The 144,179-nt window shown below is 46.9% G+C and overlaps 1 protein-coding gene across 1 annotated transcript; it reads left to right on the top strand.

Annotated features, from left to right (window-relative positions):
- Nucleotides 1–40,846: 40,846 nt before the first annotated feature.
- On the top strand, nt 40,847–130,897 carry LOC144129463 (uncharacterized). Its single transcript, XM_077663641.1, has 7 exons — nt 40,847–40,851; nt 44,325–44,395; nt 46,067–46,111; nt 117,463–117,498; nt 128,455–128,511; nt 129,726–129,758; nt 130,717–130,897. Exons 1-7 carry the CDS (start codon nt 40,847–40,849, stop codon nt 130,779–130,781), a joined length of 312 nt encoding a protein of 103 aa, XP_077519767.1. The 3' UTR covers nt 130,782–130,897.
- The last annotated feature ends 13,282 nt before the right edge of the window (nt 130,898–144,179 follow it).

Raw genomic sequence — 144,179 nt, 5'->3', positions numbered from 1 at the left:
AGGTCACCACGATGCTTGACGCTATGTTGCCACACGAGCCGTCTGCCGACGTATACGATGATGCCCGTCTAGTCTGCGAGCGCGCGGAGGAAGCTCGGCAACTCGCTAGACTCCGCCTCCAGCACCAACAGCATGCAGGCGCTCGTCGGTAAATCTCCGTCGACCTGACGTCTATTTTTACCCTGGGGACAAGGTCTGGGTGTGGACGCCGGTACGCCGTCGAGGTGTCTCCGAGAAACTCATGAAAAGCTACTTTGGCACGTATACTGTTCTTCGCCGCATCGGTGACCTGAACTACGAGGTGCTGCCCGAAGGAATGCGACCGTCATCTCGTCGTTCCCCCCGCTTTGAAATTGTGCACGTTGTCCGGCTTAAGCCGTATTACGCGCGATAATCGCCTGCATTTCCCCCTGCCTTTTACGTCGGCCAGAAAGATTTCTGAGGCCCTGTGTGGTGTTCCGCCAAGTGTTTTTTGCTCTCGGGTTAGCATCGCGACGATGCTTCTTTTTAGGGGGAGGTAGTGTAGCGAAGAGAAAGTTGAAGCGCGATTGCCGCTTGCCGACGACGACGCTGCTGCTGGCGGACCTGCCTGTTCCTGTGTTCTTGTGCTCCTGTTATCACCGCCTTTGCTCGCCTCCGGCCTCTACGTCAAGCAAGCTGTGACAATATTTGCGTGTGTATAATGAAGACCTAAAAATACAGAACTGATATGGTGCTGTTCAAAGTGTTCATCTTCCTTATACACAGCTTGTGAAGTAGCACTTCAGAAGGATTGGATGCCATCGAAGACTACAACACAAGGCACTCTTTTCCAACTGAAAATAAAAAATAGGTGCACCATATTCACACCTGATTACCATTTATCAACAAAATGACAAAACCAAAGTCGCAAAAGCAAATAATAGTGACCGCCTCTCCATAGTTTCGTGCAAGACTGAAGAAACGACATTCGTCTCAACATTGTATTATTGGTTATTTGAAAAGAACGGTAGTGAACACGCAAGAAAATGAGACAGTAGCAAAGCAAATTACAAAATAGCAGCGTGTCAGTACGCTGTATCTGGCTTAGTCATGAAAGTAATCTATTTTAGAACTGTGCATAGTTGCAGCTGTTACACTGGCCCCTTACTCCTATTGTTGTCTTTTTAATTGCACAAGTAACTACGTCTGAATTAAAAAAAAATCTCTTGAGAGTCAGCAGCTCCTTACTGGCACTCTTTGCATTCCGCTTCTATCTTTACGAAAACGATACCCCAGGGCTTTGTGCCAGCTCCATTTTTTAAATAAATAATTAATCAACAAAACCGAAACTTCGCTAAAGCTCGTAATATCAATGCTTTCAGTAAATTCTGCACCTAAAGGGTAGTCGTCAGATGCTGAGATAAATACTGAGCTGCTATTTTCCTGCAGAAATTTCAGTTCCTGCTTATGTCCACCAACCATTTGCAGAAAACATTAGCTGTGGTTTAGCTCTGGTTAAACCTGGTAGAGTAGCGACAGGTTGTTTATTTTGTTTCGCTTCATAAGTACAGCTTCTTTCAGAGACGCAGAACTAGGTTCGTCGTCTCAAGCCATTGTGAATGGACTGTCGGAGGCTAAGTGGGCCCGTCAAGCCGCGTCTTCCTTGCGCCGCTTATCGAGACGCTTAGAGCGCTCTTTCTCGGTTTCTTCGGCTCGCTGCCTCTTCTTGGTTTCGTTCCAATGGCGAAGCCTGGCTTCTTTCAGTCTCTCTGCCATCTCTACCAATGGCTCCACTCAGCCGCGTTCTATATATACAGCTGCGCCAACCCATCTGCCTCCTAAGGCGCATGCGCACGGCTGTTGCAACTCGGTTTCGCCAGCGCTCCGCTGCGGTGGCACCTGCTATGACGTCTTCCGCATGCGCACAGCTTGCGGAGCGAGCGACGGCTGCTTGCTGTTGCGGTTTCTAGGCAACGGCTCGAAGCCACGGTGCGACCGCGGCTCAAGTGCGGCCACACTGACCTCGCGAAGCGTCTGCCGTAGTGTAGCTCTCGTGACAAAAGGCATACGTCAGCGTAAATGTAAGTCGAACAGCATGAGTAGCGAGGCGCAGTATAGCATCTTTCGACATCGTCACGCTCCGCATTGGCGCCATTCTTTGTCATGCAGATTGAATTCTAAAAAAGCCGTTGCATGGACAGTGTAGGACAGTGGTGACAAGTCATTTAGAATACTTGATGCTTCATCCAAGAAGGAAAAAATTAAGGGGGCACTTTTTTCGCCTAAAGTGTGGGGAGGCGAAAACCTTTAGCGCGATGTTGCTGCTTGTGTCACTGATGTGGGGTTCAGATGTTAACTAAGTACACAACTGTTTGTGAATCTTAAATGTTGGATACACTGGAGGGCATTTTTGGGGCATCGATCTGATTCGACGCCTTTCTGCAAACACACTCCAGCGTCCTAGACAAGGAGAACTACATATGCGTTGGCATTAAGTAGCGCAGTCGTTAGCACGCTCACCTGCTGACTGGAAGGATGGTGGTTCCAATCCCATCGTGCACAATGATTTTTTTTCTTATCGAGTTGAAGAGTGTCACGGACGGACTGACGGACGGACGGACACAACGAGTATGAGCCATTACAGGCTATCGCCTTAGTAAGAGCGGCTGGACTAAGCAGCGTGGGGATTCCGATGTACTCGCTTGCTGCCAACCTTGATCCTAAACAATAAAAGCCATCTAAAGGGTTCAAGGCTCCCAAGACGCTGGCAAGAATACAAAAGTTATTTCAGTGTCTGCGCAATGCTTTTGTATATTTTCGTCTATAATTTCTCCTTCAACCTCTCGTTTGTCGCTTCTGAAGGCGGGCTAAGATATGTCAAAGATCGTCAAGCACACTTATCTTGCGTTCTTCTTTTCCAGTTGCGTTAAACTACCCGCAGGTCCTGACGCCAGTAGGCAACAAGCACGTGAGAGGTCATGGTGAGTAATTCTTTTTGAACGGAGCTGAAATATTTTGAATCGTTCTTAGCGTTTTGATGATTTATTTAGATGCAGTGTGCACAGGACAGAAGTGTGAAACGGGAAGGATAGTCTACCTTTCTTTTTAAGAGAAGTTTAAGCAGCCAATACTACACTTCAATATCCACATTTCTTTGAATAGAGGGTGGAAAATTGGTCGAGCCAGTATCAGTGATCTATGGCATGGGGATAGGGCAAACCAAGACGACGTACACAAAACAGATGCCGGTCATTCCATGCCAAACGTCCCAAACGCTAAGCTCGACCATCTCCAATTTGTTCAAAAAATAATGAAAACTTATCCTTATAATATGCATAATCAATGCCTGAAATATTTTCGCCGAAAAAAATTATTCATGAGGTGACGGCAATTTTAATATTTAGAGAAGGCTAGAAACCAGACACTGCTCAGTAATTAATAAAAACTTCAAATCTTTAGAAAACACTCCACAATTTTTTTATTGACATTTTCAGAAATTCTAGATTTCGATATAATTCTGAGCATGTAGCTTTATAGGGCGTAAATATTTTAAAAAATGAGAAAAATCTAAAAGTGTGCCACTTTTGTTGTTCTTTGTTTTAAATATCAACTTCCTCTCAGAAATTAGGAAACAGCCGTTTTGTTTTACTCGATGTCTAGTAAATATAACAAATGTTACAGGTTATCAAACTGCGTACATCAAAGTAAAGAGAATACCAAATTTGCAAAAAGTTTTTTTGAGCTAAAACACTCGCTAATTTCACCCTGAGGTAGACCAAGTAAAAATACAAACAATAGATGGTTACGTAGAACGCACTATTTCCTTTGATTTCGGAAACTTTTATCGAGGCAATTTTTGTTTAAAGTGAGAAAAGAATTTTTCAAGTAGGAGCTCTCGCGTCGCAAGTTGCGTCGTCTCTTCATGCCTCTTCACCGCAGAGCATGTCACAGCTGAAACTGTGGCGAGACGAAATAGAGTTCTTGTACTTAAGTTAGGTTTGCACTGCAGGCAAGCATGGGAACATTAAGTAGTCGAACAGGTCTTCGTGGGAAAATTTTTTCTTAACGCTGCCGGGGAGGCGCATGCCCAATTGAGCTCGTTTTTTTAAAGCAAGATTTGTTGCCTCAGTGCATCAATGATGGGCGAAGGTGTGATGAAAGATGTAGTAGTGATTAAATTAATGAAAAAGCGCTAGCTGATTTGATGAAGTCCAGTAGAGAACGATGGTACGTTCCCTGCGTCAAGGCAATATATGAAGCATGGTTGCTTGTTGAAAGACCTGCTGCCTTTAGGTGCCGGATCCTTGTAGGCTTAAGAGCTGGGCAGTCCCACAGTAAGTGATGAATGTTGGCTTCAATGTCCTCGTGTTTACATATCAGACACCCGGCTGAGGAAACAAATCTCGGTACTGAGGCCCCTTCCGAGTGACGGCAGGTGTGAGGGCAACCCCGACTCGGATCCTCCTAAGCGCAGCCTGCTCTGCACAGGTAAGACGGCGGGGTGGGTTACCGCACACGGACGGATGAGAGCACGTGTGCGGCGCCGGAGGAGTTCCTTTCTTGATGAAAAGAGGCTCCTTCATGTCCAAATGAAGGAGCCTAGACAATGATGTGCTTGGAGTCACGAGGTGGGTCGCTAATCTTGGTTTTGAGAGGTAAGCAGATCCCGTGGGACCCACTCAATACGTACTGGCTGTGGAATGCGTGCCGCGAGCTGGTGGATGTCCTGAAATATCGTTAGACAGCGGCTCACACGTCGTAGCAACCGGACTACTTGAAGGGCTTCAGTGCGGATGACAACTCGGGCCGCAGGGAGCATAGTTGTGGCGGCCACGGAGCAGAGTGCTTCTTGAACTGCAACGAGCTGAGCACAAAAGGACGAAGGAGGTTCCGTAAGCTGAAACCTAGAGGTTTGATTCAGGGCAAATCTGCACGGACAGTAGATTGCTGTTGTTGCTTCGCAGGCTTGTATGCTTGCGTCTACGTACACAACAATGGACCCTTCAGGCAGGCAAGCATCTTGTTCCTCATATTTCTGGCGAAGCAACGATGCAGAATTAGCAGATGTTAGTCGGCGATTATCTGTTGGCTTGTTGTCGCTGAGCTGAACAAACTTCTATGGGGGAAGAAGTGGCGTTGGCGGCTGAAGAATGTAGTGTGACGTTGCATAAGTCCTCAGTGCACGCGGGAGTGCGATAGACTGGCCTTAAGGTAGCGCGCATCACGGCGCTGCTGCACCAGCTCCTCAATGTTATTGAGCTGCGCATTCTCTTGTAAAGCTATGACCGGTGTGATGCGTGGAAGGCACGTAATGGTCCTCATAGCCTCTCCGTTCACGGCTTCGAGGCGATCCCATTGGGTTCTTGTAAGATGTTCAAACTGGGCCGGATAAACAATACGTGGCTGCAGAACTGCCCTCACCAACTGCTGTGCAACGAACGAGCCTACGCCGCCTGTTTTAGGAGCAATTCTTCTAATCAAACGGAAAGTCTGAATACCTTGCCTTTTTGCCTGAGAAAGCCATGCAGTCGCTGATCCTGATTGGGTAATCATTAAGCCAAGGATTTTCACACTTTTTCCTATAGGCGGGTGCCTGATAGACAAAGACGGATTGGACTTGCAGCAAGTTTACGGCGTCCTCAGCGGTTGGCGAACGACGTGTATGTTCTTTTATGCTCCGAAAGCTGAAGTTCGATGGATGATGTGTAATTAGTGATAACATCCAAGGCAGATTAAAGGGCAGCCTCCTGAGTACGCAGCTCTTGCTGAGTACTCCACACCGTGATGTCATCAGCGTACTGCAGACATTTTATGTCACAGATGCTATGTGAGCGCCAAACCAGCGGTATGAAATTAATATTAAATAACGTTGGCGAAAATACTGAACCCTGGGGCACGCTGCAGAATGGAACAAATGATCTGACAGCTTCGCCGCTGAGCCGTACTGCAAATTTTCTGCCTTCCAGAAATGATTCGACAAAACTACGCACTCAGCGAAGGAGATGAAGCATGTCAATGGAGTTCAGAATGGCTGCATGCCTGATGTTGTCATATGCCTCTGCAACGTCCATTGATAAAACAGTAGGTACATTGCGGCTGCGGGTAGATGACAAAACTGCAGATGCCAAGACAGCCAACCCGTCCTCTGTACCAACATTGGAAGGAAAGCCAATTTGTGTGGGGTGATAAAAACCGTGCTGCTCTAGCCACCACGACAATCGTGTGCCTAGCATTTTCTCCGCCAGCTTGCACAGCGTAGGAGTTAAGGAGACAGGTCGTAAGTTTCCAAGGCCCATCGGAGGATTTCCTGGTTTCGGGATAGAAAACACGACAGCGGATTTCCAGCTCTCGAGAACGATGGCATACAGCCATACATTGTTTATGGTGTCTAGTAGTTGAGGGAGTGCAGCGCTACTCAGGTTCTTGTACACCTCGTGCAGAATATTGTCCGGGCCGGGCGCTGGTTTCTGTTTCGCATCATCTATTACAGCCAGTAACCCAGACATAAAGGACGGACACGCAATTCAATCTGCGTCGACATCAAACGGCATTTGATATACACGCGCTGGGAATCTGCCATATTTAACCTAGCGGCTGAAGAAGGCACAGCATCGTATTTTGGAAAAAACTTTCGCGCTGCTTCTCTGGCAAAATCATATGGCGACAAGTTAGCCGCGAAGCATGCGCTTGCTGCTGCGTCAGTAGAACGGCGACCGTATTTCATTGTACAGAATGTTCGCCAGAGAGAGGCACTCGAGGATTTTGCACAAAGTTGTTCGCGCCACGCAAGCCACTGCCGTCTAGAGAGGTCGCGTTCATATTTGCGTGCCTTAGCTGTAAGATAGTGCAATCTGGTACGTGCCTGCTACGAGGTAGGGTCTCGCGTAGCAGCCAGCTCGGCTTGACGGCGTTCCGCCCACAAGTTAAGAAGGCCGAGGTCTGGTGCCGGTCGACCAACATCAGTCCATGTGGTAGTTGTAGCACTGTTGAGCTCGGTTTGTATGCGATCAACAAGGATTGGTGAATACTCTGAAAAGAGATTGTCCAGACAGGAACGAAAACTGTCCCAGTTTATCACAGAACATTTGTAGCGCAAAGGTTGTAAATGTGAGTTCTGAAGACCAATGATGATAGGGTGATGATCACATCCCCAGCTGCCTGGCTCCATGTGCCAGGAGGGAGTACCCGGGCCCGACCATCATGTCAAGTCTGGAGCATAGGAAGCACTGCGAGTTTGACGTATTGGCCGTGTTGCTGTCCCAGGATGGTTGATCAGCACAAACTGGGCATTCATGAAGGCGTCCCGCACATGTCCGCCAGGAGGTCTCCAAGTGGGGTACCTCAATCCTGGTGAGGGGTATTAAAGTCGCCTCCTACTAAAATCGGACACCCGGGATACTGCCGACGGACACTTATTAACCAGCCAAGATTAATACGAGAGGAAGCGCCACCGGCTGGTCTAACGTAATATGAGACGACCACAACAGTTCCCTTCATAAATTTCGCAGCCACTGCCACTGCCTCTTCATACGACATGCACCAGTTTTTGAGAGCAAGGCGTACAGGCGGAAAACGTGAGTTCACATACACCGCCGCCTTTAACGTGGGAGCAGCAGTGTGTACTCGGCGGTCTACCATTGAAGGCGACATGAAGGCACTGAAGGCCGGGATCGATGGCAAGGCATTTGTTTCCTGTAGGAACAGGGCTCATACCTGGAGGTTTTCTGAATTCGTAGTCGGGTCTTGAGCTCTCCCACCTTCGTGGAAATGCCTCTGCAGTTACACTGCAGCACACCAGCACGACTGGAACTTGCCATTTCTAGTTACTAGCCCAAGCGCTGTAGTATCACGGACGTCAGGTTGGACAAATGGTTGACCATAAACCGGAGCAAAAAAGGCGCATAGTTGTCCAGTGGCATTGCGGTAATCTGGGAAGAGGCGGCAGGAAATGACACTGGTGGGCGCCAAGAAGGCGATGTTTCTGCGCCATTGATAGATGTGGCGGATGATTCCGCTACCCGTCTGCGTCGAGCGAGAAGTTCACTGTGTTGCCGGAGCTTGGTGACCTCTGCTAAAAGACGTGCGATTTGTTCGTCGACTGCGGCCATATCGTCGTGCATTAGTTCGGGCATACTGCGCTGTTTTGTTGGCTGCTTTCGGAGGCGTTCTTTTCGCGCAGTATCGTTAGAATGCTGTTGAGCTGAAGAATCATGCAAGGTGTGCTCAGGAAGCTCCGGCCACTCGTCGTCATCCCACTGGAGAGCTGAGAACCGATTGAATGTCTGCAATGAAGTTATACTGTCATGTATTGGCCAATACCTAGTCATTCGGCGACGAACCTTTCGCGTTCCCTTTTGTTATGTCGAAAAGCTTGGAGATGTTGTTATCTCGTGGTCGTCGGATTTACAAAGGCCGCATCGATAAGCCACTTTCCCTTCAGATGTGCCTTCACCGGCAGCAGTGAAGGTGCAGGATTAGCGCATATGCCCAGTACGGAAGCAGTTATATAAATATACCGCACTCGGTTTATATGGCCGAGGCCGTAAAATACAGCCATAATAGCACAGACGGGCTGGTAGTGTCAGATGGCCTTGCAATGTGACTATGCAAAAGCGCCCCTTTCCCATGTGTTGGGCCTGGATGACACGGTGCGTGAGACAGTACAGCTCACGCTGGAGTGCACTTTGATCCTCTGTGATATCGACGTTGTAGACTGCGCAGGGCGGCAAGTCCGAGCCTTCAACTAAATACACTTGTTCTGGCACTGAGATTTCGCTTGTTAGCGAAATACTCCTGAGCATTTGCAGACGTTTTACGGCAGTCAGAGTCGGACGCCGCACTGCAATGGTGTTGGGCTTTGTCCTGGCTGTGAAGCCTCGAAAACCTTTGGTTCTGAGGCACGCGTCCAAGTTAGCTTGTATAATCTTGTTTGTTATATCTGTGAGGCTTTTGTTGGCCAGAGATTTGATGGTCACTTTGTAAGAAGACGATCCTGGTGTAGGCTCAACCGAGTTCTCGGTCGTAAGACAAGTGCGCTTGCCTTGGGAGCCATCACTTGCCGAAGATGGAATCGGTTGGCTGTCGTTTGAGGTATGCTTGTGAGATGCACGAGGGCACTTTTGCACGGGTAGAGGTGCCAATAAGTCTATTGGAATGCTCGGTTCAACATGTCGTGCGGTTTGAGGCCCATCCGGATGTGTAGAATGGATGGCCATTGGCCCTGGGGCCGGATCATTTACGAGCAGTTCAGCTTTTCAGGTAGGCAGGAGGGGTGCATCTGCCGATGAACCGGGAGCACAAAGCTGTACCTGGCGCCGTGGATCAGGTGTCGACTGCGTGGCAGGTGCTGCCACGAGAGACGCCGGCAGAGCTACCTCTGCCAGCGTTGCAGCGGAGGTACTAAGCCTAGCGTCAGTGCCCAGCTCAGCTGCAATCATGCATGTTTCCCAGGAGGCCTAAGACGGTGAGATGGCGTCTGGAGCTTCTTCAGAAGGCGAGGATGCACTTCTCTTCAAATAGGGCGCATATTTACGTGGATGGCGAGGTTTTTCTCAAGAGCGATGTGCAGCCACCTCAGCAGGGACACACTTCTTACGAGCTCGTTGTTCGGTGTAATTTTATTGCAGTCCTTCATTCTTTTCAGCGCCATGACAGACGTAAGCACCAGCATAAGTGCTTGTGAGACGCCGACCTGGAAATGACCAGAACTATCGGGTGTTGAAACAATATGCGACGCAGTAGCACCACGTAGTACATGACCCTTGTGGCCGTCAGAGGCTCATGGCTGGTTGTTTCCGATGTGATGTCTTGGTTGTATTTCATTTAATCAGTGCAATTTCTGCATTAATACTCTAGCGAAAAGGAGCCACTATAGTGGCGAAGCATCCTCATGCGAGTGGTGGACCTACAGGCGAGCGGGCCGCGTTCACCGCCAGCGCGTCTGGCATTACTCGCCGCTGCGGTGTGCACTTCGCACCTTCACATGCGCTCCTAGGCGCGCGCCCTCCACGTTCTTATTCGGATATAAATAACGCACTTGTGAGGCGCCTGCCATGATAACTGGTCATCCCTCCTCGTGGTCCATGCGAAACAGCACACTGAATGCCCTTTTTTTTCTTCTCATGGCTGCGCCGCATCAAAGCATGTCTGTTCGAACTTCGAAAGTGGGAACGATCTGGTTTATTGGTCACCATTCGTCGAATCTCACTAGATATACGGGAGGAAGCGCCACCGGCTGGTCTAACGTGTTCGATCCGCCATTGTAATTTTGTTTGTGCCTTGTATCCACTCCTGCAGGGCCCGAGAATGGCCTGCATTATTCGCAAATAAACAAATAAATAAACATCTTCTTTAGCTCCAGGCCTAAAAATGCATGACAGCGAACGATGGAAAACTGGAGCCGTTATCAGGCCATACGTGTCGTGCAATGCCAGGTGCCGTGTTCTGCGTGGAAGAGGCGTTAAGAGACGACGCAACTTGCGATGCGAGAGCCCAACTTAATATTTTTTTTTCACTTTAAACAAAAATTACCTCGAAAACAATTTCAGAAATCAAAGGCAATAATCTGTTCTATGTAACGCGTTTTACTTGGACCACCCTAGGTTGAAATTTACGAGTGCTTTTGGCACGAAACGCATTCTTTGCAACTTAAGTATTTTTTTAACTTTGATGTATGCAGTTTCATCACCTGTAAAGTTTGTTACAGGACCTAGACCCCTAGAAAAACAAAACGGCTATTTCTAATTTTCTCAGAGCAAGTTGATCTTTAAAATAAAAAAACGACAAAAATGGCACATTTTCATACACTTTTCGATTTTAATAAAAATATTTATGCACTAAAAAGCTGCATGCTCCGAAATATATCGAAACTGAATCTGTGCAAATGTCAATGAAAAAATTGTTAAGTATTTTCTAAAAATTTGAATTTTTTTTAATTGTTGGTAGGGCCTGGTTTCTCGCCTTTCAAAGTATCCAAACTGCCGTCACCTCCCGAATAAACTATTTTCGGCAAAAATATTTCAGACTTTGATTACGCACGGGAGGGTAAGTTTCATGAATTTTTTTGAACAAATTGGAGATTGTCGAGTGCGACGTCTGGGACGTTTGGTGTGGATGACCATGCACAGACCACCGCCGCTAACTTCCAACTGAAACATTCCCAGACGACCAAGGTGGACGTAGATTGAGAAGACTAATAGGTGCGTGTTCCAAAAAAAACGGGAAAGAAAACAACAATGTAATGAAATGTTGAACCACAGGTTTTCAGAACTTAGGAAGGCCATATTTCTTCCGAACGGGGATTTAGTATACATGCTAACGCATTATCCTGCAAAGCAGGGATCACAGTTTCTATTATTTCGCGAGTTGACTTATCTGTGCTTTTGACGAAGATTTAGCATTTGGCCGGGAAGGGCACAGAGCGCACTTGTTATGGTGCAAAGCCAGATTACTGCCAGAGTGTGTTTTCATGTAATATACGTTGTGGAGCTAGTTCATACCTTCTCAAAGTTCTATTTAGGGCACACACAGACGACACAGTAAAGGACGAGCAAGACAGGACAGGGCGCTAGATGAAAGGTATTCTAGTGCCGCGAATCTTTGCAGTGTTTGTTCATTCATCAAAGCTGCCGGCACGCCGCTTTATACCTTTGTTTGCGATGCAAAACGCGACCACATTTATCTCCATTGATCGCATCCACGCAGAGCTGATCCTACGTTGTTTCAGAATGTTCTAGTAACTTTGTACGCTTTCTCGAAAGTTTGCTATCAGCTTTAAATTGAGCACGGCCGACATCGGCGGGCATTCTGTTCGACGACCGCCGAGCCCGCTTGTTGCTATACGCCGCCGCCGAGTGATTCAGTCCATTTTGGGCGCAAGTCAGCCCAAATAAAGAGTTTTGTTTAGACACCATTTTCTCAGCCTTTCTGCTCTCCGGACTGCAGTCACCACTTGGTGACTCTAGTATATTATGCGTTGGGGGGCGAGTTGCTCCATACTTTTCTTTCTACTTTCCTTCTTTTTCGTTCTTTTCAGCATGCACAAAGACGACACTATGCTGTCTTCCTCGTTCTTTACTGTTTCGTCTTTGTGTGCTAAAAAGAACTCTTATGTTTCCATGTTTTGTTTGTATTCACGAAGCCTCTCGTTGAGGCCCCATCCGGAATGACCGACATACTGCTTGCCACAAGGAAGTGGAATATATACACAATGCCCTCCGTTCATTTTAAAATTCTTTTTCTGGTAGTTCATAGTGCGCTGCAGGTTTTTCGGGTGGTTGTCGGCGTGGAGGTTTTTTTATTTACGCTGGACACTTAGTTTCTCTGGGGATTTAAAACCACGCGAACATTAGCCTTGTTACCGATTTTCTTGAGGTTGCCAGATATGCAGTGATTGGAAGGAACAACAGCTGTCTTTCAACTCGGTTTGTCTTCGGGCACACACACACAAAAAAGACATGAAAACGAACACTAGCGGTAATCTAGCTCCGCTCTGTAAGAAGTGTGACTGTGTGCACTTTAAGGACAAATGCTCAATCATGGCCAAAGTTGCTAGATAATAGAAGGTGCGCAGATCACTTCTTCTCGAGATAAATTTTGGTACTCAGAGCGCCAGAAAATACACGGCAGACTGAGAAGAAGACACGAGACACATACTTCGGCACACTAACAACTGAGAGTTTATTCTTGTCGCACAGAATAAATAACTGCGGCGACGTGATGAACACGCAATCAGCGCCGTCATGCAAGGCGCACAAAAACACGATGGAATATTATTTTTCTTTCACGCACAACACTCATGGTATGCGAGCTCCTATGCCCATAAAAACACTGAGGGATCACTGACACATGATTCAGCACGCTTCTTGATCTCAAGTTCTCCCAGTATTTTCTCGCTAACTGATCTTTAGCCTTTTCCGGAACATGAGTTTTGTCGAAATCTGATGCACACTCCCGAGCCTTACACTTAACACTTATGTGGCTCGAAAGCTAATTTTCAATTTTGTACCGATCTTCATACATGCGCACAAAATCACCTTTCGGGCCGCATAGTTGTTCACCGTAAGCCTCATGAATGCGCTCTTGGCTTCTACAAGACCCGTGTTCTAGAAAGCACTGAAGATCAGTTAAAAAGAGAAATGCTGCACGCAAACGGAACGAAAAACGGAACGGCCGTTCCGTTTTTCGTTTTCATATGTGAACAAGGGACCCGTAATGGTCCCGAAACGTCATTTGTTTTTACCCTATTGTTCTTCATTTTTTGGCGAGTATTAGGTTTTTTCGTAATGGCATCATTTCCGCGCCAGACGATTTTTTGTCGAACTCTGGACTAAGATAAGTATAGTGTGTGGAAAGAATTCTGCAGACATCTCTCTGATCTTACCTCTCTCCTCTTCTTCCAGATGCATTTCACATTAATGTACAGCTGGCCGAATGTAAGTACATGAAAGCGCATTTTGTGGACTGGAGTGGAAACTACTCATCGTTATGGACGCTATCTAGTGATACCTCAAGCAAATCCGGCGTTCTTGAAAAGCGATTAATGTAACGAACAAGGAGAAAACATGCAGCAAGAAATTTATAAGTTTCTGCGAAGACATTTTTGCTGTTAGGTCTTTACCGTGCTGTCTAGGGCTCTTTCTTTTGTACTCATCTTTGAAATTAGTAGTTCTGAAAAGTCTGTTCCGCAGTTTATGCCGAATAGTGAAGGAATCAAGGTGGGATCATCACCCTTGGCTTCCTGTACTCTGTGCTGTTTATGCTGAAGTTTTCGAGTGCGCTTTTTATAAATAGTACCTTCGAAAATAGGTGTGTCCTCTCTCATCTCTTATCCTTTCCCACATTGCGTTTCACTGATGGTAAATTCTGAGCCAAGTGTTGAAATAATTTACAACAAAGTCGAGACCACTTACAAAAAACCTGCTGTTCACGCCGATTGCGTTCGTTGCGCCTGAAGTTCTTACTCAATGGACTTCCCACAATGAAGCAAAAAATACGAAGTCTGGCAAAAGCGACCTTTACTTAATTAGAAAGGTGTGTTATGAGCATCTGCTCCTCCAAAGCCAAGCGCATCACGCCGCTTTCCAAGCTCTCCAACGAGGTCGCGTGCTCCTCATCGGTACGCTTGCTGCGAACAAGCTTCCTAAGGACGCGATACATAAATCGAGATTAAAGCGTTCACAGCAATTGGGAGAAAGCCACCCTTGCTGGCATCCCCCAGGAGAGTTATCGTGCTTCTTGTACAATGGCCTCTTCAGTTCGTGGGAATGTGATGTCGACGTTAACATGACCACCAACTAAAGTCTCCCAGGAGCTATCAGATCCGGCTAGCTGTGCGTCAACGACGCGTCACCACAAAACAATATGCCTCTGATGACATGGGCTTCGAACAGCGTCATCTGGCGTTGCTGAGCACATGCAGCGACGAAGTTAGAGAGAGGCACTGCGGAAGGTGAAAAGCCGACTGGGCAGGCGGCGCATGCCACCTGACCAGCTGTGCCAGTGAGGCATACTACGTGACTGGTATTCAAACTTCTCAGATTGGTTCAGTTGGTTATAATCGAACGCGCGCAGTAGCTTCGCTTTCAACACTGCCCCTACATCACGCCAAGCGCTTCTGCTTTCACTTGAAGCACTTGAAGCCCAGCCGCCACAAACACACGCTTAGGCACGCACTGCTTTTCCGTGTAGGCCTTGTAACTACTGAGCGTGCGCTTGGTCGGCGGTTACCTAGAATATCAGCGCCTCGTCTTTTCTTGCTTTTTCTATCGGCGCATATATTTTGGTGCAGCGTCCAGGAGACTGGGAGACGCTTTCCAGCCTCTGTCCTAGCCGGGAGCAGGGATTTTTTTTATTTAGAAGGAGAGTTATGGTTCCCCGTCGTTCGCTATGACCGATTGGTGCTGCCGAATAAGTCCATTACATACAAGAAGTAGCGCCGTTGCCGCAATATGTAATTTGACGGAGCAAAAAGCGAGCGTTCGTTCTAGCTGCGGCCGCTTTAAGTTGGCTCAACCTAACGAAACTGAACAAAAAATGACGCCTTCCACCTGCTTCTTCTCACTTCATTCTAAACCGAGTCAGACCGGCATGCGTAACTTTCACTACCAGCAGGCGTAAGCGTGTAGAAATGATTGCTCTCCTCAAGATTTGAATGCTTTGGAACTTGGGTCAAGTGGGAATCTTCCCACAAGAAAACTTGAAAGCTCAGGCTCATGAAGCAGTTTCTGCGCAAAAAATTGAAAAAACGAGACGCAGCTCCTTATATATACGCGTGTTCTTTTCAGACGTTTTGGTACATGGTCTATAGTGAAGAATTTTTTCATTTCATCTTTAGCTCGTAATCAAGACAAGACTCTGTTCATTGCGACAAAAAACGGTAAGAAACTCTACTGATACCCTGATCATTTGACCTTTAGCGGTCGTCGGCAGAGAATGTTGAGAAAATCGGGTACTGTCCCCCACACACTGCATCAATCTCGCTGCCGATTGCACAGGCGAACTCATTGCGGCAGGCGGTAGCCGTTACTCATCGTAGTCAGCAGTGGTAAATAAGAGGCCACTGAAGGACGTTCAGGAATGTGTATGCATTAAAACGACATCAAAATGCCCATGCCATGAAACTCGAGCAGGATGTTCTCTGTATAATTTGTTTGGTTTGGTTTAGTTTATGGGGTTTTAACGTCCCAAAGCGACTCAGGCTATGAGGGACGCCGTAGTGAAGGGCTCCGGAAATTTCGACCACTGACATCGCACAGTACACGGGCCTCTAGAATTTTACCTCCATCGAAATTCTACCGCCGCGGCCGGGATCGAACCCGCGTCTTTCGGGCAGCAGCCGAGCGCCTTAACCACTCAACCACCGCGGCGGCTCTGTATAATTTGTTTTTGCTGGTTGGTTCACACTTGAACCAAAAGAGCGCAGCGCAAAAAACAACACGTAACATGAAAGTAACAGAGCGCCTGTGCTGTCTTCAGTGTTACTTCTGCGTTGTGTACCGTTTCTTGCGCTGCCCTCTTATGACTCCAGGATGTTGCACTACGCGTTGCAGACAAAGGGAATGGACGCTGTGCTAGAACCTTCACGCTCACGCTCGCACAGTATATTATGTCTGAAGAGAACGCTTTAAAAAGACTGGTGCGCTGTACGAACATCAATGGATTTAGGCTTTGGTGAGTTTTTCAGGCGCATAATCAATTGCAGCGTGCACTCGCTTGATAGGAAACTGCGTTGAGCGTTCTGCGACAGCGGTAATAAAAGCATTTTAGCAGCTGCTTGTTGTACGTTTTGGACTGAATATAGCCGGAACTGATGCGTGATGACCGCGGCTTTGCAAGTAATTGCGGGTGGCTTTTGTGAAATTACAAAAAAAATATCCGACGATCAATTAGATTTCTGCGCAAAAAATGCGACAACATGCTTCTTGCCTTCGACAATGTACTTGAGTACTGATTCAATTCCGATTCCGAACTCACAACTATGCAAAATATGCCGCATTGTTAGATCGCGACGAGTCCTCATGCCACTATAGGCGCATTGGCGCCGCGATTAAGCAATGCGCCACTGCGCTGGCAGATCGCTCTTTCAGAGTCGTCGATGGAGCTTGTGAGACGAAGGTTGCTCTTCCCGAGCAGTGCGAGCAGTAACAGCTCCCGAAAGGCTCATTTTCGCACAGATACTCTCCCGAAGGCTTCCTGTTTTCATCTAGGCCTGCTGATGTCTGAGTCATCTTCTTCTTGGCCATTTTCATTTTTTCTGAGTCCTTCAGTTCAGTTGAATTACAGTTCAGTTTTATTTTTCTTTCCACAAAGAACAAAACCGTGATAAAGCTTGTTTTTGGGCTAGTTCGTGCCTAACTTAAAAGATTGGGAACAGCACAAAATAACGAGGATGGCAAAAAGATGACACGGATAAGCTTCGATTTCGAAGGCTGCAAGCCATTCCTTAACAAAACTAAAAAGATAGGCACTTACAAAGACGCGCGCACAAGGGAGATATTTGAGGCGCCCCGGTTACACAAAGAAGGAGACTCTTGCGTCGTCATGCTTGCGATAACGATGAAGAAAGAAATCAGGTTCCTTGGAGGGCAGGAGTGTTTTGCGCTGTGTTTTGTCTTGTTTTTATTTCTTTGACCGGTCAATATGTGCCACTCTGTTATTACTGTAACTGCAAACATACTTGGTAGACAGTGTCGTCATTATCATCATCAGCCTGACTACATCCACTGCAGAGCGAAGACATCTCCCATGTCTCTCCAATTAAGCCGGCCCTTTGCCAGCTGCGCCCACCGTATGCCTGCAAACTCCCCAATCTCATCCGCCCACCTAACTTTCTGGCGCCCCCTGCTACAGTTGCGTTCTCTTGGAATCCACTCAGTGACCTTTAAGGACCAGCGGTTATTTTGCCTTCGCAGTACAGTCCCTGCCCAAGCCTATTTCTTCTTCTTGATTACAACTTGGATGTCATTAACATGCGTTTCTTCCCTCACCCACTCTGCCCACTTCCGGTCTCTTAACGTTACACCTATCATTTTTCTTTCCATGGCTCGCTGCGTTGTCCTTAACTTAAGCTGAACGTTTCTGCCCCGTAGGTGAGTACCAGTAAGATACAGCTGTTGACTTTTCTCTTGAGGGATATTGGTAGACTGCTATTCATGATCTGAGAGAACCTGCCATATGCGCTCCACCCCAATCTTATCCTTCTAGTTATTTCCCTCTTATGACCCTGACCAGCTGTCACTAGCTGCTCCAGCTGCCCTTTACCACTAGCACCTTGCACCTCACTGCAAATTGTGAATTGTCTGTTCCCGTGCTCGACTGTTGAACATTACTTTGGTTTTCTGCATGTTAATTTTAAGACCCTCCGTACTGTCCTGTCTATCTAACTCATTGATCATGATTTGCAGTTCATCTTCTGAGTGACTCAGCAAGGCATTGTCATCAGCTAATCGCAGATTATATAGGTATTCTTCATTAACTATTGCACTCTACAAACTATTGCACTCTACAAGCACTCTACAAGCCATTGCACTCTACAAGCGTTCGTTTCGGTCACAAGGAATGATGCATTCAGTTCACATTTAGCAGACAGTGCGCATCGTCAGGTTGTGGCGGATCACTGGGCGGCGGCGCCAGATGACGCCACACTCCCGTCAACAGCGCGCTCCTTGCTCGCCGTCACCAACCAGCGCACTAGGGGCGATGGTTGGCGGTAAGCAGCAGCGGTACACGCTATGCTAAATGTGTCTGATATGTTGCGCAGGCTGTCACAACGTCGCAGTATCTCGCGGTCGAGATGGGATCCATAAGTAAGGGAACGTCACTGATCAGTGTTCCCATCTGCGCCGTCGTGGTGACGATGAAGCATCGCTGGGTCAGCTGGGCGTTCACATGGTTGTTGTAACCATGCAAACGGCTCCGCCAGCCTTGGCATGAACGAGTTACAGAGAACAGGCAACCATGAAGTGTAAACTTCCGCCACGTGCTAAGATAGGCTGTTTTTATTGGTCGCACAGCGTGTCGTCATTGGGAGAGTGAAATGGGAATGGCTGCGGTGGTGGCAGACAGCGGTTCGCAGCCTAATTGCTCCGTACAACTGGTTGCAGGTTGCAGACTGCGCGACGGATTTCTCCTTCGCCTGGAATTCCCAAGACTGTGGGACCTGCAGTAACCTTCTTTGAACTGATCGGCTGTGGATGCACGGCATTTCGTTTCCTCAAGCAACTACCGCTGCTAGCGTCACCAGGCTGCTATCACCGGAATGGTTGCAGACTGCGCGACGGATTTCTCCTTCGCCTGGAATTCCCAAGACTGTGGGACCTGCAGTAACCTTCTTTGAACTGATCGACTGTGGATGCACGGCATTTCGTTTCCTCAAGCAACTACTGCTGCTAGCGTCACCAAGCTGCTATCACCGGAATGATTTGTGCCGCTCCTGTCACGCCCACTGCTCGTCACTTCGGCTGCGGTGGTGGCAGACAGCGGTTCGCAGCCTAATTGCTCCGTACAACTGGTTGCAGGTTGCAGACTGCGCGACGGATTTCTCCTTCGCCTGGAATTCCCAAGACTGTGGGACCTGCAGTAACCTTCTTTGAACTGATCGGCTGTGGATGCACGGCATTTCGTTTCCTCAAGCAACTACTGCTGCTAGCGTCACCAAGCTGCTATCACCAAAATGATTTGTGCCGCTCCTGTCACGCCCACTGCTCGTCACTTCGGCTGCAGTGGTGGCAGACGGCGGTTCGCAGCCTAATTGCTCCGTACAACTGGTTGCAGGTTGCAGACTGCGCGACGGATTTCTCCTTCGCCTGGAATTCCCAAGACTGTGGGACCTGCACTAACCTTCTTTGAACTGATCGGCTGTGGATGCACGGCATTTCGTTTCCTCAAGCAACTACCGCTGCTAGCGTCACCAGGCTGCTATCACCGGAATGGTTGCAGACTGCGCGACGGATTTCTCCTTCGCCTGGAATTCCCATGACTGTGGGACCTGCAGTAACCTTCTTTGAACTGATCGGCTGTGGATGCACGGCATTTCGTTTCCTCAAGCAACTACCGCTGCTAGCGTCACCAGGCTGCTATCACCGGAATGGTTTGTGCCGCTCCTGTCACGCCCACTGCTCGTCACTTCGGCTGCGGTGGTGGCAGACAGCGGTTCGCAGCCTAATTGCTCCGTACAACTGGTTGCAGGTTGGTGCTTTCGCCTTTACATTTTCAGTCTTGGTCTTACCCTGCTGCCACCGCTGCTGAAAGTGTCTTGCTTTGTGCTGTGCCTTTTTGACTTGTTGGCCCGTGTTAGATAAGACATGGCTGGCCGCGATAAAATATGTGCGGCATGTTCGAAAGCAATTCCAGCCAAAGGCCGTGTAATGGAATGCTCTGAATGTAGCAACTTGTTCCACCTAGGAAAATGTTCTGGGGTGTCTGAGGCTGCTGCGAAGGGAAAGGCTGAGGCTTTTTTCGAGGTCTGGAAATGTGGCACATGCTATTCGTCACGCCTGAGAGGGGCGGGAGGCGGCAAGGAGGGAGACGAAGTCAATATACCTGTCATTCTCAGTGCTATCCTTGCGAGACTTGAGAAACTTGAACATCTTCCAGAAAAAGTTGACAATATTGACAAGTCGATCAATATGATGTCAGAGAAATATGATGAAGTGTTAAAAACAATGGCTAGACAAGAGGCAGAGATTAAGGAACTTCGAAAGCGAGTTGTTGTCCTTGAAAGTTGTAGTAACAATGAGGACGTGAATCATCTGAAGGTCACTGTGAACGATTTGGAGTGGAGGAGTAGGCGGCAAAATTTGGTATTCCATGGTATTTCGGAGTCAGATGGTGAGAATTTGCTTGAAAAAGTGAATGATGTGGCCAACTCAATTGAGCTTCCTGAGCTGTGCGAAGGCGATGTGGATGCCGTACACAGGCTTCCCGCGAAACAAGGCAAAGTTCCAGGCGTGCTAGTTCGTTTCACTTCCCAGAAGCTCAGAGATCAATGGTTTTTGAAAGGCAAATCACTCAGAACGTCTGACTCTGAGGTCTCAATCGTAGAAAACCTGACTCGGTTGAACAGAACGCTTCTCGATTCTGCAAAGAAATGGGCTGATGCGAATGCCTACAAGTATGCCTGGCACCGGAACAACAAAGTGCTTGTACGAAAGGCGAACGGGGAACTGGCACACGTGATTCGATGCGATGACGATTTGAGGGGGCTGTTGCAGTGAGTCACTGCTCTTGATTGTAATTAGTTCCTTCTAGATGGGTGATACTTACCTCTTTCCGAATGATATTAATAATGAGGTTCAGGGTCAGTCTAACCATTTTTCAGTGCTATGTTTGAATATTCAGTCTGTTCGCGATAAACATGACATTTTACGTGCATTCCTTGAACAGTTTAAATTCATGTTCTCTATGGTAATGCTTACTGAGACATTGGTCAAAGACAAAGTTGATTGTCCTGAGCTGCTCAACTATCAGTCTTACGTCCTAAACAGAGCAAGCAGAAGAGGTGGAGGCGTTTCTTTGTTTGTGCTTGATAGTGTTCAGTGTGAAAGGGTTGATGAGATTACTTCGGTTACACCTGATTATGAGGTGCTCTCAGTTTGTAGCAATAAGAACCTCTTCACTGTTGTGTATCGCCCCCCGAATGGTTGTGTTGAGAACTTTTTTCACTATATGGAGCATGTTTTTCAATTTGCCACTGAATATAATTACACTGTATATATAGGTGGTGATTTCAATGTCGATATGCTTGAAAATACACCCAGAAAGTCACGACTATCATTACTAATGGAATCATTGTCTTGTAAACGTTGTGGCATTACCTACACGCATAACACCCACTACGGCAACACTTCTTGATTTGCTGATTACAAATAACGCAACAAATGTGCTCTCAACCGGGGTTATTAATTATGCTATTAGTGACCACCTGCCTGTTTACATCGTATGTAATAGTGTGCCTGTATTAAAATCAACCTGTAAACAAACAAATGTAAAAATACAGCAGATCACCCCAACCACGTTAGAAACATTTCGACGCAAAATAATGAACGTCAACTGGGAACCAGTTTTTGCTGCATTGACTGCTGACATAGCGTTTAGTTGTTTTCTGAAGATATTCGCTTGTATATATCGTAACAGTTTTCCGTACAAAGATGTAAAGAAACCAAAACGAGCTCGTAGACCCTGGATTACCTCGCGTATTCTTCGAATGATTGCCAGGAAAAATTCCCTCTATCAGAAATTCTTACAAAGTCGCAGTCCAGAATCGTGGGCAACGTTCAAGAGGTACCGAAACAAACTGAACTTAACTTTAAGAAAAGCAAGGAATGCATATCACCTTAACATGTTCGCTGGTCTGACAGATCAAAAGAAAGTTTGGAATAGGTTGAATCGAGTCTTGAACCCTAACTCTACAAATACAATTGACAGTATTACAATGGAAGGCATTAGTTATAGTGGACTCGCACTCGCAAATAAGTTTAATAGCTATTTCAGTGGACTTGTTGATAGTGAACACAACAATATGGCATTGGATTACATTACGAATCATGCAAGTAACAGTATTTTTATAACATGTTGTGACGAAAATGAGGTGCTTAATATATATAAAGGCATGAACAATACAAACAGTGAAGATGCTTTTGGACTGAAACTGAAACCTGTTATGTACGTCTTGGACATTATCTGCCCAATTTTAACTTATATTTATAACTTGTCTTTGACTACCGACATTTTCCCTTCGGACATGAAAATAGCAAAAGTAGTTGTTCTTTATAAAGGTGGTTCGAAAAACGATCTTGGTAATTATAGACCAGTGTCTATATTGCCTATTTTTTCTAAGGGCTTGGAAAAAACAATATATTTACGACTTTCCAATTTTCTTGAAAAATACAACGTGATAACTCCAAGACAGTTTGGATTTAGACCTAAGTCCTCTACTGAAATGGCTCTCTTGAAGCAAAAAGAAATAATCTTAAATAACATTGAATGTAAACAAATAACCCTTGGAATATATATAAATTTCTCTAAAGCCTTCGATAGGATTCATCACGAAACTCTTCTTAAACTTTCTGCATACGGTGTCCGGAACAAAGCACTATCTCTTATCACCAGCTATTTAACTGACCGATATCAGTACGTTTCTATAGATAATCATCGCTCTACTTACAATAAAATAAAGCATGGTGTACCTCAAGGTAGTATCCTTGGTCCCTTATTATTTAATGTATATATTAATGATTTAGTACAGATTGACTCCGAAACAGAATACGTAATTTACGCTGACGACACTACTTTATTTCTGACCGGCACCAACGCGAATGATATAGTAGAAAAGGCTAATAGCGTGTTGGGAAAACTTAACTCATGGTCTGAAAAAAATTCCCTACTAATAAACACACGGAAAACGAAGGCGATATTTTTTAGAGCTAAAAATGTCAAATGGGCTGTACATACAGATTTAGTATTGGGTGGTAATATATTAGAAATAACTAATGTTGTAAAAACACTTAGCGTTCACTTCAATGAATTTATGTTATGGGACTACCACATCGAGCAAATAGAGAGTAAGCTAGCTCGCGTTGTCGGCATACTCAGAAGGTTAAAGTGCATGATACCTACTAGGACAAAACTTGTTATTTACCATGCCCTCTTTGACTCTCATGTTAAATATTGTCATTTGGTTTGGGGTACAACGACGCAAACTAATATTCAAAAGGTTTTGACATTACAAAAAAATGCAGTCAGAGCAATTGCGGGTGCCACATACTTAGCACATACGAGTGCTCTATTTGCAAAATACCGCATTATGGATGCAAGGGTTATTCATCAGTACCGTGTAATTCAGCAGTACAAATCTCAGGTACATAGTGACACCACATTTTTTTCTGACCTTGCGAATCTACGGGAAAATACCGCTGTTCACAACACAAGACACTACGAATATTGGTATGTACCTTGTCCACGCACAAATTACGGTTTTCAAACACTCAGGTATTTGTTGCCATCTTTCCTTAATAGAAATGCTTTCACTAATCAATCCATTCTTTCCGTTTCATATAACGCTGTCAGAAATATGTTCTTACAAAACAATGAATCATATCCAAATGTAAAATAAACTAAGTATCCATGTGCTGTGATTAAACTATCATTTGCGTGTGTGTAACAGTACCGAGACTATTCTGGTGATCTGTTATGAAGATATTGTACATATTTGTTATTTCATGCATTCTCTTGTTATTGTTTTACTGCTGCCTGTCATCGCCGTGCCAAGCCGCTACGGGAGATGGGAGCTTTGTCAAGCCGCGTGCGCGGCTTTTTTTCCTTTCTCCTCAGCCATTGTACATGACTGAAATAAATGCAAATGCAAAATGCAAAACAAACAAAGCTGCGCGAAATTAGAGTTGAGGGCAGCATTTTGTTTGCTTGTATTTTGAAATTTTTTTATTGAATAACTCCCGTTCTTATGCATCGATTCTCGTAATTCTTTTTGAGTCAGCATCTGTGCGACATAAAGAATCCCTCTGAAGTGTAGCCCCGGCATCTGTTCAAGCGGTGTTTCGCAGCCCCTTTAAAAGTGGACCATGTGAGAAGGTCGGCTTCATGGTTAGGGAACCATAGGTTGGCAACGTCTATGAGGTAGAAGAGGACGTTGCTCAATTTAACAGAACCTTCCCACCGATTGTAACTGCCGACGCGCTAGTAGGAGGCCAGCCAATCGTCGACGTCCTGGTCGGTGCCGCTGAAGAGTGTAGGGTCACAATGGCGCTGCACGCCGAAACAGAGGACGGTGGTAGGGATGAGGGGCGATGGTTCGCTCGTACCTTCTGGCATGGTGGTCGGGGCGAGTAACGTACGGCTTCGAAGTTCCAGGATGAGGTTCTTCGTTCCGCCGCATGAACTGCTGCCGATAGTTCCAATTACAGAATATAATATTTCAATAACAGATCACTAGCTGTATGAGAATAAGTTAATTTAGCTATGCACCGGACTGTTCTCTTTTGTAGAAGATGTGGTTTTGAAATATTTGTTACTCCTGTGGTACACCATATAATGCAGCATTATTGTAGACGCGAAAAATCAAATGCTTTATAAAGTAAAAGCTTTACTTTACTGTCAAAATGTGCTTCATCCTGGATATAGTGCCAACAGCTGAATATGAGTTAGATGAAATATTGTTTCAATATTCAATACAAGCTAAACTCTTTGAAAACAGCATTCTGAGCACCTTTACGCAGTCAACCACTTCGATGGGTTGTTTTCCTAAGTCTATGCAAATGGTTCGCCATATCTGCTTCCTTCTCGTGATATACAAGACAGCTTTTGATTTGTTTCAATTTATTCCTAAACGACTAAATTGATTTATTTAAATTTATTGTTACGTTTGTCTTCAGGCGTCCCTCTGTTCTTCCTTCAATTTGAGAGCGGTAGAGGGAAGCAGCAGTAGAGAGGCGAAACTTCCTAAACCTCACGTAGCAAGTGGAAGCTTCAATCAGACGCCGACTCCACCGACGGAGTCGGACAGTTTTCGCCTTCATAGCCCACCCTAATGCTATGGTAATAAAAACAAGCGTTATTGCCTTGCACAAGAGCAATTGGAAATATATTGTTGAGCCACACGTATGCAAAGAGTAGCGCTCAAGCACGCACTAGTGTTCGCACGGCGACTTCGGCTTTTATTGAAAGTACTGACCCCCGGTTCAGGTACGAAAGAACATGTCCGCAGTGTGCGAAGCTCGCTCCCCTGTAACTTTGAGCCTCGGGGCGAGATACGCGCTACAAGAAAAGCTTCCTTTCTCCTGCTTAAAAAACAAACGGGCTAGTTTCCTTAGGACGCAAATTGAAAGATGCCCCGCTCTTTGTAACGAAAAATAATGGAGAGTAGTTTAAACTATCATCGTTTCACATATTCTTTATTCAAGTATCGCCATTACTACAATATACTGCTAGCTCAAATGTGATGACCCTGTCTCTGTTCAAGCTTTCGCTCCCTTTCAAAGAGGCGCAACTCCTAATCTCGCCGTATTCAAGTCCATGATCCTTGGACATCAATTTTATTGTGAAACAACTGGAGAACAGTGTGAGGTAATGGTATGGAATATTGAAGGTACTGCTGCATTCTCGGGTTGCGTAGCAAAAATTTATTTTAAAGTTTGTCCATCGCTCGAATCAAGTAGTCAAAACAGCCATAGAAAACCAAAGAGGGAACGTTTCTGACGATAGAGAAAAAGTTAATAGCAAAAAATGCGTCTTTTAAGAGAAATCCACTGATATATTCATTATTATAGTGAAACGTTACGAATGATGGAAAGTTGGCCTTCATATACTATTACCGTTGAAAAACGCACTCGCCCGAAATTTCTGAGCATGCATCATTATGGTCTGCGGTGACGTTCAAGAAGTTCTTCCGAGTACTGTGTCAGAAAACCCACCTTCCATACAACGGTAGCAGCAGTCACTCACGTACCACGCACATGCTGACGCACACGCTAAGTCAAATGGTAGCATTTACTTCACGTTACCAGATGACGCCGCAAAAAGTTTTCACTGCACGGACGACGCGAAACTACTGGTTATAACTGTTTGTAGCATCAGGTGCCGTTCTCAGGTTGTCATGTCCAGCCGCAAGAACTCCCTGTTTCTTCCTTGACGCAGTCCAGCTAGATGACCTAGAGGCATGTTTAAATCCGGGTTGCTCTTTAAGTGTCTTACACGTTCGGCTGTTTTTTTATTAGTCTGTATTGGTCTGACCAATACTCACTTGCTAGTCGGTTAGTTTACTTGTTGGTGTAAATACGCACACTCCCAAGACAACAAAAAGGATTTATTCCTAAACTTTTTTTTACATTTATTTACCCTAAAGTCCCATGTGGGCATTACATGGGGGAGGGGGAACACTACGCGATGAATACAAAGAACAAAATACATTAATATAACGACACTTAAAGAGCATGCAGGAGCACATCATAACAAATGTTTAAGCGGTCAGAAATAAGAAATACAATATACCTGAATTAAAACATGCAAGCATGGAATACAACTTAATAATGAAGAAGAAAAAAACATACAAAGCATCAAGAATGCAAAACAAACCGGTCAAAAGACAAATCTTACACACCTGCTCTGTTCCATTATCTTTTAGTACTGAATAGGCATGGCAGGCCTAATTAGTCGTATTGATTAGGGTGTGGGGTCAAAATATAATTTATGAAAAAAGGCCAGGCGTGATACCTTACGTCTGCTTTCCAACGTAGGGAGGTTAAGGTTCTCTTGCAATAGGATACGCGAACCATTCATTATTCCCTGGCGTTGAAAGCCACCTTTAGGAACTCATTTCTCCTGCAAATTTTTCATCATATTACGAAAATTTACCCAGTTTTCAGAGACACGTCAATTAGAATATGTAGACTCAAAGAAATAACAGTAGCTATCAAGGTCGCTATTAATACTGTTCAAGTCTGCTTTAGCCAAATCAGAAATATTTTTAGATACAAATACCTTCGGAATGGTTGACTGGAACACACAGTGAACATGGTGGTCACTGATACATTCAAGTACAGATAGAGAGGCACGTTCGGGGTGGGTTGCCCACTTCTTCGTCTTCGTAACCTTACCCGGGTCCTCCGAGCGCTGCGTCCCGATCGATTGCTTGAATTCTAAATGGTGAGGTGACGATGAGCGAGATTAGAAAGGATAGAAGAAGATGAAAGGCTTGTCACCAAGATGAACCAGATGATCTGATGAACGGTTGCCCCCGGAGCTTCAGGCCCAGTGGTCGGTCGCCCGCAGTCGAAGGTCAAGGTTTAAGGACTCGCCGGACAGCTTGGGCGAAGGTGCCGTCTTGGTTCGGGTCATACAGCGTCTGATTTTGGTCGTCGTGTTTTGTGCTCGGGGCGGGGGAAAGCGGCTGGTCGGTTCTGGTCACGTCGAGCCGGGCGGCGGACTCCGTGTCCCTTCGGCCGACGACGAAAGCGAGCAGAAGGCGGCGATAATCCAGAGAACAGGATGACGATGAGGAACCCGCACCTCCACCAATTGTTAGGAGGTGGCAAGCCTAGGAACGAGACGACATGATGACAGATGAAAATATGGTTTAATGGCTGCGGGCCTAGCGCGAGTGCTCCGTTCCGCGCCACTGCTATCTTCTTCGTCTTCGTAACAATATCTTCCTTGTTCGAATGGCATTCTTACCGCATTGCAACAGAACCTCTCCAGTGGTCCCGAGGGCCGAGTGCTTCTTCGCAGCTGGTTGGCTGAAGTCTGAACGTGTGAAGTCTCAACCGATTACTCTTTTTACGGAGTGACGTCGTTTGCTCAACCTCGTGATCTGTAGGTGCTGGGGGCTGACCAGGAGCATAAATAATACCAGGAGAATCGACGTCCATGAATTCTTGGTCAGATTGGGTCACACAGTCTCCCGGGCCGCTGTACAGCGCGGGCGCGCTCTTGGGCGCTTCTGGTGCTGCTTAGCCTCGGTGCAGATTATGTAAGACTTTGGAGTATCAGCCTGGCCTGTGGACTATGTTCTCAGCCGTCATTCACAGAAGTGCACACGTGTGGCCTTTCCTGGGTACGGTATTATTGGAGATGTTTGGTCGTAGGCAGTATTTTGCTTGTAGCAGACCTCTTTGAGATGGCTCGTCGCAACTTTGTTCAAGCACAGACGAATAATTTTCATGTGAAAAGATCGGGCTGGAAGTAATGTTTTCTTACGCCGGCCCATTAATCGCGGTGCCGGGACTTCCGATGGTTTTCTGTCGCCATTCCAACAGCGGATGGCAGAAGCTGACAGTGTTGCGAAAACAATTCACCAGCAACTCCTTCACCTTCTGAATGGCACGCTACATCATCCCATTTGATTGTGAAAGATACGAGCTTGAAATCATGTTTTATCTGCAGGCTCATGGGGGAAGTCGCTGAACTTTTTGCTGCTGAATGGGGCTCTTGTCGCTGCAAAGTCTGTTGGCAGTCCATGTACGACAAAAAAGTCTATGTATGCCAAGATGATTACTCCCGGTGCTGTCGTACGCCGCTCACTCACGTTGAAAAAAAAACTGAGCAGTGGTAAATCACGCTAAGCAGCACCTCAATACCATCATAATGGGGCTGATCTACTCCCAACACTAGTCATGGTAGGATAAGTATGTCATGGCTGAGCAAACTCATTTTAACATTTCAGGACCTGTGTTTGCACGCCGAATATCAGCATGAAACTGTCGGAATATCAAATGTTTTATTGGACCAAGAAGTAGATTCTCTAGCTCTGTTCTTTACCTCCTCGCGTGCTTGCGCTGCATCAAACAAGTTCAAGACTTTCTTTATGCTTTCATTACTGTAAGCTTATTACAACGCATAATAAACCCTTGCTGGGCATGAATATTACCTCTGCACTTCTAAAACACCTTCAGTTCATCTCGCACTCCAACTTTCGACTCCGGCCCGGATATGCTAGCATAGTGGTGTGGTTACACATTAACCGGATGATTCCTCAATAAAAAAGGGGAAGAAAAAGTATTCAATGAGGTGGAGAGAGATGATTGGTGTAGAAGAGAAGACGACGACAAGGCTTACGTGGACTAACACCGAGGCTATAAAAGGGCGAGTGAGAGCGAGGCACAGGGGGGAACAGCAGAGAAGCGGAGGCTCCAGCGGGTCAGGGTCACTTTGGCTGGAAGAGAGCGACGCCGGCTACTGCTCAGGTCAGCTCGCGTTCTACGGCATCGCATCGTGGACTTCCTGCCGTGCCTGAGCCCGTTCCGGGGTGTCAACGGAGGACGCTACCACCTGCAACGGCCAGGAGTGTCTCCAGCGCTGTTGCCATCCATCCGGGTGGCGGCCCCGACGCCAAAAACAACGGCATCACCTTCACGGGCGCTTGGACCGGGAGCTTGTACGACGCAGCCAGCGACGCCGCCAGCTACGCCAGCCCAAGCACGCCGAACGCCATCTCGACGCCGGATACTGGATCCATAACACGCCGCAGTCGCACCGAACCAACCGTGAGCACGAACGCCGACCGCTAATAGTAGAACGTTAATAGTCGACGCTGGTAGCAGTGTGCCCTGGTCGTGTGTATTTATATTGTTTGGGTTTTGTGTTAGTTTTCTTAGTTTTGTGTTCTAGTGTGTGTGTCACGTAGGGTGTATTATATATGCGTTTGTGTGGGTACACCTCTCGCCTAGTCCATTCTTTCGGCCCGAGTGTTCTCCGGGGAGATCCGTAATAAAGATAGGTGGCGAGCCGGTGGCAGGATTCATTTCCTTTTTTCTTTTTTGCTTTGTCTCGGATTTTTCCGATCTCTCGACGGCAGAAAGGATGGATTTTGGCAAGTACGTTAGAACTGGCGCTCAAGCTAGGGTTAAGCAAGGAAGAGGCGATGCATCTCTATGAGGAGGAGGGAAAGAGGCAGGGAGAGGAAAGGGCGCAAGCACGTGCAGACGCTCGTGAAGCAGAAGAACGCGAGGCGAAAAGAGCTCCTAAAGCCGAAGAGCGCGAGGCGAAAAGAGCTCGTGAGGCAGAAGAGCGAGAAGAGAAAAGAGCTCGCGAGGCAGAAGAGCGAGAAGAGAAGAGAGCTCGGGAGGCAGAAGAACAGGAGAAAAGGAGGACAGAACGGGAGAAGGAGTTTATTTTGTGGAAACATGCGCATGTCGCGGGAGGATATGATGAGATCACGGACAATGATCAGCGTTCTTTAGCGGTTCAGAATCTCCTAGACCGGGCAGAGTTTGTCCAAGAAAGCTGATGGCTCCTTTCGATGACAAAAGAGATGATCTGGACGCATATCTGCAACGATTCGAGCGGATAGCTTTGGGGGAAGGCTGGGAGCGCAGTGAATGGGCCACGGCATTGAGCATGTGTTTAGTCGGAGAGGCGCTGAATGTATTCGGAAGGATGCCTGCTCCTGATTCCATGGACTGCGAGGAAGTCAAAAAGGCACTCCTCCAATGATTCAGGCTTACGGCAGAGGGTTTTCGTGAGAGATTTCGCACCGCGAAACCTGAGGATTCGCAAACCGCTAAGCCGTTTTCCTGCAGGCTATCCAACTATTTTGATAGGTGGCTTGGTATGTCAAACACAGATAAGAGTTTTGAAGGTGTGCGTGACAAGCTGGTCACAGAGCAATTTTTAGCGTGTTGCAGCTCAAAGCTGGCGCTATTCCTGAAAGAAAGAATGTTGTGTTCGCTGGAAGAGTTCGACAACACTGCAGACCAATTCCTCGAGGCTCAAGGGTTAAGAAATTTGAGTAAGGCAAAGGAGGAAACCTAAAAGGCATTAGAGACAAATGCGGCAAAACCAAGATCATGTGGCGGTGCATCTAAGGCGCCAGTAAGGTGTTTTCTCTGCGGCAAGGTGGGACACCGTGCAGCTTACTGTCGGACTAGCAGCGCTGCCCAGAAAACACAGGTTCTGTGTCAAGGCTGTAAGAGGAGGGGTCATACTGTGGATGAGTGCCGATACAGAACGCAGGACCGAGCGGCATGTGTTGTCGGCTCTAGGGTAGAACTTATCACGCCACCCGAAGTTCCGCAGCTGAAAGGAGAGCAAACGCCGCTGGAAAATGAGGCAGTGAGGGGAACACCCAAGTCGAAAGCAGCAATGCCAGTAGTGGTTGGGCAAATAAGGGACCGTCCTATATTGGTGCTTAGAGACAGTGGAGCCAACACAGTTTTGGTTCGAAGAAGCCTGCTGAAGGACGAGGATCTCACAAAGGAAGCGTCGGGCGTCACTCTTGTAGATAGCACAGTAAGGTACCTTCCTGAAGCAAGGATTCTAGTGTCCACGCCATATTATACTGGGCAGGTAGTGGCAAAATGCGTAGATCAACCCATCTACGATCTCATCTTGGGAAACATTACCGGTGCAAGAAGTGTCGAAGACCCCGATCCCGAGTGGAGGATGCTCGATGTTGAACATCCAGAGGAGGAAAGGCCCGCGACAGCTCAGACGGGTGCAGTCAGTTTCTCGTCGGCAGTGGAGACAAGAGCTCAAGCGACAGCCCGAGCAACGCAGCGTCCGCTCTCCACTCCTGCTACGATGTGCTTGAGCGTAACACCGGGCGAAATTGCAATTCGACAAAAAGAATACACGAGCTTGAAGGCCTGCTTCGAAAGAGTCGAGGAAGAGTGAAAAGAAAGAAGAGTCGGACGTCCTTCGAATATCAATTGGTAAATGGTCTTCTGCACAGGGAATGCATATTTAGTTCAGGAAGGCGGGTCCAACAGCTGGTGTTACCAAGAGATATGCGAGAGAGCGTGCTACGCTTAGGACATGACGCCATTATGGCCGGACACCAGGGTGTTCAAAAAACGGTGTCTAGAATCACCGAGGAGTTCTTTTGGCCGGGTGTTCAGAGTGACGTTAAGCGCTTTGTTCGCTCATGTGACGTGTGCCAGCGCACAGTTCCGAAGGGAAGAGTTGGTCCCGTACCTCTGGGCAAGATGCCAGCCATCGACCTACTGTTTCAGCGAGTGGCGATCGACATCGTGGGGCCAATCTCTCCGGTACCCGCCAGAGGCAATAGATATGTGGTTACCCTGGTTGACGTGGCCACTCGTTATCCTGACGCTATTCCACTGAGAACGATTGACAGTATCCAAGTGCCGGAGTGTCTTGTGGAAATGTTTTCGCGTTATGGGTTCCCGAGGGAAATTTTAAGTGACCGGGGCTCGAACTTCCCATCGGAACTAATGAAGGAGGTTAACCGCCTTTTGTCAGTAAGGCAGTTACTGACGACGCCTTACCATCCAATGGCTTTTAAAGCAGTTCAACGGCACCCTCAAAATATGATAAAGAAAATGTGCCAGGAGAGTCCTACTGATTGCGATAGATATCTTCCAGCTCTTTTGTTCGCTTACGGCGAAGTACCGCAAACGAGTCTTGGCTTCTCGCCTTTCGAGATATTGTATGTGAGAACCGTGAGAGGTCTACTTACAATACTCAAAGAGCTGTGGGCTAATAAGGAGTTTGCATCGGATCTCAAGACAACATACACATACGTTCTTGAGTTGCGGGACAAGTTGGAAGAAACATGCAGTCTTGCACATCAAGGCCTGGAAAGGGCGCGAGGACGCTATAAGGGCTACTATGACAAGAGAGCCACTCACAGGAATTTGAATCCGGGTGATAAGGTTCTCATCCTGCTACCCACGGGTCATAATAAGTTACTGATGCAGTGGAAGGGCCCTTACCTTGTGACGCAGAAGAAAAATGACATGGATTATGAGTTATTGATAAGTAACACCAAGAAGGTGTTCCATGCAAACATGTTGAAAAGGTATGAAGAAAGAGTTCCCGCACGCTACGCCCCCAAGGTAGCATGCTCTGTAGTGGCCGAGGAGACAGATCATGTTGCCGAGGTGCCCACGGGCAGTATAAAGAAAAATGCAGGAGTGAATGAGGTACTAATGAAGCCCAATGTGAATGAAGACATACGATCACAGCTCTACTCCAAATCTAGGGGGAGATGTTTTTGGATGAGCCAGACAAAGCGGAGGTCATATGTTACAAATTAGTCTTGTATAGAGATAGAGCTAACTGAACAGCTCTAGGTATCTCTGGGATGTATCCTGTTGTTGTTGTGTTAATGTATCTCTGGAATTTATCTTGTTGTTGTTGCTGTTGTTGGTGTTATGTGATTATACAAGGGAGTGTGTTGTGGACGCGAACATGTTTATTAAGGATTCGGTGCGGACAGCGGCAGTGGTGTGTTAGTGTTCTGGAAACGCAATTTGGTGTGCTGTGTTAGTGGTGTGGGTTTGGTGTGTGCTGTACCTCTGCGGTGCGTTGTGTGCTGGGTCCTGAATCGCCACAGAAGATAGTCGGCTGGCTGGATGGCATGGAGATGAGGATGACGTGAGCAGTTTTTCATAGAAAAACTCTTGAGAGAGGGGGCCCTTGTCACATATATTAAGGAGCCTAAATTACATTTTAAAGGAAAAAGGTGTGAAGATGACGACGCGAATTAACCGAAGAATAAAGAAGAGGAAGAAGCATTAGGTGAGGTGGAGAGAGATGATTGGTGGAGAAGAGAAGAAGGCGAAGACAAGGCTTACGTGGACTAACACCGAGGCTATAAAAGGGCGAGTGAGAGCGAGGCACAGGGGGGAGCAGCAGAGAAGCGGAGGCTCCGGCGGGTCAGGGTCACTTTGGCTTGAAGAGAGCGACGCCGGCTACTGCTCCGGTCAGCTCGCGTTCTACGGCACCGCATCGTGGACTTCCTGCCGTGCCTGAGCCCGTTCCGGGGTGTCAACGGAGGACGCTACCACCTTCTACGGCCAGGGGTGTCTCCAGCGCGGTTGCCACCCATCCGAGTGGTGCCCCCGACGCCAACAACACCGGCATCAACTCCACGGGCGCTTGGACCGGGAGCTTGTACGATGCAGCCAGGGACGCCGCCAGCAACAGCAGCCTAAGCACACCGAACGCCGCCTCGACGCCGGATACTGGATCCATACAACGCCGCAGTGGCAAAGAACCAACGGTGAGCACGAACGCCGACCGCTAATAGTAGAACGATAGCAGTAGACGCTGGTAGCTGTGTGCCCCGGTCGTGTGTATTTATAGTGTTGGGGTTTTGTGTTAGTTTTCTTAGTTTTGTGTTCTAGTGTGTGTGTCACGTAGGGTGTATTAAATGTGCGTTTGTGTGGGTACACCTGTCGCCTAGTCCATTCTTTTCGTCCGAGTGTTCTCCGGGTAGATCCGTGACAACCTCCTCGCGTGCTTGCGCTACATCAAGCAAGTTCAAGACTTTATTTATGCTTTCGTTACTGTAAGCTTATTACTACGCATGATAAACCCTTGCTGGGCATGAATATTACCACTGTAGTTCTAAAACACCTTCAGTTCATCTCGCACTCCATCTTTAGACTCTGGCCAGGATATGCTAGCCTAGTGGTGTGGTTACACATTAACCGGATGATTCTTCGCTCGAGCATGGTCTTCCGCTTGACATATGAAATTGGCAGAATGGGTGGAGGTGTGGAATGTCGTTTCTGCTGAAGGAGAAATCCCAACATAAAACGTAATAACTGTTTATTAGAGACGGCAGCGGACAAGCATACCAACGCTACGCTCGTTTCCATAGCGGAAGGAAAACAGCCGCTCTTCCCAGCTGGGAAGCCTGTTTTTGTAGTAACAGTCGGTGACGCATGCCTCGGGTGACGAAGCGGTGATGCTGTGTTCGTAGTCTAGCGTGTGGCCGTGTTACGCTGGGCCGGATGATAATAAGGCGGAGGCTGCGCGGAAATATAATCAGTGTGTCGCCACATCACCCCCCCCCACCTCCCCGCTGAGTGGAAAGCCCTCAGAGCTTGTAGACATCTGTGCAGCGTACCCGACGTCCATAGCCTGTAGTGACAGAAGGCTGCGATGTCAAGGGCCGCGGATGCACGCCTGTGGTCCCACTGGTATTTCCTCATTCGGCGGAATTGATGTAGGCTGGTTTCAGCCGGTCGATAGAGAGGCGGACGTCGTTCCTATTAACGCGCAGGGGGAAGGCTTTGTTGTCGCGACGGAGAACTGGGTAGGGTCCGCTGTAAGGTTGCTGGAAAGGCCTGCGGACGGTGTCGTCGCGGAGAAAAGTGTGTGTGCATGTTGCCAGATCCTTAAAGACGTAAGGGGCAGTCTTACAGTGGTGAGCTTCAGGTGACGGGCGGAGAGCAGTGATGGTGCGTCATGGCCGGGCGAGGAAATCGGTGGGATCCGACGTCGTGGTGGTGGACGGTGGTGCAGCAAGAAATTAGCCTGGGAGACGGACTGGTTCCCCGTGGACGAGCTCTGCGGGTGTAGCCAGAATATCCGGCTTGAGGGTGGCGCGAAGACCTAGGGCGACGGTCCGGATGGCTTCCAGCCAGGTTGAGTCCGGGTGGCACATGACGGCTACTTTGGACTGTCGGTGGAAACGCTCGATCATCCCGTTGGCCCAGGCGTGATAGCTGGTGGTCCATGTGCGCTCGAACCCGATCGTCTGCCCGAGGGGTCTGGAAAGGTACGATTCGAAGGGTTGTCCTTTGTCACTAGTGACGCAGCGAGCAGGCCTGAAACGAGCAATCCAGCCGGCGAAGAAGGCCGAGGTGACAACTTCAGCGGATATTCCCTCGAGGGGCTATGCTGAGGCTCAGGCAGTATACCGATCGATGCCGATGAGGCAGTAGCGATAGGGTTCAGCTGAGGGTAAGGCCCTATGATCCCAAGGTGGACGTGTTGAAACCGACCAGATGGCTGGGGGAAGGCCCTGAGTAGTGCAGTGACATTTCTGGTGACTTTAGCGCGCTGACATTGAATGCAAGAGCGCGCCCAGGTGCGGCAATCGCGCTGCATGGCGGGCCAGACAAGGGGGCGGCCACGAGGCGTGTAGAGGCTCGTATGTCAGGATGGTTGAGATTATTCAGCTGGTTGAAGAAGCAACGGCAATGGAAAAGGGGCACGTAAGGCCTGCTTCGTGCTCTTGACATGTCGCAGTAGATAGTCGTCGGTCTAGGTATGGAGACTTGTTGCAGCTGTAGTGAGGACCCGTCGTGGGGCATAGGTCAGAGGGTTATGGTCGGTAAGATAGTGCAGCGCTGTGCTTCGAGAATATGGCGAAAGTGTTGAACTGCTTCGTATATCGCCAGAAGTTCTCTGTAGTAAGCTGGCGAACTCGACGGGGCGGGGGTCGTGGTTCCGTTGGTGGCACTGGCCGCAGAAGGGGGTCGTTTTCCGGGCTGAGAGCTTCTTGGAGAACACCAAGGGATGCCAAGTGTTGTCTACGCGTTGCATAAGGGCGGCGCCGACAGCGAAGTTAGAGGCGTTCGTGAAGAGCCCCAAACGAGCGTCTGGCACGGGATGGGAGAGAAGTGTCGCGGAGCAGAGAGTAGCTTTGCATTCTTCTAAAAATTGCGCTAAAGTAGGTGTCCACGTGACGGGTTTGGTTCCTCGTAGACCAGCCAATGCGTCATGGAGGGGGGCCTGGTAGACGGCTGCGTGGAGTAAGAAACGCCTGTAAAAGTTGATCATGCCGAGGAAACGGTGAAGGTCTTTAGCGGTGCTGGGTAGGGGGTATTTTTTCAGGTCTAAGATGAGTTGAGGCAAAAGTGCAGTTCCCTCTGATGAAACTTCATGGCCAAGGAATTTGGCGACTGAAGTGCCGAGCGCGCTCTTTGGGACATTGACGTGTAGGCCGTGGTCATAGAAGCGTTGGAAATGTAGACGAAGGTGCGTGTGGTGTTCGTCGGCGTTACGGGAAAAGAACAATATGTCGTCAAGACAGACGAAGCAGAAATTGAGGCCGCGGACGACTTCGTGGATGAAGCGTTCAAATGTCTGTCCAGGGTTCCTCAGGCCAAACCTCATGAAGGGAAACTCGATCAAGCCAAAGGGGGTAATGATTGCGGTTTTCGGGACGTCGTCCGGATTGACGGGTATCTGCGTGTAAGCCATCACCAAGTCTAGCACGGAGAAAACATGGCAGCCATAAATGCGATGGGCGAAGTCCTGTATGTGGTGAACAGGGTACCTGTCCGGAATGGTGCGGGCGTTGAGAGCACGGTAGTCCCCACAGGACCGCCAGCCTTCGGTCTTCTGCGAATCAAAGTGAAGTGGCGAGGCCCATGGGGCCGTCGGAGCGGCGGGGGATTTTCTCATGGAGCATGGCTTCGAACTCTGCCTTGGCTATGCGCATGCGGTTCGGGGCAAGGCGACGGGCGCTGCAGAAAACCGGGGGGCCTGGGGTGGCCCGGATGTAGTGCGCAGTGGTGTGCTGCACATCACGTGGCAACCCGCTAGGGCGCGTCAAAACGGGAAATTCGGGATGAATGGCGCGGCACGGTGAATGATTTTCATCACCGAGTACTTTGATGCTTGGCTTGTAAGCAGTCGTTCGCTGTCCTGGCGAAGGATGTCCCGGAGGAGCGAGCCGTTAGTCTTGATTGTAACCGGTTTGCCGCGCTGAGCTCGAAAGACGTAGGAGGATGGGTACCTTGAAGATGGGCTCGTGGGTAGCAGCAGATGTCGGAACCGCTGTCGACAAGGAACTCTGCTTTGTATTTGGTCGGTGACGAAAATGCGACCGCCTCCAGGTTGGCAGCTCGCAGCCGTGTCTACGAGCTGCCGTTGGCGTTTTCCTTATGTCCAGTGGAGCAGGGTGGTCAACATTGCCGTGCTCTGACCCCGAAACGTCGATGATAGTAGCACCGGTCGTCATCACAAGGCTGATGTGACGGGGTAGTGTTACGGTCACAACTTCGCGGGCGGCGTGTCGGCAAGTGTTGATACATGCGTCGTTTAATGGAGCTGATCTGTCGATTGATGTCGTTGATACGGCGCGCAAGCTCTATGGTGTTCAGCGGTGCGCGACAATTGCGGTAGGGAGATCCCGATGACGCGATCAGCGATCCCGGCAAGTTGATCGAGAAGTAGCGTAAGCTGAGCCTGCAGAATTCTCTGGACATGCAGTGGAAGTCGTTGAAGCCAAAGTGCTCGCAGTAAGGAATCCTGGACTTCCATGTTGCTCGCGAGAGCACGCATGTGGCGGAGGAGCTGCGAAGGCTTGCTCTCGGCAAGTTCTGCGGACTGTAGTTGTCGCACCTTCTGGTCTTCCGAGAGTGACAGGCGGCAGATGAGTTCGGTCTTGAGGTGTTCGTGGAGGTTGGCCGTTGGTGGGTTGGCAAGAATATCCCGGACCTCGTTAGCGTAGCGCGCATCGAGGTGGGTGACGACATAATCGTAGCGGATCCGGTTTTGCGTGATGTGCGCGAGGGAGAACTGGGCCTCGACTTGGGCAAACCATCCCTCGGGCGAGTCGGCCCAAAACGGCGGAAGCTTGAAAGGAACACGCCAGACGTCGTGCGCGGCAGCGTGCGGGGTGCCGTCTGCCGGGGTTCTGAAGTCCTCGGCGGAGCCGGCAGAATGCTGCTGCACGGAAGCATTGAGTTGGCCGTGCCGTTCCTGAAGCTGTTGCTCTTGCTCGTCCATGGCGATGCGTTATTGTTCGTTTTCCGGGTAACCAGATGTGGGACGTCGTTCCTGCTGAAGGAAGAATCCCAACATAAAACGTAATAACTGTTTATTAGCGACGGTAGCGGACCAGCATACTAGCGCTACACTCGTCTCGGTTGCGGAAGGAAAACAGCCGCTCAGCCTGTTTTTGTAGTCACCGTCGGTGACTCATGCTTCGGCTGACGCAGCGGTGGCGCTGTGTTTTATCGGTAACGCAGTAACGGCGTGTGGCCGTCTTACGCTGGGCCGGATGATAACAAGGCGGAGGCTGCGCCGAAATATGCCCAAAGTGTGTCGCCACAAAGGCATTTACACAGAACTCCCTTTCCCTTCCTTGAGTGTCAGCCGGCTGGGAAAATGTGACATCACTGTCGTTTTTCAGGGCACAAATACTATCATTATCACGTACTCTTTCAGTGCAAGGCGCGTGCGTTGCACTCGAAGCGTGCACTCTGAAAGAGGCTTCTATAGTCGGGTACAACTTTAGAAGGCAGCGGCATTTGCCCCTCAAAGGCGGATGCACACGAGCCTCCACCAATAGGCGCGCACTTCAGGTGACGTCGTGAGCCAGAGGGCCGGTGACCCCGCCGACGGAGAACATGCCTAACATGGCCGCCTCGCTTCGAACTGGGCCGAGTCGCGTCAGCTGTGTGCATCTCCCTTCGTCGGAGTGAATTCGAATTGTTTGTGGGCGTCTGTCATGCAGGAAATATTATTGCGAGCGTACGATGCACAATTTTTGCCGCTTGCGTTTGTTCTGAGCCGTGAGCCAACTAAAAAGACTACAGCGAACATCGGTGACGCTGCGCTGCGCTTCGTCTGGAAACAGGATCCCGCGGCGGCACACCGCTGCAAACAAACATCGTACGTGTTTGTTCTATGGTGTTTTGTTTTGCTCCTAAGTGAAGTTACGACGAGGAGAGTTTGCCCAAGTCTGGTAACAACTGTGAGCGGCGGGTGTGTTTGTGTACTGTGCCCCTGCGTTTCACGTCGGACGTGGCGAAGTGATGGAGCAAAACCATAATCAGGATGAAAAAGCGTGCGCGGATGAAACCAACCTACGAGTTCCTCAGCGAAAAGATTTGCGAAAGCAACCTCCAACGCAAAGATTCGTTGCTGCCAGCTCAGCGCGCAAACGATCGATCGTTGGCAGCAGCATAAGATAGCCGAGCGTCTAGCAGGGCGTCGTTCGAGTATCGCTCGGTGCCGCCGATCTTGCTCCGTAGCACACGACGCAGAGTGTTGTAGAAGGCACGGAGTTATTTTTCTCTCGTGATGCGGCATGTGCTGTAGCATTTCCATCATGATAGCTTTACCAAACCACTCATCTAGATGCACAAATGTTATTTATACCGAGAAATACGCGTTTTAGAAGCAGTCACTTTTTTTTGAGTGGAACTATTTCTTTACTCGCTGAGGCATTTGGCTGCTGCGCTTCAGTCATCTGGGCGGGGACTCCCCTGTCTTCTAAAGTTGTACCCGACTATAGAAAATTTACTCGTGTGATCTGCGTTCTGACTCGACCATGACGTCGGGCTATCCGATGTTGTAACCATGAAATTTCTTGCAACCGTGATCGAGGATGAATGTCTTTCTCAGTATGTATATATTTTTGGGGGGGGGCGTCAGTAAAGGGTCTTGACAAATCTACCACTAGGTGTCCATTTTGCAACTGGATGGCTCCCATTGCGTGCTGGCTAGCATCGACAGACAACGTAACTGCCTTTCCCTGCCTAAAGTAGACAAGAACTCATGATTCTGTCAGTGCTTGTCGCAACGTTTCAAAGCCCTTCTTTTAACATTCAGTCCACTCTAACGTGACATTCTTTTGCAACAGATCTTGAAGTGGATCTGTAATCGACATGTTCGGAATGAACCTTAATGCAAAGTTTACCATGCCATGCAACATCTGCAGTGACTTGAATTTCGTAGAGACAGGGCCTGCCAGAATGTCTTGGACACGTTGTGGGTCAGTTTGAAGACCTTTGGCCGTCAGAACGTGCCCCAAGTAGCGTACATTGTATTGCAGGAAGGAAGATTTCTTCACATTCAACTTCACGTTAATGTGTCTGTAAAGCTCGCTGGTGAGGTTCGAGTCATTCTCCTCTTGCGTGGCGCCCTATACCAGAATATCATCCATGACCAGAGACAGTCTTAGGACTTTCCATGATCATGCACTGCGTGCTCAAACACTTCCGGAGCAGTCGAAATATTGAAGGGCATCCGAAGGAACCTATATCGACCATACGGTGTGCTCACGGTACACAAGTACGAGCTCTTGCGGTTCAGACGGATTTGCCAGCATCCAGACAAAGCTTCCAGGACTAGGAATTTCGTGTCGCTCAGACCTGCCGTGTTTATTACGTCCGCCAAAAGAGGCATGGGATAACGTTCGCGAAGCAGAGGCTTGCTGAATACCATGAGGTGAAGAAAAATTCTTATTTTTGTCAGCTTCACAAAAATAATCATGTCACTGCTCGAGTTTGTGGGTTCCATTACATTTCTGATAACCTGAACTCGCTACATGCGGTCTTGCTTAGCAGGTATCCTTCTCTTGGAGCTCACCAGAGGTCGCGCTCCCGGTTTGAGCTTCCTTTAGTATTGGAGCTCATTTAGGTTACGCAGGCCTCGAGGCGCATTTGCAAATGATATAGCCGCTTCATACAGTTCCCCGCCTTTAACAGTGACGGTCCTCTGAATCAAATGAAGCTTTTTAGAGATTTAACTACACAGAATGACTGACACATCAATGTCACTAACGATGAAACTAGCTGTGGACATAAATCTCTGAGATTTAAGTTGCAGTGCTATCCACTCACATGCACGTCGTTTCTGGCCGAAAAATCTGTTCACAACCAGGCTGCATTTCTCTGTCGGCTTGGTAGCCCCACCCTTGAGCATAATCTTCTTTATGACACAACAGGTAGCTCGAAAGCCAGTTTTCCAATAGACAATGAATATCAACTTGCGCTACATGTCCACACATTCTTGCTTGACAGCGCCCCGATTTGAACTGTTAGCCGGAAATATTCACCATCACTTTCAGAAGGGATGTCCCTTACGCGTTTATTTTCCGGCAACCGCTTCCGCTGTTTAGCCGCTCTCATGGGGACGCTATTGAAGTGGTTGTAGCCGACGCAGTTCTCAAGTTTTTGTCTGCAGCAGGGCACGCATGGTTGTTGTGTGCAGCAAATCCACACTTCACCCAAAAAGACGTTACAGCCACGTGGCTGACAGCAGGTGGTTGGTTGGGGTCCTTCACATCTTGCATGCTTTTACATTGTTCCTGCCCCTGTTTCCAAGCACGGCACGTTTCCAGAGCTTTCTCATATGACGGGTTGTCCGAGATCAATATCTGCTGCAGCGGTTTGTCGATGCCTAAGACGAAGCATTCGGTCCTTCAACGTGCCGTCCTCGCAACGAGTTGTCAACAGCCTCAGCTCGGTGAACCCATACATTTAAAGTTGGGAAGGTCGCGTGTCCGGAATCAAAATTCATTGCACGTCACGTTTTTTCACTGGCTTGTAGAAGTTTTCAAACTTGTAATTCAGTACGTAGACGTCGTTACGGTCGTCATCTGTTCAGAACTTGAACGTTGAATAGACTTTTCGTGTCTCTTACCCAATCGTCAACAGAAGCGTGGTTGCTTGTATTGCTTCTGGCTTTTTTTGTGAACCTGATACCCGTATGGAAAAGTTTGAACTCTTTTGCAACATCGTCATCTGTACCCCACGTACCCTATAGTATCCAATGGCCTCGGCGGAGGAAAGAGCGACGAAGCTTGAAGCTTTCAATCAGGTTGGCGTTGCAAGAGCTGCACGCTAACTCTCCTGTTGGCGGGCTCCTCAGAACAACTTCTGACACCGCGTTTTTACAATTGTATTACACAATATCTTAATGTACTTAAACGTCGAATTTTTTCAGATAAAATCACTTGGAAGCGCAGCACCGTCATTTCTTGTTTGTTTCTGCCCTTATGCCTGCGTATCACCTGCGCTGCGAATTTTTCTACACCATGGATACCACGTAAACAGGCACATGGTGTGGCGAGAAAAAAAAGGCTTGATTGTCCACCAACCGCGGAGTAATAGACAGTATGCGATGTCAGTGCTGCTTCCGGATGTAGTGTCCGATGTCGCTAGAGACAACACAGCCACAAGTGAAACTTACTGCAGTTACAGTCATGCTTCCAATATTCTAACAAACACCGAGTCCAAATCGAAAAATGCAGTACTTACGATTTATGGATTCACACATTTTTACTGCGATACCATTAGAGTTCTCCTCAAATTAAAAACGCCGCCGATTACCGCGACGAAATTCGCTGCTAGGTAGAGAGAGGCCACGTGACAATGTGCCGTCATCACAGCCTGCCCACGAACGCAAGGCAGAAACCTGAAAGACAAATTGTGGCCAACCTTCCCGCCATACGCAGCAGGTAGAAATTAATGATAGAGCTAGAAAGGTCATGTGGACCTCTGACGCCACCACAACCAGCCCACTGGGTTTTCACCAACCAAGTGTCTAGATAGAGAATACAAAAGAAAAAAGGAAAAAAAATTATATATGCAAATGCCGACCCCGACATAGCCTAGCCGATGCTCCCTATTCGAGCTAACGGTCTGGACAGAAAGGCTGAAGGACCAAAAATTTCAGAGACTGACGCAAACACAAAGGAGTTGCGATCGAGAATGCAGCAAATTGGAAATGGAATCCTATCGCATATGCCACTCTTAGGGTGTCTTAAGCGTCCACGTGTTTTTTTGTTTGCGGTCGGATATCATTGTAATTATTATAATCCCTAGAGCAGAGCAGGAGAGCAAAACGTTAAGACATGTGATCAATCTGAACGGCGCTGCAAGCGATGCCAGACTCTACTTCTGAGTGACTACTTCCTTGATTCAAGTCTTGAATGGACTTTTAGGAAGAGAGCGAACAGGTTTTCCTTACGCACCGTTGGCCTGTTCTCAAGGTACCTGAGCCTAAAATGCGCGCACATACCTCGAAAATTCCAGAAAAGCCCAACACTAAAAAGGAGAAGATTTATAACATTTGAGCCACCTGTGTGCATGGTAAGCAATTGTCCATTTCCTCTGTTACGCTGCAGGGATTCAGAGAAACTCTTAGGAAATTCTTGCCTTTCTCTCATTTTCAACAATATACGCTAGAAAAATAGGCGATACTAACGGAAGAATCAAGTAGCCGCTACGTTGCAGTAGAGAGAGAGAGAGAGAGAATAGACATCAATTCTAGAAGAGGATAATGCTGGACGCGTCAGGGAAGGCCTCAATCCAGGACCACTGTGGCACGAGCTATCAGCTGGGCTCAGTTGACCAGCTCACGCTGAGCATCCAAGTCCGAGCTGACCAACTGCCCCTCCTACTACTCCTGATTTGGATTGCGCATAGGATTAATAGCCCTTATTCCAGGGCATTCCCACGTGATATGACATAGAATGGATGTCTGATCGCACCAGGGCCACGAATCTCTAAACGCGTCCATGCAAATTTTATAATATATGTGCAAGTTCGGAAAGGTGTTCGTTTGGAATCGTCTCCAAGCAACGGAATTCTATTTACCGCTTTGTGTGGTAGGGGTGTATCGCCCTACTTTGTCGTAGAAATTCCAGTCTGTCTTGGAAGACCCAGGTGAGGGGTGTGAGCATGGATGAACTGGCTCGGCCGGTGTATTCTCGAGCAATTCGTCTGCCTTCTCATTCTCCGCTAAGCCCGCTGCAGTAGAATGCCTTCGCTTCTGCCATGCTCGGAGTAAAGCGCTAGAATTTTGCAGATATCCGAGCTAAGTAGCCGCAACTCAGGACGCACCCCGAAACCCAAACAGGCCAGGCGGGAGAGCGTCTCTTTTTAACACTTTCCATATTAGAGAAGAAACTGAAGCTACCTACTAAACGCATTTTTTTATATTTCAGAGAGCGTACGATTCATCTCGACATCTCCTCGAGTACACGGTAAGGTTCTCAAGAGGAACGAAAAACAAAGCGGTCAATAATTTGTGTGCCCCATGTGAGTGAACGTAACCTTTACCAACCAAATCTTCAGTTTGGCGGATCTAGTATTATATTCTTGTACGAAGCTTGTATTCACTAAACGCTGCGCTTGGCGTTTTCAACGAATCCCTACCAGTGAGTTTAGTTAGGAGGTGAAGCTCGAAGAAAATATTCGGGGACTGCAAATGGCGACAGTAATATAGTAAAATTAGATGTATAAAATATGTTAGAAAACTGCCAGGTTTCGTTTGATGCGCTGCTGTGAAATGAGGCTCAGAATTAGTCCAACCAACGATAACCAAAAAGGCCAGCAGCTAGGCAGAATAGAAATTAGAGCCAAACTGATAAGCACCAAGTTTTACGGAAGCCCTTCTGCCAGTAAAAGCGAAACTTATAACGCTGATCTGTGTTTGATATTTTTATTTAGTTCTGGTTCAGGATACGAACTATGCAGTGCTTTGAATGCAAAGAAGCCAAAGCTAGCTTAGCACGGCCGTTAGTCGGTGGTTCTGACTGACCTTTACTGTGCGACGAATGCAAGCGCCACTTTGCGGTATTCGTTCTGCTGCAATCAGCCGAATTTAGCTCACGATGATGTTGAGTTTGCAGCATATGAAGTTTTAGGAGACATATGAATTGCGAGTTTTCTGATTTTAGGCACATTGGCATCAGTTCAGCGTGCCCTGGAGCGATCACTTTTCAAACATGCTTTTTCTTTTTCCCTGATGGCTTTTTCAACTGAGCTGTTTGAAACTTTCTGATCTCCTCTTTATAAATATGAAAGTTGGTAAAAGCACGGCAAGTTTAAGCGGCAGTGCTTCACTACACGACGTGGTACAAATTCGTTGCAACCGGAGAGGGCGACAGTGCCAAGCTAACGTATGTTGCTTCAGCTGTTATGAAAAACGTTTGAAAAATGGCTGCCCCAGTCTGCTGTGGTATTATAACCATGCATTAGACTCTAAAACATTAACACACCAAACAGCAATACAAAATCCAGAATTGCCGTCGTTACTGCTCAACGAACAAGCTAGAAGTGCGAGTGGAGATCAGTGTAGCGAGCTGAGACGAGATGTAGCGTCTTGCAGACGTATACTGGCAGCTATAGGGCACTACATAACAAAATACATGAAAAAAGCTGCATTCTCTTGAAAGAAACCTTTCTTGCGCAGTTGGTAAGGATACACAAGTGGAATAAAGGTTTATAAGCAAAAGATAATCCTCGTGTACTACTTATCGAGGTCCATTCTTGTGGCCCGGCCGCAGATGTGATACATGCGGGTCGCATCCATACCATGCAGTTGTGCGACGATTGATATCGTGGAGTACATTTTCTCACGTATTTATTCAGAGAGATGCATTCGAACTCACCTTTTTTGAGTACAGCTGTGCAGTAGCAGAGCGCCTACACTTCAGAAACACAATCGCTAGCGGATTTTCACGCACTACATCCCCATCCAGTTCTTGCCAAGATAAATTATTATCTTACAGATTTGATTCTCTCACTTACCTCCGCTTATTCTGCGCAAAGTGACCGACGAGACTCATAAAGCGTTATTAAACAAATGTTTTGTGATCTTTCTAATGATGGGGCCCATTTTGCTTCTCATTTCATGCATTCGTGATAAGCAGTTGTGGAGGCGGACACCGGGCGCTTCATCGTCAAAACTGTCCGAGGTGAGTGATGCTTCATTTCCTATAATCTGTCACTTCTTGTCCCCTGCGCCTGCTTATTTCAATTCCAAGGCTATGCGGACGGCCAGAGTACACACAACACGGCAGCGCTGTGAGTCGGGCTATTCTGGATGGCAGAGGTGGCACCTATACCGTTTGTTTATTACCGTGCGCTGATTTGTCCTGTGGTTTTGCGCTTCCCTTGTCACATGCCACTGTCGATGTTTGGCACTGTCAGATATGAATCGCTCCCACGAGACCAACGCGGCGGTAATCGCACCCTGCATTGCGACGTATTTTGCGACGTATATGACGCGTCGGCGGTGCCATTTCTCGCGCAGTCTCGAATGTCATGAAACATGCCCTTGTTTCATGTGATACATACGCTTTGCTAGCTGCGAAGAGAAACAAGCATTGCCCCTTTGTATCGCGAGCACATTGTCATTCTTTTACTCTGGTATATGAGGCTGTGACTTGAAATTTCAGGCACGTTCGATATTCCGAACGCCATTCACGAGCACGTGAAGCCCAAAAAGCACAATGTCAGGCCATACGAAGGAAAAGTAAAAGTCTAAACTTGATGATGGAGTGAATTCACTGGCGAGCTGTAACAGAAAGAAGATAGAAAATGTTGCTTAGTATTTAGCTTATCCTCTAATCTCTTTACTCGCGCGAATATCTTAAAGCCTGATAAAGTTAAAAAATGCTTACGTTTGTGAATAGGAACTGCAATAGCAAAAGATAAAACAATAAAGTAACATAACAAAACTAGGAAGAATGCATTTATGTGCGCTATGAGCAGGGCACACTTCAAGTTACCGTGTCGCTGTGCAGCGCCGGCCCAGTGCATCCTGTAAGCGTACGTGTTTTTTTTTATCGGGTAGTTATCACCTCTTAGTAATAGCGCTGGCGACGAAGCGTTGATCCGGGCTACTATTCTTTTGGGCGAAGCCCCTTCGAGGTCATTGTGACCTCGCAGTATTCCCGGCAGTGGGGTAGACAGCTCACCATCGTAATGACTGTCAATGACGAAGTGACCGTGTTATAGCATCATGTTCCCGTGCGGTTTCCATCGCCATGTTTACATGAATGTGACAGGGACCGACTCCAGTCCACTTTTTGAAGAAAACGGCAAAAACACTGAGGAAGAGAGTAGAGGACGAGGTCCATCTCTCCTCCTCAAAACCGATCTTTCGAAAAAGACTCTAGCCGCATTCTGTCGCATTCATGTAAACGCGGCTCATGTTGCTTTCCTCGGCACCCTGTGGCCATGGGAGCACGGTGTTGCCTAAGCGACTAAAAAGGGCGGCCCACAATGGTTAGCATACACAGCATGTTTTACCTAGAAAAATTCGCTGCAGCGGTGTTCGAAATTGCCAAATACTGCTTTTGATTACTGGCGCATCTAATCCAAATAAGCCTGCGGCCCGCGACGATGCATTTGCGCATTTCTCTTATGGCACTGCCGTGAATTTCGGCTAATTTTACCCCGACTGCACAAGCTAGTAATTACTGAGCCTCCGGCTACTGTTGTATGGCACGTCCTCAGTTGATGGCAGAGAGAGGGCAGATGGCTTTCTTGCGAGCAAAAAGTGATCAAGGGAGGGGGAAGCCACAGACAATTTTCCAATGTTTCGACAATAGTACTCGCCTTTGTACGGGCGAGAGAATGAAAGAGGAAAGGTCTGTTAAAAATTATTTGCTGTCACACAATCGTCAACGGTATAAATTTCACGTTATACACTCGTAACAGTCCCATACAAAGACAAGTTCTCTTGTCGAACCTTGGAAAGCCCCCTGAGGCTCCCCCACCCCTCTTCACCTCCTTGTTCTCGTCTTCAATTGGCGGTAAGTAAAATTTTTTATTAATTATCCGCATAATGTAGCTCCTCGATATCTGTTGATTGTGGCATTATACCGGGTGTTTCAGCGAACACTCAAAAATTCCTAAAGATAGGTTATTCGAGAAAAAAGCAAAACTCTTCTTAAAGAAACTGTTAGTTGCACCGGACGTCACTAAGTGGGAAAGACGTGCTTATTCGTCACTCACTGGTTAATTAAAATGTCCTAATTTACTTCTCATTTAGCGAAGTTTGGCGATTTTTGTCATTGGCGAGTTTGTAGCCGCGGATACGACGATGCCGTGTTAGTATTTAATGGAAAGAGAAAAAGTAGTTTTCTAAGCGCTTGCAGCGCGAGAATGTCTGATGTTTTTTCCCGCACCAAACCGAAACTCAGCTCATGAGAAGCGCCGGAAGCCAAGTGTAAACGTCACAACCCCTGGTGACGTGTATCAATGACGGCAGGCGGCAATTCGAAATGTAAGCGCTATTTTCTCTAGTTAGGAAGCTCGACGCTCAGCTGAGGCAGCGGTCGGCGTTATCTGTTTCTTCGTTGCTGGGCGCGAGAAAGAGGCTAGTCATCGCCCACTTCGCAGCCGTTGAATTTAAGACACTGATAGGCATTGGCCTGGCGCTGTTACCTCCAGAAGCAGTCTTTTTATTTTTTTTATTTTAATCACGCTAGATTTGTCGCAGGCATAAACCCACGCTTCTGCGACAGTGTAGCAGATCGAAGACCTCTCCACACGCTGTGCAATTGTCCCTTCTTTAAGTGTGTCGAACACCTAGAAGGGTATTCTATAGCAGAAATGAGCCACGCACATTGGGAGGAGAGGTTGACCCAAACTGGTCTTCCCCGTCAGCGACAGCTGGTAGGCCAAACCTGGACAGCCGCCTTCGACGCTGGTTTTCCGGATTAGGGCGAACCACACGACTAAATTTCAAGGGCCTCTATAAAAGTTTTTCTCTCTCCTTGTGACAGTGCAGAATTTTGTTAAGCGGTGACGGTATCATAACATGCAACTCTCAATATATTTTTGTTTTGCGTGGAATCGGCTTGACAGCTCAAATAAACGAGGACTCCATAATTGAAAATTTTTGGTCATTGTAGTGTGATGTTCCTTCGTACAAGCTGCCTTCAAATTTTCTGTAAAAAGTGGTAGTCTTTTTATTTAGCAGTTTTGAGTGACATAACAAAGATCAATGAACGAAAATGGTCTATTTTACTGTTTCAGTTGATTGCAGCCCTATTCAGGCTCTCCACAAAAGCTATAGCGTTTCGGACGACAAGACACAATTTCTACATAATGTGTTCAAATTGCTTTCCATCCATTGCAATGTACAGGGGAAGGCACGCTTTCATGTCATTTATAGCAGATAAAAACATCTGTCTGGAAATTTTTTCAAGAGAGATTCTTAAACGTTGCTTCATATCCTTGAGGATGCTGGTTCCGTCTTGAAAACCTTATTTTTAAGATATCCCCAGAAGAAGCATCCAAGGGGCAAATCGGGAGAGCTAGGAGGCCAGGCTGTGGTTCCACAAAGCCCAGGCCATTGGTTGGGAAAGAACTCTTCGATTAATTGCCGAGCCAGTGAAGAAAAATGCGGCGGAGCTCCGTCATGCTGGAACCACGATTCTTTCAGCACAGACAGCGGCAACTCTGAAGCAAACTCAGAGACGACACCCTTTTATACGCACTTAGTGCACTTCTTTCCAGTAAGGTTGCCATCGATGAAGTCAGTACCAAAAATGCAGCCGTTATAAATGTTACGCCAGACGTTGGCTGACCACCTTATTTGGTGCTTAAGCTCACGAAGCCATTTGGAGTTCAGATCGCACCAATAATGTGCACTCTGCAAATTGACATTTGAATCCATGCCTCATTCGGCCTCGTAGGTCCAAAGCATTTTGTTCAGATATTCAGGATCTTCGTCGCATTCAATGAGACACCAGTTGCAAAAATCTCAGGTCTCAGTCCTTAGTGCATGCAAACACGATGTGGGTGCTAGCTTTGCCTTGAAAGTGACCTCCAAACTTATGCCGGGCTCGCTCCATGTGCGTTGTGAATTTCCTGGATGCTTGCTTCCTGCCTGGCAGTGACGTATGCCAGCAAATCGATGTCAAATTCATCGGTTGCACTTGCCGGTCGCTCCCTTTTCTGAGCATGAACTGATCCTGTGGTCCTCAATCGATTACACATCGATATGAATGTGGGGCAAGTTGGCACACGATGACCAGGATGTTGGGCCGCATACAGTCTCGATGCCAGCTCCGCGACTCTTTGCGCGCTCACATAAACAAGCACAATAAGACCACTTTCTCAGCAACGGTGTAATGTAGTTTCGCTGCTGCGGCCATTTCCACAGTGCTCTCGCAGAGGCGTTGGAATCTTCTTACGTGGACGAGCTGACACTCGTGGTGTTGCAAAGGCTATGTCGCACGCGCACCTCGAAAACAAGTGCCTCAAAGGCAAATGTCAACGTGTTTTTACAAGTCGCAAGTACAGCTTTCTAACAGAATGCAGCCACTGCCACTAAAGCTTTGCGTGCTCCGCAGATAAACCTTTGTCTGATGCTCTTCCTAACACGCAGCGATAATAGACGAACAGCAGCTGAACCTAATGAACAAACGACCGGATGGTGACGCCTCACGTCGGGCAAGCCTGATAGCCACGTCAGGAGTGCTGTAGATAAAGAAAAAGGAACAAAATGGCTGGAAGCCTAACAAGGCTCTCAAGATGGGCGGCCGCAAGTTTGGCGATGACTAGCCTCTTTCTTGCGCCTAGCGATGAAGAAAATGCTAGCGCCGACCGTGGTCAAAGCTGAGCGTTGAGGCTTCCTAGCAGTGTAAATCACCACACGCATGCAGTTCGTACTAGGCGCCGCCGCTAGAGCAACACGTCATCAGCGGACGTTGCTCCTGCACTAGGCTTCCGGCGCACCTTCAGCGCCAAGTTCCAGTTTAATGCGGGAAAGAACACCACACTTTTGCGGGCTCCAGGGCTTTAGAGAATGACTCTTTCTTTGCTTTAAAAACTAATATGGTATTGTCGTCTCCGCGGCTGCAAACACGCAATTCACAAAAGCCGCCAAACTTCTCTAAATAAAAAGTCAATTAAATTTTATGTCATCAGTAAGCCACTAGCACGACTTTCACATGCACTTAATGACGACCGCCGCAACTAAGAGTTTTCTTCTGAAAAGTTTTCCTTTCATTGTGAAATAGCATATTTTCAAGATTTTTTAAAGTGTTCGCTGAAACACCCGGTATAAAAATCGCAGGATTGTTACGAGTGTATAAACAGAAAGTATGAGCGTTAACGATGAGCAAATAATCTTTTACGGACGTGTTCTGTTTTATTTCCTCGCAAAGTTAGACAGCCGGAGGTGAATTCAGACTTCCCATGACTGCGGTGATACTGCCATATGTGTCATTTGTGCTCCCCTGCCTGTCTTCTTCCTGCTCGGTGCGAATCAACGGAAAAAAGAAAGAGGTTGCGTAGGAATCTCTCGTGGGCTGCACTGCGACCACTTCGCCGCGACTAAATCTCTCTTTATGTCGATCTGGGTTATCGCTGACCAACCTGTGTGAATGTTGTCGCGAAATTGAGTTAATAGATACTTTTCCTCTTTTGCCGGCGGTTCGCTTCTCTCCGTAGAACATACTTGGAGATCCCCTTCGCTCGACTGGGGCTACATCTATTTATTCCGATCATCCTCCCCTTTGGGGCAAGCGTCAAGGGACATGCCTTGAAACCAGTGTCCGATTTTATTCACAGATATATAATTTCATCAGGTGGATTCTTATGCTAGAATGTAAATCCACAACTTTTTCATTTCCGTTTTTCTTTATCACCTTTTTTATCCAAATTCGAGTCTTCGTCCCAAATTATTCAATTACTCCACTCCTTACCCACGTGCGCGTTTCTATCAGCAATGCACCCTGGCCAATCCTCCGCCATGGGTACGTGCCATTCAGCCTGAGGACATCGTCATCATCATAACTTCGCCTGGCTCTGGCTTTGGTTCCTGCGGTCTCGGTTCCCAGGTTACCTGTGTGCCTAAACAACCGGTGAAATTGTCGTGGATGTGCTGTATTAAGCAGCGTAACTCCCTGCCTCCCTCCTCGCCGAGTCCCATTCCCACCACGGGCCACCGTCCCTTTGCCGGGTAAGCAGAGATACGTGCCAGTCGGCGGCTTCAAGCACTAGGTGGCGAATTCGGTCTGCAACCAGGTTCCACAGCCCATAAAAACCCGTCACTAGTTTTGTCGAAGACGTTGCGGCTTAGTCCTCGCGCCGATCCCCGAGCCACTGAGGACCAAAACGTGTGCGTCCTGATGCAGTGAGCAAAGAGCGATTTTCGGTGGCCTGATGCGGGATCCTTCTAAAATCATTGCCGGGTTTATTTCCGAGGCGACCAACATCGAGCACATTCTGGAATCATAGCAAATGATTATTGTCGGCTTTCCGGGGTTTCTACCGCTTCGTCTCCTCGATGCCCACCCTGCTGCCGATCCCTTCAATGCCTTGCACCTACGAGAGATCATTCGCGAATTTGTTCGGGAGTAACTTAGAAAGTTTCTCCCCCACGCTAAGAGTACATCTTTTTCACCGTGATGGCGACCGTCCGAGAAGTTTTTTCCCAGGGCACAGTTTTTCCTAGGGCAACACCGTCACTTCGCCTGCCCAGCCCGTCGTGACGTACGCCTCCATCGTCCGTCGCTAGCCGCGGCTACTGGTCAGCCGCCCATGCCCCACTCCACAGTCGCTGCAGCCTCCTGCACGTGCATACAACCCTCGTCTGCTACAGCGCAGCCACAGCAAGGCCGACATGTGGAGGAACGCCAATCACCGCCTGCTGTGCTTCACTTGCGGGGAAGCCGGCCACGTCTATCGTCTTTGCCCTTGCCGCGAGATCGGTCTTCGCGGGTACCAGTGAGATACTCCTCCCTGCCCCAGACACGGCAAGCAGCCTCGCGAAGCTGCGAAATTTTTCTGCCATTACCCATCACCTGAGCGGCCGTCTCGTCGTCTTGATCCCACCGCGACGGCCCGATAATCCTCTTCGCAGCATCCTGAGCGAAAGTTTGGCGTCTTGCCGACTTAAATAAGCCCGGTGACGACAACACGAACATTACAAAGAACCTCCTCGCACATCGACCAGCTCCACCTCGCCACACGACGACCTTTCCATCGATGCTTTCGCTTACTCTGCAGGCCCGGTGTGGAATAATCTTGACGTAATTATCGACGGCCACTTCGCGAGCGTTCTCGTAGACAACGGTGTAGACTACTAAGTTTTGTGTGGAGAGCTATGTCCACGCCATCGCAAAGTAACAACGCTGTGGGACGGCCCACACATCCGAACCGCCGGAGGACACATCATCAACCCAGTCGGCTGTTGTACTGCTCGTGTTCATATCAACGGTCTCGCGTGGCCGTCACCTTTGTTGTCTTTCAGCACTGCTCGAGAGATATTACTCTGGGTATAGATTTTTTGAGGAAGTCTGGCTTTGTCATCGACCTCGCCAACCACCGCCTCACGCTTCGACGACCTTGCCTTGACCAGACCACCTCCGAAACAACGCCTTCCGAGGCGCGCATCTTAGCGAATCACGTGACTATACCACCTTAATCGAGCACGTTACTGCTGGCCAAGTCCGCACCGGCTGCCTCAGGCGAAGTTCTCCTCGAAGGCAGTGTTCAGCTGCTTCTTGAACGGGGCTTGGTGCTGCTATAAGTATCACGCGACTTCACTCTGGCTGCGACCAAGTACTCGTCACCACATTTTGCAGAGCACCGCAGCACCTAGCTTAGGGCACAGTGATTGGCCTCGTCGAGCGCGTTAGCGCCCCTATCGAGGCTGCGACCTTGTTCAAGACTTCTTCCTACTCCGTCCCCTCACGAGCACACGGTGCCGCCTTTACATGTCGGCATTCCACCTCAGCTGTCTGTGTACGCAATAGACGAGCTCATCGCACTGCTTGCTAAGTGCCACGACTCCTCCGCGTCGCCTGGGGCTCGGCAGACGATCATCTCTAAGCACAAAATCATTACCGACGGCGCTGTTCACCCTGTTCGTCGTCAGTCGCCTTATCGTGTTTGGCTGAAAGAAAGCGAACCTATATAGAGCCAAGTGCGCTAAATGTTGGCCGATAATATTTTCAAACCATCTCCCAGCACGTGGCCTGCTTCGGTGTTGCTGGTGCAGAAAAAAACAAAACTGTTCGGGTTCGTGTTGACTATCGACGCCACAAGGAAGAAGGCTGTCTATAATAACGAAGAAGGCTGTCTATCGATTGCCACGCATCAATGAGGTGCGTGGTCGCATGCGGCACACACGTTACTTTTTGCCCATCGATCATAAAATTGGATATTGGCAAATAGGAGTCGATGAGCGCGACAGATAGCAGACGGCTTTCATCACCGCAGATGGACTCCTTGAGCTTAAGGTGATGCCCTTAGGACTCTGTACTGCACCACAAATTTTTTAGCGCGTTATAGGCTCAGTGCTGACCGGCCTAGAATGGCAAACATGCCAACTCTACCTTGACGACATCGTCATTTTTTCGAGCACGTTCCACGATCATCATCCCCCCATCAAAGCAATCATACAAGCAATAAAAAGCGCCGGCTTCACTCTTAAGCCTACGAAGTGCCAGTTTACTACTGACGAACTGAAATTTCTCGGCCACGTCGTCAGTGGCGAGGGTGACTGTGCTGATTCCAATAAATCAGCGACTCTCGCTTCCTTCCCTACACCATCGGACAAGAAAAAAACGCCGTGCGGAGGTTCCTGCGCCTCTGCGCATACTCTCGACGTTTTGATCAGAACTCGCATATCGCTGCGCCAATCACTCGACTCACGAAAGAGAAAGTCTAGTGCTTAGGTGAGCAACAGCGTGCATTTGACCGTCTCAAACGGCGTCTGCAGTCGTTCCCTGTACTAGGCCGTTTGGTCAGGACGCGACGGCTGAAGCGATTGACGCTACTATCAAGGGCCTCGGGGCTGTTCTCATCCAAAAGCAGAAGGGCGCCAAGCGTGTCATTTCGTACGCAAGTCGTGTATTATCAAAGACGGAAAATAAGCAATAATTCGAGAGAAAATGAATTGAAAATTGGTTTTTGAGGTAAAGTGAATGGTGCAGCGTCTTTCTCACATAACGGCGGACTCCTTAACCGCGCCGTAAGGGAAGGAATAAAAAAGGTTCCAAGAGAAGAAAGGGAGAAAGAGGTGTAGTAGTAGAGGGCTCCGGAATAATTTCTAACACCTGAAGATCTTTAACGTGCACTGACATCGCACAACACACGGGCGCCTTAGCGTTTCGCCTCCATCGAAAGGCGGCGGAGTTTCGATGGAGGCGAAACGCTAAAACGCCCGTGTGCTGTGTTGTGTCAGTCTATGTTAAAGGTCCCCAGATGGTCGAAATTATTCCGGAACCCTCCACTACGGCACCTCTTTCTTCCTTTTTTCTCTTATTCCCTCTTTTATCCCTTCCCTTACGGCGCGGTTCAGGTGTCCGCCTATATGTGAGATAGATATTCCTCCATTTTCTTGCCCAAAAACCAATTTTCAATTCATTTTTCTCTGGTCGAATTATTAGTTAGTTTCCGCCTTTGATAATACATGACTTGCGTACGCAATGACACGTTTGGCGCCGTTCTGAATGCCTCGCCGTAACTTCGGCGATCAAAAAGTTCAGACCCTACTTGTACGGACGCACGTTCCAAGAGCACAGACCGTTGGGCGAGTTTGAGTATTGCGAACACGTACAAGCGCACAAGAACATCTACAATAAAGACTTTGACAACACAAGCGCTTACTTCCAACTGCAGGTTAATTGACACAAAGGCACATCAGACACACCTCCCTGCATGACGTCAACTGATAGCACTACCGACATGAAGTGGCCGCATACAAAAACTTTATTTCTTTGGTAGTCAGTGTAACAGATGGCGCACTGACGCAGGATGCATCCGTTTTGTTAATCAAATCTGCCTCTATTATGTCTCTAACACCACAGCGCCGATGCTTGGCCACTATCTTGGACGCGCTGAGGAACGTTTTACACGGCCTTTTGTTATTTTCAGCGCAGTCATGACAATGATTGCACAGATTTATGTCTCTATAATTGCCTACCTTTCCTCCTGTGCTCCAGGAGACTTTCATTCAGAGATCGTCCAGAGATGTACCTAGAGCCGCATGATAGGGGAAATTAGTACACTACACCAGAAGCACATGCTACCAAAGGGTCACGATGCTTGATAGTACATGGCTTTTCAGGTTTTTGATAAGGGTTAGTAATTTTGACCAGTTTTTACAGCTTCTCGGGGGCCGAGAGCATTACTCTTACGTTACTGCGTTTCGCCATCTTTTTTTAGGAGATATGAGGCGTTGTGCAAGCATGGAATTACCACTGTTTGGTTTCCATTTCCTTCGCTCGGGTGCTTCTCCCTTTTCTTTGCTGTTTTCAACATTCCTTCGGATACAGATACAATGAGGCTGATTAGGTAACCAGCTGACTCAAGACGCGTCACTTCTCTTTGGAAACTATGGCTCATTTTATGGCAACATGATTTTTTCTGAGCATTAGTTAGGCCACTGTTTCGCAATTTCTCTCTTAACAAGTTTGCAGTGGGATCAATAGAATGTTAAGAGCGGTTTGTTAGCCCTTGGATGGTACTCCCAACACGTAATTTCTCAGTGAGTTGCCTTCAAACCTAAAACTGTAAAACACCGTGTTTGGAATTTCGTGCGTCATTTCTAAAGAAAGAAACCACTTCCCAAAAAGGGCTAAAAGCCGGTTGACAATGGCCGGAAAATCCTCGCACCCTTGTAATACAATTAAAAACTCATCTACGTATCCGAAAGCAGTCACATTTTAAAAATGTTCAAGCGGTCAGAACCGACTCTGTGACAATGGGCACAAACTATATCAATAAGAGCCGGAGCAATGCAAGATCCAATACAAGATCCAATACCTTGAATTTGAATGAAAACCTGGTCGTTCCATTAAATAAAGATAGACCCTAGATGAAATGAAAGGAAATCTAGAAAACTTTCAACTGAAAAACCTGCTGCATTTTGAAAAGGCATTGACCCAAAACCATCAAGGCACTCTGTGGCAAGTAGAAGTATAGATCATTTATGGCAAGAGATCAGGCCAGAAGACCTGTGCTGTGATTCTTCTCTAAGAACTCCATAACTTTTTCAAAAATTTCAATCTGAAAGGGGTCATCAATCGCTAAGAGATTGTTTTCTTTGAAGGAGGAGTGCGACTGATTTTTGCTACGTGCCATTTTCGGATACAATTAACTTTAGGGGACACTTCACTTCGTGAATTTTAGCGTTGAACATAACTTGACAAAAAGTAGCATTATTCTTTTCAATGTTTTTCGCCAGTCTGCCAAGGTCCAGTTTGTTGCAAAAGCTTTGCCAGCCGACCGTAGTTTTTTCACAGATACCGCTTGCTCCTTAGGCAGGACAGACGCATCTCGCGTCAGCTGATTATCTGATCAGCCCATTGTATCTGTATCCGAAGGGATGTTGAAAACCGCAATGAAAAGGGAGAAGCACTAGAGCGAAGAAAATAGAAACCGCGAAAAGGTGTATTGTTGGGCAACTTGGTGAGACAATCTCTAGGAAAGCAGCGCAAAAAACACAGGGCTAAGAAGGACAGACCGACTAGAAACCGCACAGTGCTAATTCCATACATGCACAACATCTCATATCACCTAAAGAATATCGCGAAACGCAGTTACATCAGAGTGGTGCTCTCGGCCTCCAGAAGCTCGAAGAACTGGTCAAAATTACTAATCCCTTCGAAATGTAAAAAAGCCATGCACTATCAAGCATGGTGGTCCTTTTGTAGCATGTGCTTCTGGTGTAGTGTACGAAATTCCCCTGCCTTGCGGCTCTTGGTACATAGGACCAATTGGCCGATGTCTAAATGAAAAGACTGCTGGAGCACAGGAGGAAGATAGGCAATTATGGAGGCAGAAATCTGTCTGAACATTGCAATTACTGCATTTAAAAGAATAAAATGCCATGTAAACTCTTCGGCGCGCGCAGGATAGTGGCCAAACATGGGTGCCAGGATGTTAGAGAGACAACAGAGTCAGATTTGATTAGGAAGGCTGGTGCATACTGCGTCAGCGCACCATATGGTACACTGACTACCAAAGAAACAAAGTTTTTATGTGCGGCCACTTGATGTCGGCAGTGCTATCAGTTGACGTCATGCAGCAGTGTATTTAAATGTGCTTTTGTTCAATAAACCTTCAGTTGTTAGTCAGCGCTCTTGTTGTCCAAGTCCTTCTTTGTTTATGTTATTGTCCGCTTGTGTGTGTTTGCACGTTGCCAGTGGTCACAGACCACCACTCTTTGTGTTGGCTGACTAACCTCAGAAATCCTGCATGTGTGCTTTCCTGGAGGGCCCTCCGATTGCAAGAGTTCGACTTTACGATCGTCTGTAAGTCTGGTCGCAGGCACACTAACGCCCGCTGCCTCTCCTGCGCTTCTGTCAAACCAGCACCTACAAGAGCGGATGACAATGAAGACGCCTTCCTAGGAGCCCTGAGTACCTTCTGGATATGACACTGTGACAGCGACTCGACCCGGGACTCCGCGACGTGGTCTGACACTGTGACAGCGGTTCGACGTGGAGGGTGAAGGAGGCGTAGCTCCTATAGCCTCTTTGAAGGTGCCAACGGCTTTATGCCTTCGAGACAATGCTCTTTATAAGAACTTTGCCGCGAGTCCGAGGTCATGGCTTCTCGTTATGCCCGCTTATCTACGCGAGGAAAGTATAGAAGTCGCTTATGATGGTCACGGACATTTGGGTTGCAATCTAACGCTCGGGCGAATAAGTTCATAGTACTATTCGCCACAAATGGATAAGACCATTCGGCATTACACAAGGACCTGCCGCGAGTGTTAAAGGTGCGAGCTTCCTTCTGTGAAGCCTTGTGGACGTCTTCACTCCATGATCGATTCCGTTCCAGCAAATCTGTGTGGATATTCTCGGACCTTTGACTGCGTCAAAGTTAGGGAACCGAGGTATTGTTGTTGCAGCGGACTGCTTCACGCGCTATGCCTGATCGAGAGCTTTGCTTTCAACAGCTGCGAATGTGGCGAAGTTTTTAATCGAGTCAATCGTTTTTCGGCATGGTGCCCTCATTATTCCTGGTCGCTAGTCGAGGTGCTGCATTTATGTGGATTGTGAGATTGTGAGCTTAAGCACACCACCCACAGCAAAACTACCAGAAACCACCCGCAAACAAACGAGCTCTCCGAGCGCCTCAACAGGACCATGGTTGACATGTTGTCTAGGCATGTCGACATCGAGTACAAAAACTGGGACGAGTGCTACCGTACGTTACTTTTGCCTACAACACCGCGATGCAGGAAATCACCGGATTTTCACTGTTTTGCCTCGTGCGTGGCCGGGAAGTGACTACCATGCTCGTCACTATGCTGCCCCACCAGCCCGATGACGACATTCACGCTGATGGTCGACTGGTTGCCCAGAACGCGGAAGAAGCCCGACAGCTCGCACGACTTCGCATCTAAGCCTGCCGGCGCGTTGATGCGCCCAGGCGCGTTGATGCACCCAGGCGCGTTGATGTACCTAGGCCATCGTGACGTCCTTTTCCACCCTGGTGATCGAGTGCGGGGTGGGCCCCAGTTCGGCGCCTCGGCCCTAGTGAGAAGCTTTTGAAACGCTACTTTGCAGCGTACGAGGTGGTTCGCCGTATAGGCGATTTAAATTATCAGGTGCTGCCAATTTAAACGCGACCGGACTCCCGCAGACCGCCTCACTCAGAAGTCGTTCATGTGGTCCGCCTCAAAGCGTACTGTGACCGCTAGGAGCACGTATTTAGAACGTTTGCACTAGGCATACGACTCGGTGCTTTTGTTGTGCCCTGCTGCGAATCGGGACGATGCGCCTTTCGGAAAGGGAGCAGTGTCATATGTGTCATTTGAGCTCCCACGACTTTCTTCTCGATGCGAATCAATGGCAGAGAGGAAAAAGAATCGTAGGAATCGCTCCTGGGCTGCGTCGCGATCCCTTCGCCTGGCTCTGGTTCCTGTTACACCTGTGGTCCCGGTCCTCCGGTTTCATGAATGTCTTGAGAAAACGCGTCAACATTATGAAGTGGGTTTCTGTGGTTTCCAAAGAACTGCCCCCCTCAGCAGAGGCGGCAGCCCAAGCCGCTAGGTAACACGTTGCCTCCGACGCCCTCTCCCTCTCCACTAAGAGTAGAGAGAAAGATTTCGTAAAGGGGAGTAATTACTCATTTTCACACACCCAAGCTTACCTATATGGCTACAAAGGGAAGCTGTACAGCTCTTTCAGAAACATCGTAGTTCAGGAAAATTTCGTCATCGTCCTGCGTCCTATGGGACGACAGCTTCAACAGAGCGGTCGCTCAACCAACTGAGCTAACCGGGACGGCCAGCTCATTGTGCGGCGAGAGCAATTTCATCAATACCTCGAAGCCGGAGTAGTATTTGTAAAACGTTTCAGGGGAATCCGCGCAAGCCGGAGTCCATTTGGAATAAGGGAATAATTACTTACTGGCACCTACCAAAGCGTACCTATTCGGCTACAAAGGGAAGCTGTACAGCTTTCCTAGAAACTTCGTAGTTCCGGAAAAAATCGTACTCGTCCTGCGTTCGAACACGGGACCATCGCTTCACAGGAGCAGTCGCTCAACCAACTGAGCTAACCGGGATGGCCAGCTCATTGTGAGGCGAGAGCGATTTCAGCAATACCTCGAAGCGGGAATAGTATTTGTAAAACATTTCAGGGGAATCCATGCAAAGTGGAGTCAATTTGTATTAAGGGATTAATTACACATTGGCACCCACACAAGCACTACCTATACGGCTACAAAGGGAAGCTGTACAGCTTTCTCAGAAATTTCGTAGTTCAGAAAAACATCGTACTCGTCCTGCGTTCGAACACGGGACCATCGCTTCACCGGAGCAGTCGCTCAACCAACTGAGCTAACCGGGATGGCCAGCTCATTGTGGGGCGAGAGCGATTTCAGCAATACCTCGAAGCGGGAATAGTATTTGTAAAACATTTCAGGGGAATCGATGCAAGGTGGAGTCAATTTGTATTAAGGGATTAATTACTCATTGGCACCCACACAAGCACTGCCTATACGGCTACAAAGGGAAGCTGTACAGCTTTCTCAGAAACTTCGTAGTTCAGGAAAAAATCGTACTCGCCCTGCGTTCGAACACGGGACCATCGCTTCACCGGAGCAGTCGCTCAACCAACTGAGCTAACCGGGATGGCCAGCTCATTGTGGGGCGAGAGCGATTTCAGCAATACCTCGAAGCGGGAATAGTATTTGTAAAACATTTCAGGGGAATCGATGCAAGGTGGAGTCAATTTGTATAAAGGGATTAATTACTCATTGGCACCCACACAAGCACTGCCTATACGGCTACAAAGGGAAGCTGTACAGCTTTCTCAGAAACTTCGTAGTTCAGGAAAAAATCGTACTCGTCCTGCATTCGAACACGGGACCATCGCTTCACCGGAGCAGTCGCTCAACCAACTAAGCTAACCGGGATGGCCAGCTCATTGTGGGGCGAGAGCGATTTCAGCAATACCTCGAAGCGGGAATAGTATTTGCAAAACATTTAAGGGGAATCTATGCAAAGTGGAGTCAATTTGTATTAAGGGATTAATTACTCATTGGCACCCACACAAGCACTACCTATACGGCTACAAAGGGAAGCTGTACAGCTTTCTCAGAAACTTCGTAGTTCAGGAAAAAATTGTACTCGTCCTGCATTCGAACACGGGACCATCGATTCACCGGAGCAGATGCTCAACCAACTGAGCTAACCGGGATGGCCAGCTCATTGTGGGGCGAGAGCGATTTCAGCAATACCTCGAAGCGGGAATAGTATTTGTAATACATTTCAGGAGAATCGATGCAAGGTGGAGCCAATTTGTATTAAGGGATTAATTACTCATTGCCACCCACACAAGCACTGCCTATACGGCTACAAAGGGAAGCTGTACAGCTTTCTCAGAAACTTCGTAGCTCAGGAAAAAATCGTACTCGTCCTGCGTTCGAACACGGGACCATCGCTTCACCGGAGCAGTCGCTCAACCAACTGAGCTAACCGGGATGGCCAGCTCATTGTGGGGCGAGAGCGATTTCAGCAATACCTCGAAGCGGGAATAGTATTTGTAAAACATTTCAGGGGAATCGATGCAAGGTGGAGTCAATTTGTATTAAGGGATTAATTACTCATTGGCACCCACACAAACACTGCCTATACGGCTACAAAGGGAAGCTGTACAGCTTTCTCAGAAACTTCGTAGTTCAGGAAAAAATCGTACTCGCCCTGCGTTCGAACACGGGACCATCGCTTCACCGGAGCAGTCGCTCAACCAACTGAGCTAACCGGGATGGCCAGCTCATTGTGGGGCGAGAGCGATTTCAGCAATACCTCGAAGCGGGAATAGTATTTGTAAAACATTTCAGGGGAATCGATGCATGGTGGAGTCAATTTGTATTAAGGGATTAATTACTCATTGGCACCCACACAAGCACTGCCTATACGGCTACAAAGGGAAGCTGTACAGCTTTCTCAGAAACTTCGCAGTTCAGGAAAAAATCGTACTCGTCCTGCATTCGAACACGGGACCATCGCTTCACCGGAGCAGTCGCTCAACCAAGCTAACCGGGATGGCCAGCTCATTGTGGGGCGAGAGCGATTTCAGCAATACCTCGAAGCGGGAATAGTATTTGCAAAACATTTAAGGGGAATCTATGCAAAGTGGAGTCAATTTGTATTAAGAGATTAATTACTCATTGGCACCCACACAAGGACTACCTATACGGCTACAAAGGGAAGCTGTACAGCTTTCTCAGAAACTTCGTAGTTCAGGAAAAAATTGTACTCGTCCTGCATTCGAACACGGGACCATCGATTCACCGGAGCAGACGCTCAACCAACTGAGCTAACCGGGATGGCCAGCTCATTGTGGGGCGAGAGCGATTTCAGCAATACCTCGAAGCGGGAATAGTATTTGTAATACATTTCAGGGGAATCGATGCAAGGTGGAGCCAATTTGTATTAAGGGATTAATTACTCATTGCCACCCACACAAGCACTGCCTATACGGCTACAAAGGAAAGCTGTACAGCTTTCTCAGAAACTTCGTAGTTCAGGAAAAAATCGTACTCGTCCTGCGTTCGAACACGGGACCATCGCTTCACCGGAGCAGTCGCTCAACCAACTGAGCTAACCGGGATGGCCAGCTCATTGTGGGGCGAGTGCGATTTCAGCAATACCTCGAAGCGGGAATTGTATTTGTAAAACATTTCAGGGGAATTCATGCAAGGTGGAGTCAATTTGTATTAAGGGATTAATTACTCATTGGCACCCACACAAGCACTACCTATACGGCTACAAAGGGAAGCTGTACAGCTTTCTCAGAAACTTCGTAGTTCAGGAAAAAATCGTACTCGTCCTGCATTCGAACACGGGACCATCGCTTCACCGGAGCAGTCGCTCAACCAACTGAGCTAACCGGGATGGCCAGTTCATTGTGGGGCGAGAGCGATTTCAGCAATACCTCGAAGCGGGAATAGTATTTGTAAAACATTTCAGGAAAATCCATGCAATGTGGACTCAATTTGTATTAAGGGATTAATTACTCATTGGCACCCACACAAGCACTACCTATACGGCTACAAAGGGAAGCTGTACAGCTTTCTCAGAAACTTCGTAGTTCAGAAAAAAATCGTACTCGTGCTGCATTCGAACCCGGGACCATCGCTTCACCGGAGCAGTCGCTCAACCAACTGAGCTAACCGGGATGGCCAGCTCATTGTGAGGCGAGAGCGATTTCAGCAATACCTCGAAGCGGGAATAGTATTTGTAAAACATTTCAGGGGAATCCATGCAAAGTGGAGTCAATTTGTATTAAGGGATTAATTACACATTGGCACCCACACAAGCACTACCTATACGGCTACAAAGGGAAGCTGTACAGCTTTCTCAGAAATTTCGTAGTTCAGAAAAACATCGTACTCGTCCTGCGTTCGAACACGGGACCATCGCTTCACCGGAGCAGTCGCTCAACCAACTGAGCTAACCGGGATGGCCAGCTCATTGTGGGGCGAGAGCGATTTCAGCAATACCTCGAAGCGGGAATAGTATTTGTAAAACATTTCAGGGGAATCGATGCAAGGTGGAGTCAATTTGTATTAAGGGATTAATTACTCATTGGCACCCACACAAGCACTGCCTATACGGCTACAAAGGGAAGCTGTACAGCTTTCTCAGAAACTTCGTAGTTCAGGAAAAAATCGTACTCGCCCTGCGTTCGAACACGGGACCATCGCTTCACCGGAGCAGTCGCTCAACCAACTGAGCTAACCGGGATGGCCAGCTCATTGTGGGGCGAGAGCGATTTCAGCAATACCTCGAAGCGGGAATAGTAGTTGTAAAACATTTCAGGGGAATCGATGCAAGGTGGAGTCAATTTGTATTAAGGGATTAATTACTCATTGGCACCCACACAAGCACTGCCTATACGGCTACAAAGGGAAGCTGTACAGCTTTCTCAGAAACTTCGTAGTTCAGGAAAAAATCGTACTCGTCCTGCATTCGAACACGAGACCATCGCTTCACCGGAGCAGTCGCTCAACCAACTAAGCTAACCGGGATGGCCAGCTCATTGTGGGGCGAGAGCGATTTCAGCAATACCTCGAAGCGGGAATAGTATTTGTAAAACATTTAAGGGGAATCTATGCAAAGTGGAGTCAATTTGTATTAAGGGATTAATTACTCATTGGCACCCACACAAGCACTACCTATACGGCTACAAAGGGAAGCTGTACAGCTTTCTCAGAAACTTCGTAGTTCAGGAAAAAATTGTACTCGTCCTGCATTCGAACACGGGACCATCGATTCACCGGAGCAGACGCTCAACCAACTGAGCTAACCGGGATGGCCAGCTCATTGTGGGGCGAAAGCGATTTCAGCAATACCTCGAAGCGGGAATAGTATTTGTAATACATTTCAGGGGAATCGATGCAAGGTGGAGCCAATTTGTATTAAGGGAATAATTACTCATTGCCACCCACACAAGCACTGCCTATACGGCTACAAAGGGAAGCTGTACAGCTTTCTCAGAAACTTCGTAGTTCAGGAAAAAATCGTACTCGTCCTGCGTTCGAACACGGGACCATCGCTTCACCGGAGCAGTCGCTCAACCAACTGAGCTAACCGGGATGGCCAGCTCATTGTGGGGCGAGTGCGATTTCAGCAATACCTCGAAGCGGGAATAGTATTTGTAAAACATTTCAGGGGAATCGATGCAAGGTGGAGTCAATTTGTATTAAGGGATTAATTACACATTGGCACCCACACAAGCACTACCTATACGGCTACAAAGGGAAGCTGTACAGCTTTCTCAGAAACTTCGTAGTTCAGGAAAAAATCGTACTCGTCCTGCGTTCGAACACGGGACCATCGCATCACCGGAGCAGTCGCTCTACCAACTGAGCTAACCGGGATGGCCAGCTCATTGCGGGGCGTGAGCGATTTCAGCAATACCTCGAAGCGGGAATAGTATTTGTAAAACATTTCAGGGGAATCGATGCAAGGTGGAGTCAATTTGTATTAAGGGATTAATTACTCATTGGCACCCACACAAGCACTGCCTATACGGCTACAAAGGGAAGCTGTACAGCTTTCTCAGAAACTTCGTAGTTCAGGAAAAAATCGTACTCGTCCTGCATTCGAACACGGGACCATCGCTTCACCGGAGCAGTCGCTCAACCAACTAAGCTAACCGGGATGGCCAGCTCATTGTGGGGCGAGAGCGATTTCAGCAATACCTCGAAGCGGGAATAGTATTTGTAAAACATTTAAGGGGAATCTATGCAAAGTGGAGTCAATTTGTATTAAGGGATTAATTACTCATTGGCACCCACACAAGCACTACCTATACGGCTACAAAGGGAAGCTGTACAGCTTTCTCAGAAACTTCGTAGTTCAGGAAAAAATTGTACTCGTCCTGCATTCGAACACGGGACCATCGATTCACCGGAGCAGACGCTCAACCAACTGAGCTAACCGGGATGGCCAGCTCATTGTGGGGCGAGAGCGATTTCAGCAATACCTCGAAGCGGGAATAGTATTTGTAATACATTTCAGGGGAATCGATGCAAGGTGGAGCCAATTTGTATTAAGGGAATAATTACTCATTGCCACCCACACAAGCACTGCCTATACGGCTACAAAGGGAAGCTGTACAGCTTTCTCAGAAACTTCGTAGTTCAGGAAAAAATCGTACTCGTCCTGCGTTCGAACACGGGACCATCGCTTCACCGGAGCAGTCGCTCAACCAACTGAGCTAACCGGGATGGCCAGCTCATTGTGGGGCGAGAGCGATTTCAGCAATACCTCGAAGCGGGAATAGTATTTGTAAAACATTTCAGGGGAATTCATGCAAGGTGGAGTCAATTTGTAAAAAGGGATTAATTACTCATTGGCACCCACACAAGCACTACCTATACGGCTACAAAGGGAAGCTGTACAGCTTTCTCAGAAACTTCGTAGTTCAGGAAAAAATCGTACTCGTCCTGCATTCGAACACGGGACCATCGCTTCACCGGAGCAGTCGCTCAACCAACTGAGCTAACCGGGATGGCCAGTTCATTGTGGGGCGAGAGCGATTTCAGCAATACCTCGAAGCGGGAATAGTATTTGTAAAACATTTCAGGAAAATCCATGCAATGTGGACTCAATTTGTATTAAGGGATTGATTACTCATTGGCACCCACACAAGCACTACCTATACGGCTACAAAGGGAAGCTGTACAGCTTTCTCAGAAACTTCGTAGTTCAGAAAAAAATCGTACTCGTGCTGCATTCGAACCCCGGACCATCGCTTCACCGGAGCAGTCGCTCAACCAACTGAGCTAACCGGGATGGCCAGCTCATTGTGGGTCGAGAGCGATTTCAGCAATACCTCGAAGCGGGAATAGTATTTGTAAAACATTACAGGGGAATCCATGCAAGGTGGAGTCAATTTGTATTAAGGGATTAATTACTCATTGGCACCCACACAAGCACTACCTATACGGCTACAAAGGGAAGCTGCACAGCTTGCTCAGAAACTTCGTAGTTCAGGAAAAAATCGTACTCGTCCTGCATTCGAACACGGGACCATCGCTTCACCGGAGCAGTCGCTCAACCAACTGAGCTAACCGGGATGGCCAGCTCATAGTGGGGCGAGAGCGATTTCAGCAATACCTCGAAGAGGGAATAGTATTTGTAAAACATTTCAGGGGAATCCATGCAAGGTGGAGTCAATTTGTATTAAGGGATTAATTACTCATTGGCACCCACACAAGCACTACCTATACGGCTACAAAGGGAAGCTGTACAGCTTTCTCAGAAACTTCGTAGTTCAGGAAAAAATCATACTCGTCCTGCATTCGAACACGGGACCATCGCTTCACCGGAGCAGTCGCTCAACCAACTGAGCTAACCGGGATGGCCAGCTCATTGTGGGGCGTGAGCGATTTCAGCAATACCTCGAAGCGGGAATAGTATTTGTAAAACATTTCAGGGGAATCCATGCAAGATGGAGTCAATTTATATTAAGGGATTAATTACTCATTGGCACCCATACAAGCACTACCTATACGGCTACAAAGGGAAGCTGTACAGCTTTCTCAGAAACTTCGTAGTTCAGGAAAAAATCATACTCGTCCTGCATTCGAACACGGGACCATCGCTTCACCGGAGCAGTCGCTCAACTAACTGAGCTAACCGGGATGGCCAGCTCATTGTGGGGCGAGAGCGATTTCAGCAATACCTCGAAGCGAAAATAGTATTTGTAAAACATTTCAGGGGAATCCTTGCAAGGTGGAGTCAATTTGTATTAAGGGATTAATTACTCATTGGCACCCACACAAGCACTACTTATAGGCTACAAAGGGAAGCTGTACAGCTTTCTCAGAAACTTCGTAGTTCAGGAAAAAATCGTACTCGTCCTGCGTTCGAACACGGGACCACCGCTTCACCAGAGCAGTCGCTCAACCAATTGAGCTAACCGGGATGGCCAGCTCATTGTGGGGCGAGAGCGATTTCAGCAATACCTCGAAGCGGGAATAGTATTTGTAAAACATTTCAGGGGAATCCATGCAAGGTGGAGTCAATTTGTATTAAGGGTTTAATTACTCATTGGCACCCACACAAGCACTACCTATACGGCTACAAAGGGAAGCTGTACAGCTTTCTCAGAAACTTCGTAGTTCAGGAAAAAATCGTACTCGTCCTGCATTCGAACACGGGACCATCGCTTCACCGGAGCAGTCGCTCAACCAACTGAGCTAACCGGGATGGCCAGTTCATTGTGGGGCGAGAGCGATTTCAGCAATACCTCGAAGCGGGAATAGTATTTGTAAAACATTTCAGGAAAACCCATGCAATGTGGACTCAATTTGTATTAAGAGATTAATTACTCATTGGCACCCACACAAGCACTACCTATACGGCTACAAAGGGAAGCTGTACAGCTTTCTCAGAAACTTCGTAGTTCAGGAAAAAATCGTACTCGTCCTGCGTTCGAACACGGGACCACCGCTTCACCAGAGCAGTCGCTCAACCAATTGAGCTAACCGGGATGGCCAGCTCATTGTGGGGCGAGAGCGATTTCAGCAATACCTCGAAGCGGGAATAGTATTTGTAAAACATTTCAGGGGAATCCATGCAAGATGGAGTCAATTTATATTAAGGGATTAATTACTCATTGGCACCCATACAAGCACTACCTATACGGCTACAAAGGGAAGCTGTACAGCTTTCTCAGAAACTTCGTAGTTCAGGAAAAAATCATACTCGTCCTGCATTCGAACACGGGACCATCGCTTCACCGGAGCAGTCGCTCAACTAACTGAGCTAACCGGGATGGCCAGCTCATTGTGGGGCGAGAGCGATTTCAGCAATACCTCGAAGCGGGAATAGTATTTGTAAAACATTTCAGGGGAATCCTTGCAAGGTGGACTCAATTTGTATTAAGGGATTAATTACTCATTGGCACCCACACAAGCACTACTTATAGGCTACAAAGGGAAGCTGTACAGCTTTCTCAGAAACTTCGTAGTTCAGGAAAAAATCGTACTCGTCCTGCGTTCGAACACGGGACCACCGCTTCACCAGAGCAGTCGCTCAACCAATTGAGCTAACCGGGATGGCCAGCTCATTGTGGGGCGAGAGCGATTTCAGCAATACCTCGAAGCGGGAATAGTATTTGTAAAACATTTCAGGGGAATCCATGCAAGGTGGAGTCAATTTGTATTAAGGGTTTAATTACTCATTGGCACCCACACAAGCACTACCTATACGGCTACAAAGGGAAGCTGTACAGCTTTCTCAGAAACTTCGTAGTTCAGGAAAAAATCGTACTCGTCCTGCATTCGAACACGGGACCATCGCTTCACCGGAGCAGTCGCTCAACCAACTGAGCTAACCGGGATGGCCAGTTCATTGTGGGGCGAGAGCGATTTCAGCAATACCTCGAAGCGGGAATAGTATTTGTAAAACATTTCAGGAAAACCCATGCAATGTGGACTCAATTTGTATTAAGAGATTAATTACTCATTGGCACCCACACAAGCACTACTTATAGGCTACAAAGGGAAGCTGTACAGCTTTCTCAGAAACTTCGTAGTTCAGGAAAAAATCGTACTCGTCCTGCGTTCGAACACGGGACCACCGCTTCACCAGAGCAGTCGCTCAACCAATTGAGCTAACCGGGATGGCCAGCTCATTGTGGGGCGAGAGCGATTTCAGCAATACCTCGAAGCGGGAATAGTATTTGTAAAACATTTCAGGGGAATCCATGCAAGGTGGAGTCAATTTGTATTAAGGGTTTAATTACTCATTGGCACCCACACAAGCACTACCTATACGGCTACAAAGGGAAGCTGTACAGCTTTCTCAGAAACTTCGTAGTTCAGGAAAAAATCGTACTCGTCCTGCATTCGAACACGGGACCATCGCTTCACCGGAGCAGTCGCTCAACCAACTGAGCTAACCGGGATGGCCAGTTCATTGTGGGGCGAGAGCGATTTCAGCAATACCTCGAAGCGGGAATAGTATTTGTAAAACATTTCAGGAAAACCCATGCAATGTGGACTCAATTTGTATTAAGAGATTAATTACTCATTGGCACCCACACAAGCACTACCTATACGGCTACAAAGGGAAGCTGTACAGCTTTCTCAGAAACTTCGTAGTTCAGGAAAAAATCCTACTCGTCCTGCATTCGAACACGGGACCATCGCTTCACCGGAGCAGTCGCTCAACCAACTAAGCTAACCGGGATGGCCAGCTCATTGTGGGGCGAGAGCGATTTCAGCAATACCTCGAAGCGGGAATAGTATTTGCAAAACATTTAAGGGGAATCTATGCAAAGTGGAGTCAATTTGTATTAAGGGATTAATTACTCATTGGCACCCACACAAGCACTACCTATACGGCTACAAAGGGAAGCTGTACAGCTTTCTCAGAAACTTCGTAGTTCAGGAAAAAATTGTACTCGTCCTGCATTCGAACACGGGACCATCGATTCACCGGAGCAGACGCTCAACCAACTGAGCTAACCGGGATGGCCAGCTCATTGTGGGGCGAGAGCGATTTCAGCAATACCTCGAAGCGGGAATAGTATTTGTAATACATTTCAGGGGAATCGATGCAAGGTGGAGCCAATTTGTATTAAGGGATTAATTACTCATTGCCACCCACACAAGCACTGCCTATACGGCTACAAAGGGAAGCTGTACAGCTTTCTCAGAAACTTCGTAGTTCAGGAAAAAATCGTACTCGTCCTGCGTTCGAACACGGGACCATCGCTTCACCGGAGCAGTCGCTCAACCAAGCTAACCGGGATGGCCAGCTCATTGTGGGGCGAGAGCGATTTCAGCAATACCTCGAAGCGGGAATAGTATTTGCAAAACATTTAAGGGGAATCTATGCAAAGTGGAGTCAATTTGTAATAAGGGATTAATTACTCATTGGCACCCACACAAGGACTACCTATACGGCTACAAAGGGAAGCTGTACAGCTTTCTCAGAAACTTCGTAGTTCAGGAAAAATTGTACTTTCCTGCATTCGAACACGGGACCATCGATTCACCGGAGCAGACGCTCAACCAACTGAGCTAACCGGGATGGCCAGCTCATTGTGGGGCGAGAGCGATTTCAGCAATACCTCGAAGCGGGAATAGTATTTGTAAAACATTTCAGGGGAATCGATGCAAGGTGGAGTCAATTTGTATTAAGGGATTAATTACTCATTGGCACCCACACAAGCACTGCCTATACGGCTACAAAGGGAAGCTGTACAGCTTTCTCAGAAACTTCGTAGTTCAGGAAAAAATCGTACTCGCCCTGCGTTCGAACACGGGACCATCGCTTCACCGGAGCAGTCGCTCAACCAACTGAGCTAACCGGGATGGCCAGCTCATTGTGGGGCGAGAGCGATTTCAGCAATACCTCGAAGCGGGAATAGTATTTCTAAAACATTTCAGGGGAATCGATGCAAGGTGGAGTCAATTTGTATTAAGGGATTAATTACTCATTGGCACCCACACAAGCACTGCCTATACGGCTACAAAGGGAAGCTGTACAGCTTTCTCAGAAACTTCGCAGTTCAGGAAAAAATCGTACTCGTCCTGCATTCGAACACGGGACCATCGCTTCACCGGAGCAGTCGCTCAACCAAGCTAACCGGGATGGCCAGCTCATTGTGGGGCGAGAGCGATTTCAGCAATACCTCGAAGCGGGAATAGTATTTGCAAAACATTTAAGGGGAATCTATGCAAAGTGGAGTCAATTTGTAATAAGGGATTAATTACTCATTGGCACCCACACAAGGACTACCTATACGGCTACAAAGGGAAGCTGTACAGCTTTCTCAGAAACTTCGTAGTTCAGGAAAAATTGTACTTTCCTGCATTCGAACACGGGACCATCGATTCACCGGAGCAGACGCTCAACCAACTGAGCTAACCGGGATGGACAGCTCCTTGTGGGGCGAGAGCGATTTCAGCAATACCTCGAAGCGGGAATAGTATTTGTAATACATTTCAGGGGAATCGATGCAAGGTGGAGCCAATTTGTATTAAGGGATTAATTACTCATTGCCACCCACACAAGCACTGCCTATACGGCTACAAAGGGAAGCTGTACAGCTTTCTCAGAAACTTCGTAGTTCAGGAAAAAATCGTACTCGTCCTGCGTTCGAACACGGGACCACCGCTTCACCAGAGCAGTCGCTCAACCAATTGAGCTAACCGGGATGGCCAGCTCATTGTGGGGCGAGAGCGATTTCAGCAATACCTCGAAGCGGGAATAGTATTTGTAAAACATTTCAGGGGAATCCATGCAAGATGGAGTCAATTTATATTAAGGGATTAATTACTCATTGGCACCCATACAAGCACTACCTATACGGCTACAAAGGGAAGCTGTACAGCTTTCTCAGAAACTTCGTAGTTCAGGAAAAAATCATACTCGTCCTGCATTCGAACACGGGACCATCGCTTCACCGGAGCAGTCGCTCAACTAACTGAGCTAACCGGGATGGCCAGCTCATTGTGGGGCGAGAGCGATTTCAGCAATACCTCGAAGCGGGAATAGTATTTGTAAAACATTTCAGGGGAATCCTTGCAAGGTGGACTCAATTTGTATTAAGGGATTAATTACTCATTGGCACCCACACAAGCACTACTTATAGGCTACAAAGGGAAGCTGTACAGCTTTCTCAGAAACTTCGTAGTTCAGGAAAAAATCGTACTCGTCCTGCGTTCGAACACGGGACCACCGCTTCACCAGAGCAGTCGCTCAACCAATTGAGCTAACCGGGATGGCCAGCTCATTGTGGGGCGAGAGCGATTTCAGCAATACCTCGAAGCGGGAATAGTATTTGTAAAACATTTCAGGGGAATCCATGCAAGGTGGAGTCAATTTGTATTAAGGGTTTAATTACTCATTGGCACCCACACAAGCACTACCTATACGGCTACAAAGGGAAGCTGTACAGCTTTCTCAGAAACTTCGTAGTTCAGGAAAAAATCGTACTCGTCCTGCATTCGAACACGGGACCATCGCTTCACCGGAGCAGTCGCTCAACCAACTGAGCTAACCGGGATGGCCAGTTCATTGTGGGGCGAGAGCGATTTCAGCAATACCTCGAAGCGGGAATAGTATTTGTAAAACATTTCAGGAAAACCCATGCAATGTGGACTCAATTTGTATTAAGAGATTAATTACTCATTGGCACCCACACAAGCACTACTTATAGGCTACAAAGGGAAGCTGTACAGCTTTCTCAGAAACTTCGTAGTTCAGGAAAAAATCGTACTCGTCCTGCGTTCGAACACGGGACCACCGCTTCACCAGAGCAGTCGCTCAACCAATTGAGCTAACCGGGATGGCCAGCTCATTGTGGGGCGAGAACGATTTCAGCAATACCTCGAAGCGGGAATAGTATTTGTAAAACATTTCAGGGGAATCCATGCAAGGTGGAGTCAATTTGTATTAAGGGTTTAATTACTCATTGGCACCCACACAAGCACTACCTATACGGCTACAAAGGGAAGCTGTACAGCTTTCTCAGAAACTTCGTAGTTCAGGAAAAAATCGTACTCGTCCTGCATTCGAACACGGGACCATCGCTTCACCGGAGCAGTCGCTCAACCAACTGAGCTAACCGGGATGGCCAGTTCATTGTGGGGCGAGAGCGATTTCAGCAATACCTCGAAGCGGGAATAGTATTTGTAAAACATTTCAGGAAAACCCATGCAATGTGGACTCAATTTGTATTAAGAGATTAATTACTCATTGGCACCCACACAAGCACTACCTATACGGCTACAAAGGGAAGCTGTACAGCTTTCTCAGAAACTTCGTAGTTCAGGAAAAAATCCTACTCGTCCTGCATTCGAACACGGGACCATCGCTTCACCGGAGCAGTCGCTCAACCAACTAAGCTAACCGGGATGGCCAGCTCATTGTGGGGCGAGAGCGATTTCAGCAATACCTCGAAGCGGGAATAGTATTTGCAAAACATTTAAGGGGAATCTATGCAAAGTGGAGTCAATTTGTATTAAGGGATTAATTACTCATTGGCACCCACACAAGCACTACCTATACGGCTACAAAGGGAAGCTGTACAGCTTTCTCAGAAACTTCGTAGTTCAGGAAAAAATTGTACTCGTCCTGCATTCGAACACGGGACCATCGATTCACCGGAGCAGACGCTCAACCAACTGAGCTAACCGGGATGGCCAGCTCATTGTGGGGCGAGAGCGATTTCAGCAATACCTCGAAGCGGGAATAGTATTTGTAATACATTTCAGGGGAATCGATGCAAGGTGGAGCCAATTTGTATTAAGGGATTAATTACTCATTGCCACCCACACAAGCACTGCCTATACGGCTACAAAGGGAAGCTGTACAGCTTTCTCAGAAACTTCGTAGTTCAGGAAAAAATCGTACTCGTCCTGCGTTCGAACACGGGACCATCGCTTCACCGGAGCAGTCGCTCAACCAACTGAGCTAACCGGGATGGCCAGCTCATTGTGGGGCGAGAGCGATTTCAGCAATACCTCGAAGCGGGAATAGTATTTGTAAAACATTTCAGGGGAATCGATGCAAGGTGGAGTCAATTTGTATTAAGGGATTAATTACTCATTGGCACCCACACAAGCACTGCCTATACGGCTACAAAGGGAAGCTGTACAGCTTTCTCAGAAACTTCGTAGTTCAGGAAAAAATCGTACTCGCCCTGCGTTCGAACACGGGACCATCGCTTCACCGGAGCAGTCGCTCAACCAACTGAGCTAACCGGGATGGCCAGCTCATTGTGGGGCGAGAGCGATTTCAGCAATACCTCGAAGCGGGAATAGTATTTCTAAAACATTTCAGGGGAATCGATGCAAGGTGGAGTCAATTTGTATTAAGGGATTAATTACTCATTGGCACCCACACAAGCACTGCCTATACGGCTACAAAGGGAAGCTGTACAGCTTTCTCAGAAACTTCGCAGTTCAGGAAAAAATCGTACTCGTCCTGCATTCGAACACGGGACCATCGCTTCACCGGAGCAGTCGCTCAACCAAGCTAACCGGGATGGCCAGCTCATTGTGGGGCGAGAGCGATTTCAGCAATACCTCGAAGCGGGAATAGTATTTGCAAAACATTTAAGGGGAATCTATGCAAAGTGGAGTCAATTTGTAATAAGGGATTAATTACTCATTGGCACCCACACAAGGACTACCTATACGGCTACAAAGGGAAGCTGTACAGCTTTCTCAGAAACTTCGTAGTTCAGGAAAAATTGTACTTTCCTGCATTCGAACACGGGACCATCGATTCACCGGAGCAGACGCTCAACCAACTGAGCTAACCGGGATGGACAGCTCCTTGTGGGGCGAGAGCGATTTCAGCAATACCTCGAAGCGGGAATAGTATTTGTAATACATTTCAGGGGAATCGATGCAAGGTGGAGCCAATTTGTATTAAGGGATTAATTACTCATTGCCACCCACACAAGCACTGCCTATACGGCTACAAAGGGAAGCTGTACAGCTTTCTCAGAAACTTCGTAGTTCAGGAAAAAATCGTACTCGTCCTGCGTTCGAACACGGGACCATCGCTTCACCGGAGCAGTCGCTCAACCAACTGAGCTAACCGGGATGGCCAGCTCATTGTGGGGCGAGTGCGATTTCAGCAATACCTCGAAGCGGGAATAGTATTTGTAAAACATTTCAGGGGAAGTCATGTAAGGTGGAGTCAATTTGTATTAAGGGATTAATTACTCATTGGCACCCACACAAGCACTACCTATACGGCTACAAAGGGAAGCTGTACAGCTTTCTCAGAAACTTCGTAGTTCAGGAAAAAATCGTACTCGTCCTGCATTCGAACACGGGACCATCGCTTCACCGGAGCAGTCGCTCAACCAACTGAGCTAACCGGGTTCAGCAGGTTTATCAAGAGCAAGGATCCAGACGCGTTGAAGCAGTTTAGAACTTGCCGTAATCGTTTAGATAAAGAGCTGAAAAGGGCACGAAGACAGCATTTTAACAACTTATTCACCTCTCTTTCTGGACGCACACATGCTCTGTGGAAAAACCTGCGCTCAGTATTAAACTATAATGTTAAGAATGACTCAGTTCGTGAAATAAAATACAATGGTACCGTGCTGTCAGGCAAAGCCTTAGCCAATGCCTTCAATAGCCACATTGTAAATACTGCCGCTCAAATAACAGTGAATATTAATCTAGACAATGTTCACTACAATAATGGCTCAGTTTTTCTTGATCCTGTCAGCGAAGCCGAAGTGACGGAAGTAATAAAAAGTCTTAATAACAGCAGCGCTATTGATGTTGATGGCATGCAAGTGAAACCTTTGAAACACGTCATCTGTGTCCTTGCTCCCTGCATAAATTACGTTTTCAATTTATGCCTTGAACAAGCGGTATTTCCACACCAAATGCAAGTTGCACGTGTGAAGGTATTGTACAAGAAAGGTGATAAGAATGATATGGGGAATTACAGGCCTGTTTCCATACTACCTGTCCTATCAAAGGCATTCGAAAAAATCATTCTCAAGCGATTTTCGAAATTTGAAGAGAAACATAACCTCATAGTTGATTGCCAGTATGGATTCCGAAAGGGAGTTAGCACCGAGTCGGCACTTCTTGCCCAAAAAGAGTATATTTTAGACCACATTGAACAAGAAAACGTAATATTAGGCATATTTATAGATTTTTCAAGAGCCTTTGACCTCATAAATCATCAGATACTGATCACGAAGCTAGAAAGATATGGCTTTCGGGGTGTGGCTGCGGCGTTAATCCGATCATATTTAACCAATAGGAAGCAAATTGTAGATATAGAGGGATTTTGTTCGGATTCACTAGCAGTTAACTGTGGCGTGCCGCAAGGCAGTATTTTGGGGCCATTCCTTTTTAATCTCTACGTGAATGACATAGTCAGCGTAACCCCATCCACAAAATTTGTCATTTACGCAGATGATACGAGTCTATTCTTTTCAGCAAATGATCCTGATCAATTAATTCGCCATGCGAATGAAAGCCTAGCCAAGCTAGAGAAATGGACTGAAGAAAACATTTTAAAAATAAACATACAAAAAACAAAGGCAGTTCTATTTCACGCCAGAAATAAAACTATAACAACTAGCCACAGTGTTTTGCTCAAATCAACCCCAGTTGAAATAGTGCCTTGGATTAAAACATTAGGTGTTACGTTTCATGAGAACTTATCTTGGGATGCACATATTAACTGCTTAACCAAAAAACTTTCTCAAGTAGTCGGCCTCATATATCGAAATGCAAGTGTACTACCGCGTAATGTAATGATAATGCTGTATAATACCTTGTTTTGTTCAAGACTTAATTATTGCCATTTAGTTTGGGCCTCTACGACGCAAAACAATATACACAAAATTCATATTCTGCAAAAAAAGTTTCTACGTGCCGTTGCAAGTGTCCCCATGTGCTATCCCTCGGAACCATTATTTCACATGTATAACGTGATGCCTGTTACGAAGATTTATGGTTATCGTCTGTGCAAACAATACAAACAAGAGATAAAAAATGGTACTTGTTTCTTGCGTCAGATAGCCAACATAAGTAGTCATCCTAAAGCATACAACACGCGAAATTTTGAGAGGTGGAAAGTTGAAACATGTAGGACAACATATGGATTACAAATGTTAAAAAACCGGTTACCAAGGCTTTTAAATACGTTGCATAAGAAAAACATACAACCCGAAAATATTACTTTCAAGAAACTTCGCCACTACTTTACGAACTAAAAATAAGAACAACAAAATAGTCTCACAATATTCTATCTCAAAGCGTCACTTTCATTTTGCTATGCTGTCTATATATCTCCGGCGATGAGATTTGTTGAAAGTGTGTGCCCTCTTGTTGCAGTCAGGTTTTCGTGGAAACTTCCTTTTTTTCAATTTACAGCTTTTGTTTGCGGTTTCACACTTTCATGCATTTGTTTTGTGGTTGCTGACCGCTACCTGTAGTTGCCAATGTGGGGGCCTGCGGCCTTGTCAAGCTGCCTTAATGACAGCTTTTTCTGCTGGCCTCCGGCATCATGTACGTGTGATGCAAATAAAGTTATTATTATTATTATTATTATTATTATTGTGGGGCGAGAGCGATTTCAGCAATACCTCGAAGCGGGAATAGTATTTGTAAAACATTTCAGGAAAATCCATGCAATGTGGACTCAATTTGTATTAAGGGATTAATTACTCATTGGCACCCACACAAGCACTACCTATACGGCTACAAAGGGAAGCTGTACAGCTTTCTCAGAAACTTCGTAGTTCAGAAAAAAATCGTACTCGTGCTGCATTCGAACCCGGGACCATCGCTTCACAGGAGCAGTCGCTCAACCAACTGAGCTAACCGGGATGGCCAGCTCATTGTGAGGCGAGAGCGATTTCAGCAATACCTCGAAGCGGGAATAGTATTTGTAAAATATTTCAGGGGAATCCATGCAAAGTGGAGTCAATTTGTATTAAGGGATTAATTACACATTGGCACCCACACAAGCACTACCTATACGGCTACAAAGGGAAGCTGTACAGCTTTCTCAGAAATTTCGTAGTTCAGAAAAACATCGTACTCGTCCTGCGTTCGAACACGGGACCATAGCTTCACCGGAGCAGTCGCTCAACCAACTGAGCTAACCGGGATGGCCAGCTCATTGTGGGGCGAGAGCGATTTCAGCAATACCTCGAAGCGGGAATAGTATTTGTAAAACATTTCAGGGGAATCGATGCAAGGTGGAGTCAATTTGTATTAAGGGAAAAATTACTCATTGGCACCCACACAAGCACTGCCTATACGGCTACAAAGGGAAGCTGTACAGCTTTCTCAGAAACTTCGTAGTTCAGGAAAAAATCGTACTCGCCCTGCGTTCGAACACGGGACCATCGCTTCACCGGAGCAGTCGCTCAACCAACTGAGCTAACCGGGATGGCCAGCTCATTGTGGGGCGAGAGCGATTTCAGCAATACCTCGAAGCGGGAATAGTATTTGTAAAACATTTCAGGGGAATCGATGCAAGGTGGAGTCAATTTGTATTAAGGGATTAATTACACATTGGCACCCACACAAGCACTACCTATACGGCTACAAAGGGAAGCTGTACAGCTTTCTCAGAAACTTCGTAGTTCAGGAAAAAATCGTACTCGTCCTGCGTTCGAACACGGGACCATCGCATCACCGGAGCAGTCGCTCTACCAACTGAGCTAACCGGGATGGCCAGCTCATTGCGGGGCGAGAGCGATTTCAGCAATACCTCGAAGCGGGAATAGTATTTGTAAAACATTTCAGGGGAATCGATGCAAGGTGGAGTCAATTTGTATTAAGGGATTAATTACTCATTGGCACCCACACAAGCACTGCCTATACGGTTACAAAGGGAAGCTGTACAGCTTTCTCAGAAACTTCGTAGTTCAGGAAAAAATCGTACTCGTCCTGCATTCGAACACGGGACCATCGCTTCACCGGAGCAGTCGCTCAACCAACTAAGCTAACCGGGATGGCCAGCTCATTGTGGGGCGAGAGTGATTTCAGCAATACCTCGAAGCGGGAATAGTATTTGTAAAACATTTAAGGGGAATCTATGCAAAGTGGAGTCAATTTGTATTAAGGGATTAATTACTCATTGGCACCCACACAAGCACTACCTATACGGCTACAAAGGGAAGCTGTACAGCTTTCTCAGAAACTTCGTAGTTCAGGAAAATATTGTACTCGTCCTGCATTCGAACACGGGACCATCGATTCACCGGAGCAGACGCTCAACCAACTGAGCTAACCGGGATGGCCAGCTCATTGTGGGGCGAGAGCGATTTCAGCAATACCTCGAAGCGGGAATAGTATTTGTAATACATTTCAGGGGAATCGATGCAAGGTGGAGCCAATTTGTATTAAGGGAATAATTACTCATTGCCACCCACACAAGCACTGCCTATACGGCTACAAAGGGAAGCTGTACAGCTTTCTCAGAAACTTCGTAGTTCAGGAAAAAATCGTACTCGTCCTGCGTTCGAACACGGGACCATCATTTCACCGGAGCAGTCGCTCAACCAACTGAGCTAACCGGGATGGCCAGCTCATTGTGGGGCGAGTGCGATTTCAGCAATACCTCGAAGCGGGAATAGTATTTGTAAAACATTTCAGGGGAATTCATGCAAGGTGGAGTCAATTTGTATTAAGGGATTAATTACTCATTGGCACCCACACAAGCACTACCTATACGGCTACAAAGGGAAGCTGTACAGCTTTCTCAGAAACTTCGTAGTTCAGGAAAATATTGTACTCGTCCTGCATTCGAACACGGGACCATCGATTCACCGGAGCAGACGCTCAACCAACTGAGCTAACCGGGATGGCCAGCTCATTGTGGGGCGAGAGCGATTTCAGCAATACCTCGAAGCGGGAATAGTATTTGTAATACATTTCAGGGGAATCGATGCAAGGTGGAGCCAATTTGTATTAAGGGAATAATTACTCATTGCCACCCACACAAGCACTGCCTATACGGCTACAAAGGGAAGCTGTACAGCTTTCTCAGAAACTTCGTAGTTCAGGAAAAAATCGTACTCGTCCTGCGTTCGAACACGGGACCATCGCTTCACCGGAGCAGTCGCTCAACCAACTGAGCTAACCGGGATGGCCAGCTCATTGTGGGGCGAGTGCGATTTCAGCAATACCTCGAAGCGGGAATAGTATTTGTAAAACATTTCAGGGGAATTCATGCAAGGTGGAGTCAATTTGTATTAAGGGATTAATTACTCATTGGCACCCACACAAGCACTACCTATACGGCTACAAAGGGAAGCTGTACAGCTTTCTCAGAAACTTCGTAGTTCAGGAAAAAATCGTACTCGTCCTGCATTCGAACACGGGACCATCGCTTCACCGGAGCAGTCGCTCAACCAACTGAGCTAACCGGGATGGCCAGTTCATTGTGGGGCGAGAGCGATTTCAGCAATACCTCGAAGCGGGAATAGTATTTGTAAAACATTTCAGGAAAATCCATGCAATGTGGACTCAATTTGTATTAAGGGATTGATTACTCATTGGCACCCACACAAGCACTACCTATACGGCTACAAAGGGAAGCTGTACAGCTTTCTCAGAAACTTCGTAGTTCAGAAAAAAATCGTACTCGTGCTGCATTCGAACCCCGGACCATCGCTTCACCGGAGCAGTCGCTCAACCAACTGAGCTAACCGGGATGGCCAGCTCATTGTGGGTCGAGAGCGATTTCAGCAATACCTCGAAGCGGGAATAGTATTTGTAAAACATTTCAGGGGAATCCATGCAAGGTGGAGTCAATTTGTATTAAGGGATTAATTACTCATTGGCACCCACACAAGCAATACCTATACGGCTACAAAGGGAAGCTGTACAGCTTTCTCAGAAACTTCGTAGCTCAGGAAAAAATCGTACTCGTCCTGCGTTCGAACACGGGACCATCACTTCACCGGAGCAGTCGCTCAACCAACTGAGCTAACCGGGATGGCCAGCTCATTGTGGGGAGAGAGCGATTTCAGCAATACCTCGAAGCGGGAATAGTATTTGTAAAACATTTCAGGGGAATCCATGCAAGGTGAACTCAATTTGTATTAAGGGATTAATTACTCATTGGCACCCACACAAGCACTACCTATACGGCTACAAAGGGAAGCTGTACAGCTTTCTCAGAAACTTCGTAGTTCAGGAAAAAATCGTACTCGTCCTGCATTCGAACACGGGACCATCGCTTCACCGGAGCAGTCGCTCAACCAACTGAGCTAACCGGGATGGCCAGCTCATTGTGGGGCGAGAGCGATTTCAGCAATACCTCGAAGCGGGAATAGTATTTGTAAAACATTACAGGGGAATCCATGCAAGGTGGAGTCAATTTGTATTAAGGGATTAATTACTCATTGGCACCCACACAAGCACTACCTATACGGCTACAAAGGGAAGCTGCACAGCTTGCTCAGAAACTTCGTAGTTCAGGAAAAAATCGTACTCGTCCTGCATTCGAACACGGGACCATCGCTTCACCGGAGCAGTCGCTCAACCAACTGAGCTAACCGGGATGGCCAGCTCATAGTGGGGCGAGAGCGATTTCAGCAATACCTCGAAGCGGGAATAGTATTTGTAAAACATTTCAGGGGAATCCATGCAAGGTGGAGTCAATTTGTATTAAGGGATTAATTACTCATTGGCACCCACACAAGCACTACCTATACGGTTACAAAGGGAAGCTGTACAGCTTTCTCAGAAACTTCGTAGTTCAGGAAAAAATCATACTCGTCCTGCATTCGAACACGGGACCATCGCTTCACCGGCGCAGTCGCTCAACCAACTGAGCTAACCGGGATGGCCAGCTCATTGTGGGGCGAGAGCGATTTCAGCAATACCTCGAAGCGGGAATAGTATTTGTAAAACATTTCAGGGGAATCCATGCAAGATGGAGTCAATTTGTATTAAGGGATTAATTACTCATTGGCACCCATACAAGCACTACCTATACGGCTACAAAGGGAAGCTGTACAGCTTTCTCAGAAACTTCGTAGTTCAGGAAAAAATCATACTCGTCCTGCATTCGAACACGGGACCATCGCTTCACCGGAGCAGTCGCTCAACTAACTGAGCTAACCGGGATGGCCAGCTCATTGTGGGGCGAGAGCGATTTCAGCAATACCTCGAAGCGGGAATAGTATTTGAAAAACATTTCAGGGGAATCCTTGCAAGGTGGAGTCAATTTGTATTAAGGGATTAATTACTCATTGGCACCCACACAAGCACTACTTATAGGCTACAAAGGGAAGCTGTACAGCTTTCTCAGAAACTTCGTAGTTCAGGAAAAAATCGTACTCGTCCTGCGTTCGAACACGGGACCACCGCTTCACCAGAGCAGTCGCTCAACCAATTGAGCTAACCGGGATGGCCAGCTCATTGTGGGGCGAGAGCGATTTCAGCAATACCTCGAAGCGGGAATAGTATTTGTAAAACATTTCAGGGGAATCCATGCAAGGTGGAGTCAATTTGTATTAAGGGTTTAATTACTCATTGGCACCCACACAAGCACTACCTATACGGCTACAAAGGGAAGCTGTACAGCTTTCTCAGAAACTTCGTAGTTCAGGAAAAAATCGTACTCGTCCTGCATTCGAACACGGGACCATCGCTTCACCGGAGCAGTCGCTCAACCAACTGAGCTAACCGGGATGGCCAGTTCATTGTGGGGCGAGAGCGATTTCAGCAGTACCTCGAAGCGGGAATAGTATTTGTAAAACATTTCAGGAAAACCCATGCAATGTGGACTCAATTTGTATTAAGGGAATGATTACTCATTGGCACCCACACAAGCACTACCTATACGGCTACAAAGGGAAGCTGTACAGCTTTCTCAGAAACTTCGTAGTTCAGAAAAAAATCGTACTCGTGCTGCATTGGAACCCGGGACCATCGCTTCACCGGAGCAGTCGCTCAACCAACTGAGCTAACCGGGATGGCCAGCTCATTGTGGGTCGAGAGCGATTTCAGCAATACCTCGAAGCAGGAATAGTATTTGTAAAACATTTCAGGGCAATCCATGCAAGGTGGAGTCAATTTGTATTAAGGGAATAATTACTCATTGGCACCCACACAAGCACTACCTATACGGCTACAAAGGGAAGCTGTACAGCTTTCTCAGAAACTTCGTAGTTCAGGAAAAAATCGTACTCGTCCTGCGTTCGAACACGGGACCATCGCTTCACCGGAGCAGTGCTAAACCAACTGAGCTAACCGGGATGGCCAGCTCATTGGGGGGAGAGAGCGATTTCAGCAATACCTCAAAGCGGGAATAGTATTTGTAAAACATTTCAGGGGAATCCATGCAAGGTGGACTCAATTTGTATTAAGGGATTAATTACTCATTGGCACCCACACAAGCACTACCTATACGGCTACAAAGGGAAGCTGTACAGCTTTCTCAGAAACTTCGTAGTTCAGGAAAAAATCGTACTCGTCCTGCATTCGAACACGGGACCATCGCTTCACCGGAGCAGTCGCTCAACCAACTGAGCTAACCGGGATGGCCAGCTCATTGTGGGGCGAGAGCGATTTCAGCAATACCTCGAAGCGGGAATAGTATTTGTAAAACATTACAGGGGAATCCATGCAAGGTGGAGTCAATTTGTATTAAGGGATTAATTACTCATTGGCACCCACACAAGCACTACCTATACGGCTACAAAGGGAAGCTGCACAGCTTGCTCAGAAACTTCGTGGTTCAGGAAAAAATCGTACTCGTCCTGCATTCGAACACAGGACCATCGCTTCACCGGAGCAGTCGCTCAACCAACTGAGCTAACCGGGATGGCCAGCTCATTGTGGGGCGAGAGCGATTTCAGCAATACCTCGAAGCGGGAATAGTATTTGTAAAACATTTCAGGGGAATCCATGCAAGGTGGAGTCAATTTGTATTAAGGGATTAATTACTCATTGGCACCCACACAAGCACTACCTATACGGCTACAAAGGGAAGCTGTACAGCTTTCTCAGAAACTTCGTAGTTCAGTAAAAAATCGTACTCGTCCTGCATTCGAACACGGGACCATCGCTTCACCGGAGCAGTCGCTCAACCAACTCAGCTAACCGGGATGGCCAGCTCATAGTGGGGCGAGAGCGATTTCAGCAATACCTCGAAGCGGGAATAGTATTTGTAAAACATTTCAGGGGAATCCATGCAAGGTGGAGTCAATTTGTATTAAGGGATTAATTACTCATTGGCACCCACACAAGCACTACCTATACGGCTACAAAGGGAAGCTGTACAGCTTTCTCAGAAACTTCGTAGTTCAGGAAAAAATCCTACTCGTCCTGCATTCGAACACGGGACCATCGCTTCACCGGAGCAGTCGCTCAACCAACTGAGCTAACCGGGATGGCCAGCTCATTGTGGGGCGAGAGCGATTTCAGCAATACCTCGAAGCGGGAATAGTATTTGTAAAACATTTCAGGAAAACCCATGCAATGTGGACTCAATTTGTATTAAGGGAATGATTACTCATTGGCACCCACACAAGCACTACCTATACGGCTACAAAGGGAAGCTGTACAGCTTTCTCAGAAACTTCGTAGTTCAGAAAAAAATCGTACTCGTGCTGCATTGGAACCCGGGACCATCGCTTCACCGGAGCAGTCGCTCAACCAACTGAGCTAACCGGGATGGCCAGCTCATTGTGGGTCGAGAGCGATTTCAGCAATACCTCGAAGCGGGAATAGTATTTGTAAAACATTTCAGGGCAATCCATGCAAGGTGGAGTCAATTTGTATTTAGGGATTAATTACTCATTGGCACCCACACAAGCTCTACCTATACGGCTACAAAGGGAAGCTGTACAGCTTTCTCAGAAACTTCGTAGTTCAGGAAAAAATCGTACTCGTCCTGCGTTCGAACACAGGACCATCGCTTCACCGGAGCAGTGTTCAACCAACTGAGCTAACCGGGATGGCCAGCTCATTGTGGGGAGAGAGCGATTTCAGCAATACCTCGAAGCGGGAATAGTATTTGTAAAACATTTCAGAGGAATCCATGCAAGGTGGACTCAATTTGTATTAAGGGATTAATTACTCATTGGCACCCACACAAGCACTACCTATACGGCTACAAAGGGAAGCTGTGCAGCTTTCTCAGAAACTTCGTAGTTCAGGAAAAAATCGTACTCGTCCTGCATTCGAACACGGGACCATCGCTTCACCGGAGCAGTCGCTCAAACAGCTGAGCTAACCGGGATGGCCAGCTCATTGTGGGGCGAGAGCGATTTCAGCAATACCTCGAAGCGGGAATAGTATTTGTAAAACATTACAGGGGAATCCATGCAAGGTGGAGTCAATTTGTATTAAGGGATTAATTACTCATTGGCACCCACACAAGCACTGCCTATACGGCTACAAAGGGAAGCTGTACAGCTTTCTCAGAAACTTCGCAGTTCAGGAAAAAATCGTACTCGTCCTGCATTCGAACACGGGACCATCGCTTCACCGGAGCAGTCGCTCAACCAAGCTAACCGGGATGGCCAGCTCATTGTGGGGCGAGAGCGATTTCAGCAATACCTCGAAGCGGGAATAGTATTTGCAAAACATTTAAGGGGAATCTATGCAAAGTGGAGTCAATTTGTATTAAGAGATTAGTTACTCATTGGCACCCACACAAGGACTACCTATACGGCTACAAAGGGAAGCTGTACAGCTTTCTCAGAAACTTCGTAGTTCAGGAAAAAATTGTACTCGTCCTGCATTCGAACACGGGAATATCGATTCACCGGAGCAGACGCTCAACCAACTGAGCTAACCGGGATGGCCAGCTCATTGTGGGGAAAGAGCGATTTCAGCAATACCTCGAAGCGGGAATAGTATTTGTAATACATTTCAGGGGAATCGATGCAAGGTGGAGCCAATTTGTATTAAGGGATTAATTACTCATTGCCACCCACACAAGCACTGCCTATACGGCTACAAAGGGAAGCTGTACAGCTTTCTCAGAAACTTCGTAGTTCAGGAAAAAATCGTACTCGTCCTGCGTTCGAACACGGGACCATCGCTTCACCGGAGCAGTCGCTCAACCAACTGAGCTAACCGGGATGGCCAGCTCATTGTGGGGCGAGTGCGATTTCAGCAATACCTCGAAGCGGGAATAGTATTTGTAAAACATTTCAGGGGAATTCATGCAAGGTGGAGTCAATTTGTATTAAGGGATTAATTACTCATTGGCACCCACACAAGCACTACCTATACGGCTACAAAGGGAAGCTGTACAGCTTTCTCAGAAACTTCGTAGTTCAGGAAAAAATCGTACTCGTCCTGCATTCGAACACGGGACCATCGCTTCACCGGAGCAGTCGCTCAACCAACTGAGCTAACCGGGATGGCCAGTTCATTGTGGGGCGAGAGCGATTTCAGCAATACCTCGAAGCGGGAATAGTATTTGTAAAACATTTCAGGAAAATCCATGCAATGTGGACTCAATTTGTATTAAGGGATTAATTACTCATTGGCACCCACACAAGCACTACCTATACGGCTACAAAGGGAAGCTGTACAGCTTTCTCAGAAACTTCGTAGTTCAGAAAAAAATCGTACTCGTGCTGCATTCGAACCCGGGACCATCGCTTCACCGGAGCAGTCGCTCAACCAACTGAGCTAACCGGGATGGCCAGCTCATTGTGAGGCGAGAGCGATTTCAGCAATACCTCGAAGCGGGAATAGTATTTGTAAAACATTTCAGGGGAATCCATGCAAAGTGGAGTCAATTTGTATTAAGGGATTAATTACACATTGGCACCCACACAAGCACTACCTATACGGCTACAAAGGGAAGCTGTACAGCTTTCTCAGAAATTTCGTAGTTCAGGAAAACATCGTACTCGTCCTGCGTTCGAACACGGGACCATCGCTTCACCGGAGCAGTCGCTCAACCAACTGAGCTAACCGGGATGGCCAGCTCATTGTGGGGCGAGAGCGATTTCAGCAATACCTCGAAGCGGGAATAGTATTTGTAAAACATTTCATGGGAATCGATGCAAGGTGGAGTCAATTTGTATTAAGGGATTAATTACTCATTGGCACCCACACAAGCACTGCCTATACGGCTACAAAGGGAAGCTGTACAGCTTTCTCAGAAACTTCGTAGTTCAGGAAAAAATCGTACTCGCCCTGCGTTCGAACACGGGACCATCGCTTCACCGGAGCAGTCGCTCAACCAACTGAGCTAACCGGGATGGCCAGCTCATTGTGGGGCGAGAGCGATTTCAGCAATACCTCGAAGCGGGAATAGTATTTGTAAAACATTTCAGGGGAATCGATGCAAGGTGGAGTCAATTTGTATTAAGGGATTATTTACACATTGGCACCCACACAAGCACTACCTATACGGCTACAAAGGGAAGCTGTACAGCTTTCTCAGAAACTTCGTAGTTCAGGAAAAAATCGTACTCGTCCTGCGTTCGAACACGGGACCATCGCATCACCGGAGCAGTCGCTCTACCAACTGAGCTAACCGGGATGGCCAGCTCATTGCGGGGCGAGAGCGATTTCAGCAATACCTCGAAGCGGGAATAGTATTTGTAAAACATTTCAGGGGAATCGATGCAAGGTGGAGTCAATTTGTATTAAGGGAATAATTACTCATTGGCACCCACACAAGCACTGCCTATACGGCTACAAAGGGAAGCTGTACAGCTTTCTCAGAAACTTCGTAGTTCAGGAAAAAATCGTACTCGTCCTGCATTCGAACACGGGACCATCGCTTCACCGGAGCAGTCGCTCAACCAACTAAGCTAACCGGGATGGCCAGCTCATTGTGGGGCGAGAGCGATTTCAGCAATACCTCGAAGCGGGAATAGTATTTGTAAAACATTTAAGGGGAATCTATGCAAAGTGGAGTCAATTTGTGTTAAGGGATTAATTACTCATTGGCACCCACACAAGCACTACCTATACGGCTACAAAGGGAAGCTGTACAGCTTTCTCAGAAACTTCGTAGTTCAGGAAAAAATTGTACTCGTCCTGCATTCGAACACGGGACCATCGATTCACCGGAGCAGACGCTCAACCAACTGAGCTAACCGGGATGGCCAGCTCATTGTGGGGCGAGAGCGATTTCAGCAATACCTCGAAGCGGGAATAGTATTTGTAATACATTTCAGGGGAATCGATGCAAGGTGGAGCCAATTTGTATTAAGGGAATAATTACTCATTGCCACCCACACAAGCACTGCCTATACGGCTACAAAGGGAAGCTGTACAGCTTTCTCAGAAACTTCGTAGTTCAGGAAAAAATCGTACTCGTCCTGCGTTCGAACACGGGACCATCGCTTCACCGGAGCAGTCGCTCAACCAACTGAGCTAACCGGGATGGCCAGCTCATTGTGGGGCGAGTGCGATTTCAGCAATACCTCGAAGCGGGAATAGTATTTGTAAAACATTTCAGGGGAATTCATGCAAGGTGGAGTCAATTTGTATTAAGGGATTAATTACTCATTGGCACCCACACAAGCACTACCTATACGGCTACAAAGGGAAGTTGTACAGCTTTCTCAGAAACTTCGTAGTTCAGAAAAAAATCGTACTCGTCCTGCATTCGAACACGGGACCATCGCTTCACCGGAGCAGTCGCTCAACCAACTGAGCTAACCGGGATGGCCAGTTCATTGTGGGGCGAGAGCGATTTCAGCAATACCTCGAAGCGGGAATAGTATTTGTAAAACATTTCAGGAAAATCCATGCAATGTGGACTCAATTTGTATTAAGGGATTGATTACTCATTGGCACCCACACAAGCACTACCTATACGGCTACAAAGGGAAGCTGTACAGCTTTCTCAGAAACTTCGTAGTTCAGAAAAAAATCGTACTCGTGCTGCATTCGAACCCCGGACCATCGCTTCACCGGAGCAGTCGCTCAACCAACTGAGTTAACCGGGATGGCCAGCTCGTTGTGGGTCGAGAGCGATTTCAGCAATACCTCGAAGCGGGAATAGTATTTGTAAAACATTTCAGGGGAATCCATGCAAGGTGGAGTCAATTTGTATTAAGGGATTAATTACTCATTGGCACCCACACAAGCAATACCTATACGGCTACAAAGGGAAGCTGTACAGCTTTCTCAGAAACTTCGTACCTCAGGAAAAAATCGTACTCGTCCTGCGTTCGAACACGGGACCATCACTTCACCGGAGCAGTCGCTCAACCAACTGAGCTAACCGCGATGGCCAGCTCATTGTGGGGAGAGAGCGATTTCAGCAATACCTCGAAGCGGGAATAGTATTTGTAAAACATTTCAGGGGAATCCATGCAAGGTGAACTCAATTTGTATTAAGGGATTAATTACTCATTGGCACCCACACAAGCACTACCTATACGGATACAAAGGGAAGCTGTACAGCTTTCTCAGAAACTTCGTAGTTCAGGAAAAAATCGTACTCGTCCTGCATTCGAACACGGGACCATCGCTTCACCGGAGCAGTCGCTCAACCAACTGAGCTAACCGGGATGGCCAGCTCATTGTGGGGCGAGAGCGATTTCAGCAATACCTCGAAGCGGGAATAGTATTTGTAAAACATTACAGGGGAATCCATGCAAGGTGGAGTCAATTTGTATTAAGGGATTAATTACTCATTGGCACCCACACAAGCACTACCTATACGGCTACAAAGGGAAGCTGCACAGCTTGCTCAGAAACTTCGTAGTTCAGGAAAAAATCGTACTCGTCCTGCATTCGAACACGGGACCATCGCTTCACCGAAGCAGTCGCTCAACCAACTGAGCTAACCGGGATGGCCAGCTCATAGTGGGGCGAGAGCGATTTCAGCAATACCTCGAAGCGGGAATAGTATTTGTAAAACATTTCAGGGGAATCCATGCAAGGTGGAGTCAATTTGTATTAAGGGATTAATTACTCATTGGCACCCACACAAGCACTACCTATACGGCTACAAAGGGAAGCTGTACAGCTTTCTCAGAAACTTCGTAGTTCAGGAAAAAATCATACTCGTCCTGCATTCGAACACGGGACCATCGCTTCACCGGAGCAGTCGCTCAACCAACTGAGCTAACCGGGATGGCCAGCTCATTGTGGGGCGAGAGCGATTTCAGCAATACCTCGAAGCGGGAATAGTATTTGTAAAACATTTCAGGGGAATCCATGCAAGATGGAGTCAATTTATATTAAGGGATTAATTACTCATTGGCACCCATACAAGCACTACCTATACGGCTACAAAGGGAAGCTGTACAGCTTTCTCAGAAACTTCGTAGTTCAGGAAAAAATCATACTCGTCCTGCATTCGAACACGGGACCATCGCTTCACCGGAGCAGTCGCTCAACTAACTGAGCTAACCGGGATGGCCAGCTCATTGTGGGGCGAGAGCGATTTCAGCAATACCTCGAAGCGGGAATAGTATTTGTAAAACATTTCAGGGGAATCCTTGCAAGGTGGAGTCAATTTGTATTAAGGGATTAATTACTCATTGGCACCCACACAAGCACTACTTATAGGCTACAAAGGGAAGCTGTACAGCTTTCTCAGAAACTTCGTAGTTCAGGAAAAAATCGTACTCGTCCTGCGTTCGAACACGGGACCACCGCTTCACCAGAGCAGTCGCTCAACCAATTGAGCTAACCGGGATGGCCAGCTCATTGTGGGGCGAGAGCGATTTCAGCAATACCTCGAAGCGGGAATAGTATTTGTAAAACATTTCAGGGGAATCCATGCAAGGTGGAGTCAATTTGTATTAAGGGTTTAATTACTCATTGGCACCCACACAAGCACTACATATACGGCTACAAAGGGAAGCTGTACAGCTTTCTCAGAAACTTCGTAGTTCAGGAAAAAATCGTACTCGTCCTGCATTCGAACACGGGACCATCGCTTCACCGGAGCAGTCGCTCAACCAACTGAGCTAACCGGGATGGCCAGTTCATTGTGGGGCGAGAGCGATTTCAGCAATACCTCGAAGCGGGAATAGTATTTGTAAAACATTTCAGGAAAACCCATGCAATGTGGACTCAATTTGTATTAAGAGATTAATTACTCATTGGCACCCACACAAGCACTACCTATACGGCTACAAAGGGAAGCTGTACAGCTTTCTCAGAAACTTCGTAGTTCAGGAAAAAATCGTACTCGTCCTGCATTCGAACACGGGACCATCGCTTCACCGGAGCAGTCGCTCAACCAACTAAGCTAACGGGGATGGCCAGCTCATTGTGGGGCGAGAGCGATTTCAGCAATACCTCGAAGCGGGAATAGTATTTGCAAAACATTTAAGGGGAATCTATGCAAAGTGGAGTCAATTTGTATTAAGGGATTAATTACTCATTGGCACCCACACAAGCACTACCTATACGGCTACAAAGGGAAGCTGTACAGCTTTCTCAGAAACTTCGTAGTTCAGGAAAAAATTGTACTCGTCCTGCATTCGAACACGGGACCATCGATTCACCGGAGCAGACGCTCAACCAACTGAGCTAACCGGGATGGCCAGCTCATTGTGGGGCGAGAGCGATTTCAGCAATACCTCGAAGCGGGAATAGTATTTGTAATACATTTCAGGGGAATCGATGCAAGGTGGAGCCAATTTGTATTAAGGGAATAATTACTCATTGGCACCCACACAAGCACTACCTATACGGCTACAAAGGGAAGCTGTACAGCTTTCTCAGAAACTTCGTAGTTCAGGAAAAAATCGTACTCGTCCTGCGTTCGAACACGGGACCATCGCATCACCGGAGCAGTCGCTCTACCAACTGAGCTAACCGGGATGGCCAGCTCATTGCGGGGCGAGAGCGATTTCAGCAATACCTCGAAGCGGGAATAGTATTTGTAAAACATTTCAGGGGAATCGATGCAAGGTGGAGTCAATTTGTATTAAGGGAATAATTACTCATTGGCACCCACACAAGCACTACCTATACGGCTACAAAGGGAAGCTGTACAGCTTTCTCAGAAACTTCGTAGTTCAGGAAAAAATCGTACTCGTCCTGCGTTCGAACACGGGACCATCGCATCACCGGAGCAGTCGCTCTACCAACTGAGCTAACCGGGATGGCCAGCTCATTGCGGGGCGAGAGCGATTTCAGCAATACCTCGAAGCGGGAATAGTATTTGTAAAACATTTCAGGGGAATCGATGCAAGGTGGAGTCAATTTGTATTAAGGGAATAATTACTCATTGGCACCCACACAAGCACTGCCTATACGGCTACAAAGGGAAGCTGTACAGCTTTCTCAGAAACTTCGTAGTTCAGGAAAAAATCGTACTCGTCCTGCATTCGAACACGGGACCATCGCTTCACCGGAGCAGTCGCTCAACCAACTAAGCTAACCGGGATGGCCAGCTCATTGTGGGGCGAGAGCGATTTCAGCAATACCTCGAAGCGGGAATAGTATTTGTAAAACATTTAAGGGGAATCTATGCAAAGTGGAGTCAATTTGTGTTAAGGGATTAATTACTCATTGGCACCCACACAAGCACTACCTATACGGCTACAAAGGGAAGCTGTACAGCTTTCTCAGAAACTTCGTAGTTCAGGAAAAAATTGTACTCGTCCTGCATTCGAACACGGGACCATCGATTCACCGGAGCAGACGCTCAACCAACTGAGCTAACCGGGATGGCCAGCTCATTGTGGGGCGAGAGCGATTTCAGCAATACCTCGAAGCGGGAATAGTATTTGTAATACATTTCAGGGGAATCGATGCAAGGTGGAGCCAATTTGTATTAAGGGAATAATTACTCATTGCCACCCACACAAGCACTGCCTATACGGCTACAAAGGGAAGCTGTACAGCTTTCTCAGAAACTTCGTAGTTCAGGAAAAAATCGTACTCGTCCTGCGTTCGAACACGGGACCATCGCTTCACCGGAGCAGTCGCTCAACCAACTGAGCTAACCGGGATGGCCAGCTCATTGTGGGGCGAGTGCGATTTCAGCAATACCTCGAAGCGGGAATAGTATTTGTAAAACATTTCAGGGGAATTCATGCAAGGTGGAGTCAATTTGTATTAAGGGATTAATTACTCATTGGCACCCACACAAGCACTACCTATACGGCTACAAAGGGAAGTTGTACAGCTTTCTCAGAAACTTCGTAGTTCAGAAAAAAATCGTACTCGTCCTGCATTCGAACACGGGACCATCGCTTCACCGGAGCAGTCGCTCAACCAACTGAGCTAACCGGGATGGCCAGTTCATTGTGGGGCGAGAGCGATTTCAGCAATACCTCGAAGCGGGAATAGTATTTGTAAAACATTTCAGGAAAATCCATGCAATGTGGACTCAATTTGTATTAAGGGATTGATTACTCATTGGCACCCACACAAGCACTACCTATACGGCTACAAAGGGAAGCTGTACAGCTTTCTCAGAAACTTCGTAGTTCAGAAAAAAATCGTACTCGTGCTGCATTCGAACCCCGGACCATCGCTTCACCGGAGCAGTCGCTCAACCAACTGAGTTAACCGGGATGGCCAGCTCGTTGTGGGTCGAGAGCGATTTCAGCAATACCTCGAAGCGGGAATAGTATTTGTAAAACATTTCAGGGGAATCCATGCAAGGTGGAGTCAATTTGTATTAAGGGATTAATTACTCATTGGCACCCACACAAGCAATACCTATACGGCTACAAAGGGAAGCTGTACAGCTTTCTCAGAAACTTCGTACCTCAGGAAAAAATCGTACTCGTCCTGCGTTCGAACACGGGACCATCACTTCACCGGAGCAGTCGCTCAACCAACTGAGCTAACCGCGATGGCCAGCTCATTGTGGGGAGAGAGCGATTTCAGCAATACCTCGAAGCGGGAATAGTATTTGTAAAACATTTCAGGGGAATCCATGCAAGGTGAACTCAATTTGTATTAAGGGATTAATTACTCATTGGCACCCACACAAGCACTACCTATACGGATACAAAGGGAAGCTGTACAGCTTTCTCAGAAACTTCGTAGTTCAGGAAAAAATCGTACTCGTCCTGCATTCGAACACGGGACCATCGCTTCACCGGAGCAGTCGCTCAACCAACTGAGCTAACCGGGATGGCCAGCTCATTGTGGGGCGAGAGCGATTTCAGCAATACCTCGAAGCGGGAATAGTATTTGTAAAACATTACAGGGGAATCCATGCAAGGTGGAGTCAATTTGTATTAAGGGATTAATTACTCATTGGCACCCACACAAGCACTACCTATACGGCTACAAAGGGAAGCTGCACAGCTTGCTCAGAAACTTCGTAGTTCAGGAAAAAATCGTACTCGTCCTGCATTCGAACACGGGACCATCGCTTCACCGAAGCAGTCGCTCAACCAACTGAGCTAACCGGGATGGCCAGCTCATAGTGGGGCGAGAGCGATTTCAGCAATACCTCGAAGCGGGAATAGTATTTGTAAAACATTTCAGGGGAATCCATGCAAGGTGGAGTCAATTTGTATTAAGGGATTAATTACTCATTGGCACCCACACAAGCACTACCTATACGGCTACAAAGGGAAGCTGTACAGCTTTCTCAGAAACTTCGTAGTTCAGGAAAAAATCATACTCGTCCTGCATTCGAACACGGGACCATCGCTTCACCGGAGCAGTCGCTCAACCAACTGAGCTAACCGGGATGGCCAGCTCATTGTGGGGCGAGAGCGATTTCAGCAATACCTCGAAGCGGGAATAGTATTTGTAAAACATTTCAGGGGAATCCATGCAAGATGGAGTCAATTTATATTAAGGGATTAATTACTCATTGGCACCCATACAAGCACTACCTATACGGCTACAAAGGGAAGCTGTACAGCTTTCTCAGAAACTTCGTAGTTCAGGAAAAAATCATACTCGTCCTGCATTCGAACACGGGACCATCGCTTCACCGGAGCAGTCGCTCAACTAACTGAGCTAACCGGGATGGCCAGCTCATTGTGGGGCGAGAGCGATTTCAGCAATACCTCGAAGCGGGAATAGTATTTGTAAAACATTTCAGGGGAATCCTTGCAAGGTGGAGTCAATTTGTATTAAGGGATTAATTACTCATTGGCACCCACACAAGCACTACTTATAGGCTACAAAGGGAAGCTGTACAGCTTTCTCAGAAACTTCGTAGTTCAGGAAAAAATCGTACTCGTCCTGCGTTCGAACACGGGACCACCGCTTCACCAGAGCAGTCGCTCAACCAATTGAGCTAACCGGGATGGCCAGCTCATTGTGGGGCGAGAGCGATTTCAGCAATACCTCGAAGCGGGAATAGTATTTGTAAAACATTTCAGGGGAATCCATGCAAGGTGGAGTCAATTTGTATTAAGGGTTTAATTACTCATTGGCACCCACACAAGCACTACATATACGGCTACAAAGGGAAGCTGTACAGCTTTCTCAGAAACTTCGTAGTTCAGGAAAAAATCGTACTCGTCCTGCATTCGAACACGGGACCATCGCTTCACCGGAGCAGTCGCTCAACCAACTGAGCTAACCGGGATGGCCAGTTCATTGTGGGGCGAGAGCGATTTCAGCAATACCTCGAAGCGGGAATAGTATTTGTAAAACATTTCAGGAAAACCCATGCAATGTGGACTCAATTTGTATTAAGAGATTAATTACTCATTGGCACCCACACAAGCACTACCTATACGGCTACAAAGGGAAGCTGTACAGCTTTCTCAGAAACTTCGTAGTTCAGGAAAAAATCGTACTCGTCCTGCATTCGAACACGGGACCATCGCTTCACCGGAGCAGTCGCTCAACCAACTAAGCTAACCGGGATGGCCAGCTCATTGTGGGGCGAGAGCGATTTCAGCAATACCTCGAAGCGGGAATAGTATTTGCAAAACATTTAAGGGGAATCTATGCAAAGTGGAGTCAATTTGTATTAAGGGATTAATTACTCATTGGCACCCACACAAGCACTACCTATACGGCTACAAAGGGAAGCTGTACAGCTTTCTCAGAAACTTCGTAGTTCAGGAAAAAATTGTACTCGTCCTGCATTCGAACACGGGACCATCGATTCACCGGAGCAGACGCTCAACCAACTGAGCTAACCGGGATGGCCAGCTCATTGTGGGGCGAGAGCGATTTCAGCAATACCTCGAAGCGGGAATAGTATTTGTAATACATTTCAGGGGAATCGATGCAAGGTGGAGCCAATTTGTATTAAGGGATTAATTACTCATTGCCACCCACACTAGCACTGCCTATACGGCTACAAAGGGAAGCTGTACAGCTTTCTCAGAAACTTCGTAGTTCAGGAAAAAAGCGTACTCGTCCTGCGTTCGAACACGGGACCATCGCTTCACCGGAGCAGTCGCTCAACCAACTGAGCTAACCGGGATGGCCAGCTCATTGTGGGGCGAGAGCGATTTCAGCAATACCTCGAAGCGGGAATAGTATTTGTAAAACATTTCAGGGGAATCGATGCAAGGTGGAGTCAATTTGTATTAAGGGATTAATTACTCATTGGCACCCACACAAGCACTGCCTATACAGCTACAAAGGGAAGCTGTACAGCTTTCTCAGAAACTTCGTAGTGCAGGAAAAAATCGTACTCGCCCTGCGTTCGAACACGGGACCATCGCTTCACCGGAGCAGTCGCTCAACCAACTGAGCTAACCGGGATGGCCAGCTCATTGTGGGGCGAGAGCGATTTCAGCAATACCTCGAAGCGGGAATAGTATTTGTAAAACATTTCAGGGGAATCGATGCAAGGTGGAGTCAATTTGTATTAAGGGATTAATTACTCATTGGCACCCACACAAGCACTGCCTATACGGCTACAAAGGGAAGCTGTACAGCTTTCTCAGAAACTTCGCAGTTCAGGAAAAAATCGTACTCGTCCTGCATTCGAACACGGGACCATCGCTTCACCGGAGCAGTCGCTCAACCAAGCTAACCGGGATGGCCAGCTCATTGTGGGGCGAGAGCGATTTCAGCAATACCTCGAAGCGGGAATAGTATTTGCAAAACATTTAAGGGGAATCTATGCAAAGTGGAGTCAATTTGTATTAAGGGATTAATTACTCATTGGCACCCACACAAGGACTACCTATACAGCTACAAAGGGAAGCTGTACAGCTTTCTCAGAAACTTCGTAGTTCAGGAAAAAATTGTACTCGTCCTGCATTCGAACACGGGACCATCGATTCACCGGAGCAGACGCTCAACCAACTGAGCTAACCGGGATGGCCAGCTCATTGTGGGGCGAGAGCGATTTCAGCAATACCTCGAAGCGGGAATAGTATTTGTAATACATTTCAGGGGAATCGATGCAAGGTGGAGCCAATTTGTATTAAGGGATTAATTACTCATTGCCACCCACACAAGCACTGCCTATACGGCTACAAAGGGAAGCTGTACAGCTTTCTCAGAAACTTCGTATTTCAGGAAAAAATCGTACTCGTCCTGCGTTCGAACACGGGACCATCGCTTCACCGGAGCAGTCGCTCAACCAACTGAGCTAACCGGGATGGCCAGCTCATTGTGGGGCGAGTGCGATTTCAGCAATACCTCGAAGCGGGAATAGTATTTGTAAAACATTTCAGGGGAATTCATGCAAGGTGGAGTCAATTTGTATTAAGGGATTAATTACTCATTGGCACCCACACAAGCACTACCTATACGGCTACAAAGGGAAGCTGTACAGCTTTCTCAGAAACTTCGTAGTTCAGGAAAAAATCGTACTCGTCCTGCATTCGAACACGGGACCATCGCTTCACCGGAGCAGTCGCTCAACCAACTGAGCTAACCGGGATGGCCAGTTCATTGTGGGGCGAGAGCGATTTCAGCAATACCTCGAAGCGGGAATAGTATTTGTAAAACATTTCAGGAAAATCCATCCAATGTGGACTCAATTTGTATTAAGGGATTAATTACTCATTGGCACCCACACAAGCACTACCTATACGGCTACAAAGGGAAGCTGTACAGCTTTCTCAGAAACTTCGTAGTTCAGAAAAATATGGTACTCGTGCTGCATTCGAACCCGGGACCATCGCTTCACCGGAGCAGTCGCTCAACCAACTGAGCTAACCGGGATGGCCAGCTCATTGTGAGGCGAGAGTGATTTCAGCAATACCTCGAAGCGGGAATAGTATTTGTAAAACATTTCAGGGGAATCCATGCCAAGTGGAGTCAATTTGTATTAAGGGATTAATTACAAATTGGCACCCACACAAGCACTACCTATACGGCTACAAAGGGAAGCTGTACAGCTTTCTCAGAAATTTCGTAGTTCAGAAAAACATCGTACTCGTCCTGCGTCCGAACACGGGACCATCGCTTCACCGGAGCAGTCGCTCAACCAACTGAGCTAACCGGGATGGCCAGCTCATTGTGGGGCGAGAGCGATTTCAGCAATACCTCGAAACGGGAATAGTATTTGTAAAACATTTCAGGGGAATCGATGCAAGGTGGAGTCAATTTGTATTAAGGGATTAATTACTCATTGGCACCCACACAAGCACTGCCTACACGGCTACAAAGGGAAGCTGTACAGCTTTCTCAGAAACTTCGTAGTTCAGGAAAAAATCGTACTCGCCCTGCGTTCGAACACGGGACCATCGCTTCACCGGAGCAGTCGCTCAACCAACTGAGCTAACCGGGATGGCCAGCTCATTGTGGGGCGAGAGCGATTTCAGCAATACCTCGAAGCGGGAATAGTATTTGTAAAACATTTCAGGGGAATCGATGCAAGGTGGAGTCAAATATGTATTAAGGGATTAATTACACATTGGCACCCACACAAGCACTACCTATACGGCTACAAAGGGAAGCTGTACAGCTTTCTCAGAAACTTCGTAGTTCAGGAAAAAATCGTACTCGTCCTGCGTTCGAACACGGGACCATCGCATCACCGGAGCAGTCGCTCTACCAACAGAGCTAACCGGGATGGCCAGCTCATTGCGGGGCGAGAGCGATTTCAGCAATACCTCGAAGCGGGAATAGTATTTGTAAAACATTTCAGGGGAATCGATGCAAGGTGGAGTCCATTTGTATTAAGGGATTAATTACTCATTGGCACCCACACAAGCACTGCCTATACGGTTACAAAGGGAAGCTGTACAGCTTTCTCAGAAACTTCGTAGTTCAGGAAAAAATCGTACTCGTCCTGCATTCGAACACGGGACCATCGCTTCACCGGAGCAGTCGCTCAACCAACTAAGCTAACCGGGATGGCCAGCTCATTGTGGGGCGAGAGCGATTTCAGCAATACCTCGAAGCGGGAATAGTATTTGTAAAACATTTAAGGGGAATCTACGCAAAGTGGAGTCAATTTGTATTAAGGGATTAATTACTCATTGGCACCCACACAAGCACTACCTATACGGCTACAAAGGGAAGCTGTACAGCTTTCTCAGAAACTTCGTAGTTCAGGAAAAAATTGTACTCGTCCTGCATTCGAACACGGGACCATCGATTCACCGGAGCAGACGCTCAACCAACTGAGCTAACCGGGATGGCCAGCTCATTGTGGGGCGAGAGCGATTTCAGCAATACCTCGAAGCGGGAATAGTATTTGTAATACATTTCAGGGGAATCGATGCAAGGTGGAGCCAATTTGTATTAAGGGAATAATTACTCATTGCCACCCACACAAGCACTGCCTATACGGCTACAAAGGGAAGCTGTACAGCTTTCTCAGAAACTTCGTAGTTCAGGAAAAAATCGTACTCGTCCTGCGTTCGAACACGGGACCATCGCTTCACCGGAGCAGTCGCTCAACCAACTGAGCTAACCGGGATGGCCAGCTCATTGTGGGGCGAGTGCGATTTCAGCAATACCTCGAAGCGGGAATAGTATTTGTAAAACATTTCAGGGGAATTCATGCAAGGTGGAGTCAATTTGTATTAAAGGATTAATTACTCATTGGCACCCACACAAGCACTACCTATACGGCTACAAAGGGAAGCTGTACAGCTTTCTCAGAAACTTCGTAGTTCAGGAAAAAATCGTACTCGTCCTGCATTCGAACACGGGACCATCGCTTCACCGGAGCAGTCGCTCAACCAACTGAGCTAACCGGGATGGCCAGTTCATTGTGGGGCGAGAGCGATTTCAGCAATACCTCGAAGCGGGAATAGTATTTGTAAAACATTTCAGGAAAATCCATGCAATGTGGACTCAATTTGTATTAAGGGATTGATTACTCATTGGCACCCACACAAGCACTACCTATACGGCTACAAAGGGAAGCTGTACAGCTTTCTCAGAAACTTCGTAGTTCAGAAAAAATCGTACTCGTGCTGCATTCGAACCCCGGACCATCGCTTCACCGGAGCAGCCGCTCAACCAACTGAGCTAACCGGGATGGCCAGCTCATTGTGGGTCGAGAGCGATTTCAGCAATACCTCGAAGCGGGAATAGTATTTGTAAAACATTTCAGGGGAATCAATGCAAGGTGGAGTCAATTTGTATTAAGGGATTAATTACTCATTGGCACCCACACAAGCAATACCTATACGGCTACAAAGGGAAGCTGTACAGCTTTCTCAGAAACTTCGTAGCTCAGGAAAAAATCGTACTCGTCCTGCGTTCGAACACGGGACCATCACTTCACCGGAGCAGTCGCTCAACCAACTGAGCTAACCGGGATGGCCAGCTCATTGTGGGGAGAGAGCAATTTCAGCAATACCTCGAAGCGGGAATAGTATTTGTAAAACATTTCAGGGGAATCCATGCAAGGTGAACTCAATTTGTATTAAGGGATTAATTACTCATTGGCACCCACACAAGCACTACCTATACGGCTACAAAGGGAAGCTGTACAGCTTTCTCAGAAACTTCGTAGTTCAGGAAAAAATCGTACCCGTCCTGCATTCGAACACGGGACCATCGCTTCACCGGAGCAGTCGCTCAACCAACTGAGCTAACCGGGATGGCCAGCTCATTGTGGGGCGAGAGCGATTTCAGCAATACCTCGAAGCGGGAATAGTATTTGTAAAACATTACAGGGGAATCCATGCAAGGTGGAGTCAATTTGTATTAAGGGATTAATTACTCATTGGCACCCACACAAGCACTACCTATACGGCTACAAAGGGAAGCTGCACAGCTTGCTCAGAAACTTCGTAGTTCAGGAAAAAATCGTACTCGTCCTGCATTCGAACACGGGACCATCGCTTCACCGGAGCAGTCGCTCAACCAACTGAGCTAACCGGGATGGCCAGCTCATAGTGGGGCGAGAGCGATTTCAGCAATACCTCGAAGCGGGAATAGTATTTGTAAAACATTTCAGGGGAATCCATGCAAGGTGGAGTCAATTTGTATTAAGGGATTAATTACTCATTGGCACCCACACAAGCACTACCTATACGGCTACAAAGGGAAGCTGTACAGCTTTCTCAGAAACTTCGTAGTTCAGGAAAAAATCATACTCGTCCTGCATTCGAACACGGGACCATCGCTTCACCGGAGCAGTCGCTCAACCAACTGAGCTAACCGGGATGGCCAGCTCATTGTGGGGCGAGAGCGATTTCAGCAATACCTCGAAGCGGGGATAGTATTTGTAAAACATTTCAGGGGAATCCATGCAAGATGGAGTCAATTTGTATTAAGGGATTAATTACTCATTGGCACCCATACAAGCACTACCTATACGGCTACAAAGGGAAGCTGTACAGCTTTCTCAGAAACTTCGTAGTTCAGGAAAAAATCATACTCGTCCAGCATTCGAACACGGGACCATCGCTTCACCGGAGCAGTCGCTCAACTAACTGAGCTAACCGGGATGGCCAGCTCATTTTGGGGCGAGAGCGATTTCAGCAATACCTCGAAGCGGGAATAGTATTTGTAAAACATTTCAGGGGAATCCTTGCAAGGTGGAGTCAATTTGTATTAAGGGATTAATTACTCATTGGCACCCACACAAGCACTACTTATAGGCTACAAAGGGAAGCTGTACAGCTTTCTCAGAAACTTCGTAGTTCAGGAAAAAATCGTACTCGTCCTGCGTTCGAACACGGGACCACCGCTTCACCAGAGCAGTCGCTTAACCAATTGAGCTAACCGGGATGGCCAGCTCATTGTGGGGCGAGAGCGATTTCAGCAATACCTCGAAGCGGGAATAGTATTTGTAAAACATTTCAGGGGAATCCATGCAAGGTGGAGTCAATTTGTATTAAGGGTTTAATTACTCATTGGCACCCACACAAGCACTACCTATACGGCTACAAAGGGAAGCTGTACAGCTTTCTCAGAAACTTCGTAGTTCAGGAAAAAATCGTACTCGTCCTGCATTCGAACACGGGACCATCGCTTCACCGGAGCAGTCGCTCAACCAACTGAGCTAACCGGGATGGCCAGTTCATTGTGGGGCGAGAGCGATTTCAGCAATACCTCGAAGCGGGAATAGTATTTGTAAAACATTTCAGGAAAACCCATGCAATGTGGACTCAATTTGTATTAAGAGATTAATTACTCATTGGCACCCACACAAGCACTACCTATACGGCTACAAAGGGAAGCTGTACAGCTTTCTCAGAAACTTCGTAGTTCAGAAAAAAATCGTACTCGTGCTGCATTCGAACCCGGGACCATCGCTTCACCGGAGCAGTCGCTCAACCAACTGAGCTAACCGGGATGGCCAGCTCATTGTGGGTCGAGAGCGATTTCAGCAATACCTCGAAGCGGGAATAGTATTTGTAAAACATTTCAGGGGAATCCATGCAAGGTGGAGTCAATTTGTATTAAGGGAATAATTACTCATTGGCACCCACACAAGCATTACCTATACGGCTACAAAGGGAAGCTGTACAGCTTTCTCAGAAACTTCGTAGTTCAGGAAAAAATCGTACTCGTCCTGCGTTCGAACACGGGACCATCGCTTCACCGGAGCAGTCGCTCAACCAACTGAGCTAACCCGGATGGCCAGTTCATTGTGGGGCGAGAGCGATTTCAGCAATACCTCGAAGCGGGAATAGTATTTGTAAAACATTTCAGGAAAACCCATGCAATGTGGACTCAATTTGTATTAAGGGAATGATTACTCATTGGCACCCACACAATCACTACCTATACGGCTACAAAGGGAAGCTGTACAGCTTTCTCAGAAACTTCGTAGTTCAGAAAAAAATCGTACTCGTGCTTCATTGGAACCCGGGACCATCGCTTCACCGGAGCAGTCGCTCAACCAACTGAGCTAACCGGGATGGCCAGCTCATTGTGGGTCGAGAGCGATTTCAGCAATACCTCGAAGCGGGAATAGTATTTGTAAAACATTTCAGGGCAATCCATGCAAGGTGGAGTCAATTTGTATTAAGAGATTAATTACTCATTGGCACCCACACAAGCACTACCTATACGGCTACAAAGGGAAGCTGTACAGCTTTCTCAGAAACTTCGTAGTTCAGGAAAAAATCGTACTCGTCCTGCGTTCGAACACGGGACCATCGCTTCATCGGAGCAGTGCTCAACCAACTGAGCTAACCGGGATGGCCAGCTCATTGTGGGGAGAGAGCGATTTCAGCAAAACCTCGAAGCGGGAATAGTATTTGTAAAACATTTCAGGGGAATCCATGCAAGGTGGACTCAATTTGTATTAAGGGATTAATTACTCATTGGCACCCACACAAGCACTACCTATACGGCTACAAAGGGAAGCTGTACAGCTTTCTCAGAAACTTCGTAGTTCAGGAAAAAATCGTACTCGTCCTGCATTCGAACACGGGACCATCGCTTCACCGGAGCAGTCGCTCAACCAACTGAGCTAACCGGGATGGCCAGCTCATTGTGGGGCGAGAGTGATTTCAGCAATACCTCGAAGCGGGAATATTATTTGTAAAACATTACAGGGGAATCCATGCAAGGTGGAGTCAATTTGTATTAAGGGATTAATTACTCATTGGCACCCACACAAGCACTACCTATACGGCTACAAAGGGAAGCTGCACAGCTTGCTCAGAAACTTCGTGGTTCAGGAAAAAATCGTACTCGTCCTGCATTCGAAAACGGGACCATCGCTTCACCGGAGCAGTCGCTCAACCAACTGAGCTAACCGGGATGGCCAACTCATTGTGGGGCGAGAGCGATTTCAGCAATACCTCGAAGCGGGAATAGTATTTGTAAAACATTTCAGGGGAATCCATGCAAGGTGGAGTCAATTTGTATTAAGGGATTAATTACTCATTGGCACCCACACAAGCAATACCTATACGGCTACAAAGGGAAGCTGTACAGCTTTCTCAGAAACTTCGTAGTTCAGGAAAAAATCGTACTCGTCCTGCATTCGAACACGGGACCATCGCTTCACCGGAGCAGTCGCTCAACCAACTGAGCTAACCGGGATGGCCAGCTCATAGTGGGGCGAGAGCGATTTCAGCAATACCTCGAAGCGGGAATAGTATTTGTAAAACATTTCAGGGGAATCCATGCAAGGTGGAGTCAATTTGTATTAAGGGATTAATTACTCATTGGCACCCACACAAGCACTACCTATACGGCTACAAAGGGAAGCTGTACAGCTTTCTCAGAAACTTTGTAGTTCAGGAAAAAATCATACTCGTCCTGCATTCGAACACGGGACCATCGCTTCACCGGAGCAGTCGCTCAACCAACTGAGCTAACCGGGATGGCCAGCTCATTGTGGGTCGAGAGCGATTTCAGCAATACCTCGAAGCGGGAATAGTATTTGTAAAACATTTCAGGGCAATCCATGCAAGGTGGAGTCAATTTGTATTTAGGGATTAATTACTCATTGGCACCCACACAAGCACTACCTATACGGCTACAAAGGGAAGCTGTACAGCTTTCTCAGAAACTTCGTAGTTCAGGAAAAAATCGTACTCGTCCTGCGTTCGAACACAGGACCATCGCTTCACCGGAGCAGTGCTCAACCAACTGAGCTAACCGGGATGGCCAGCTCATTGTGGGGAGAGAGCGATTTCAGCAATACCTCGAAGCGGGAATAGTATTTGTAAAACATTTGAGAGGAATCCATGCAAGGTGGACTCAATTTGTATTAAGGGATTAATTACTCATTGGCACCCACACAAGCACTACCTATACGGCTACAAAGGGAAGCTGTACAGCTTTCTCAGAAACTTCGTAGTTCAGGAAAAAATCGTACTCGTCCTGCATTCGAACACGGGACCATCGCTTCACCGGAGCAGTCGCTCAACCAACTGAGCTAACCGGGATGGCCAGCTCAATGTGGGGCGAGAGCGATTTCAGCAATACCTCGAAGCGGGAATAGTATTTGTAAAACATTACAGGGGAATCCATGCAAGGTGGAGTCAATTTGTATTAAGGGATTAATTACTCATTGGCACCCACACAAGCACTACCTATACGGCTACAAAGGGAAGCTGCACAGCTTGCTCAGAAACTTCGTGGTTCAGGAGAAAATCGTACTCGTCCTGCATTCGAACACGGGACCATCGATTCACCGGAGCAGACGCTCAACCAACTGAGCTAACCGGGATGGCCAGCTCATTGTGGGGCGAGAGCGATTTCAGCAATACCTCGAAGCGGGAATAGTATTTGTAATACATTTCAGGGGAATCCATGCAAGGTGGAGTCAATTTGTATTAAGGGATTAATTACTCATTGGCACCCACACAAGCACTACCTATACGGCTACAAAGGGAAGCTGTACAGCTTTCTCAGAAACTTCGTAGTTCAGGAAAAAATCGTACTCGTCCTGCGTTCGAACACGGGACCATCGCTTCACCGGAGCAGTCGCTCAACCAACTGAGCTAACCGGGATGGCCAGCTCATTGTGGGGAGAGAGCGATTTCAGCAATACCTCGAAGCGGGAATAGTATTTGTAAAACATTTCAGGGGAATCCATGCAAGGTGCACTCAATTTGTATTAAGGGATTAATTACTCATTGGCACCCACACAAGCACTACCTATACGGCTACAAAGGGAAGCTGTACAGCTTTCTCAGAAACTTCGTAGTTCAGGAAAAAATCGTACTCGTCCTGCATTCGAACACGGGACCATCGCTTCACCGGAGCAGTCGCTCAACCAACTGAGCTAACCGGGATGGCCAGCTCATTGTGGGGCGAGAGCGATTTCAGCAATACCTCGAAGCGGGAATAGTATTTGTAAAACATTACAGGGGAATCCATGCAAGGTGGAGTCAATTTGTATTAAGGGATTAATTACTCATTGGCACCCACACAAGCACTACCTATACGGCTACAAAAAGAAGCTGCACAGCTTGCTCAGAAACTTCGTAGTTCAGGAAAAAATCGTACTCGTCCTGCATTCGAACACGGGACCATCGCTTCACCGGAGCAGTCGCTCAACCAACTGAGCTAACCGGGATGGCCAGATCATTGTGGGGCGAGAGCGATTTCAGCAATACCTCGAAGCGGGAATAGTATTTGTAAAACATTTCAGGGGAATCCATGCAAGGTGGAGTCAATTTGTATTAAGGGATTAATTACTCATTGGCACCCACACAAGCACTACCTATACGGCTACAAAGGGAAGCTGTACAGCTTTCTCAGAAACTTCGTAGTTCAGGAAAAAATTGTACTCGTCCTGCATTCGAACACGGGACCATCGATTCACCGGAGCAGACGCTCAACCAACTGAGCTAACCGGGATGGCCAGCTCATTGTGGGGCGAGAGCGATTTCAGCAATACCTCGAAGCGGGAATAGTATTTGTAATACATTTCAGGGGAATCGATGCAAGGTGGAGTCAATTTGTATTAAGGGATTAATTACTCATTGGCACCCACACAAGCACTGCCTATACGGCTACAAAGGGAAGCTGTACAGCTTTCTCAGAAACTTCGTAGTTCAGAAAAAAATCGTACTCGTGCTGCATTCGAACCCGTGACCATCGCTTCACCGGAGCAGTCGCTCAACCAACTGAGCTAACCGGGATGGCCAGCTCATTGTGGGTCGAGAGCGATTTCAGCAATACCTCGAAGCGGGAATAGTATTTGTAAAACATTTCAGGGGAATCCATGCAAGGTGGAGTCAATTTGTATTAAGGGATTAATTACTCATTGGCACCCACACAAGCACTACCTATACGGCTACAAAGGGAAGCTGTACAGCTTTCTCAGAAACTTCGTAGCTCAGAAAAAAATCGTACTCGTCCTGCGTTCGAACACGGGACCATCACTTCACCGGAGCAGTCGCTCAAACAACTGAGCTAACCGCGATGGCCAGCTCATTGTGGGGAGAGAGCGATTTCAGCAATACCTCGAAGCGGGAATAGTATTTGTAAAACATTTCAGGGGAATCCATGCAAGGTGAACTCAATTTGTATTAAGGGATTAATTACTCATTGGCACCCACACAAGCACTACCTATACGGCTACAAAGGGAAGCTGTACAGCTTTCTCAGAAACTTCGTAGTTCAGGAAAAAATCGTACTCGTCCTGCATTCGAACACGGGACCATCGCTTCACCGGAGCAGTCGCTCAACCAACTGAGCTAACCGGGATGGCCAGCTCATTGTGGGGCGAGAGCGATTTCAGCAATACCTCGAAGCGGGAATAGTATTTGTAAAACATTACAGGGGAATCCATGCAAGGTGGAGTCAATTTGTATTAAGGGAATAATTACTCATTGGCACCCACACAAGCACTACCTATACGGCTACAAAGGGAAGCTGCACAGCTTGCTCAGAAACTTCGTAGTTCAGGAAAAAATCGTACTCGTCCTGCATTCGAACACGGGACCATCGCTTCACCGGAGCAGTCGCTCAACCAACTGAGCTAACCGGGATTGCCAGCTCATAGTGGGGCGAGAGCGATTTCAGCAATACCTCGAAGCGGGAATAGTATTTGTAAAACATTTCAGGGGAATCCATGCAAGGTGGAGTCAATTTGTATTAAGGGATTAATTACTCATTGGCACCCACACAAGCACTACCTATACGGCTACAAAGGGAAGCTGTACAGCTTTCTCAGAAACTTCGTAGTTCAGGAAAAAATCATACTCGTCCTGCATTCGAACACGGGACCATCGCTTCACCGGAGCAGTCGCTCAACCAACTGAGCTAACCGGGATGGCCAGCTCATTGTGGGGCGAGAGCGATTTCAGCAATACCTCGAAGCGGGAATAGTATTTGTAAAACATTTCAGGGGAATCCATGCAAGGTGGAGTCAATTTGTATTAAGGGATTAATTACTCATTGGCACCCACACAAGCACTACCTATACGGCTACAAAGGGAAGCTGTACAGCTTTCTCAGAAACTTCGTAGTTCAGGAAAAAATCATACTCCTCCTGCATTCGAACACGGGACCATCACTTCACCGGAGCAGTCGCTCAACCAACTGAGCTAACCGGGATGGCCAGCTCATTGTGGGGCGAGAGCGATTTCAGCAATACCTCGAAGCGGGAATGGTATTTGTAAAACATTTCAGGGGAATCCATGCAAGGTGGAGTCAATTTGTATTAAGGGATTAATTACTCATTGGCACCCACACAAGCACTACTTATAGGCTACAAAGGGAAGCTGTACAGCTTTCTCAGAAACTTCGTAGTTCAGGAAAAAATCGTACTCGTCCTGCGTTCGAACACGGGACCACCGCTTCACCAGAGCAGTCGCTCAACCAATTGAGCTAACCGGGATGGCCAGCTCATTGTGGGGCGAGAGCGATTTCAGCAATACCTCGAAGCGGGAATAGTATTTGTAAAACATTTCAGGGGAATCCATGCAAGGTGGAGTCCATTTGTATTAAGGGTTTAATTACTCATTGGCACCCACACAAGCACTACCTATAAGGCTACAAAGGGAAGCTGTACAGCTTTCTCAGAAACTTCGTAGTTCAGGAAAAAATCGTACTCGTCCTGCATTCGAACACGGGACCATCGCTTCACATGAGCAGTCGCTCAACCAACTGAGCTAACCGGGATGGCCAGTTCATTGTGGGGCGAGAGCGATTTCAGCAATACCTCGAAGCGGGAATAGTATTTGTAAAACATTTCAGGAAAACCCATGCAATGTGGACTCAATTTGTATTAAGAGATTAATTACTCATTGGCACCCACACAAGCACTACCTATACGGCTACAAAGGGAAGCTGTACAGCTTTCTCAGAAACTTCGTAGTTCAGGAAAAAATCGTACTCGTGCTGCATTCGAACCCGGGACCATCGCTTCACCGGAGCAGTCGCTCAACCAACTGAGCTAACCGGGATGGCCAGCTCATTGTGGGGCGAGAGCGATTTCAGCAATACCTCGAAGCGGGAATAGTATTTGTAAAACATTACAGGGGAATCCATGCAAGGTGGAGTCAATTTGTATTAAGGGATTAATTACTCATTGGCACCCACACAAGCACTACCTATACGGCTACAAAGGGAAGCTGCACAGCTTGCTCAGAAACTTCCTAGTTCAGGAAAAAATCGTACTCGTCCTGCATTCGAACACGGGACCATCGCTTCACCGGAGCAGTCGCTCAACCAACTGAGCTAACCGGGATGGCCAGCTCATAGTGGGGCGAGAGCGATTTCAGCAATACCTCGAAGCGGGAATAGTATTTGTAAAACATTTCAGGGGAATCCATGCAAGGTGGAGTCAATTTGTATTAAGGGATTAATTACTCATTGGCACCCACACAAGCACTACCTATACGGCTACAAAGGGAAGCTGTACAGCTTTCTCAGAAACTTCGTAGTTCAGGAAAAAATCATACTCGTCCTGCATTCGAACACGGGACCATCGCTTCACCGGAGCAGTCGCTCAACCAACTGAGCTAACCGGGATGGCCAGCTCATTGTGGGGCGAGAGCGATTTCAGCAATACCTCGAAGCGGGAATAGTATTTGTAAAACATTTCAGGGGAATTGATGCAAGGTGGAATCAATTTGTATTAAGGGATTAATTACTCATTGGCACCCACACAAGCACTGCCTATACGGCTACAAAGGGAAGCTGTACAGCTTTCTCAGAAACTTCGTAGCTCAGAAAAAAATCGTACTCGTCCTGCGTTCGAACACTGGACCATCACTTCACCGGAGCAGTCGCTCAACCAACTGAGCTAACCGCGATGGCCAGCTCATTGTGGGGAGAGAGCGATTTCAGCAATACCTCGAAGCGGGAATAGTATTTGTAAAACATTTCAGGGGAATCCATGCAAGGTGAACTCAATTTGTATTAAGGGATTAATTACTCATTGGCACCCACACAAGCACTACCTATACGGCTACAAAGGGAAGCTGTACAGCTTTCTCAGAAACTTCGTAGTTCAGGAAAAAATCGTACTCGTCCTGCATTCGAACACGGGACCATCGCTTCACCGGAGCAGTCGCTCAACCAACTGAGCTAACCGGGATGGCCAGCTCATTGTGGGGCGAGAGCGATTTCAGCAATACCTCGAAGCGGGAATAGTATTTGTAAAACATTACAGGGGAATCCATGCAAGGTGGAGTCAATTTGTATTAAGGGAATAATTACTCATTGGCACCCACACAAGCACTACCTATACGGCTACAAAGGGAAGCTGCACAGCTTGCTCAGAAACTTCGTAGTTCAGGAAAAAATCGTACTCGTCCTGCATTCGAACACGGGACCATCGCTTCACCGGAGCAGTCGCTCAACCAACTGAGCTAACCGGGATGGCCAGCTCATAGTGGGGCGAGAGCGATTTCAGCAATACCTCGAAGCGGGAATAGTATTTGTAAAACATTTCCGGGGAATCCATGCAAGGTGGAGTCAATTTGTATTAAGGGATTAATTACTCATTGGCACCCACACAAGCACTACCTATACGGCTACAAAGGGAAGCTGTACAGCTTTCTCAGAAACTTCGTAGTTCAGGAAAAAATCATACTCGTCCTGCATTCGAACACGGGACCATCGCTTCACCGGAGCAGTCGCTCAACCAACTGAGCTAACCGGGATGGCCAGCTCATTGTGGGGCGAGAGCGATTTCAGCAATACCTCGAAGCGGGAATAGTATTTGTAAAACATTACAGGGGAATCCATGCAAGGTGGAGTCAATTTGTATTAAGGGATTAATTACTCATTGGCACCCACACAAGCACTACCTATACGGCTACAAAGGGAAGCTGCACAGCTTGCTCAGAAACTTCCTAGTTCAGGAAAAAATCGTACTCGTCCTGCATTCGAACACGGGACCATCGCTTCACCGGAGCAGTCGCTCAACCAACTGAGCTAACCGGGCTGGCCAGCTCATAGTGGGGCGAGAGCGATTTCAGCAATACCTCGAAGCGGGAATAGTATTTGTAAAACATTTCAGGGGAATCCATGCAAGGTGGAGTCAATTTGTATTAAGGGATTAATTACTCATTGGCACCCACACAAGCACTACCTATACGGCTACAAAGGGAAGCTGTACAGCTTTCTCAGAAACTTCGTAGTTCAGGAAAAAATCATACTCGTCCTGCATTCGAACACGGGACCATCGCTTCACCGGAGCAGTCGCTCAACCAACTGAGCTAACCGGGATGGCCAGCTCATTGTGGGGCGAGAGCGATTTCAGCAATACCTCGAAGCGGGAATAGTATTTGTAAAACATTTCAGGGGAATCCATGCAAGGTGGAGTCAATTTGTATTAAGGGATTATTTACTCATTGGCACCCACACAAGCACTACCTATACGGCTACAAAGGGAAGCTGTACAGCTTTCTCAGAAACTTCGTAGTTCAGGAAAAAATCGTACTCGTCCTGCATTCGAACACGGGACCATCGCTTCACAGGAGCAGTCGCTCAACCAACTGAGCTAACCGGGATGGCCAGATCATTGTGGGGCGAGAGCGATTTCAGCAATACCTCGAAGCGGGAATAGTATTTGTAAAACATTTCAGGGGAATCCATGCAAGGTGGAGTCAATTTGTATTAAGGGATTAATTACTCATTGGCACCCACACAAGCACTACCTATACGGCTACAAAGGGAAGCTGTACAGCTTTCTCAGAAACTTCGTAGTTCAGGAAAAAATTGTACTCGTCCTGCATTCGAACACGGGACCATCGATTCACCGGAGCAGACGCTCAACCAACTGAGCTAACCGGGATGGCCAGCTCATTGTGGGGCGAGAGCGATTTCAGCAATACCTCGAAGCGGGAATAGTATTTGTAATACATTTCAGGGGAATCGATGCAAGGTGGAGTCAATTTGTATTAAGGGATTAATTACTCATTGGCACCCACACAAGCACTGCCTATACGGCTACAAAGGGAAGCTGTACAGCTTTCTCAGAAACTTCGTAGTTCAGAAAAAAATCGTACTCGTGCTGCATTCGAACCCGTGACCATCGCTTCACCGGAGCAGTCGCTCAACCAACTGAGCTAACCGGGATGGCCAGCTCATTGTGGGTCGAGAGCGATTTCAGCAATACCTCGAAGCGGGAATAGTATTTGTAAAACATTTCAGGGGAATCCATGCAAGGTGGAGTCAATTTGTATTAAGGGATTAATTACTCATTGGCACCCACACAAGCACTACCTATACGGCTACAAAGGGAAGCTGTACAGCTTTCTCAGAAACTTCGTAGCTCAGAAAAAAATCGTACTCGTCCTGCGTTCGAACACGGGACCATCACTTCACCGGAGCAGTCGCTCAACCAACTGAGCTAACCGCAATGGCCAGCTCATTGTGGGGAGAGAGCGATTTCAGCAATACCTCGAAGCGGGAATAGTATTTGTAAAACATTTCAGGGGAATCCATGCAAGGTGAACTCAATTTGTATTAAGGGATTAATTACTCATTGGCACCCACACAAGCACTACCTATACGGCTACAAAGGGAAGCTGTACAGCTTTCTCAGAAACTTCGTAGTTCAGGAAAAAATCGTACTCGTCCTGCATTCGAACACGGGACCATCGCTTCACCGGAGCAGTCGCTCAACCAACTGAGCTAACCGGGATGGCCAGCTCATTGTGGGGCGAGAGCGATTTCAGCAATACCTCGAAGCGGGAATAGTATTTGTAAAACATTTCAGGGGAATCCATGCAAGGTGGAGTCAATTTGTATTAAGGGATTAATTACTCATTGGCACCCACACAAGCACTACCTATACGGCTACAAAGGGAAGCTGTACAGCTTTCTCAGAAACTTCGTAGTTCTGGAAAAAATCATACTCGTCCTGCATTCGAACACGGGACCATCGCTTCACCGGAGCAGTCGCTCAACCAACTGAGCTAACCGGGATGGCCAGCTCATTGTGGGGCGAGAGCGATTTCAGCAATACCTCGAAGCGGGAATAGTATTTGTAAAACATTTCAGGGGAATTGATGCAAGGTGGAATCAATTTGTATTAAGGGATTAATTACTCATTGGCACCCACACAAGCACTGCCTATACGGCTACAAAGGGAAGCTGTACAGCTTTCTCAGAAACTTGGTAGTTCAGGAAAAAATCGTACTCGTCCTGCGTTCGAACACGGGACCATCGCTTCACCGGAGCAGTCGCTCAACCAACTGAGCTAACCGGGATGGCCAGCTCATTGTAGGGCGAGAGCGATTTCAGCAATAGCTCGAAGCGGGAATAGTATTTGTAAAACATTTCAGGGGAATCCATGCAAGGTGGAGTCAATTTGTATTAAGGGATTAATTACTCATTGGCACCCACACAAGCACTACTTATAGGCTAAAAAGGGAAGCTGTACAGCTTTCTCAGAAACTTCGTAGTTCAGGAAAAAATCGTACTCGTCCTGCGTTCGAACACGGGACCACCGCTTCACCGGAGCAGTCGCTCAACCAACTGAGCTAACCGGGATGGCCAGCTCATTGTGGGGAGAGAGCGATTTCAGCAATACCTCGAAGCGGGAATAGTATTTGTAAAACATTTCAGGGGAATCCATGCAAGGTGGACTCAATTTGTATTAAGGGATTAATTACTCATTGGCACCCACACAAGCACTACCTATAGGGCTACAAAGGGAAGCTGTACAGCTTTCTCAGAAACTTCGTAGTTCAGGAAAAAATCGTACTCGTCCTGCATTCGAACACGGGACCATCGCTTCACCGGAGCAGTCGCTCAACCAACTGAGCTAACCGGGATGGCCAGCTCATTGTGGGGCGAGAGCGATTTCAGCAATAACCCGAAGCGGGAATAGTATTTGTAAAACATTTCAGGGGAATCCATGCAAGGTGGAGTCAATTTGTATTAAGGGTTTAATTACTCATTGGCACCCACACAAGCACTACCTATACGGCTACAAAGGGAAGCTGTACAGCTTTCTCAGATACTTCGTAGTTCAGGAAAAAATCGTACTCGTCCTGCATTCGAACACGGGACCATCGCTTCACCGGAGCAGTCGCTCAACCAACTGAGCTAACCGGGATGGCCAGCTCATAGTGGGGCGAGAGCGATTTCAGCAATACCTCGAAGCGGGAATAGTATTTGTAAAACATTTCAGGGGAATCCATGCAAGGTGGAGTCAATTTGTATTAAGGGATTAATTACTCATTGGCACCCACACAAGCACTACCTATACGGCTACAAAGGGAAGCTGTACAGCTTTCTCAGAAACTTCGTAGTTCAGGAAAAAATCATACTCGTCCTGCATTCGAACACGGGACCATCGCTTCACCGGAGCAGTCGCTCAACCAACTGAGCTAACCGGGATGGCCAGCTCATTGTGGGGCGAGAGCGATTTCAGCAATACCTCGAAGCGGGAATAGTATTTGTAAAACATTTCAGGGGAATTGATGCAAGGTGGAATCAATTTGTATTAAGGGATTAATTACTCATTGGCACCCACACAAGCACTGCCTATACGGCTACAAAGGAAAGCTGTACAGCTTTCTCAGAAACTTCGTAGTTCAGAAAAAAATCGTACTCGTCCTGCATTCGAACACGGGACCATCGCTTCACCGGAGCAGTCGCTCAACCAACTGAGCTAACCGGGATGGCCAGCTCATTGTGGGGCGAGAGCGATTTCAGCAATACCTCGAAGCGGGAATAGTATTTGTAAAACATTTCAGGGGAATCCATGCAAGGTGGAGTCAATTTGTATTAAGGGTTTAATTACTCATTGGCACCCACACAAGCACTACCTATACGGCTACAAAGGGAAGCTGTACAGCTTTCTCAGAAACTTCGTAGTTCGGGAAAAAATCATACTCGTCCTGCATTCGAACACGGGACCATCGCTTCTCCGGAGCAGTCGCTCAACCAACTGAGCTAACCGGGATGGCCAGCTCATTGTGGGGCGAGTGCGATTTCAGTAATACCTCGAAGCGGGAATAGTATTTGTAAAACATTTCAGGGGAATTGATGCAAGGTGGAATCAGTTTGTATTAAGGGATTAATTACTCATTGGCACCCACACAAGCACTGCCTATACGGCTACAAAGGGAAGCTGTACAGCTTTCTCAGAAATATGGTAGTTCAGGAAAAAATCGTACTCGTTCTGCGTTCGAACACGGGACCATCGCTTCACCGGAGCAGTCGCCCAACCAACTGAGCTAACCGGGATGGCCAGCTCATTGTAGGGCGAGAGCGATTTCAGCAATACCTCGAAGCGGGAATAGTATTTTTAAAACATTTCAGGGGAATCCATGCAAGGTGGAGTCAATTTGTATTAAGGGATTAATTACTCATTGGCACCCACACAAGCACTACTTATAGGCTACAAAGGGAAGATGTACAGCTTTCTCAGAAACTTCGTAGTTCAGGAAAAAATTGTACTCGTCCTGCGTTCGAACCCGGGACCACCGCTTCAGCGGAGCAGTCGCTCTACCTGCTTTTCGACCAACGCTGTCCCAACTTCTCTTTAGTTATCAATTATTGACGAGTTATTGGCCGTCCCGATTAGCTCAGTCGTTAGAGCGACTGCTCCAGTGATGCGATGGTCCCGGGCTCGAACCCCGGACCACGACGAATTTTTCTTTAACTGCGCAGTTTCTGAGAAAGCTATACAGCTTTCTGTATAGCTGTACAGATTTCCTTTGTAGCCGTATGGCTGTGCTTGGGTGCATGCCAATGAGTGGCTACTCCCTTATATCAAATCTACTCCACACGAGGGATTCACCTAAAACATTAGACCATAGAGAGACTTTCCGCACTCAACTTTAACATCCGTCACCTCACCCTTTTTTTCTTTCAGTTTCTCTCTCCCTGTTATCTCTAAATGAGGAGGGGGTAAATTACCAGTCGCCACTCTGTCACCTACCAACCGATGCGGGTGGCGCTGCATGTCTGCAATGACATTCTGCTCTCAGCTTCTGTGGTTTTCGAACCAACCACCTCCCAAAGCCAAATTGGACGCCGAAGCCACTAGACCACCCGTTGCCTCCGACCCTATTGCCCTTTCCACTCTACATATCCTTTCCTGTAAATGTGGAGAAGGCGGTTTCGCCAGTCCAAAAATTTCACTCGTCGCCTCCCACCGTCTCACCCTCTTCCCTGTGTAACTTTCAATCTCCCTCATATCCTCTAAAAGTAGAGAAGGCATTTCTTCTCTCCATCTTGCCTCTTTTCAACAGAAGCAGGTGGCGCTGCCTATGCCGATGGCAATGAGAACGGTGCGGAAATGAGGAATGAGCTAATAGGATTTAACTCTCTAAAGTTCATATACGGAAAAGCAGGCACCACAGGTTGACAGTGTATTCACGGCGGCGCACCAGCATTCAAAGACCACGTGCTACCTTATCACAAAGGCGTAGCGAAATCCAATACCTATTGCTTGGCGCTCATTCCTCACAGTCTCTGGAACGATAGTGCGGTGTAACTAGGTAGGTCGAATGGTGTTGGCAGCCGCATCTGGACTTTGCGGTGCCTTCTCATTCAGCTGCCGCTGTGAAATCCGCCAAAGGCACCGTTGCTGCCATAGACAAGTGGCAATATGGCTGCACCCAAAAGGGCAAATTTGCAAATATGAGTAGGTTGCTTTCCAGAAATTTTCCATTGAAAAAAGGTATTTGTTTTTTCACCGTTTCATGTGTTTTTTCACCATCGCCCAAGTCGTGACATATCCGCAATTTCTGTGCAGGTACGAATGCTACGTACGCGATCTATCGCCAGCACGGTGAGTTCATGCAAGTCCTAGCCTTCAAATGAGCCGCTCTCTCTGTGTAAGCAGAGTTGTTTGCGCCAGGTGGTCTCCATCGATGTTACAAAACTCGCAGCGTGAAATAAACCAGAAAACAGAGAAGCATCAAACACTACATACAGGAGAAGCGCTCCACTTCCAACTGAAATTTTATTGTGGAACCCAAACTTAAGTACAGTGTCATGATTTCCACGTGTTAATCAGTCGGAGTTTTCGAAGAATATTCTTTGATTAAAATGCAGTAATAGTGACGGTGCGTTGACATATTGACTGTCTGCTTTTATGATATAAAACGTCTCGAAAAATCTTTCTTTCCTGTTTTTCCCGCACCCAAGAAACGTTTTTTCGAAAGATAGGTTGCGTTTTCACTAGGGAGCATTACATCACATTGAAGTGCTTTCTAGCTCAATAATTAAATGAACACCCAATTGGCTCAATTCTGGTTTTAATTTTGTTTTTTGTGTGTTTGATAACTTCTTGGGAGCAGAGGAGAGCTCATTAACGTGGTACCTACTTGCTAATTCCTTTAGGTTTCGGAATACATGAGTTGAGGCACAGATTCACTTAAGTTCTCTTCCTGTTATATTGTTTTTCTCGTTTTATACTGAACTAATTCCCCAAAAAGAATGGTGGTGCTTTTGTGTAGCGCCATCTTGTCGGGATATCCTGAGCTATCTATGTTAATTGCTGTGGCAGCTACTAGATGGCGCTACATGTAGAAAAATACGTTGTCACTAGTCGTCTGCGCATTCTAATATGAGTGAATGTGAACAGATGGACGTCCACCTCGAACAGCGTGTGAACGTAAAATTCTGTGTGAAGCTTGGCAAGAAAGCCACACAGACGTATGAGCCCCTTCGTGACGCTTATAGCGACGAGACATTATCGCGGGCGCGAGTTTTCCAGTGGCACAAGAGGTTCATTTCGTGGAGAACGTCGCTAAAAGATTACACAAGGCAGGGGTGCCCTTCAACCTCACGGAATGAAAACAACGTGGCTCGAACAAGGAAAACCGTACAGCAGGACCGCACCATTACAGTCCGCATGCTATCAGATGACCTCGGCATTAGTAAGAGAACATGCCACAAAATTTTCCGTAAGAACTTAGGTAAACGAAAGCTGAATGCCAGACTTGTGCCACACTCCCTCACACAGGACCAGAAGGACACGCGGGGATCAGTGAGCGCTGATTTGCTCTCCGAGGCAGAGGAGGATGCCAAATTCGTCGACACCTTCATTGCTAAAGACGAAACATGTTGTTTTCAATACGATCCTCAAACCAAGAGGCAGAGCGCCGAATGGCGGTCCACAAACTCTCCGGCGTCGAGAAAGGTGCGGCGAGAGAAGACCAAAACAAAGACGATGCTGATAGTTTTTTTTTCGATGCCACAGGTGTCATACACCACGAGTTCCTCCCACAAGGGCAGGCGGGGAATCAGGAGTTTTCTATCCGTGTGCTCCAACACATGCGTAATGCCCTGCGATCCCGTCGCGCTTACTTATGGGCATCTGGACAATGGAGCCTTCTCCACGGTAACGCAAGGCCGCACACTGCTCCCAGCCTGACAAAATTTCTCGCCAACCACAACATTACTGTACTTCCCCGTCCGCCATACCCGCCTGACCCCTCCCAATGCGATTTTTTCCTGTTTCCTCGTGTGAAGAGAGCCCTAAAAGATAGCTGGGTGGGGAGCGTGGAGATCATTCAAGACGCCATGACAAAGGAGCTGACAGCCCTGCCAAAAGAAGCGTTTTCCAACTGCTTCCAAGATCTCGAGAAGCGTTGGAAACTGTGTATAGACTGCAAGGGAGACTATTTCGAAGGGGTGCTGCACAAATTATTTCAATGTTGAAGGCATTTTTTTAATCCACTCACTCTAAGAACTTTACGGACAAGGGAGAAAGAAAGCCGTAAATGTGTGAACGCTTGATGTGCTTGTTTACACTTTGATAGATTAAGTGAAGACACATTTTAGCACTACTTAAAGGCGTGAAAACCTACTAAGAATCTTGCGGCTGTCATGATTATAGGGTGGAGAAATAAAAAAATTATATTTACGGGACTCGTTTTTTTCCTTTCTTTTCTTTCACAGTTTTTCTCTCTTTATTGCATGGAAGTAGTGCCGAAAAGAAAAGTCTAAGCATGTTTACGCCGCAAAACATCACGCCACCAAACCCCAGCATGACCCCTCCTTCTTAAACATCGAAAGTCTGGGAGGCACACAAATGCATCCGGATAGGGGAGCCAAGGCGGTTCTTGCAGGGCAGCATATAGCCCCGCACCAAAACGCATTGTTCACGAAACAAAGATTTTGATGACCGTGGTGATGACTCGGCGTGGCGGTCCATCATGCGGCTCTTCCAGAGACTAACCAGTCGCAGCAACATAAATAGATCATATGGCAAAACACAGTTTTTCTCCGCGGGCAAAAAACCTATACTGTAGGGATGTCAATATCCATATTAATTGTTCGTTGTAATATATCCCAGAGAAACACAGCATCAATGCACACAATAAAACAATGGTCAATTGTCTCTGGTGCACTGCACAGACGGCACTTCATCGACCATGACGCAAGCATCTCCTTAGCATGAAGCCATTCCTTCACAGGTGGCGTAGAGGTGTGCAGTTTAAAGAAGAATGTTTTTGCAGCATAAGAAATGCACATTCGCCTAACACGTTTTAAAACACAGGGATGTCAAGGAACTTTAGAAAAGGTTCCAGATACAACGGTACAGGGAACAAATACTCTGTAAGTACCTGAGTCAGCTACCTTCTGTAGAGGCTATACAGGTAGTCTAAAGAAAAGCGCACCGAGAAGAAATTGAAGGAGGTCTCAGCAACTTCCTTAAGGAATCCTCATAAACCCCCACACGAGTGTGTCCAGTCGGTGCGAATAGGAAAGGCAAATGAGCACTCAGTCGCCTAATAAGCGCAGCAATTAAAAAGTCGGTTGTGGTTCGGCTCTGGTTAAACGTGGAGTGACGCGACAGCTAGAGCTGGCCGAGTGGAACTCGCTCAGTCAGATTGCAAAGTCAGTCTTTCGCCTCTCCGTTTCGCTGGGCGTTCCTTCTTCATCTTCGTCCCTGGACGTGATTCACCTTCTTTCTCCTCTCTACCCCCCCCCCCCTACTCAGTTTCGCAGGCGCGCCGCGCCGCCGGCAGCTGCTCCACACAACGTCACCAAATACGTTACCATGTGGCGGCGCCGCCACAGTGGCCACGGCACCACCACGCTGAAGGCTCGAAATGCCACTGGCTCGTAATGTAGCTATCGCTACCAAAGGGTGGTTTGACGATTTGAAAAAGAAAAAAACGCGAAACGAGCTGACGCACGAACAAGTGAACAAAACCGATTCCACCAGACTACAGAGAAAGAAATAGGTTATCTCAACGCATGGGTTCCCATTGGGAACGCTATGCGAATGTAGCAAATATTATGTGCATCAACTGCACTTTCTTCCTCGCACATTGGCGAACCTGCAGCACGCACATAGGCAAGTTTTGCGAATAAAAAAATGTTGCAGACTTGAGCCCAAGCAAACACTGACTGTTCCCTACCTATCTAAGCCAGGGTTTGGCGCCTCATGGAGACTATCTGTGAATTCCAGTAGGCTCACTTTTGCGAATTTGGTGAAGAACCCCTAGGTATACCTACAGGTATAGTGAAGGGTCCCGCAGTCCCAGCTTTTGCCATCATAATGATTTAAAGTTGTACCCAAATGGCCCAACCAAAACCCTTTGGGTTGATCTAGATTAAAAGCTGCACCTGATACCTCAAAAAACGTTTCAGTCAAATGCAATGCCTCAAGCGCACTCTTTTTGTCAAAAGAAAAGAGGGCGACGTCATCTGCATAGGCTTAAATCTTAATTTCACGTTGCGCCAGGGAGAAACCACGGACAGTTGCGCAGTTAATAATACTGAGGCAAAGCGGTTCAAGATATAGGGCAAAAAACAAAGACGATAATGGACAGCCTTGGCGAACAGATAATTGCAATGGAATAGGTTTGGTCAGCTATTGGTTAACAATCAGTCTTGTTAGAAATCCTTATAGCACAGGCTTATGCCCCTAAGCAAAACATCTCTAATATTTGCATGCTATAAGACCGCAAACAAGAAATCGTGAAGAACTTTATCAAAGGTCTTCGCAAGGTCAATCTGTATTAGAGCTACTTGACTGGTCGCAGCTGATACTGTCTATACTACGCTGCGACCTCTGATACCGCAGACTTGATGCGTGCCTATTTAGTGAGTGACAACTAGCTGCAGACGATTGCAAAGAACCTTTGCAAAAAGTTTGTAATCTACATTACAGAGGAAAATTGGACGATGTAGCTCAACTGTTTCATCCGCAAACAAGAAATCGTGAAGAACTTTATCAAAGGCCTTCGCAAGGTCAATCTGTATTAGAGCTACTTGTCTGGTTGCATCTGATACTGTCTACACTACGCTGCGACCTCTGATACCGCAGACTTGATGCGTGCCTGTTTAGTGAGTTACAACTAGCTGCAGACGATTGCAAAGAACCTTTGCAAAAAGTTTGTAATCTACATTACAGAGGAAAATTGGACGATGTAGCTCAACTGTTTTCATCCGATTCGTATCTGCGCTTTTTGGAAATAATATAGTATGCCCAAAATAGAATATGGTGGGCAAAAACCGACATCGTAAGAACCCTAGCAAATCTCCATCAATACAGGCGCTAGGCAAGCGGAAATTCTTTTATAGAACTCGCTAGTAATGCCATCTGGCCGAGTAGATTTTTGAGCCGTCAGGTAAGAAATGGCAGATTTAATTTCGTCAAAAGTAATATTCATTACAGCACGCTGCTCATCGTCAAATCGGGGAAAGGCTTCGAATAAGCGACTGTAATCTGATCTCACATTTGTTCCCCCCTAACCCCCAAATATGTTCCGATAATAGTCAAAGAAAGCCTCAGTAATACCAGGACCATCGCTGTATATGCAACCACCATACTGAATTTTCAATATTTCTTTAGCCAGAGCACACTGCCTTTCATCACTCTGAGACCGACAAGATGATTGCGCATCCGGAAACTGACGGGTCCTAGATCTTATCAAGGCCCCTTTGTATCTTTCAGTTTCAAACCGATGAAACTCTGCTTTTAGGGCAGTGATATCTTCTACATGGGCACCTGGGCTAATCCTCTCTAACTCATGTAGCTCAACCAAATTACGGCCGAGCTCTCGAAGGCGATGTCTCTTAAAAAACGCAATTCGTGCTGAGGCTTCAATAGCAATGTTTTTGTTTCTTGTTTAAAAAAGTCCCTTTTTTGGAAAACTGAGAGATCACCGCGTGATCAAGTGTCCTTCAAGCAAGTAGATACAGTACGTTTCAAGATTTCATCCGAGAGCAGGCAGCTATTCAGCTTCCACAGCTCACATCGAGGATGGAGTATGCGCCGACTGTACCTCCCTATCTTAAGAGACACCATGCAGTGATCACTGAAGAATATGGGCCGCACCCAGTAACCAAAAACACTGGATAATATGTCTTCTAATACGTAAATCCCGAAAAGCCGAGCACTGAAAATGAGTGAAATCAATGTTATGTCCCTTATCTTGCCCAACATCCACCAGGTTGTATTGGCATGCCAAACCAGTAAGTAAAGCAGCACTAGACTCATAACGCTTACTTAACACAGTTCGGTATCCATCCCTACAAACAAAATTGAAATCACCCAACAGCATAATTTTACGATCCGTGCACAAATCGTCTACTAGTGAGAGGAAAAATAGCCGTCTATAACGCTGCTTTACAGGGGCATAAACACAAATAAGTCGCCACTGTACACCCTAAATTGCGAGGTCCGATCAGATAAGTCGCCCGTCATCATCTGTGCGACACGACACGGCAGTAATTATCAGTGCGTTGGCCACGAATAGCATGCACCCTCCTGCTAAGCCTGTTGAGTGACTAACGATAACATTGAATTCTGATTAAAAAGGCTCGATAGCAGCTTCAGTCTCCTCATCAGAGGAGAGCTTGGTTTCCTGGATAGCTGCCACAGCCAAACCCTATTTGTTTAAAACATGCCGTAGCTAATGTTGTCTTCGATGGTTACGCAAACCCCTATTGTTAAAGGTAGCGACTTAAATGCTGCGACGCCCGCCATTTTTGGTGCTTGTCTTTTTTGAAGGCCATCCCCTGTACTGGTGTGGCCCGCCTGCAAATCGGTGGCCTGTAGTGCAGACATCCCCCTTCGTTTTGAGGTGGCCCTTCCCAATGCCACCACACCAGGTGCCTTCCGCTCATCACATCGACGCACAGCTCATCATCTGCGGGACGCTCCAAAGGTGCGCTGTTGTCCATCACCTCTTCTGAGACAGCTCAGGCTTCGGCCCATGAAGCCGAGTGGACCACGTCGCTCGCAACCACGCTAATAGCCGACAGGGCATCGAACGCACTAGAAGCTGACACTTCAGGCGACACACTGCTGCACTCTGGCGACGAAAGGGCATTACCGGCGTAGAAGGCGTGTCGCACAATAACTGGTTGTAGCGCCTCCACTTACTCTACAGAAGGGGAGTTCAGCTCTCGTGATCGCTGGGTGACAGATGGCTCCTGAGCAGCAAGCACAGGACTCAAAGCAGCAGACCCGGGCAGACCCGGGTCCGGTGGCTTCGGGTCTGGAGACGTGGATTCCAGTTTGTCCGTACTTGCAGTCGGACCCTCGCCGTTATTCAGTGCAGAAAGAAGCCTTTGGTCCATCTTCTGTTTGGATGTTTGGAGCTCATGACTAGTTCACCCGACGCTTCCACAACATCCGACACATCCATAATGTGCTCTGAAATCACTTCATCTTCATGTGCCCAGTTGCCGTGGCGTAACCTGTCAGCATAACTCATAACACAGTTGTCTACTTTGCGCCCAAAGCGTCGGCACTGGGTGCATCGAGGCGCACGGCACTGACACCGTACATGGCCCACATGGTCACAACGAAGACACAGCGGAAGCCTGCCTGGAATCACAACTAAAGCTTGTACCCCAAAATGTTGAGCGCATGAGGAACTGTATTTGCTAACACTCCGTCCTTAAGCGTGAGCGAGATTTCACGGTTCGCTGTTCCCATGTGCTCCATTCCGGGCCACCGCCACTTCTCACGCTCAAGAGTTTGCACAGTTTCAAAAGGCTCCAAAGCTTCGACAATCCTCCGGTGCTCCATATAACGCGGGAGCCATAGAAGCTTAAGCTTCACATTTTTGGTGTCCGGGTCAAACACGATACATTTTGGACATTTGACGTGGAACTCTCCTTTCTCAATAAGCTTCGGTTTTTAGGAACTGCTCTCGCAGGTAACCATCAAAACGCGGCTGATTTGGTACTAGCCAATACACAGAATCTCGCGGAGCTCCACAATCTGCGCGAGCGCGTCTCGGAGGTCGGGAGCATGGTATGGGCGACCCTTGAGGCCAGCATGCAGAAAGACGGTGTTGAGGACAACACTACCGGTAGGGAGGACAATTTTGTACGAGTCCATGGCAACTTCAGACGTCGGCAGACCTCGGCCAGCGGCTGATGCGCTTTTTCCAGCTAGCAGCGTTTCAACACACACACAGCTGTTCAAAACAGCTTCCTCTTCCTCCTATCGCCGCAGCCAATCACACCACGTGTTAAACTGTAGCACTTTCACGCTGAGCACTGCACATCGTCGTCTTCATCAACTTACATCTGTGGCACGAAAAGATAAGATCAGCTTAACACTCATCAGGGCTTAACCTGAGTGTGATATCGTCGCCCGACATGCCGACGAACAAGACAACAAAACCCTGAGCCAACCAGGCTAAAAACATCGTTTCGCACGGCTACTGGCTTTATACTACGTTTAAGCCTACCACTTTATTTTCAAGGCGGCATTCACGCAGTTAAAAGCCATCCCTCTTTTGATCATCTTTGAACGAGCACTATTGAGAGAGATAAGTGAATTTTTCGGTCTCGGATATTATCTGTAGCAGGTAAGACTTAGCAGAAAATGTATTGTTAAGCCAGAAACTCTGCGCTGTTTTCACAATGAAGTTAATAAGGAAAACTGAAGACATTATCAGAAAGCTTGGAACACTGAAAGATAACGGCAACTGCTTCGTCAATGAACAAAACATGTGGGTTGTACATTACACCAAGCAGTATTCAACTTATTTGCAAAAGTGTTGGTGAGGTAGTTACCTTAGCAGTCACTTGTCAACGCAGAAAAATGTCAGAAGGATCGGGCACAACAGAAGACCCAATGCAAACTCCAACAAAACTAAAAGGGCTAAAAGCCTGCCTCTGTCCATACCCAGACTACTTTTAAAAGGCACTTCTGGGTTATGGGTTTTGAGGGCTTAACGTCCCAAAGCGACTCAGGCTATGAGGAACGCCGTAGTGAAGGGCTCCGGAAATTTCTACCACCTGGGGTTCTGTAACCTGCACTGACATCGCGCAGTGCACGGACGTCTAGAATTTCACCTCCATCGGAATTCTGCCGCCACGGCCGGGATCGAACCCGCGTTTTTCAGGTCCGCAGCCGAGCGCCATAACCACTGAACCACCGCGGCGAAAAGGCACTTCTGCTATCTCTTCAATCACTGCTCCAAGAAGTTGCGCCTTTTTTTGTGTGGTATGGACCAATACTGATCTACGTCCACAGAATTCCAAGGCGGTAGAAATAGTGGAGCCTAGACCTTTCTTGAGTTCTTCAATCTGCAATGAGCTTCCAACGAGGAAAGGGTCGTCAATCATCAAAGTCTTCAACTATTTTTGGAGATACTTTCTTAATTCTGACAACCATGCCACTTAGGTCTGAAAATGGCTCTAAACGGGAAAACCGGCTTCTGTGCACTGAACAAGAAGGACGCTTGTAAGGTGCCATTTACCGATTTTTTAACTCAACTTGCGACAGAAACCAGTTGTAGCTTCGGTAACATCCAAAATGCTGTTGTGTTCGTGCTCTCTTCTCCTAGATAGTTTTCTTGAATTTTTTTCTTTGGCTTGAATACCTGTCTCTTCGTACAATTCTTTAGGTAGTGCTACGAATCCATCTCTTTGTTGCATTTAACTCCGATGAGGTTATGCTCTATTAGATAGGTAACCAACTTATACTGAGCAGAGCGCATTGAATTGCTACTCACGTTTTTTGCACCGAATCAGCACCGTCACATAGGCCCCTGTCTTTGCCTCGCTCCATCGCCCTTCCAGCGATGCAAACTTCTCAACACCGCTAGTTCTAGTGTTTTTGCAGCAAGCACAAATAAAAATTCTGGGCCTTTTTGAAGGTTGCTCCGAATCTCCTCTGTAAGATGTAAATGTGCTCTTCTCTGCTGCCCAAAAATTGCAAAAAATTTTTCCGAAGGTGGCAGAAAATAAAAAGCCGATATGTACAATCAGACATGAATTCTATTTCGCACAGTTCACAACTAACGGAGTTTACAGCATTCCTCTTACTTGCAACAAAGCCGCACATTGGGCAAACGCGTTCTGGTTTTAACGAAATGTCTTGAGGAAACTTAGATCTGATCATGGAAGAGAGAATGCTACCATTTTTCTAAAAACCATGTTCCTTGGGCGCGCCAAAGACCAGATGGAGTGAGAGATTGTCAGATCATTTTATATCAGAGAAGCAGGAAGGCAATGTCTCAACACACCGTCACCGTTATTGCATGACACTGAAATGAAATCTGGAAGGCTGCGACTTATTTTCACGTGGCAATCAATGAACTTTACTCAAGCTTTTGTTTTCCCAAAAATTTCAGTTTGAAGTGCAGCGCTCGTCCGGTCGTGTTTGCAGCCTCTCTGCATCCACATTTCTTTCGCGCAGCGAACATTTCTGACATAACTATGTGCAGGCAACACTTGCTTCGCCTTCAATGTGAAGTTATGTAGAAATGGGATCAGCCATTAATGAATGTACAGCGCTGGTATAGACGACGTACCTAGAAGGACACACATTTCCACCATAGGCCGCCGCCTGCCAGCGCTGCACGTTTCATAATTCCATAATGCCAGAACCCAACTAGGCAGCACGAAAACATTCCCCGCTCTAGAAATGAGATAGCGAGGCGCTAGAGAAGGGTCGGAATCAGGTATATCCCGTCCACAAAGTTGAATGCACAGTTGGATTGCCGTAAGTACCTTTACATTTCCTAGATAAAACTTTTTTCTATGGCTCGATGAGCAGGTATAGCACTGGCCTTTAAGAAGACCGCTCTTTTTAATCGACGTAGCAGTACGAAATTTACAAACGATAGCTAATAAATAGGTTTCCGAATAATCTGCATCCACAGAAAGCTTTATTCATCGGCTTAAACACGTTACGGTACCAGCGTTGAAACTTTTCCCAGGAAAGACAACACTCCACAAAACGCCATTGCAAGAAAACTAGAAAAAAAAAGCCGAGCGACACCGGGCTGCATGCTGCCGGTTTGCACTCATCTCATAATTGACACCACAACAGCAACCACGAGTACAGAGAGAATCTCCATGCTTTTGTGGCTTTTTTTTTCATTTGAAAATCGAAACTGCTCTGACGTGGTATGTAAAAATCATGTGTGGACTTCTATCTACAACAAGCCATACCACTACAGCTATATTTCTGAGCGCTATTGAGCGCACAATGACATATAAAAGGGAGCTACTTGGTTTGAAGGTAAACGGCCAGCCTTTGTTAAAGCATTTGCTTTCGGATGCCGAGAGCGAGCGAGACAGTCTTCAATGCATTCTGGAGTGGTCTGTGGGTCGCTGACACGAAACCACATTATCGAACTGTGCTACGAAGATGGCAGCGATGATATATGACGGAATAAGCACGCCCAAGATGTACGCTAACTCTGGGCAGACCCAAACGCCTGGACACTCTAGGAAGCTCATGTGTTGTGGGAGGAGAGTAGTTTTGCTCTGAGTCAACCACTTGGTGACACGGAATTTCTTGTTACAGGAGATCCTCGCCGTCAACCAGAGGACAGCGAGCTACTGAGCATTCATAAATTCGGAGGTAAGGAAATGTATCATGCTCTAACTGCTCGAATAATCCCAACGCACATTGTAATGTGCTACGTCTTTTCGGAGTTTCCCAATGGGGTGGGAACACCCACTGGGAATGGTTTATGTATCTGAGGTCAATTCTGGAGGAAAGCTCAGTGATAGGGTAATCCGGCGGTAATGACCTTGTGCACCGCTGGTGGTGTAAAAATCCCTGTTATTGGGCACGGTGATTCAACAGGCAAGGCTCAGAACAGCAGGTCGCACCAGCGCTAGTATAGGGGGACATCGACGAAATGGTCTGTGTTCTAAGTGTGCCAGAAACGGACAGCCGGGAAATATAGCCCGCTCCACAGGCAACTGCCCAACAGCACTGCCTCTGCTCGCATCAGTGACAGAAGAAAAGTTAGCAGTGCCTTTCCGTAATTTTCGCTCAAACGCTTGCAGATTCGGCTTTACAGATGGCCCCGATGAGCAACTAATCGGACCGTATGCTTTCTGTGGAAGTGCGCTAGGTTTCGTAAGCAAGCGAGTGTAGATCAAGCGGGGTCAGCCCAACGATCTTGAGCGTTTTTCAAGGTCTGATAGCGTAGAACGTCACCTTCCTGATATCTAACGCTAGTTTGCAATGAACTATCTCATGCATGAGTTGTATAATCACTTATAATAGAAAAAGAAGAAAACATCCGTGAAATTTCGCCTACTTTATAGCGAAGGGGTCAGTGCGACAGAATGCTGCTCTTTCTTCGCACCCGGTGAATGAAATGACCGGTCAAGGCAAGCATCCGATGCTTCTTATTGTTGCATTCTTATTGGTAGAAAGGGCTTATTGTGAGTTTTTGCTTTTGCATACTGGATGAACCACCCTGCAGTGAGCGTAGTCAGACTGATGATGATGAGCCACTCTGTTTACAGATATCTCCGGAGAAATCAACACATGCAGGAAGGCTACCTTGTGGGACTATAACGCTTGTTCACAATGGTATCGAAGATGAAGAATGAAGGATAGCCGTCAGGATGCGCCCCACTGGCAGCTTCTAGACAATAATTGAAGCTACCCAAGTCACGAGCCTGCACTGCCAAAAACAATCTTTTATGGCGGCTTTAATATGTCCCCTTTGTAGAACACTGAAAAATGGCAAGCTATATACTAGCAGCATGGACTACTTCTGCCACCTACTTTTACATCAGCTGCCTGTGCTATTGTGGGGATCTGTTTCTTTACAGATTTCGGAATCTATGCCGTCGGATTCTACGACCGTGAGTCCAACCTGTCCTGCTGTTACACGCACGCTTGATCTAGCCGTGTTACTGTCGCGCACATTTTGTCGCTTTTCCTTCTTTTGGAGGTTGACAACTAACTATATTTTAGTAATTCCCTATTTATTATTTTAGTCAGAGAGATATTGCACTAGATGATCTGAAGAGTGCGACAGGAGCATTTAGCGACCGGGCTGAGTTGTCCAAAAGAACTCATTTCACAGTTGCGTCAATGTAACGCAAAATTCAGCGACTGCTGCAGGGTATGTCGCCGCCGCCTTTCCCATCGTATCTCGAAGACGGAACATAACGCAACTAGTTTAATGAATAAAGTGAGAACAACTCATCTCACCGTACTGAAGTTGAAATCAATTCCAAGTTTTATTCACTCCTGGCGTATCGCTCTCTAATTGTTTTCCCTAACTGCTTCTCCGCGCTTCCGCTCGTAGGCTCATCGGCCATCTTGCCAACCGTGTGCCTTGGCAGGAAGAAAGGCGGTAGCGCATTGGACACTCATGAAATAAGCGGCAAAAGTAGTGCGCGCTGTTAGGCGTCTGTAGCACGGGCCGGGACTCTTTTTTTTTCTGAAATTTTTCTTGTTCCAAAATAATTTTTAGGCGGTCCGGGCTGGGCAACATTATTTTATTTCTTTTTCATATTTCCAAACTAATTTATGTTACTTTTGCGCACCATCAAGAAGGTTTGACTTCAACGCCGTTTGTGCGCTTAGTCTAGTAACGTGGCAAGGCCCTTTACAGATTCTTTGGTATGTTTGTGGCGGGTTTAAATATCTTTCTTTCGTGTTATTGTCAGCGTTCACTTCGAGATTCAGCTACCACGTGTACCCTTCCGCTCTCACATTTTGGACATTTCAAGAAATGACTGGCTTCTGTTTCTTAATGAGTGACGCTGTTTCTTCCAAGCCCCTCCTAACACCTACATTTTTCTTTTCCCACAGGTATCCGCAATAACCCAACATTCGCCCATCTCAGGGACCTGATTGAACAGGGAGCATTGGCATGATGAGGATAACGACAGCACTTGCTGGGAAGACTTACAGAGTTTGTACTTATTTCGTCTTAGGTGCAGCGATTTCGAAGCTATGCCTACAAGACGCCTCGAGTCACGAATAAAAATACTTTCGGCAGCATCTGTAGCCCACTTCCTTCTTCTTTTCTGGTGCAACTGTTCACCCTTTAAATCGCGCATTCGGCCTAGCGAGATTCAATTCAAGTGGCATGTTGGCCGAGGATAAAACTGACTGTCAGGCGTTGCTGTGTACAGGCTACACCAACCTTTCCTTTTCGCTCCACTGTGGTCCCTGCTCCGAAAAAATGCCCAAAGCAGGTCTATTTTCTACCGAAACACCTATTTTGGTGAACGACTGATAAGCATGCTCAAATAACGAATATAATGAAATTCTGAGCACTGAATGAGAAATTTCGAGACATATAGCTTAAATAGCGAATTCCGGGCTGCAACCGAAATTTCAATTGACAAAACAAGATTTTAGGAAAAAATTAAACAAAACTATGAGAAACACGCTGATATATAGAAAGAAATACTTGTGAATTTTTTCAAAATGCAAACAGTTTGGTATTCTATTGGCCACTAGCCGCGAAAAAATTGAAGTTCTATTTTGAGTACTATTCTTGATAAACTCCAGAACGCTATGATTTTGCACCGGAGTTCGGACGCCTGTGTTCCAGGCTGGTTTCTGTCGACACCGAATGAGAAGTGAATGCCGGCGAAAAGGCAGTATCTTCAGACTCGATGCTGCTCGGACCACCGATAAAGTCATTCCCAGACGAAGCGGAGTCCTGAGGGGGCTGCCAAGCGACTTCGACACTACCGCGTCTTTGGAGCACGTTCAAAACATGCCGCCTTGCGGGAAAAACGAAAGCTCGATCGGAAACGGATGCTCGGTTCGTTGACTAAAACCCAGAGGCGCAGCGTGCCCCTAAGCAACGCGGAAGAATCCGAAGTCGAGCGGCGAAGTCGTCGCTGGTGGGCAACATGGCGGGCAATGTGCGCAGTGCCAACATGTTTTCGCGTCTTCGCAGTGCGTTAAAAAGTGACGCCTTGCAGGAAAAAGGAACGCTAGATCAGAAACAAAATTTTATTTTCCCGACTACAAGCAAGAGGCGCAGCGTGCCCGTAAGCAACACGGAAGGTTCAGCAATCTGTGCGCGAAGTCATCTTCTAACGATTATCAATGGGTGCGGTAAGGAAATAGTTAAAGTGATGGCTAACCTGTTTAGGATCAAGGAGAAAAGGAGGGGGGGGGGGGGGAGGGATGTAGACATAGCGCTACTAGTGCACAAAAGCCATAGTAGCGAAAACGCAACAGCACACGACGCAAATAAATGGTTTCTGCTGTTTGAAATGCCATTAAAAGACCTCTTAGAGTGTTTAAGCAACATTTTTTCTGAAAACATATTTGATTTGAAAAATGCGCCTGTTAAGCATGAAATATTAGATTTTGTGGTGTACAATAGTTGGCCAAAAGGAGAGCAAGCCATCGCTTATTTTGGGCAAACTTCAGATTTATATGCTTTTATGCTCATTTGCGCAATTTATAGACAGAATATTGAATGTTAGGACATTCATGATTACCGAACAACGTTTGTATTTTCACTATTTTTTGGCCAAAAGATGCGGTTCTGCAGTCGGTAGCTCTCCGCCCCATGATGCTTAGAGCGCCCATGGTGGCTGAGGCGGTCTCGAGGAAGCTCCACGCAAACTCGCATAGGTGGGGCGCCAGGTTTCCCCCTAGTTAATAGTAATAAACTCCATGGGAGCACACAACCAAATTTAATGACCGCCATCTTGGATTCCATAAACCGAAACTGTGCCGTCATTCGTCCCCTGACGTCATACTCACATAGTTCCACCTCTATCCACCATATTGAACCGTGACGTCATCATTGCCACGCGGCAGGTGGGTTTTTTTACAATGCTATTGTAGATACCGCTACAAGTTTCAATGCGAGATGTGCTGTTTTTTAGTTGCTGCCACAGATAGCGATGTGATCTAAGCGTTGTAGCAGACCCCACGAAATCTGGAAATATGATGAGTAAGAGCTAACGCTCTTAAAATTCCAGCGAAAGTATTCGATCATCCGGTTAGCGTAATTCAAAGAAAGGTTAGAATAGACGAGAGCCCCTAAATATTTGTAAGACGATGAAGTTTTAAGAGTTCTCCTTTTAATGTGGTAGGGAGACGGTGCAGTATATAGACGAGAAAGCGGAAATTTGCTTGCACTTAATAATATTTAGCTTTATGTTCCGCATTATACCACCTTGTTAACATCTGACTGAAGAACAGACGCACCTTGTTCATCGTTAATTTCGCGGTAAATAACAATTATTGTCAAAAAGACGTGACATTGCAGTTAGTAAGTCGTTCATGTAAATTAGAAAGATGAGGCGCCCGTGAACGGACCTGTGAGGCACGTCAAAGCAAACACGTGAGTAATTTGAATTAACGTTATTAGAGTTAGGAACTGCCTTCGGTTTAAAAGGAAAGAGTGCAACCATGAAAGTAATGTGTAATCTACGTTAAGGTTGTTAAGTTCAGAGCAAAACAAGTTCATGAGAAGCCTTGTAAACGGTTTTGAAAAATGCATATATGTGCAATCGGCCTCAAACTCGCGCTCGAGGATGCGATTTAGGTCATATGTGATACATGCAAGTTGAGTTTCACATGAAAAGGACTTACGGAACCTGTTCTGGGCACTGCTGAAAATGGAGTTGTATTCTAAAATGGCAACAAGATAAGAGTAGATGGCCTATTCGATGATTTTGCATGGAATGTTGGTAAGTGATACAAGGCGGAAGTTGTCAGGCCAATGTTTATTTCCTGACTTCTGCAGCGTAATCATTCTCCCAACTTTCCAGTCATTGGGAATGCATCCTGTTTTCAGAGACTGTTCGAACAGTTTAATAGGGATCATATAGCTGTACATCTTTTCATTAACCAAAAATTTGAAATTAATGTTATCAACGCCACAGAAGGAGAAAATATTAAAGTTTTCAATTTTCAGAATGCAGATTGTGTCAAAAAGAAGTGGATATATGGAAAGAGCATCAAAACAATGACACTCATGATAGGTAAGGCACACATTGCTATTAAAAGCAGCAACCAAAACTCTGCTAAAACATTAGAGCAGATACTTTACATGAAAATGCAGAACTGTCAGAAGGTGTACGTACTATTGACGAAATGACTTTTTTGTTCACTATATTCCAGAACTCTCTAGGATTATTAATCAGCAAAGCAGCTAATGTACTGCTGAAGAAGTCCATAGCGTTTTTCAATGCAAGTTTGTCCTCATCAGCCGCAGACATGTAGACGTCCCATCGCTGTGGCGAATTCGTTAACTTTGGCCAACGAAACAAATGATTTTTTGTTGAGCAACTTTATAAAAATTTCTGAACCCCGTTGATCGGCCATTAACACCTCAAAGCTCTTAGTAGCACAAATGTCTTTGGGGGACGTTCAACAGTGTCCCTAAACAGTTCCCTGTTAGTGTGAACAGAACGCTGTGAACATTCCGATAAGTACTTGATCAGGAAAAGAGCTACTTGAATTCCACACAGGTAAGAAAAAAGTTAATACACTCAGTAGAAAAGCGGCCAGGAAAAGGCAGTATATTAGTGCACACGATAGAAATGTAATTGAAGTTAGTGGCTTGAAGGATTGGTGCACACTAAAACCGCACTGAGAGCATGTTAAGAGCATCATGCCAATCCTCAACAAAAGCTGCGCTTGATGACGGAGAACGATAACATTTGCCCAGCATCAGCTTTCTGAAATGAAGGTTCTTGGTGATGACAAAATATTATTGGCGATGGCTAATAGGACACTTTCTCCACACCTATCCCTTGTATCAGAACGCTGAACATTGTTACGCTTCTTGTAATCCAAAGTTCCTTGAACTCGATCTTAGCAGAAAGTCACGTTTTTGTAAATAATACAACACCAGCAACACATCAGCTGATGAAAGAGTTCAGTTCTTTGCTCTTAAGGCATTGTACTCCTTATCTTAGTGAACAGAATTCAAAGCAGTGTTTCACGTCCAGATGCCCGTTCACTGCCCCTCCCGCATCGCTATAGCGCAGCACGTTCCGAGCCAGACGTAACGTGAGTTTATTCATGATAAGGGGCCGATAAAGGTCCCGGAAAGCCATCTTGCTACAAAATTCTGTCATGAATAGGATCATAGCCGTAAAACTGAAGAGTTTGGTATACCTCAGCTTAAAAGTCAAGCTGCCTGCTTCGCAAACTGCAGCAGCTTCTTTCTATCCTGACGCCTTCGGAAAGAATTATCTTTTGTTACACTGACCCTGTTTCTTTATGCTTGGCAGATTTTAGTAGGATTTGTTGCTTTGTTTTGAAAGACCATAAGTCCACAACACTCGGTCAGCAATCGTCGTCTCAGAACACACCAACCCTGTACAGCTGTTCAACTATTCCCTTCGTAAGAGCCGGAACAGAGCAACTTGAAACAAGGTTTAATAGTTTAGCCAATCGACGCCCGCAAGAGACGTTTTGTGAGTGTCCGTGATCTAGGCATGTCGAGACGTCATAGTTTCGAGCTCTGTACTCATGCACACCTTAAAACGAACTTCTCTTGCTATTTTTTCCTTACAATCAGAACACTGGCATCAGAAGTTGAATGTAGAACACTGATAAGTCCAACGCTTATAACTTGCAGTCAGAGCCTGAAAAAAGGGCGTTTCACGCCTTTCACTTGACGTTTTCCCATTGAAGCTTATGGCACAAAAGTCAAGTAGATTGGTGTTCAAGGCAGGTTTGTACCACCTCGTTGTGCTGTGGTAAAGGCGGGCAAAGAAGAAACATTGGCCCCTGTTGTATCTTTCGAGTCAGTTTTTATGTCGCATATTGATAAAGAGTTATGATCTTTAGCAATAATTGCTTACAAAATAAAAACGGCTGTTAGTGAGGGATGGGATCTAAAGAAGAGGGAACCCGCGTAATGGCGGCACTGAGCCCATTTTCATTAATAAACATACAAAAAATACGTGAGTTTTTACCCAAAAAAGATAGCGAGTGTTGAATAGCTGAATTGTGTATTCAGCCACATAAGTGAAGGGGCCGAAGTCACGGCTGGATGTCTTGTACCCTAGGACATTGTATATAGCAATACTTCCAGTAATAACCTGCTTAATGCACTTCTCAACGTGACTGCCGATCGTACCATGAGCTGTGAGGACGGCGTTCAGCGTGAGCTAATATACTGAACTGATAGATGACCACTTGGACACTTTCCATTATGCCCTTTACAGCATGTTTGCCTCATAATGCTTTTGCCTGTTTGCCTGATGTTTCACCTTTGTCGAAAATATGCGACGTGTAACCACACCCACAATAGATCATATTCACACTATCAATCAGGTGATAGAAACATGCGCAGAATATAACTAACCTTTCATTGATTACGAAAAAGCATTCGACTCAGTGGAAACCTCAGCAGTCATACAGGCATTGCGTAATCAGGGAGTAGAAGAGCCTTATGTCAAAATACTGGAAGATATATATAGCAACTGCACAGCTACTATAGTCCTCCATAAAGTCAGGAATAAAATTCCAATAACGAAGGGCGTCAGGCAAGGAGACACGATCTCGCCAATGCTGTTCACCGCATGTTTGCAGGAGGTATTTTGAGGCCTGAATTGGGAACAGTTGGGAATAGGAATAAATGGAGAATACCTAAATAATCTGCGATTTGCTGATGACATTGCCTTGCTGAGTCACTCAGGAGGTGAACTGCAAATCATGATCAACGAGTTAGACAGGCAGAGCAGATCGATGGGTCTAAAAATTAACATGCAGCAAACCAAGGTAATGTTCAACAGCCTAGCAAGGGAACAACTGTTCACAATTGGCAGCGAGAGCCTAGTAATTGTGACGGAATACGTCTACTTAGGGCAGGTAGTGACAGCTGATCCGGATCATGAGAGGGAGATAACTAGAAGGATAAGAATGGGGTGGAGCGCATATGGCAAATTCTCGCAGATCATGAGTGGCAGTTGACCAATTTCCCTCAAGAGGAAAGTGTACAACAGCATAATCTTACCGGTACTCACCTACGGGGCAGAAACGTGGAGGCTAACGAAAAGAGTTCAGCTTAAGTTAAGGACAACGCAGCGAGCCATGGAAAGAAAAATGATAGGTGTAACGTTAAGAGATCGGAAGCGGGCAGAGTGGGTGAGGGAACAAACACGGGTTAATGACATCCTAGTCGAAATCAAGAGAATGAAATGGGCTTGGGCAGGGCATGTAATGCAAGGCAAGATAAGCGAAGGCAAGATAACCGCTGGTCCTTAAGGGTAACGGAGTGGATTCCAAGAGAAAGTAAGCGTAGCAGGGGGCGGCAGAAGGTTAGGTGGGCGGATGAGATTAAGAAGTTTGCAGGCAAAGGGTGGATGCAGCTGGCAAAGGATAGGGTTAATTGGAGAGACTTGGGAGAGGCCTTTGCCCTGCAGTGGGTGTAGTAAGGCTGATGATGATGATGTAACCACACAGCCTGAATCGTTCTCACCTCTGCGAAGCACATAGACCACCAGGGACTCTAGAGTGCGCCATTACAAATCATGGAAGCAAGTCTCTTGGACTGCATACTTTTGACAAAACTAGCACTTTTATTAACGCGAGGACCAACTTGGTACGACGTAGAGCAGATTTATGGCCACCTCTTGCATGAAAATCTTGTGAAATCAGGGGGGATTGGGAGTTTCAGCCTTATAAATGTTCTTTTTTTTAGTAATCATCCGCTTTCTTGCAACTTTCTTTCTATGCACTTTATTTTACTGTCAGATTCTAACAATCATCAAATGTTTTAATTGTAAACTCCCACGTTCTCAAGCAGTGCACAGTACCCGGTCTACATGTAGGTGGAACGTTATGCAGGAGACTTATAACAACGCATAAGTGTTTCTTCTCCCAAATATCTCGCAGACAATTTGCAGTTTGCTATAAGTCTCAACACAGTGCTAAAAACACAGTTTTCTACGATAAAATAAGATTCACAATTCGTATGGACTGTCTTCCTCAATGGGATATAAAAAAAAATTCTAGGCCGATTACGATACTCCTTAATGCGAAATTTACGCGCACCTCTGCTGCTTGGGCGGCGTGAATGGCAGGGTCCTCTCGAAGGCGTGGCCCAGCCTCTATTTCAGCATTGCCAACCCCTCAGTCCTCTCGGCGGCGGAGATGAGCTTGCGCTTCGGCGGCCAGAACGGCAGGCTCCTCTCGGCTGCGGCGCTGAGCATCTGCTCGGGCAGCTCGTTTAGCAGCAGCGGTAGACGAAACACTTCCACCGGTCGCGTCGCTCATACTTCAGAAATAAGTGACTGAGACTAATTTGTATTGTATTAATGTGTTTCACCTTAGATATTACATATTTTTTAATGTGCTTTTTGAGTTAGAAGTGCGCATGTTTTTGGCATAGCATTGTCAGCGGTACATCAAAATACAGCTAAGACGAGCTAACCATCAAGACGGTTAACTAATATTAAATGGTTAACGTTTTAGCTATTGCTCCTGGGCTCCGTAAGTATTGAAAGTCGTGTAGCCCACCATGTATAATATCCTTATCAGTTTTTAGAATTTAGAAAACGGGATTACCCTCGGGACTGTGGCCCAACATATTTTGGCTATTTCGATGAGTTACGTGCACTGGAGAGGTTGCTTTGCCTGCAAGCCTCTCGAAAGCACATGTATTTCGGCGCGATGTAAGCGAAATATGTTGGACCACGGCGCAGAGGGTAATCGCGTTTTTAAAAATCTAACATTTGATATGCATTTTAATTACTGTGGGCTGCACACCTCTCATTAATCAAGGAGCATAAGAGAATGATCTGTTTCAGAAATAATCGGAAACAGCCCGCTGTTACGAACGGCGACAGCAAGTCTCGCCTGCTGACAGCCAACACTTACCGAGCAGCGAGATGGTGATCACTCCCACACTTGCCGCCAAGGACCACGCGGAGTGGACCCAGGTTTCAGCTGGTCACAATTAGCAAGCGTCGCCTGGTTGGATTATGGGACCCGAGAGAGCAGAGGCCTGAAAGACGCCGCCGCAGCGAGCGAGCGCAGTTATCTTCCCCAATTTTCGTGACTGTTGGGGGAACAAAGGTGCCTCGTTTCCGGTGGCTTTAGGGCGTTGTGAGCACCGTGGCAGGCTGACGGGCAACGTCCACAACCATCACAGGACAAACGACCACTTTTCGGCCTCTCTTCCCGACCTTGCGTTCGGCGTTGCGCGTCGGTTGTCATCTGATAAAGCACAGGTGTCGGCAACGCATGAGAACCTTCGACTATGGACAAATAACATCACCTTCCGCAGTCGACGTAAACCCGACGGCATCCTCCTCTCTCCGAGGTTCAACATATGACGGGGGCGTGTCCCTATGTGCGGTGGTGTGAGTTTGTGCGAACAGATGAAAGTTTCAGGCCACTCCCACCCCGGCAAGGGCGTCCTCAATCTGGGGAATCTAGGGAAGGTTAACGATATAAAACTCGACCGCGAGTGCATTCGACAAGATCCCCACTTTTGATCCTCGTGCTTGTAAAAATGTAAATAAACCTAAGGGGACCCAAGGTCAAGTTTCCCCTCGCGACGACAGCGCCGCGCGGGCGGAGGCGGAACTACTGGGAATCGCTCGTGCAGGTGCTGCCTGCTTGAAAGCGTGGGCGCGCGCGTGCGCACGTGATTCAGTCCGGCCGGTGCGCAGCGGAGTCTTCTCACGGCTAGTGTGCTTTGCTACTTCGACGAGGGTGTTGAAGCGGAATTTTCGCAATGGCAGAAACGGCCCAACGAAAACAGAAGCGGGGTTCGAAGTACTGCTGTGTCGTGGGCTGCCACAACAGTGCAGACAACAGCAGGGAACGCGATCCGCCTGTGAAACTGTATCGATTCCCTGGAAGATGGTACGAGAAAGAAAGGCGACAATCCTGGATCACCGCTGTAAGGAGAGTCAAGTAAGTCGTTACAGCCTTATCTCGCTTTTTGCTTTGACCGTTTTAGCTACTAGTTTTTGTTCCTTAACACGACGCGCGACGACCGCAGAAAGGTATCTCGAGCTCGCTGCCTTCTCGCAGCCTGTGTGTGTGTGAAAGCCAAGCTACGGTGGCATGGTGAGAACATTAAACGTTTTGATTCGGCTTGTTCTTTTAGACGTAGGCGTCACCGTTTAAATTCACACTCGCAATTTGATTGTTGTGCTGTTGGTTAAACTCAGCTGAACTACGGACGTTGTCAAAGGTCTGCAAGTTACGCGTCGGGCAAGCAGCTTTCTCGTGTCGGAACGAACTGCTTTTAATTTCAATATACTTTGACATTGTTTTGCTTGTTCGCTTTGTTGTGCCTCTTTATTACGGTAGAATATTAACTTGTGAATATCACTTGTCCAGTGCTTAGAAGCTCGGCGGTTCTCTCATTTGCCACCTTCGAAGTTCGTGCGATTTTCTTTTATTTGTTCATGTCTTTGTTGTGTGCATATGTGTTCGTTCGTGTCTGTGTTTTCGTGTGCGCTCCTGTTAGAGTGCGTGCACTCGTTCGTGTTACTGTGCGTGTTCGTGCATTTACCTTCGTTTTGTGTTCGTGTACGTGTGTGAGTGCATGCATGTGTGTTCCTGTCTTTGCAGTGGATAAGAGGGAATATTGTTCTTTCTTGTGCAGTCCGGATGGAACTTTGTGGCAGCCAAAAGAACATACGCGAATTTGCAGCCGACATTTTGTGGGCAACAGCAAGAGTGACGTCAGCCAAGATCCATCCTACATCCCAACCATTTTTCCACCTGTCTACAGAAAAAAGGCGCCTGATCAGGAAAGGGCGCAAAGGTATGAAAGAAAAATTGTGAGGCTGCCAGTAGAAATTACAGACTCATGTTTTGAACAATGTTTTGTTGACTTAACCTGGTTTATGAAATCGCAGAGTCAGCATAATATGAATAATAGATGCATGGGCAAGTATTTAGTGATTACATTTCATGGCAGGTTTTCTTGCAGCCTACCCGATTGGTATTAACCTTAGCTTTTGATTGTGCAATGCAGGTGGCAGGCACGTTTCTAGAAGGAAATCTCTTCGAGACAGCTTGTAGGAGATGAGCATCCATCACAAAGTACAGCTGTTGGAGCAACAATGCAGGCCCCGGAAACCTCCCTTCTGGAAGATGTGCATCGTGACTTCAACACCATGGATTTCAGCAATGCATTTCTGGAAACAAGCACCGCTACCTCTTTGCTTAACATGAGTGACTCGCATTCTTTGGTGCTTGTGTGTAGTGCAAGACAAGAAAGTCATTCCACTGGAAGAAAGAGGGACGCTGTAAGGACATCTTTCAGTTTGGGGCTCCTGTGCAGTCAGTGTAAACAAAGCGCGCTACTAGGGAAGCATGCATTTGCTTTTAATAGTGTTCTTTTCCAGTGCCCTAGGCAGCACACTAAGTTTGTCTAAATACCACAAAATATCCTTGTTTCATGTTTTTCAGGCATGCCAATCAGAGGAATGTGCTACTTCAGGGAAGCTGGCTCTACTTCTCTCAGCAACAAATGGCACTGAAGCATCTGCTCAAATCGCACACACAGAAATGAGTCACAAGGTTAGACGATGATGCTGCTGTTCGTTACCTAATTTGTTGAAATGTGGTGTTGTCTTGCTGTTAGCACCGCACCTCTTGTTTCAATCTAATTTACTTGCATTATTGGGCAAGGTTCCTTTCTAATTGGTTGTTCCTGCATGACATTCCTGTTTATCATTTTTAATGCCTGTGTTAATTTGTTTTTTAGAATGAATTTGTTTAGACACCGTAGAGTACAAATGTCACTTTAATGTATTATTCCTTTTACCTAAGTGTATCTCCTTTTCATTTCATCATCCTGTATGTTTATTCTCTCCTGTAGGTTGCAAGTACAGATGAAAATTGGAAGCGAAACTGTGGATTTTTTGGCTTTGAATCCCTAAAGGAAAAGGAAGAGGCACTGCAGGATTTGTGCGATGTGAGACTGCAAGTTTTTTGCCTCCTTCTGAACTTGCTGCCAGCACCACAGTACAGGCGCAATGCCATGTCAAGGGAAGACAAGTTATGCTTATTCCTTGCCAAGCTACAGCTTGGGATCACATACAGTGCCTTAGGAGCTATGTTTGGTGTCACAGCCACAACAGCATCAACTGTGTTTAGAAAGACACTTGACATTCTAAGCATTGCCCTGAAAAATTGGGTCTTCATGCCTTCCCGAGAAATAATTAAGCTTTGTTTGCCTGCCCCGTTCAAAGACAACTATCTGAATTGCACCCTAATAATAGATTGCACCGAGGTCCGCACAGAAACACCATCAAATCCAGATTGTCAACACATGTTGTATTCTCGTTACAAAGGAGGATACACGTTGAAATTTTTGATAGGCATAATTCCTAATGGAATGATAAGTTTTATTTCTAGGGTTTATGGAGGAAGGCACACCGACTCTTTCATAACCCAGGACTCTGGCTTCCTGCAGCTTCTCAAACCAGGGGACTTAGTTTTAAGTGACAAAGGATTCCCAAGCATACGGACAACGGTAGAAGGGAAAGGCGCAGTGCTACTTATGCCTCCTTTTAACTCAGGGGTTGGACAGCTGTCTGAACAAGCCATGGAGCAGACATACAAGATTGGGTCTGTACGCATCCATGTAGAACGAGTAATCCAAAGGTTGAAGATATATCACGTTCTAAGCAACAGAATACCGCTAAGCCTGGTCCCACACATGAACAAAGTAGTGTCTGTGTGCGCTGCCCTTGTGAACATGCAAGCACCGATAATTAAGAAGTAGGCCTGCTTGGTTTGCTGTGGCATTCATAAATTGGTTTCCGTGCATGGATTACATTTGTAAAAGAGATGACATTTCAAAAGAAACAAAATAGCTCTGCAATTTCATTTGACAACCTGTGACTAGACAACCGCAATTATGTGCACTTTAACCAATAAATTTGTTCTGCAATCACAACAATGTTTTCCGTCTGGCTTTTATTTTGAAGTGATAAGGCCTGTGATGGTTCTGTAATGTGTCATTGTACTGCATGTGAATGTTTTTTTAATCAGTCGTAAAAAGCTAAAGAATGCAAAATTGATAGTAATGGACACAAGCCAATGCATTGACCTCATTTGAGAACACAGCATTTATTCTTGGTTTATTGAGTGTGAACTGTAACCTACTACAGCAATGGAGATCACTCAGACAACACAGACCAGTACCAAATAGACCAATGTGCAATGTAAAAGTATATGCTACTCAATTATAATAATGAAACGTAATGAAGGATTCTGATTGTTGCCCTTATTTGTAACAATGCTGTCTGTAAAAAGCAAGCAAAGGCTTGATGATATATTTTATTGCTATAATAGACAAGCAGTTCATTGCAAAAAAAAATTTTACAGGATAGCATTTAAGTCTGCTTAAGAGCTGAAATGCGAAAGCCTTTCCTCTTTATCTGTCCACTGTTCTTTTTTACTTTTTATTTAAAATTTTATCTTGTAGTTTTATTTTTGTTATTTTTAAATTTTTGTTTCTTTATATTTTATTTTTTGATTTTTAGTTTTATACTAAGTAAGCCTTCTCACGCATTTATATAATTTTTCATCGAATTTGTCACACAAAACCTGCTTCAAACACAGCATTTATTTTCATTACTTCAATTAAATTAATTACTTAATTTAAATTCAAGAACCAAACTTGTCCCATTTTAAAATCTACTCACGCATTACCTAACACAATCAAACTTGTGCACATTGATCTCAACAGAACTACATAATTGTGTGGACAAAATTTGCGGCCACTTTTTACTGACGCGACATAACCATGTAATGCTCTCGCATTATTAACGCTACCACACCAAATTAAAGCAGTATGACTACTGTTACGACCGGATAAGATATCATGAAGAATAAGCTGACATTTGGGACAGCGAAAACACAAACAGGTTTACTGGCACTTTGAAGAAATTTATTTACCTATTTTACGAAAGAAAGAACAAACAGTCAAGAATTAAGAGTTCGTAGCATCGAACGACTGGATGAGCCTTATCGCCAAGGCCCAGAGCGTTCGTTCTGGCTCAGGATGCATGTTAAATAGGCTCCGCCCCTTTCAACACATGAGGCACAGATCGAAACAGTCACCACACATGGCACGCGGAGCCCCGTGAAAATGGGCGAGCAGGATTCGGAGGTCGGCTGCTACTTCGCTGGAAGTCAAACACAGGCACTTGTCAGTCACGGTTAATTTCGGGGATGCTGCAGTTTCCTTCTTCCCTTGTTGTCTGACCTCTGTCGCTTCTTGGAAGAAACAGACAAAGGGAAGGCCATTTCCCCCCTTCCTGAAGAGCATGGAAAGATTCCGCAGGCAGATTCGC

The sequence above is a fragment of the Amblyomma americanum genome, chromosome 4 (genome assembly GCF_052857255.1).
Source record: "Amblyomma americanum isolate KBUSLIRL-KWMA chromosome 4, ASM5285725v1, whole genome shotgun sequence".
NCBI classification, from domain to species: domain Eukaryota; kingdom Metazoa; phylum Arthropoda; class Arachnida; order Ixodida; family Ixodidae; genus Amblyomma; species Amblyomma americanum.
The sequence above is the reverse complement of the archived record's forward strand: the minus strand, read 5'-3'. Positions and strand labels throughout refer to the sequence as shown.

What these genes read in the sequence shown, in the direction of transcription:
- LOC144129463 (XM_077663641.1), top strand. An exon ending in CGCGATCTATCGCCAGCACG is followed by an intron (nt 117,499 to 128,454) that starts GTGAGTTCATGC and finishes TTCTTGTTACAG; the next exon opens with GAGATCCTCGCCGTCAACCA. An exon ending in TGCCGTCGGATTCTACGACC is followed by an intron (nt 129,759 to 130,716) that starts GTGAGTCCAACC and finishes CTTTTCCCACAG; the next exon opens with GTATCCGCAATAACCCAACA.